At 40.3% G+C, this 138,431-nt stretch overlaps 1 protein-coding gene across 1 annotated transcript; it reads right to left on the bottom strand.

Annotated features, from left to right (window-relative positions):
• Positions 1–23,050: 23,050 nt before the first annotated feature.
• On the bottom strand, positions 23,051–130,116 carry Tspan7 (tetraspanin 7). The gene is made up of 8 exons (XM_075957397.1): positions 129,977–130,116; positions 41,006–41,194; positions 38,394–38,468; positions 36,425–36,520; positions 34,944–35,099; positions 29,290–29,373; positions 24,317–24,392; positions 23,051–24,049 (listed from the first exon to the last, which is right to left on the bottom strand). The coding sequence occupies exons 1-7, from the start codon at positions 130,055–130,057 to the stop codon at positions 24,324–24,326; spliced, it is 750 nt and encodes a 249-aa protein (XP_075813512.1). The 5' UTR covers positions 130,058–130,116; the 3' UTR covers positions 23,051–24,049; positions 24,317–24,323.
• Positions 130,117–138,431: the final 8,315 nt, after the last annotated feature.

Here is a 138,431-nt window from a genome sequence, read left to right as displayed (position 1 = left end):
GAACTATTTCAACTCTTACTTTACACAGCCTGGTCATGCTTTCAAAACATATTATGGTTTCTTGATTCTGATGAAATGATTGACACACTGGTTTCATTACTTTCATCCTGTCTAGAATTATTAATGGTGTGTTATGCTGCTTGATCTCTCTTCTCTGTTAATCTTGGCGAGATTTGTGATTTGTAATCGTTATGTAACCAGCATTCTCAAATGATGTACATTTTGTTTTACATTAATCTGAAATGGAATGTTATTGGGTGAAATACCCCTTAGGGGTATAATGAAAGGGACCCATTAATTTTCAGAGCAGGAAGGCTAATTACTCCCCTCCCCCTTAAGTCGGTACTAATTGCTAATAACTTTTTATAGAATTGAGTACATGAAGGTAATTTTGATTTCTTCTATCCAATGTACAGAGTATCTGAAATGCTTATCCAAAATAAGAAAAGGAGGTTTTGAAGGTTGACTGTTTAATAAACATGCTTTCTGTATTGCAGTTTGTGAACGAGTCAAAATTGAGTGAAATTTGGGGCCTTAAGAGGAAATACCCATGTTTTTAATTAAAGGGAACTGTAATGGGGTAACCTGAACATTTACGATTGCATGTATGAACAATGCTTCGTAGGAGACCCTTTCTAGAAAATAAAGATGAGGCAGTAGTGCATTCTGGGTAAGAGTCCATCCCTGGCTGTTCCCACTGATTCAGTGGGACCAGCTCCACTGCTGTAACCTTATGGAAAGTGGTCCATTACTTGGTTTATTAATCTGCAAAATGGGAAGAAAAACACTCCCTAATTCTTATCCTTGTTGTGAAGAGTAAATGAGATTTACAAATCCTTGAAAACACTAGCAGATATTAGGACCAACATTTTTGCTATTGTTAATAGTAGAAGAATTCTTATATTCATAGCAGTGTTATTCACTACAGTCAACAGGTAGAGGCTTGGCGGTGGTGGCACACACCTTTAATCCCAGCACTCGGGAGGCAGAAGCAGGTGCATCTGCCTGGTCTTCAAGAGCTAGTTCCAGGAAAGTCTCCAAAGCTACACAGAGAAACCCTGTCTCAACCACCCCACCCCGCCAAAAATAAAAAAAACAGGTAGGAGGTCCCTGGACAAACAAAATGTATCAAACCAAGTGAAGCACACAATGTGGAATATCATTCATATTTAACACAAAAGAAACCTTGTGTCTGTGATAATACAGATAAACCTCCTGAAGGGAATTACACTAAGTGACATAAGCCACAAGGCACAGTGCTACATGATTGGACTTGCATAAGATCTCTAATCAAATTCTTATAGACAGTGGAGTGATGCTTCACAGGGCTTCCAGGGAGGGGAGGGAGGGAATTGCTTAATGGGTATGGAATTTCGGGTCCCCAAGATGAAAAGGTTGCAGCATTCCATTTCACAGCTATGTGGTTATATACAACACTGCTAAGCTTACACCAGTAATGGCAAAGGTGGTAAATGTGTGTGTGTGTGTGTGTGTGTGTGTGTGTGTCTGTGTGTAGTTTTACCAACAATAGAAAAAAAAGGCATTTTGTTCTGAAAATCTGGGAGTTTCTGGGAACATGTAATTATTCTGTTCTTGACCTTGGTCAAAGTTTTAGGTATTGTGGGTGGTGAAATTTTGTCAAAACATGTTTTTAATTTTTTTTTAAAAGTAAGCCGGGCGGTGGTGCCGCATGTTTTTAATCCCAGCACTTGGGAGGCAGAGGCAAGCGGATCTCTGTGAGTTTGAGGACAGCCTGGTCTACAAGAGCTAGTTCCAGGACAGGCTCCAAAGCTACAGAGAAACCCTGTCTCGAAAAAAAAAAAAAGCAATTCCTATATGTCTTTTACACTAATGAAAGGGTTTCAAAGAAAGGGATTTCCTTTCTTCATTGACTGAAGCATACAGCCATGCAGCCAGGACAAATATACAACTGTTTGGAGAAATAATTTTCAATGTATTTCCATACAGAAATGATCATCCAGAGTCTGCAGGTGTGCTCAGAATGTAAGAAATTCTACACCCTTCACATAATATTCCAATAAACTGAGGAAAACTTGGCAGTGCAATGGAGATAGAATTCTTACTCAGTATGCACTAGAGTTTTATATACTTTTTCCCCTTTCTTTCTTTCTTTCTTTCTTTCTTTCTTTCTTTCTTTCTTTCTTTCTTCCTTTCTTCCTCTTTCTGCTTCGTCTTCTGGTTATTCAAAACACAATTTCTCCATGTAGCCCTGGCTGTCCTGAAACTCACTCTGTAGACCAGACTGCCTTGAACTCACAAAGATCCATCTGCCTCTGCCTCCTGAGTGCTGGGATTAAATGCGTGTGAAACTACCACTCGGCTCATTTACTTTCTAAAAACCAATCACTTTTAGGGGAAGACTCAGAAGAATTCAGTGACAAAAGATTTCCTTTAAAATAATTAATATTGTTATTGGTTATTATTGAAATAGTTGACACACCATTTTATAATACTTTTACTTTATAATTCTATGTTATAAATTATATAAAGACTATAAATCATGATTTTAGTAGTTTCTTAGAGTTGGAGAACTATTGAAACAACTAACTGTAGACCACGTTGATAATCTCGTGAAGAAACTCCACACTCTGCAGCTGGCATTCTTCATTCTCTCCCGTGTTCACCACCACACACTCGAGGCAATCACTTCTACTTTCTGAGTTTATATTATTATTTAGAAACAAGTAGAATTATACAGTACTTGCCTTTCTGAGTCTTCTGTCATTCACTTAGCAGGATACTTCAAGGTTCATCCATGTTATAGCATGTACCAGTATTTCACTTCTTTCAATGGCTCGGGAAATAGTCTATGGACATTTGATTCACTTTGCAGTAGATGGTCGTTTAAGTTATTTCAACATTTTGGCTATTATGAAAACTGCTGTTGTGTCCCTTTCAGTCTGGAAAAGAGATGGTTTCATTTCTCTTGAGTAGGATATACATAGACATATTTGACATACAGAAAATGAACCCACCATAACATAGAAATTGGTAAAGGATGATGTATAAATACACACACCTCAAACCATCAGAATCATGGTCATGAACACATCTATCATGTCTCCTCCCAAATCTCCTCATTTGCTTTCATCACTCTTTATCACCACTACTGCCCTGAGAAAAACTTTAATCTGATTTTCATCACCGAGGGGATTTGAACTTTCCATAGTTTCATAGAAATGGAATCATAAAATACATACTCTTCGTTTGGCTGGCTTCTTTCACTTGATATTATGATAGTAACCCGTGTTCCTTTCTGTATTAGTTCATCATCACATTTTTATTGTCCCATGTATAAATATTCTATAATTTGTCCACCAATTTACCTGCTGACAGCCAATTCTACCTATGATATTGTGGATATGGTAATCAGTATTATATAGTAAATCATTTTAATTTTGGTTATTGTCGTGAATACATAGGTAATTATGATTTACATAGTTAAGTATTATGTTGTGGAATATTCCTTTACACTGCACGAACATAAGTCACCGTGATTGGTTTAATAAAAAGATAAACTACCAATAGTTAGGCAGGATTTTCAAGGCAGAAAGAACGCTGGGAAAAAGAGCAGAGAAGCCAGACAATTGCAGAATGAGTGAGAAACACAAAATAGGATAGAAGTAAAAGCCACATGGTAGAACTAGGTTAATAAAAATATGGATTAATTGAAGTAATAAGAGCTAGTTAGGAAGAAGTCTAAGCTATGGGCTGATCTTTCATAATTAATAAGAAGTCTCTGTGTTATGATTGTGAGCTGGCTGGTGAGACAAAGAAAGATGAGCTCCACTATTAGGTATTGATTTATACAATTATGATTTAAATTTCCATTTTCCTAATGACTGAAGTTATCACTCATAGTTGTATGCACTTATGTAGCATCTGTGTGTCTTCTTTAGGGAAATACCTGTTCAACTATTTTGCCTATGTTACTAGCATTGATTTCTTATTTGATTTTGTGACATTTTAAAATGTATTCAATAACACATCATTTATTGTACATGGTTTGCAAAGACTTTATTCCAACCTATAGTTTGTCCTTTCACTTCTTTATTGGTGTTTTATCTAAGAAATTTTTGTGTGACATATAATCATTTATTTTTTTAGAATTTTGCCACATCCAGCATAGCTTGGTCCTGGAAATTTGACTAGGAAGATGAAGCAATGGAAAAAAGACAGACACACATACAGGAGGGAGCAGGAGGGCTGTGCTCACTCTGATGGATCAGCACCAACTATGCAACAACCAGAACCTGGGGCATTTATCATGTACAGCATGAGGAGTTGGCTAGTCTTGTAGGAGATCTCTGTAGGAAAGCCATCTTAGGTTGCAGTCATACACGAGGAGGAGGCTGTGGTTAGTACACACTTGTCCATCATTTGTATTTTTGTTATTGTTGTTTTTTGTGTTTTGGTTTTTCAAGACAGGGTTTCTCTGTAGCTTTGGAGCCTGTCCTGGAACTAGCTGTTGTAAACCAGACTGGCCTTGAACTCACAGAGATCCGCTTGCCTCTGCCTCCCGAGTGCTGGGCTTAAAGGCGTGTACCACCACCGCCTGGTCTCATCATTTGCAAACAGTTGAATTTGGAGCAGAGAAAGGCTTTGCTATGCCCCTGAGCCTCATAGGTAGGAAAGCTTTTCCAGTTCCCATGGATCCGAGGTCTATTGGTCCTTGTCAATAATAGATATTCACTTAGGACTTCATCAATTCCTTACACACTCACTCAAGAGCTACTATAGTTTTGGGTTTTATAGTAAATGTATAATTAATTGTTTCTGCAAGTGTGACTACAAGTTCTTTGTGCATGCAGCCACTCAAACCTTTCCACACTGTTCGATAAAAAGACTGCTATTTGCCCCTTTGCTTTGGAACCTTTGTGAAAACTCAGCCATCTTACATCTGTGTTGCTCTATCATTTAGACTTCCAAATCTCTTCAATTTTGTTAGAATTATTTTGGCTATTGTGAGTCTTTCATATTTCCATATGGAGCTTTAATGTCAAGCATACATTTTTACTAAGATAATAAGCCTTCCAGAGTTTTTATTGAGACTATATTGAATTTGTTAATTTATAGGAACTGACATCACTTTGGAGTCTTCTGAAAAATTAACATGGTATATATATATATATATATATATATATATATATATATATATATTCTATAATTTGTCAGTAATGATTTTTTTCAACTTATAGGTTTTGTGATCTTTTGTCAATTTTATCATTAAGAATTTTATTTTATTTATTTATTGAATATTTTTCTACTTTTATTGATTCTTTGCAGATTTCGCATCATGCATTCTGAGCCAAATCATCTCCCCATCCCCACACACCCTCCCTCTTTTCTTGCAACCTTCTCCCAAAAAATTGAAAAGAAAAACCAAAAACCAACCAAAACAAATAAAACAACAACAAAAAGCCAAGCAAACAAAACTGGACTCTCACTAGGGTGCCTCTTCCATATTCTTTGATCGTCCTGTGGGGATCCTGAAATTTTGGATCTGTAGGTCTGTCCTCTTCACATGCTCCAACAGTTCACAGATGAGGCAGATGTGGGGTGGGGGAATGCATGGTTCTGTTTGTGGGCCTGGGTAATAGCTGGGTTAGCCTGCCAGCTTTCTCCAACAGTCTCTACCCAGGTGAGCTCTCCAGCACCGAGCAGAGCTAGTTCCGCTCTGTGGCCGTCATCTGTCTAATCCACACTCACACAACCAGGACCAGCTCCATTGTCTTGCCCAGGCAAGGTGCAGAGCGCTCTCTCTCTCTCTCTCTCTCTCTCTCTCTCTCTCTCTCTCTCTCTCTCTCTCTCTCTCTCTCTCTCTCTCTTTCTCTCTCTCTCTCTTCCTCCCTCTCCCTTTCTTGCTGAAGGGGAGGCATATGTGGGAGGGGACAGGACGGGGTCAGCACTGCTGTTCTCTCGCCCCTAAGGGCCAGCTGACATGCACCACGACCAACAAGGTCAGCTCTAGTCTACTGGTGGGGTGGAGGAAGAATTTAATTTTAAGAGAAATTTTTAAGATTTTAATTTCAGATGACTCACTGGCGATTCATTTATTAGTTCACAGCTTTTGAGATTTCATCAGATTTCCTGTCTATATAGAAGATGCCTTTGGTTGTTTTTTTGAGATGATTTGGGATGAATATATATGTATTTATTCATGACTGTGATATACATATCACAACTTATCAGTTTATACCCTTTAGATAGGTTCATTTATTGTACATCAAATATGTATATGTGTATTCTATTCTTGTCCATATGCAAGAGAACTATAGGTGCCATAGGTCACAGGAAGTTTTCTTAAATAAGTTATTGGTAAGGAGATGAAAAGACTAGCTACTCTGTCTGGGAAACTCTAGCTGCTTTGGTCTCCTGGAATCAGGAAGTGTCTGTTCAATTCAGGGTCTTGACCTCAGAGAGTTCCTTCTTCCAACATGAAGCCATCAAAACTCTCAAGAAAGTAAAGCTGAGGATATCAGAAGGTTCATCTCCTCTGATTTCTGCTTCTGGAATTTCTGTTCCTATTAAAAATGGCCGATAAAGTAACGTTACCTAATGTATTTCTGTTCCTCATCACTTGATTTCAAAGTCTTGACCAATGTTGTTTCATGCAGCTGGAGCTTGCAAGGTCTGCCATTGTTTCAGGTATGAGGGCAACTCATTTTGTTGCAATTGATCATTTCTTTTCTATAGTTCTTTTCAAATAGAAGAGATCTTTCCCTCCCAATCCTTCTATTACATTGTCCTATTTTCTTTGTGCTGCTTTTATTCTGAGTTTTGTGTTTTATAAGTGATGTAGTATTTTAATTAATGATTTTACACTGTGTGCTTCCCTAGCAGACAGGAATTCATGCAAAAAGAAAACACTCCAAAGATGGCTTTCCCTTTAGGCAGGTGCTTCACTGGGAACCCTGCCTATAATTGCGTAGCTATGGATGTGCACTGCCAGAAAGATTGTACAAATGGTGGTTTTGAAAATCCTGTATAAATGAAGGCTCGGTCTGTATTGTGTTCACTTTCTGGTCAAGGAGGCCTCGTTTGGTTCCCACTTGTCTTAAGAACAAAGAAAACAAAGAATTCAAAAGAACTCGAGTAGCAGTCATTAGTTCAGGGTGTTTACAACCATCTATTTCCACACTTGGTTTGTAGATGAAGAAAGAGAAGTGTAAAACACTTAAAAGAGCCCCAGGAAACTTTTTGGCGTAAGCTGAGACGCGTGTTTCCCTCAGCTCGTTCCTGGCCGTGCTCTGGTTAGATGGTGCCGTAGCGCCCCTCGCTAACCATGAGATGTTAGTGTGCACTAATGACAATGCTGACACATTGTTACTTGCTGACTGACATTTAGTCCAACCTCCTTTTTAGTGTCACCTCACTCCTTGCTCGTGAGTAATCTAGACCCTAGGTTCTCACATAGGTAAGTTTTGGCCTGAGAGCAGAATGAGGCATTTCCCAATACTGAAGCAGAGGGGTCTAAAAACTAGATATTAGTGATAACTGAATCATGGATATTTCTGGGGAGTTATTTGGGAAAGTAATGGTTCTCAAGATAGGATTTTTTTTTTGAAATTTAAGTGATTTTATTTTCATTCACAATTTTTTAATACTTGTTATTTGGTCAAAGTGAGATCCCAGCCCTCTGATACCCCTATATCCAAGGAGCCTGAGATGATTGGAAGCATCACCCTAGTTCCTGGCCTGGGAGTTGTCTAAGTGCAGACTTCACCTCCAGGAAGGCTCACCAAGTGCTGAGCCCTCCCCAGGGAGGGTCACGACCACTCCCACGGGCTATTTAGGCTGCTGCCCAGAAAGGGAACACATGGTCCCTGGGTTTTGCGTGGTCTCCCCTGCTCTCTCTTCCCTGCCGTGCTTTCCCAACCCACCCAGGAGCACTGCATTTAGTAAATGTGGGCATTTTTTTCTCTGGTCTAATTTGGCCTGATTGGAATTATTTGTGCTGGTGGAGAGGTTCGTCTTAAGAATTATTCCTAACACTTGTTGGTTCATGGAAGGCCCTTGAATGCTCTGGTGGCTCCAACTCATTTGGATAAGATTAGTCATAAATCCACTCGGTCATGATTATGCATAGGTTCCTAGTCCACAAATCCCCAAATGTTAACCTTACTGGTTCTATCTGGGACACTTGTTAAAGTGTGAGTTCTCATACACTGTTTGTTAACTCACTTGTTAAACTTTCGAGTTCAGGATAGTAACTATAGTTTTGAAAAAAAATTAGGTACAAATTTAAATTGATAATGACTAATTTGGTACATTTTATTTCTTAAACATATCTGTGTTTCTCCTGAGGAATAATTTATCTGTTTGGGCTTAGAGATAGGTGAGCTTTATTTATAATTTTAAAGAGATAAACATAAATGCAACCACCCCCTGAGTTAGAAGGTGCAATTAAGCCTGTTAGTCTCCAAAACTCTCTGCCGGTCAGACAAGGTGGAAATGGGCCTGCATTTTTCGGCCTCCACACCTTTTTAAGGGGGAATTGGTACTCTGTCTTCAAGAATACAGCTGTTACTTGCTAAATCTTTGGGAGGTATGACACTGAAATCTAACGTGTGAGGACCAGAAGACCAATTTAGGTCCTATAGTGGTGGCAAGGTAAGGTTCATGGGGACTAACTATGTTATTTCTTTCTTTCTTTTTTTTCTTTTTTCTTATTTTATTTATTTATTTATTTTTATTGATAAAAGGAGAATAAAAAAAAATTTCCACCTCCTCCGAGCCTCCCATTTCCCTCCCCCTCCTCCCACTCTTCTCCCCCTCCTCCCACCCTTCTCCCCCTCCCCCTACTCCTCTCCCCCTCCCTCTCCAGTCCAAAGAGCAGTCAGGGTTCCCTGCCCAGTGGTAAGTCCTAGGTCCTCCCCCCTCCGTCCATATCAAGGAAGGTGAACATCAAGATAGGATTTTAAAAATCCTTCCTCCCCATGTCTCACTTAATGATATATAATTGTCAATAAAATTTTATATATTTGAGGTATATAGTATGCTTTTTTATATATGCATACATTGTGAAATGATTACCCCAATCAAGGTAGTTATCATTTCCAGCCCTTCAGCTGCTTTTGTGTATGTGGTGAGAACGTTAAGATCTACCATCTTAGCATATTGGAAGTATACATTAACAATTATAATCGCTACTCTCTACATTCAACATCCAGAACGTATTGAAACTGAGCTTGTTCTTCTAACAAGAAAACCCCTAACCCCTGCCTCCTACCACTCTGTTCTGTTTCCATAGAATTTGTCTTTTGTAAAACTCTAGCTGTAAAGTAAAATCATGCCATCAGGAGTTGTCATGTGATGTCTGGCTTTTTTCGCTTAGCATGCCTTCCAGGTTCATCTGTGTTATCAAACGTTAGGATTTCTTTCTTTACAAAGATTTAATATTCCAATACACACATATTTTCTTATCCATCCATTTGCTGATGGACACATATGTGGTTTCCATATCTTGGTTTTATGGCTAGTGCTGCAATGAGCATGAAAGTCTAGATGTCTGTCTGAGATACATATTTCATTTCCTCTGGATATATACCCAGAAGTGGGATTGCTGGATCATATGGCAGTTCTAATTTTTTTCTGGCTCTTTGTAACCACTCTTGTGGCTTCTGAGTATTGCTTAGTTTTATCTGCTCTTGACTTTCATATTAGTAGAATAACATCCTCTTTTGTATAGTCTTTCACTTTATATTTTGCCTAAGATATTCATTAATATCATTGTGTGAAGGTTTTTTTTGTTAAGGATGTTTAGAATTTAATTCATATAGTACAGTTTCAATATCCATTCTCCCACTAATGGACACTTGAGTTGGGTCTAGTGTGAACCTATTGTAAAGGAAGCTGCTTACAATTATCCTTGCCACAAAATTTTAGTAAAAATACATGTTGAATATTTTACAACCTTCAAGGTTATCTTTGGGCCTGTGTAGTGTCCCCAACAACTATGCTAATCCCTTATAGCCCCCAAACAGCCTTGGAGTTTTTAAAATGAATTCCTGTTTGTTTGTTTTCACATGAATGAGATGGATGACAGCAGATCTTCAAAGTATGCCAGTGAACAAAACTGTTTTGTTGTCAGCAGGGAAAATGGAAATGCTTGATTTTCTTCAGCTAAGCCAGACATAGAGAAACAGCAAGCCAAACATATACGCTCATCAGCATGATTATCTACTCTCTGTAGGGAGACCGCCTTGTCATAAGTTGTGGGACCCAAGGAACTTTGGCCTCCTGGTTATGATTGTTTTCCTATCTGAAAACACGAAGCACTCAGGGCTGGGTCTCCAGCTGCTGATTCTCTTTCAGAGTGTGTGCCACATTTCTTCATCAAACACTGGTCAGAAGACAGTACTGAATTCGGATTAATATCCTTGCTGTGGCTAGACTGCTCATCTGTGTACAATTTACAGCACTCACTTGCTTATCTTGGCTAATTTTTATATGTAGTTATTTTGAACTTTAGATGTTCTTTCCCCGAGATTTCAGTACTCTCTGTGAAGCAATTATGTACCCGAAGTGTTTCCATTGCCTCCCTTCTCTCCTTCCCACTGTATTGTTTGGTAGTCTCTACTACCAGCAGTGTGATGGCTTCAGTGTAAGAGATAGAGTGTGAATGGGCTTAGGAGAAAGGACTTCGGAGCCACGTTTGGGCTTTCCTGGGGAAAGAATCCCTTTTTTTTTTGGACATCAGTACAGAAGTGCAATCGATGCTAGAGTGGAAAGAGATTGCTGAGTCTTGGGCTGACAGCTCGGACTCCACTACTGTATTTCAACTGTGGGCCGGAAATCAGGCTGCAGTGGATTATTGCCTCGGAGAAACATCCCGGCATCTGGAATAGTCTACAAAACGGTTCATTTGCACAATAACACCCTCCAGGTTGCTAGTAGAATGGCAATTAACCTAAAACTCATGAGGAAATGGTAATGGTGACCTGAAACACAGTACATAATAGTCTATATGGTGCGGGTTTTCCAACTCCTTTCTCATTGATTAACTGCTTTGATTCCAAAAACAGCTGACTCTTATTTCTGGTGAACTTTGCTAACTTTGGCTTCATTTTTCTTTTTACCCACATTGACCACAACCTAGCCTAGGACATTTGGTATATATTTATTGTCCAAAACATTTGCAAATTATTTTTAATGTTAAAATATGAACAAGGCGTTTTTTATTTTAGCCATTCTGACAGGTGTAAGATGGTATCTTAAAGTTGTCTTGATTTGCATTTCCCTGATCTCTAAGGAAGTTGAGCATGACCTTAAGTGTCTTTTGGCCATTTGAACTTCTTCTGTTGAGAATTCTCTGTTCAGTTCAGTGCCCCATTTTATAATTGGGTTAATTAGCCTTTTACGGTCTAGTTTCTTGAGATCTTTATATATTTTGGAGATCAGACTTTGTCTGTTGCGGGGTTGGTGAAGATCTTCTCCCAGTCAGTGGTTTGCCTTTCTGTCGTAGTGACACTGTCCTTTGCTTTACAGAACCTTCTCAGTCTCAGGAGGTCCCATTTATTCAATGATGCCCTTAGTGTCTGTGCTGCTGGGGTTATACGTAGGAAGTGGTCTCCTGTGCCCATGTGTTGTAGAGTACTTCCCACTTTCTCTTCTATCAGGTTCAGTGTGTTCAGACTGATATTGAGGTCTTTAATCCATTTGGACTTGAGTTTTGTGCTTGGTGATAGATATGGATCTATTTTCATTCTTCTACAAAGAGCCTAACTTTGTATCTATCTGCCTCAGTGGTCAGTTTCCCTACCTCTGATGCATCTCTCCTTGCCCCTGCTTATCAACCAAAACTTGCTAATTTTATTGCATGTGTTCACAAGAATGTGGGTGCACATTTGTGTGGGTACACATGCATGTACATATGAAGGCCAGAGATTCATGGCAGGTGTTATCCTCCATCACTCTTGACTGAGACAGGCTCTTTCACTGAACCTGAAGCTCACTGATTTGACTTGTCTATCTAGCTAGCTTGTCTCAGAAATTCTGCCTCCACCTCTCTGGGGCACTGAGATTACAGGCAGGCCTTCATGCTATAAAAAAAAGATGCCACTCATCTTTTTATATGGATGCTAGGGATCTAAACTCTGGTCCTCATGCTTGCATGGCAAGTGCTTTATACACCAGAGCCATTTGCTTCCTCTTTCCACTTCTTTCATTCAGTATCAGGACAGGAGTATATGGAAAAAATCAGTAAGCAATGCTTACACAATACAAATTTTGATAATTAATATGCATAATTTTGTTTTCAGTGATACAAAAGATAGTGTTGCCATCTCCCCTTCTCCCCACCACCATTTTTGATCATTTGAAAGCATAGATTCCTTGAAACAGTGAAGATATAAAGAGGCACTAGAATCAAGAAGACAAAAAATGAAAAATCTTCCATTCACTTCACTATTTCATAGAAGAATTCTATGCTATATATATTGTCTAGAAGGGATTAAGTAAAACAAAGGTCACTGGGGAAACTGAAATTATTTTTATAAATTCTTGTTTTATTTTTATTTTTAAAAGATTGTTTTAATTGTGGTGTGTGTGTGCGCACACACACACACATACACACACACGCACATGTGTTCATCCATGGAAGTTAGGCAAGGGAATTGGGAATTGGATCCCCTGGAGAAGGAGTTAAAGATTATTGTGAGACACACACACTGGCTGCTGGGAACCAAATTTGGGTCCTCAGAATGAATAGTATGCATTCTTAACCAGTGAGCCATCTCTCCAGGCCTATTTAAAACACCTTCACTAAAAACATTCTCATAGAATACATGATACTTGAGAGACAAGAGTCAGGGTTGAGACTTTTAGTCTCCAGCTTATGAAAAGTCCCAGCACCTACTTCTAGACAAGAGTCACAGACGTGAGAATGAATGCTAAGATTGTGGAGAAAGTGGGTTGGGATGAAATTACTTGTAATAACCTATTTCCAGTGGATCAGCTATGTTATATTTACTTATGGATCCCATGTGTAGTGGTAGACTTGTGGGTATTTCCGTGGTAAACTTGTATAAAAATGGAACACAAATCTGAATTATGAATCCCATAGTTGCAGTATAAGCACATTTTGGCATTTTCATCTACCATGGACATTCAGTTTGGAAGAGCACAGGACTCAGAGGGGTTAGTGCTATCATATGTGTAACATAAAGAACATTGGTTCTCAGAAAACCAGTTTTCACTTGTTATTACAAGTGTGCATGCTTGAATCATAATGAAAAGCTCACTGCTACCTGCCTTCTGAGCATCAAGCTAAAACTTCACTTCACACATGCCTCCTTCTAACAATGTCTCAGTTAATGTAGCTTTAGGACCATGGGGAATTTAATATATTAGAATTCTTAAAGTAGTGTATGGCTTGCGTGTTTCCATAGCTTGATATTCATTTAAAAACCTGGAAGTACTCATATAGATTTAATTGTTCAAATCACATTTCTGGGAGATGGACAGAGATAAAAGAAGGGTGCTGAGACCCCAAGGTATCCTTTTATGAATGGTTAGAAACTACTTTCCCTTGTCCACCAATCCTCTGCAGTTTGCTTTATGGCTTAATGAATGCATAAGACCTTTCTATTTACTGTCTTCAGCAGTTGGAGCTACCCATGTGGCTTCTTTCCCTGGAGGAATTTCACAGATAAATTATTGCATACAATTACATAAAATAAATTTAAACTGAATAGGGTGAGGAGCAGGCAGGCTAGTTTTTCTGAGTGTTTCTGTGGAGTTAATCCCTAGCGAAGAGGGGGAAAAAATCACTGCATATAAATGAGATATCGCTGCTGTCGAATCCAGCTGATAAATGATTCCATCTGCTGGAAAGGAATTCTCAATGCCCTTGACACTTGTCCCACCCAGTTACCAGAATAGCCATTCTCCATTACTTACCAGCTTTCACGTGAAAGGATGGGTTGGGTGAGGGGCTCTTATTTAGCTTTACTGGTAGAGGGTTGTAGCTGATAGACTCACACTATAAATCTGCTTCTTTGGGTAGCCACACAGCCCACATTTTTAGACACCAATCACATTAGGGCTCAATTTGTGGTCTAAATCAGTGTCCTCAAACTTGGATACACATGAGAAATAAACAAAGAAACAAAACAAAACAAAAACAAAACCATGCCTAGCCAATTACTCAACTCTCAGGTCATTCAGAATTACAGCTAAGTTGGGAAAACAGTGGTCTAAGTCCTAAATAAGTACTTCTCAACTTTGTGTGAATATGAACCCTGTAAAGTCTTTCCAGAAAATGTAGATGCTGGTTCTGAGTGTGCCTTGAAATTCTACTCTTTTCACCAGGCTCTCAGGTGACATGCGCACTGCACACATTGCACACAGTGCTGATCAAGATCACATTTGTGTAGCTCTGAATCCTCTCATTAGTATGGTAATCTAGCACAATGGTTTGGAAAAAAAAACACCTTTTCTTAAGGCTATTGGCATCCTTTCTTTAAATCCACCCTTACAGCAAAGCCTTGTATGTGAGAAAGAACAGATGTGGGTGACAAGGGTGAAGGACCAGGGCTAGCGCACTAAGCTAATCTAGGAGGATCACAATATACCCCTTCAGTGGATATTCTCGCATAAACACATTCTTTTCTGTCTGAAGTCAATTCTTTTATGTAAGAGGATATCTAAATACTGATGTACTGTCTTTGTGGCAAATTGTTCAGGGTCCACATTTGGAGAAGTTGTTAGCTTTGTTTATATTATTGTAAATGGCTAGTTTTAATACTCTTATTCTCTTGTAGCCACAATGCCTGAGCCCAAACCGTAAGCATATACCATCTGATTCCAGGCCACTTTTAAATGAACTTAGATGAGGTGACAGAGCTTGGCCGTTCCAGGTTCATAAATGAAACTGAGAGTTCAACTGCTAAAGTGGGGTCACCAATGTCACTAATTCACATTTACTATTTTAACGATTTATTTATTATGTACACAGTATTGTGCCTGCATATGTGCCTGCAGGCCAGAAGAGGGCACCAGATCTCATTATTGGTGGTTAATAGCTACCATGTGGATGCTGGAAATTGAACTCAGGTTCTCTGGAAGAGCAGTCAGTGCTCTTAACCTCTTGAGACATCTCTCCTGTCCATTTACATTTATTTTTTAAAGTCTATCACTAGTCTTATTGAGAAAAAACATTATTTGCTATCTTCTCTTTAAAAAAAATATCTCTTTAAAAAGTTTATGTGCATTGGTATTTGGCCTGCATGTATGTCTGTGTGAGGGTGTTAGATTCCCTGGAACTGGAGTTACAGACAGTTGTGAAGTGCCATGTGGGTGCCGAGAATTGAACCCAAGTCCTCTGAAAGAGCAGCCAGTTCTCTTAACCACTGAGCCATCTCTCCAGTTCTTTTCCATCTTCTCTTAAAACAAAAATTTCATATGGATAGTTGATATAGGAAGTCCTTCTGTCTATGTGTTGCTTTTAGTGGTTAATGAATAAAGAAGCTGCCTTAGTTCGTGATAGGGCAGAGCAGAGCTAGGCAGGGAAAACTAAACTGAATGCTGGGAGAAAGAAGGCAACATTGCGAGACATCATATAGGTGCCAGAGGGGAAAGATGCGAGCTGCCAGCTGGAACCTTGCCAATAGGTCACAAACCTCATGGTAAAATATAAAATAATAGAAATGGGTTAATTTAAAATGTAAGAGTTATCCAGAAATATGCTTAAGCTATTGGCCAAGCAGTGATTTAAATAATAATTTCTGAGTGATTATTTCGGGAGTCTGGGTGGCTGGGAAATGAACGAGCAGCCTCCCCCCAACAGACACTGTCTTGTCAGCACTGTAGTCTCGCACTGAAAGTGGTGGTTAACACATAGCATTTGCATTTAGAATTATTACCCAAAGAGAACCTACCCAAATTCTCATTTCTTTTAGTTCAAATCACACTGATCTGGACCTCTCCTGGGTTTGAGCCTGTTAGTCACATCATCACCAGCACACCGGATTTCTAGGCTCTTTTCTGCATTGGAGCTGTTGCCAGCTAAACTATACACATGTGTAGTTTCCAAGAAGAGTGTGAGTTGGGTAAGTGAAAATGGAAGACACTGCCATCCATATGGTAATTGAAACAACCTGGATGGATACAATTGCCCAGAAGGAGAGGGTTGAGATGATGGCCCAAGTTTGATCCCCCATGAACTCAGTGTTTAAAGAAGACAAGGAGTTTCTTCCTTAATGTGCCCGCATTGCCATCCATTCAGACTTATATGATGAGCTTCACAAATTCCTTCAACTCAAAGATGACCCTTACTAGTCTGAAGAGTACTTTTGACATCGTTTACTAGTTTGCCAATGTTCTCCTTCCACAAAGATCTTACAGAGAAGATGACTACAAAGCTTATTTGAATCATGTAAGAGGACTAGTCCTAATGAATAAAATTCACAGAAGAAAGGGTAAAATCAAATACCAAATAATTTACTTTCAGTGATTTCTTTTGGGGGCTATATTTTATCATGACATATGTGGGAATATGGAATTGTGGTCATTAGTATATATATATTTTTTAAAAAAGAGAACATAGATATCCAGAAATTGAAAGAAGATAAGAGAAAGATATTTGATATTTTTTTGAAACTTGTAGCATTTTATTTGTTTACCAGAACTTATAATTCCTGGGGAGATTATTTGAGATAATTTCAAAAAGCCTTGGCTCATCATAAAAGAAACAGAAAACATTAAGATCCGTGAGTATAAAGTTAGTGCAAATCATGTTTCTTGCTTAGTTTAGCTGCCATTACCTAGGATCTGTGTGAGTTTTCCAGCAAGTCCCAAGGGGAATCAAACTCAAGTAGAATTGGTGTAGCTTGGCTCTAAGGATGGTGCCCAGTGATCCTAACCTCCCAGTAACTCCAACTGTGTATCAACCTCTTTCCTTTTCGTGAGCTACATTTATTCAAAGACTTCTAACAACTGGGTTCTACTGAATTGACATTAGGATAGAAAATTGTGGCTTCTGTCTCAGATACTCTTGCTTTGATTGCTCATCCTGGGGTAAAGCAACTGTTTAGTCAAAAGGATACCCTGTGGAGAATCACATGTGGCAAGGGACCAGGGGCTGTCAACAAGTGACTGAACTTAGAAGCTGGCGTGCCCACCTCAAGTTGAATTTTCACAGTAGGTTACAGTCCCAACCAATGGCTTCACTATTAACTCATCAAAGAACTCTAGGGCCAGAAACCTATAGTTAAGCCATCCTGGCATGGTGATTCCCTGAAACCTATAATAATAAGTAGTTGCTCTTTTAAACAGATAAGAGATGCATGTCCCATCATTTATCAGTTGAAAATAGCAATAGACAGCTAATGCAGTTGTACACACAGATGGTATTGTATTTGATTTTTTCACTTAACTCTACAGTTCTGAATTATTCTAGCATCAAGCACTTTCACAACCTATACTATACACAACAATTAATCAACATTGCTTGAAGGTGCATGCATTACTCTTTTTCACGTCTCGCAGTCTAAATTCAGGACGTCTTCAAATAATCATTTTAAATTAGACCGTAAAAGTCCTTGGAAAGTATATAGACTAAAATTTCTGTGCATATCTTGCATAGTACTATTTTCTGCAGAGAACCACTATCACTAGCTCATTTGTCAATTCTTTGATCCTTTTCTTCTTATCCATTAGTCAATTTTACACTTACCAGGTTCTGTTAGAGGGCACAACCTACATTTCTTCACTCAAGAAACAAAACCTAAAAAGTAATATCTAGGGATACACTCCAAATCTACATAAAAATCCAGATGGGATCATTCCATTATTACTCAAGACATGTAACTCTTTATTGGGAAGGCATACCCATGAGATAAAGATATGGTTCATTAATTAAAAAACAGGACATGGCACAAAAATGGAATACTACAAAATTCAGAATTCTAGAGTTAAATCCACAAATAAAACTCAAGGACGAAATGAAACAAAGAAAATATATCCACATAAGATAAGGTACTTTTCTGGTACATAGCTAAAGATTGGGAGTGCATTCATTCATTATTCATAAAGGAATCTGAGAACCCCAAAAGTGATCAATTCTGCATGTCACTGTAGGGATATAAAGACATCGTTAGACTGTCTTTGTTCTCAAGAACTCTATGCAAAGTTCTCCATCAAATGTCAGGGAAATTGCATGAGAAACAATTAGGGAAACTTGAAAGCAGACTATGATACATTAAAAATAACGTAAATAATAGTTCCTGGTAACATGACAACCTGAAGGAAGATGGAGCTACTTATACAAGCAGAAATTTACGAGCTGGATAAAAATATGCTGAACCACATTCAATATACATTGATAAATAAAACCTAAAGCAGGTGTGTTGGACTGAACCTTTCTTTGTATTAGGCATTAAAAGGTGAAACCAAAACAGAATGGAGTGACTCATGTCAAACTAGATTTTAAACGAGGACATTTTCTCAATCATGTGAGCACTCTGTGTGTGTGTGTGTGTGTGTGTGTACTGATGCAGGAAAGTAGAAGGAACTCGATCCCTCAGAGCTGTGGTCACTGGTGGTTGTAAGCTGATTTATGTGGGTCCTAAGAATCAAATTCCGATCTTCCTTAAGAGCAGTTATGTGTACTTAACCACTAAGACAATGATCCATCTCCTTCATTTAAAAATGTTTTAATCTAGCCATCTATCTATCTATTTTTTAAGTGTGTAAGATGAGTGAAGAGGCCAGAAGATGGCGTTGGATCCTTGGAACTGGGATTAAGGATGGCTGGGAACCAAACTCTGTCCCTTTGCAAGAGTAGCGAGCATTTTCAGTGTAATTAATCACATACAAACACACTCTGAAAACCCAAAGGACTGAGATGTAAGAAGCAACAAAGGAAATGAGACTGATACACATTTAGGAAAATTTAAATTTTAAAGCCACTAATAGGATTAAGTTTAGGCAATTGTAGAAAAAAAATGTCAGGCAACAAAAGCATGCCTTTGACAGTTGATTGGGATCAAATTTCTCTACAGTCTTGGTGTCATTTTGGAGGAAGATGGGGATTCTGATTAACTTTAAATTTCAAGTTTGCACATTAAGAAATTAATGTTGATCACAGAAATGTGAATTATCTTATACTATAAATATATCATGCATATTTTTTGAAAAAAATAAACAGGATGACACCACAATTCAAGAGAAGACAAAGAAAAAGATACACAATGTTATAAAAAAGTAACATGATAGAAATAAAATCAAACGTGTCAGTAACAATAACACATAACTAAACTCAGCTGTCAATGAAGGCTGCCTCAGACTGATCTAAAGATGTAGTCATATGCCACTGAGAAGCATATCTGAACTACACAGAAAAACACTAAAAAGAGAGATATAGGGAACAATTCTTTCAGTAAATACAAGTCAAAAGAAAGTGACTAGACCAACTGTAATTTTACACAAATAAACATTTGAGAGAAATCAGTGTCAGCGGGAAAAGGGAACAAGGTCACCAAGGAGACATTAAATTTGCATGTCCCTAACACCATAGCTTAAGAATAAAGTTTTAAGAGCTAGTTGAGAACAAGTCTAAGCTAAGGCCATACTTGATAATAAGACTCTATGTCATTATTTGGGAGCAGGCAGTCCAAAGAAAGACATGGTACACACACTATAGAAGAGATTTGCCACACGTACATCCAGGAGAGGACCTGTACCTAGAATATATGAAGAACTACTACAAATTGATAAAGACTGCTGAATTGTTGACAACCAAAAATTACTTGAACACCTGCCAAGGGGATATCAAAATGGCCAATGGGGAGAAAAATAAGTAATCAGTACTGTTAGTCACAAAGAGAAGATAAATTAAAGTAAGATTCCTGTCCTTCGAGCGGGCGTCAATACAGTCACCACTTTGGTAGAGAACAAGAAGGCTCAGCTGGTGGTGATTGCCCACGACGTAGACCCCATTGAGCTGGTGGTCTTCCTGCCTGCTCTCTGTCGCAAGATGGGGGTCCCCTACTGCATCATCAAGGGAAAGGCCAGGCTGGGGCGGCTGGTCCATAGGAAGACGTGCACCACTGTTGCCTTCACACAGGTTAACTCGGAAGACAAGGGTGCTCTGGCCAAGCTGGTGGAAGCTATTAGGACCAATTACAACGACAGATATGATGAGATCCGCCGCCACTGGGGAGGCAACGTCCTGGGTCCTAAATCTGTGGCTCGAATTGCCAAGCTGGAAAAGGCAAAGGCCAAAGAACTCGCCACTAAACTGGGTTAAATGTACTGCTGAGTTTTCTGTACATAAATATAATTATAAAACTTCAAAAAAAAAAGTAAGATTCCACTATATATTCATTGGATGGTTAAAATAATACATTGAGAATAGTGAGTTCTAGGGAGGATATGGAATTAGAGAACTCTTTGTACTGCTGTTTGGATTATAAATCATTGATATGGGATTCCCCTCTGTATGCTGTGATTACCATTGGTGAATAAAGAAATTGCCTTGGCCTGTTGATAAGACAGAACTTAGGTAGGTGGGGAAAACTAAGCTGAATCCTGGGAGAAAGAAGGGTGGAACTCTGTCTCTGTCTCCTTTCATCGCCTGATGAAGGTTAATATTCAGGAGGATGCCTATATGTTTTTCTTTGGGTTCACCTTCTTATTTAGCTTCTCTAGGATCACAAATTATAGGCTCAATGTCCTTTATTTATGCCTAGAAACCATATATGAGTGAGTACATCCCATGTTCCTCTTTTTGGGTCTGGCTTACCTCACTCAGGATAGTGTTTTCTATTTCCATCCATTTGCATGCAAAATTCAAGAAGTCCTTGTTTTTTACTGCTGAGTAGTACTCTAATATGTATATATTCCATACTTTCTTCATCCATTCTTCCATTGAAGGCCATCTAGGTTGTTTCCAGGTTCTGGCTATTACAAACAATGCTGCTATGAACATAGTTGAGGATATACTTTTATTGTATGATAGACCTGGAAGGAAGTGGGAGGTCCTTGGACTCCCCACAGGGTAGGGAACCTGGTCTGCTCTTCAGGCTGATGAGAGAGGGGGAGTTAATTGGGGGAGGGGGAGGGATATGGGAGGCAGTGGTGGGAAAGAGACAGAAATCTTTAATAAATAAATAAATAAATGAATAGAAACGAGAAAAAAAGAAGGGTGGAGTCAGAGAGAAGCCATGGAGCCACCTCCAGAGACAGACATGCTGCAGTTTTGCTGGTAGGCCACAAGCCTCGTAGTAAAATATGAAACACTGAGAATGGATTAAATTAAGATGTAAGAGTTAGCCAATAAGAAGCTAGAGCTAATGGGCCAAGCAGTGATTTAAATAATATGGTTTCTGTGTGATTATTTTGGGTCTAAATGGCTGAAACGACCAAGTGGCCTTCCTACTAGAAATTATTACATTCATTTTAGAAAAAATGTTAAGCAGTACCTCCTGACTTGGAATATATATTATTTTCAAGTAATTCTACACACGTGTTTATGGCCATAAAGAAGGATGTCCCATAGTATTCATTCCAGCTTCATTCATATGATCCAAAACCTGAAAATAAGGTCAGTGCACAGCAATAATAAAACAGACAAATTGTGCCATATTTATGGAGTGGAATCCTGTATGGCAGTGGAAATGAGAGAATGTACATAAAACAGCCCACATATACAATTATATTTGCATGAAGTTTAAAAACAGACAAAACCAACCTTTGGCAAAAGAGTACTGAACATTGGATACTCCTAGGTGGGGAAATGGGGTGTGGTTGCTAATGGAGAATAGGAAACTTCAGGAGTGCTAAGAATATTTTGTATACTGGCTTCCACTATGCATAATAAGTTTGAGGTATATATTTAGCAAATTGTCTGCCATTTTATTTCTAATGGCTCAAGGATGATTTTAAAATTTGGGTCTTTTACATTTTACTTAAAGGAGGACTATGCATTGTATACAGGTTATTCAGAGTTGAAATGTGGCTACTTTAAATTTTGAAGTAAAAGCAATCTCAGTCCAAATGTTTCATATTAAAATATGGAATGCGGAGATCTGAATTCAATTTAGAAAGATTTATTACCAAAATACACTAAAAAGACCAAACAAACCTATAGTATTCAAGAGGGTGAACCAAGAGCTCAGATATATTTAAGAATTTACAGAGAAGCCCCATTTTAATATACACTGCAGACTTAAAACTGAAACAGTGAAAAGGTTTTGAGAGGCATTTGTTTCTAAGACAGTGACCTTCCAAAGGGGACATGTGAATGTTGGGGCACTGTCTTTGTACATCTTGTAGGGTTTATGGTGTGCAGCATTCAGACTCACAAATGCACTTAGCTGGCAAGCCACTATTGCCCTAATTACAGGTTGTTCTGTGGGGGATAACGCTTTTCAGATCCACTACTTTGCTAATTAATAAATTTATGCTTTCACTCACACTTCTCTTTTTGACAACTCATCAAAAAGCAATGATCAGTGCTGGTTGTGGTGGCACATGCCAGCAGGAGCTGCTGGAAGAAAAAACCCAATGATTACAATTAATGCATCATATTGTACCTGTTATTAAAATGGCATTTAAATCAAATGTGAGCATTTCATACTTTAATTCAGATTAGGGCACTGGGACATTGAATTGTTCCTTACATCATGCATACTCAATCAGATCTGGAGGAGAAAGTAAAGAGGAAAGAATATGTGTTTATAGAAATGATAAAAGAAGTGACAGATACTCATTTCATTTTAAAATGGAAATCAGACTTTAAAAACTCTGATGAAATCTTTGTACTGCTTTCAAGAATTGCAGAGGCACGAAGTGCTACAAAGGCACTGTGGCCTAACAGTCTCTCTTATTCATGATAGCCCACTCACGATTCTGAAATACCCATGCTAAAAGCCCAACGCTCCAGCATTTTGGCTAGGAGGGATACATGTGGATAGCTATCCATGTATAAAATGGGGCTTTCTCCCAATCCCGGGAAGAGCAGAATGGAATGGGAGCGTGTGTTAAAGATTGTAATCACAGTCAAAGAAAAGAACCACAACACAGCCATTTGGAATTGCTCTATTTATTAATACATATTATCACAAATGTTCACAATATCAATGCATTCTTGTTGGCATGCTAGACAGAGGCATTATTTTTAAGATCTTTAAAAAATATTTTGACTTTCATTTCCCCTCTACACTCACTTTGAAATTGATCTGATGAGGTCCTCAAATTCTATAATGTCAGTGCAAGGAAAAAAAAGAGAGAGCAGGAAAAAGGAAAATGATAGAAATTAGTTGGGCGGGGCAAATCAAAAGGAGTATCTGTGCCTTCAGGGGAGTAACGACATAGCCTTGTAACAGGATTATACAGGTTTCCTCTGAGAAGAAATCCTCCACTAAGCTGTTTCTCCAAACCCACGTGTGGAACAATTCCGAGCAAGGAGGTCACCCAATGTTAACACCAGTTTCCACCATGCATGCGACATGCCATTTTCTCCTTACAAATAACTCCCACTGTGTCTCTCCACATGTCCTAGGCAGCCTAAAGAAGGTAGGAAAGAATCCCAGTAAAGGGAAAACCACAGCAAATCAGATCAAGGCAAAAGGAAAGAGAACTACCATCTGCTTATTTACGGAAAGGTGCATGGCATTCCTGGACCACAGTGAGGGACTGACTGAAGCCTCCCCTACTACATGCAGGGCCACAAGGGGCCAGTGATGATGTGATAACCAGTCACCTACAGTTGGACCGAGGACATGTGAGAGAGCTGGCACTCACGGGGCCTTAGGGCGGGGTTCACTATGACTAGCTGTAGGGGCCTGGCTACACGGTGTGGCATTACAGGGCTTCACAAGATGGACACTACACATGATGTGGGCTGAAAGGCAGAGCATAGACTGGGGAGGTGTGTCAGTTGCACATAGGGGGTGGGGTTGTGGGGAGTGGGGGGGGGAGCAGGGAGGGCTATTATGTACTGTGCTCTAACGTTCTTTGGAAGTCTTTCAGAGATTGCGCAGTTTCTTTTAAAAACAGGCCTCCTTTCCATAGTTCTGAAAGACTGAGAGGGAGAGAGAAAGAGAGAGAATATGTGAGTGAAACACCAGCACACACAGCCTGCACCCAGAGGCCCAAGGTGAAGAGTAAGCATGCCCATCTTTTCATCATGGCACCCGCCCCGTCTCCTCCCCAGCACAAGGAGATGAGATTTCTACACATGGATAACACTGGGTAGTTCGGTGGCTGGACCCTCTTCCTGACCACTTGAAGGGTAGTACGGGCACCAAAGGGAAAAATACCCGTATGCAATACCCCACTTGCCACTTACCTTCTCTTTACACCATCTCATACTGATTGGCAGTGATGAACCGGGACAGACAGCAAGCCAGCAACATGCCAATCAACTGTTGCCAAGGAAAACAAATGAAAAAGAATCAAGTCACAAACAGATGTATTTAGTTTTGATACATAATAACTGCATATATCTCTCTGTCAATACAAAGAGTTGACATGATCCTCGTGTATCTCTAGATAAAACTTTTAGTAAATGGAGCTGTCCTTATGTGGAAAGTACAAAGATCAGGAGTGAAGAACAAATGGATTTGACCTGTCATATCTAAGCTTGAGGTAGTCTAAGTACTAGTGGGAAGTTTTAAAACTGGCTACCAGGTCCAGAAGCAGCTCACTTTGATTATTTCAGAACAACTTCTAATACCAACTAGTATTAAAACATGATCATGCTGTGAGATTAACGCAAAAAATAATTAAATGGCACAGAGCTGGTGTGATATTAACGGAAAGGCTAAATTTTAATTCAAACACATAAGCTTTGAATTATTGGAAGGCTAAATATATTTGGCAGATTTTTCGACATAGTATGATAGTCTAGTTATACTTGGCTGACAGAATAGTGGCTTTTTTCCCTTGAGACAAGAAGAGAGACTTAATTCTTGACTGGGTCCACTTGCCAGTGAGATAACAAGGTTATCACTTGTAAGAGGTGGGTGGGGAGAAGGTAAGTGGGAAAGCAGAGCTTTAATTTCTGTTTGTCTCTCAATCACGTAGCTATTACTGGCCTAGACAGGCCCCCATTCATTCAGGGGCCATCTCCTAGTTTTTCAGGGGAACACAAAAGCCACCCACAGAGAATCTTACCACTTCCATAGGGAACTCTGGCCCCTAGTCTTTGTGCCTTGGATTAGCCAGTGGCACAGGTGAATCTGATGAAAAATGATTCTGGCAGTAGGACGACACCCTTAGTCACACATTTAGTAACCAAGAGTCATAAACCTCGAGGACTGGCATTTCTTGGAGAGGAGCCTGATGGCACACTTGAGTCCAGAGGCCATTTTCCTTTGGTAATAGTGTTTTCTGTTTAAGCAACTGGCTATGTTTTGTTGTCACATAGGTAGCTGTGACCTCTGAAAATACAACTGCATTATTCCATCCACAAAATACATATTATGCACTTACTGTGCAGTTGTCAAAGGCATCGTGGCTGCAACTTTCAGGTTCTGTTGCTGAGTGAGAACCTAAATTCCTCCAGGAGCACAGGGACTTTGAAACTTACAGCGTGTCTCTTTCTATATTATATATAGAGACTGATATTTTCCGAGGCCAGCAACTTCCAGAATATATTTTACAGTGTGAAAAAATATTCCAATAAAAAACTAAATAAGTATTGAAAGGGTGTAACACATTCAGATATAACAAAATTTTGATTCTTTACCACAACTCTTTGTAATATTTTAATTTCAGCCTTCCAGATAAGGGAATGTGTTTAATAGGTTCAACTATCTTCCTCAAACTACACAGGTAGTCTTCATAAAGATTAATGTTGCAGCCACTTCTGTATCTGGGACTAGTCCCAGCTCTTTTCTGCCCTGTACATGGAAAAAGAAACAGGTCCTTGTTAAGTGACTCCTAAAAAAATTGCTGACACAGAATAAAACCGTGTCATCCCATCAAACTGTAGGCCCCAAGGAAGGTCCTGCAAGGAGGGGAGAGGCCAGGAGATGAATTGGTAGAAATGGATTCTGTATTTCTTGCTAAAAACCTTGCCTTTGAATTAGAAGACTTTTCTAATAAAAGAAGGGAAAGACAGAGGAAGGGAGAGGGGGAGGAGAGATGGAAAGAGTACACATATATCACCTCTCCCTCCCTCTCTCCCACCTTCTCCCCCCATCCTCTCCTCTTCCTGCCCAAGTTCTCTCTCTGAGGATGGCAGCTATCAAAATCACAGGGAAAGACAGAAATGTGCTGGCTCATGCCTATAACCTCAGCATTAGGGAGACCAGGCCCATGTAGGAGGAAATCTTTGAACTGAGTTTCACCTGGGCTACACAGTGACTTCCAAGAGTCTGGGATAAACTGTGAGACCGTCTCCTCCCAAAGAAAAGGAAAGACACACCCCATCGAAGCACACTCAATTCTTACTGTAAACTGATAGGGCAGGCAGGATGTGCTCATCGAGCTCAGCCAAATGTGCTTTTCCTTGAGAGGACAGAGGGAATAGGAGCTCTGGGGAGCGCTAGCTCAAACTTTGCCATCCACACAGGAGAGCTAAGCCAACTTAGCTAACAAGGGATGTGGTGCTTACAATTCAGTCAGAAAACTGGACTCAACACAGTTTCCTTGCACCCTTACACCTCCTGTCCCATGTGGCACAACAGGTGTGCCAAAGGCCAGTTTCTCAGAACAGCATATAGAGAAAGGGCAAGGAGAAGACGGAAAGTAGATGAAGAAAAGGGAGAGGGAGAGGCAGACACAGAGAAGTGGGAAAAGACGAGAGAAAAGCAAGGGGTGGGTGCTGCTGATCTTTCCCACACACTTTGACCTCTATTCAGTAGAGGGAAACCAAGGCAGAACACTTTAATTCATAGCAACCAGCATTTGTGAGGTTTGGCTTTACCATATCTGAATGAAATTTGTAAAGCTTGGCCTCTGGGACACTGACTAGGCTCTATGGGGTGATACTTCCTGAACAGGCATCTTGTAAGTGGTTAGCTACCATTGCTCCAGGGAGGTCCTAAATCTACTGGTGTGTGGAAGCCATCCCTTATCTTCCAGGAATTTGGCTGATGGAGACAGAGAAAATAACTGCAGTTCCTACTATCTCTAGCCAGGAAGAGCAGCCATGACCATCCACCCCCTTCCCTCCCAGCCGGGAAGAGCCAGCCATAACCATTCCCCTCCCAGACACAAGTTGAACACAGTTGTCAAGCCGGATCGGCCTGGCCATGTGAGTGAATGGTAAGGCATGCACCATGCTAGTGGGCTTTGTGATGTCTCTTCTTATCTCAACATTTGTGTTGCTCTCTGGTGAGACTGTTTTCATGATCCTCAGAGTCAACACTCCTCTTTCGTTGTTCTAGTGTGCCACCAAGCATCTTCAAACATTCCCAAGTCACATATGTCTTAAAGACAGCACGGTTAGACTAATGATCATCATGCTAGCTAGCTACTTGTCTAAGCATAAAGCCCTCTACAGGGATGCTCGAGAGAAGCATGGACAACACTTGATGCATCTCACTGATGAAAACAGGATCTTCCTACTCTTTCGCTTCCACACATATAACTACACAGGCATGTTCTTAGATAAGAAGCTTCATCAACAAGCTCCCAGGATCACGTCTCCTTATGTAGTGTATTGACATCATGTCACTTTATTTCTCTATGGAAGCCATGAAGGAAGACTTCAGGTGTGTGTGTGTGTGTGTGTGTGTGTGTGTGTGTGTGTGTGTGTGTGCGTGCACACATGCTTACATGCCAACCACTTCTACATTTCTGGTGTTAACAACCTGTGTTGAAACTACATGCTCAAGGCAGCCAATTGTATCCTAACATTTGCATGAGTCACGAGGTTTGGGATCCTTGAAATTGTCCCTAGGCCATTAAGAATGTTGCTAAGTGTTATTACTGAAATGTTACAGCAATTGGGAGAAAGTTCAGGGCAGTAACTGCCTTTGAATTGTCTCTGGAGACTGAGTTAATTGCACTGTTTGTGATCCCACTCTGGTTTGTCCGTGTGTTGGCATGTTAGGGGTTTAATTCACTCCATGAGTGCAAAAACAATGAAGTATGTTTCCGGAGGATTTTCAAATTGCAACCCAAGAGACAATCACAGTGACTTACATACCCTTGGGAGCTGACATGTCACACAGGTTAGGAAGAAAAGCATTTCACTTTCTTTAATGCTAAGCCCTGCCCGGCAGAGACATACTAATAAGTACTCCTTGGTCTAAGCAAGGGCCACGTAGGTAATAATTTACTAAACTATAAAATTACAATTTATCTACTTTTCTTTGAACTTCATATTTCAATAAAAACATCTCTGGAACAAGTTTGAATAAAGCAAAGCTGCATTTGCATTGCTAAGCAGAACAACAGATGCAGAGGGGGAAAGACTTTGCGGAAACCTCTAGAGACGTGGAATTCTGCAGTCACTACTAAGATATCACCTGGGCTTTCTGTGAAAAATGATCTGGTAGTGTGAAAAAATCTAAGTTTAACATAAAGTTCTTATTAAGCTTCTAAGTATACATGTCAGTCCTTGTACCCATAGCAATGTTATATCCATAACAAGGATATACCGCTTGTTCAAGAGATCAGAAGCCAGTAAAACAGGACCTTACTGGCTAGAAGAAGGCTAAATTTCAGAATTAGCTTAAATGTATTTTATCCTTTAGTATTTATGGCTTACTTAATTGGCATAATTATATCTCCCACTGGTATATAAAATGTGAACGGAGATCAGGAGATGGAAAGTTTAATACACAAATAATTAAGTTCCTTCCTAAGAAACAGAAGAGTCAAATCCAAAGAGTCAAATAATGCTTATAAGATGAAGATTGCTAAATATGAGCTTCCTTTAAAGGGAGCAATGCCATGTGTAACCCACAGAAACTAAAAAAGAATAACAACAACAACAAAAGAAAAAAACAGGTCAAGGAGGGAAAGAGGCTCCCTCAAATCTAGAGCAGCCAGTTGATGTTTGGAGTTGTTTACAGTTCAATAAAGCCAGAACCTTGTTCTGTTACCCTCCATTTGACCTGTGAGGAAGCAAGTTGTTTTACTGGAGGTAGTCATTAGTTGAACTGTTGCCAATATTCCCTTGACAGCAAAACTTCATTTAAGTTGAAAAAGAAAAATCAATAAACAGATGACCTGAGGCCTAATGAGCAAGGACCTCTGACCCCATCTATCAGCATTCCCCAGAGCATGGGAAGACAGGCTGAGAATCTGGAGGTCAGGGAGGCAAACAAGACCGGGAGACTGGGAAAGGCACCATGAACTGAGTACCTGGGAGAATGCGATTCCAAACGCCACTCCTGCGATGATCCCCATGTTAGTTTCCATGAAACTGGTAACCAGATCGTAACAGCCCTACAAATAGAATACAGGGAGTCAAACCAACCAACCTGCCAACCAGCCAGCCAACCCACCCACCCACCAACCAACCAGTCAGCCAGCCATCCAACCAACCAAACAAGAATTCAAGCATACAAAAAGTATAGAGGATAGCAAAATGAACCCACACAGGTCACTTCCCTAATATTATAATTAATATATATATATATATGTACATATATATATATATATATATATATATATATATATATATATATATATATAGTCAATATTGCTTCACGGAGACTTCTCCAATACACATTCCCTAGCAAATTCCAGACATAATTCCACCCATGGAGTTATCATTAGTAGGGCTAAATTTATCAAGAAATATAAAAGTTCTATGAAGTATACTCTGTAGAGACACAAATGGAAACATTCAAAGATCAAAAGGTATTCCAAAACTTCGAGCTGAAAATTTCATGAACAGTCATTAGGCTGGTCATTGTGGTGCACGCCTTTAATCCCAGCATCTTGGAGGCAGAGGCAGGTGAATTTTGTGAGTTTGACACAAGTTTGGTTTATGTAGCAAATTCTAGGCCAATCAGGGCCGGAAAATGAGATATTGTCTCAAAACAAAAACAAACACCGCCATTAGCATTTTGTCAGGGAATGATGAACTCTTGGATAAAGAGAAATCATTTGGTCAGAGGAAAGTGTTCAAATTGCTACAAATTTTACAAACTTTGAGTTACTCCTTAAGATTTTTTTCTTAATAACAAAACTCTATATTCTAGAATTAGCTTTGTCAACATTTACTATGTAACCTTGAGTAAGTCACTTCACCTTTCAGAATGTCATTAACCTTATCCATAAGACCAAGTAAATTTCCTCTTCATCTTTATTCTTCAAATATTAATAGCTAAATAGAACAATCGACAGCATTTTAATGTTAAAATTAAAATGTTGTTGAGGTAGATTATATTTCATCAACTTAGTCCAGGTAGAAAATACCCACTTATTTTGCATCCTCCATAATATAAAGAAAGGGTTTTAGATCAAACAGTGGGACTCAAAGTGTACAAGGGCATATGTGTACATGGATACATGTGTTTAAACGTTCATTTATATGCAACTAACCAAATCTACCTATTTTTGAGTGGACTTATTCAGCAAAGAATATCCAGTCTTCCAATAAAGGACTATGACTTGAATATACAAATTGTGTAAAAAAATAAAGACATTTAATAAATAGAATCAAAGTGGTTCTTATTTTTCTGGAAGATCATACTAAGGCATAATAACATCTGAATGACCACAACAACCACCTCCACTGTCTTTCATTTTTAAATTCCAGTTTTGTTTAACAAAGCTCATAGCGCGTGGAAGTTCTACAATAGCTTTCTGCTCTATATTGTCTATCATATCCACCGCATCTTTACAGAGAGAGGTTACATTAGCTTAGAGCAGTGCTATAACATGGATTCAACTGACAAAACATACTCCTCACTATCTGATATAAATATGAAGGGAAGTGCTTGCTGGCTCATGGGGAGTTGTGCAATTTGATTCTTTCTGGTGAAGCTTGCTGATTTCACTTTTACTAGCGATATGATACATCACATTACCTTCCAAACGGTAACAGGAAGGAGAAACACGTGGGTTAGGAAGGCTTCAATAGGCCGGAAGATAAGCAGCTATTCTAACCCTTTCCCAAATGATGTTTCTCCAAGCTGGCCGTCACCACAACCTCCCTTCACTTAGTGATGTTCAAGTGTGGAAGTGACCTTCATATCATCAGCATTAGATTGTTCCAAGTATGAAAACACTAGCCTGATAATCCCACACGAATAGAAGCAACAGGGGTAATTTTCTTATTCTGGAAACTAGTTGACAGAGACGCCTCTGCTCCCTCCATCACGGCTTTAATTCTGTACTTAAACCCAATCTGTGTTTCTATAAGTGTGATCTATTGAGAGGGGGGTTTGCTTGTTTTTGTTTCTCCAGTGAGGGGGCTTTAACACAGGGCTTCAAACACACTAGGTAAGCCCTGTCACTGAGTCATATCCCAGTTCTGGTTCTGTACATTTCAAGAGGAACTTTAGTTTTGATATGCTCATTGTCAACCAGTGGGAGAGCCACAAACCCAAGTAACTGCATGGTATGAGTTCACCTGTGGCAAGAATAGTTCTCCCTGTTAAATCTTCTGCATTTCCTGAAAGAGCAGCATGGAACTTGGGAGGAATGCCAAGCTGGAGGTCCTACCCAGACCTGTAGAATCAGCTTCTGCTGGGTGCTTGGGATATTTCCTTCTAAAACATTTTTAGTGACTCTGAATGCATTTTTAACAAGTTCTCCAGCTGTTTTTCACATACCCATTAAAGCTTGAAAAAGAACTACTGTTCTGTAAAAAACAAAAAGTTATCTAGTTTTACTACAAAGAAGAAACCAGATTAATACACCCTACCAGTAATAGAGTAAACCAAAATGAGAAAATGAGAATGATTTTAAAAATGTTTTCCACCCCTTAATGAAGAGTTTTTTTCTATGATTCATCATTCAGTCCTAAGGCCTACTCTTCAAGTAGCACAGCTCTGGAGATGCAAGGACTGCTTTGTACTACAACCACAGGTCATGTTTGCGTTCAACCTTAAGTCCTGCGCTAGGGCATGAGCTTATCTACCTACAGCCATCGCTCTCAATTTCCTAATAGGAAAGCCTGGTTGTCAAGCATGAGATAAATCCAGAGACCTGCTAAGTCTCCTAGGAAACACTGAGAAACAGAACAATTAATTCCCTTGTACTTGTGGCGTGTCTAAACCTACAGTCGCCAAAGGAAAAGCATCTGCCTGTGGGAGACTTTTACTATTTGGAGAAGGCAAGTTCCAGAAAGGTTCTAGAGGTATCTCTTTAGCTGCCAAGCAGAGTTAGTCTTTCTTCCTCTTGTTCTTAGAAATTGGCAAGAAATCCCTATGCTAGGGGCTCAGTCAGTACAGTTAGCTAACGGAACCTGCAGACATTTCATCATCATGCTAGCAGAAGAAAAATAAATCCTGTGCCCTAAATGAAACAAACAATACCCCGTGTAATGGTTCAAACCTCCTCCTACCTGCTCCCCACCCAGACTCTGTATAGTAGAGGGCCCCAAGTTACCAAGTCAAAGTCAAAGTCCATCCTTATGTGTTATCAGAGATAGGGTTCAAAACACCAAATGATCTGGAGGAATGATCTGCTTATTCTAAACTGCAGGGTCCTATAGATCTAGAATCGAGCCCTTCTAAGAGGGTGGATGCTGATATTTATAAGCACCTACTATTACTGTCTCCATTCCACTCTATGTGGGTATCTATAAGACTTGGAAAGGAGAAAGAATTTGTACCAGAGGTTCATATAGGCACTAAATGAGAAAGTCGAATGAAATTCAGCAAACAAATTTCATCTGTGTTCTCCTTCCTCTCAGGATTCCGGTTAGAGATAATATGAATGCAGTGACAGAGTAGTTATGTAATTTCCCCAAGTCTTTGAGGCACTCAGCGAACAATAAATAGCGGGAGTGAGGTCAAAGCATAGGCTGTCACCAAAATGGCAAAAAATTGATACCTATCTTTTCTTCTAGAAATAATTTTACAAATTACAGATACACCATAGGCCCCAAGTTTTCTTTTATGTTTTCAAGATGCATTTTATCTTTTAATGTGTGTGTGTGTGTGTGTGTGTGTGTGTGTGTGTGTATTCACAAGAGCACATGCCTGTGGAGGCCAGAAGAGGGCATCAGATTCCTTGGAGCTGGAATTAAAGGCAGTTGTGGGCCAACCAGCCTCAGTGCTGGGAACTGAATTCCTGCCCTGTGCAAGAGCAACAAGCTCTTTTAACCTCTGAGCCATCTCTCCAGCCCCTTTCTTTCAGATGCTAACAGAAAATATTCCCTATAAAAATCATTGTGAGAAAGTAAAGGTAATTTCAACATTGCTGAGATCACATTTGCATCACAGATAATACCTAGAGTATCTCACTCTGTGCCTGGCATTATGCTTTAGATAATTTATTTCATTCATTCCTCATATTAACTCTAAGGAGCAAGAACTATTATAATCTACAGTTTACATACAGAAAAAACAAACCCGAGAAAGGTTAAGTAACTACACTAAGATCCCACAACGAGAAGGTGCCTGATTCAAAATTTAAACTGACTCTAGCCTCTGAATTCAGATTTCTAGGTTCTTAATTTTCACAAAGGAGGGTATTTACGTGAAAAAAAAGAAATTTACCAAAATTTGGTAGGTGCTGTTTTTACAAGCCATATGGACCAAAGCAGTCACGCCCATAGATTACTTCTTGTCATCTGTCAATCAAGAGTCTCTCATATGCTAGTAGGTGTATATGCACACTCTATAAAATGGCAGCAAAATGATACACACGGCTCTCTAATCAGGGGCGATTTCCCATCCAAAAGGCAGACATAGTCTATGAGAGGCAAAGGAAACCTCAAAGTTTGAGTTCCTAAGAATATTCCAATAGCAGTCGGTGTTCTTGAAGCTGAGATAGTCAGTACCCAGTCTTTGTGAATCATATCAAGAGTGAAGTCAAAATTTCAGAATGACAAAATGAGCACCCAGGGCAGCAACAAGGCCTTGCAGCATTCCTGTTACAGAGCCCAATATAAAATGGGTAAGATACAGAAATGACCTCATCATATTCTAATCTTGAGAGAATGGCTATCATCGCTTTATGAATTATTCAATAGGTGGCCCAGATAACACAGAACTGTGACGACATTAGAAGAACAGGATGTTTTCTTGGTAAGAGAAGAAAATTCGCCCCATGGGTGATTAACTATAGGCAAATCCAACTGTACATTCCGCTCTTTTGTTTCTCAAATCATAGTTTATATAGGGCGTTTCTTGAAATGTTTAAGACTGCTGATAGCATTCACGCACAGTTGCCATGTGTTCGCTGCATTCCCTATAAAGAGTAATCCAGAATTGGTTTCCCTTCTCTCTGACTCCTGGAAGTTCATTGCTCTCCTTTGCGCTATGAGCAGACTTCCACATCTCGTCCCACCATCCTTTTTTCTCTCTGCTTCTTTGGGAATCAGGATGTTGACAGTGAGTTGAATTGGAGCTGTTCATTTCTTTTCCTACAACAGTGAACTCCCTAAAATAAAGGCCACCCTCCTAGCAGAAGCAGACGCTGTCTGTCAACTCTACTCCCTTCTTCCTGCCAAAGACTGGCACCCAGCTGTGAATAATTTCATGTTTCGATGGTATATTAAGTAGAAGAAAGGCACCCAGAAAGAAGAAAGCAAACCGTCTCTGTCTGACACGGGCATCAAGGTTAACAGAAACCATTTGCTAACCCTTCATAGCTGTGCCTGGTAGCTGCTTGCTGTGGGAGAGCCACATGAGACCAATTGGAGGCACAGCTTCCTCTTTCAGAAGTGAGCAGCCTCAAGTGCTTCTCCTAGACAAGCAAACGCCACAAAGGAAGAAGCTCGACTCCCACGAGACTATCCTTTCTAACCTATTTGTCTTAATTTCATGAAAGGAGCTGTCGTTGCGAGCCTGCCAGCACCTGCCTGTCCCACTAGCGCGGGGAGGAAGAGGTACCTTCTGGTTCACTTTGGTGGCGGCCACAGTCAGATTGTGCAGATCCAGGGGGTTGCAATCAGTTTCATTCATGCAGCAGCTGGGGGGGATGCCGTGGTCCTGGAAGTAGGGGCTGCTGCTCCAGTTGGTGTAGTTCTGCACGCCGCAGCAGCTCAGCTGGTAACAGGGAAATAGAAAGAATTCAAGCACACTGGAATGTGGCCTCCTCCCTTTCTGCCCTGAAACTTTTATGGGAAAAGGAGCAGCCAGGCTTCCGATAATAGTGCACCCACCTTTGGTGCGGAAGAAATGAACTCAAGCTCTTCTGCCGATCATCTTGTTTATGGTGCCCATCTGAGCTCAGAGAAGGAAGCTGAAGCTACATTATGCTGCTTTTCTTACCCTCTCCACTGTGAAGTAGTATGTCACTGCCCTTGCTAAACATTACAGCTGTGTAAGAGTGCTCTTACACATGCAGATGCGTATATTAATTACACCTAGAACCCTGATGGGCAGGCAATGGTTTCTCAAAGTTTTCCACTGGATGTGCAATAAGAAGTAAATAAATAGCTTCAAGAGAACGGTTGATCTATGGGATAGAAAGCCACTGTTGGTGAACTATAGTCTACTACCGACTTGGTTTTGTAAAGCTGTTTTGAGAACTGGCCATGCTTGTTTGTTTATGTATTGTCTATTGTTGCTCATGGTTTCTTTTGTGCAGTGGTGGCAGAGTTACTTTTGCAGAATATAAGGCCCTCCCCTATAGCCTGAAGTATCTTCTCTTTCTCCCTTCTGAAAAAAGGTTTTCTGATCTCGCAAATGAAACAAAAATTTGAAAGCAAATGAAACAAAAATTTGAAAGCAAATGAAACAAAAAACGTTACTGACTGGTAAATGTGAGCATATACTTCCTTATAGTTTTGACTTTTAGAAGTCTGAAATGTTGTCACAATAAAATTTAAAATCTTACTGTTTCAAATTTTGAAATTTTTGGGAGTTTAAATACAGTGACGTCATTCCCCCTTTGCAGATCATACCTAACAGATTCTCAGTTCCCTGTTTGTCTACTCTCTACCCTTACTACAGGACCCCAAAAAGTGGATGCTGCTCCCCTGACTTCTCTGTCTACCCTGGAGATGCCAATTCCAGAGAGCCAGCCTTCAGGCATTAGCTGGTAGCTAGACTGACACAAATCCACCACCTTAGCCCCTTTCCCACGGTGCCGCTTCTCAGGACAAATGGGGGTGTTCTTGGCACGTTCAGCACTTTTACCAACACAAGACATGCTGGAGAGAGGATGCCTTCTTGATGCTAACTTTCTGGAAAACTGAAACCTGGACAAATGTTTGGAACCAACTCTTCAGAACAGAACTGGACCAAGAGTTAGAGAATGAGGAAGAACAGCATAATCAACTGATCTAAGCTACCAATACCAGGCCTAGAGGTCTAAGCCCGGAACTTTCTATGCAAGCTCCATTCTCATCTGTTTTCCGGGAACTTACGCTGCGCTGCACATGGTCCACGGCCCGGCTCCTCTCATCATTGCCGTTGTAGTTTTGCATGGCCTCTGTGTAAGTCCTCAGGAAGGTGTCCTTGATCTACAGAAGGCAAAGGGGAATGTGGTTCCAGGTCACTGTAGCCTTAACTGACTCCGATTCCTCCCAGCTTCTACCCCAGCACCATTTCTTCTGAAATTTTCTCAGGAAGTGCTGACTATGGAGGGCAAGCCCTGTTGTTTTCTGAGACAAAGGTGCTCAAAAAATTCACCAAAGGGTTAACTAGCTGAGGGATTTAAAGAAAAAAAGTTGGTTTCAACCACCAATTTAGGAGGAGGCACGCCTGCCGCCCGTCAGATGGCTCATTGAAGAGGCTACGCAGGTTCTGGAAGGGCTGGAAGGGTGATTGGCCAAACCTCAGACATGATTTTGCTAGTTATTTTTCTTTGACTTGATTCATACCAAACTTCCTTTTTTACAACTTTCTTTGGCTTTCTGCAGACTGAATTGTAGCAGACAGGCCATCGGCAGGATGGGAAGACTGAGGTTTGGGCTCCAAATTGACCTCTATTCTACCTGACTGGAGTGGGACAAAGCCACCACTCATGTTAGCTCTGATTACCAAGACCAAAAGAGAAGAGGCTAAAGGACAAAAGCTTTTCTTGTTAGGAGAAAGCTAATGAAGCCTTTTCTCCTTGTCGGTGAACACATTTGCCCTTGGGATCATTTTTAAGTTCCATCTCACCTCTTTGAAAATCTGAGGAAGATAGGTAGTTGATAGGTAGACTACTGGGTCACGTGGCTTGTGGCAAACCTTACCCCTGATTCGCGAAGTGCCTCTGAATTATGAAAGAAGCAAGTGGCAGTAATTGGCTGGCGCATGCTCAAAGCTAAATATGGTAACCCTCCCAATTAGGCATATTCCTTACTAAATCCTGGAAATAATGTCCAGGGGCTAGTTAAGGGACACTAGCTACGAGACATTTAGCTACAAGCCAAAGTGGCTACCGGATCCAACTCTGTCACCTCATTTTACTCCCGTGTTGTATCTCAGGGTGGGGAATTGTATACAGAATAGGCCTTGTGTTACCCTGAGGACATATGCTCAAAAACAAGGCTGTGGCAGTCCTCTAGGCAATCCAGGCTTCTTGACAGCATTAGTCCAAGCAAGTGGTACCAATGTGAGCGACTGCCACCCCATGAGTTGCACCACTTAGTCAAAGTGATCAAGGCGAGACTGAAATCCCTAGTGACTGTGTGGAAAAGAGAGAACTTCTCTTTTTCACACATGCACTTAGGTCATGTATCAGGGCTTTTGAGGTCATGCTTTTGCCCCCCTTCTCTCTTCAGCTAACAGTAAAGAGTGGGCAGTCTACCTCTAGATGCAGCATCATAGGAAACCCGTCCTGGAACATAGCTTTGGTATTTGGGATGCTACCTACAGTCCACGTCAAAATCAGGATAATAGGGAAAGTAAGAGAACATACACAAGGCAAGCTCCTGGGGAATATAACTCAGCATGCAAAAACAGAACCCAGGAAGACATGCTGCTAGAATTCAACCGCAGCCACACTACTCCTTGGAGCACTCGACCCATGTGCTAGGTTTCCATTCCCATGCACCTATCTGCTGCAGTGTTTCCCGCTCTTTCTGTGGTAGAATAATGAATTTATAAGCAAGCCAATTATCTCAGCTTGCTTCTAGCGCCAGAAATCTTACAGAGAAATACATGTGCTTTGTGCAAATAGCTACTCTCAAAGGAATCCATATTGGAAGCTACTGCTTTAAAACAGAGAGGAGACTCATTTTATGAAAGAGCCAGAGAGAAAGCTCAAGGAAGGATCCACAGTGAAGAGTCTAAAGTTTGGAGGATGTTCCCGGCTAGCCCGTATGCGCCCTTTACACATTCCGTTCATTTTCAAAACTCCTCTTCACAAAGCCTCTTGAACTGAGTTTTCTACCATGAATAACTCACCTCATGACGAAAGACAAATCCAGAAATGCCAGCTACAAGCTCAGCCAAGAACACCAGGGACAGGAACATGGCATACTAAAAATGAAGCAAACAGGGACAAAGTCACAAGGCAGGATTAAGAAGAAGGCTTTGAAGGTTTGGAAAAATGGGTCATTCAATCCCTCTGGCCTCTGTAGGTACCTGTACTTGGGTGCATATGCCCACACTCAAACACAGACCCCTGCACAGAGAGAGAGAGAGAGAGAGAGAGAGAGAGAGAGAGAGAGAGAGAGAGAGAGAACAACAGACAGATATTTAAAAAGTGTGCTTTTTCAGGGTAAACCTTTCTGCTAGGGGCAATTAGACAAGTCCTTATTATCCTCGAGAAAGTTCAGAAATGGAAATAGCCTTCTTGGAATTTCATGCATGAGTATCAACATAGAAAACTGCCTTTTTAATATGCACAAACGTTTTGGGGCATGGATGCTGGGGAGACCTCAGCTAACACTGACACTGTGCCCTTCTGCCCAGACCAATCAGGGGAGACCTAAAAGGGCCACCCACTCCAAAGTGTCATCTACCTTCAATATGAAAATATTCAAGCTAGAAAAAAAAATCCGCTCTATAGGTCAGGTCACAGGACATAGTTCTGTGGTGTTTGGGAGACTCGTCAGCCAACTTCTTAATGGTGAGAGAGTGCCTGAAAAGTCAATGTATGCAGATAACTTTCATTTCTTTTTTATACTCTTTTTGCAGTGAAACTTAGGGCCTCCAGTATTACGCCACTGAACTGCCACTCCAGCCCTTCCTATTCTATTTTGTAACTGTTCCAGTTACTGGAAAGACTTCTTTGCCCCCGGTTGTTGGTCTACCTACTTCCAATTTCCATTTGCTGATATTGGTCCTGCTTTCAGACTTAGTATGCACATCAGCCATTTGGGCAAACTTCTCCATCTTCTTGGCCACATCTCAGAGTAAATGACTAAAAACCCACTTTATTTTGAAGTGCACCATCTTATCTGTTGTCAAAGACCAGGATGTGTGTGGCAGGACATGCCTCTTCACTATTTTGGCTACCCCTGAACATTGTACCCTCAGCAGGCTCTTGTGGGGATGCTTGCCTCTGGGCTGAGAATGGAATGGAATTTATAGCCTCTACAAATTCAAATTCAGTTATAGCCTCTACAAGTACAGGCGCTACTACTACTAATTCCAAGTGTTTCTCATCTCATTCTACCTGCACTTCCCAGTTGGAAACATACACACACTCTTTCTCTGGGTCTCTGTACACATGTAGGCAAACATCTGAGTTCAAAGATGTTACACAGCACTTAGGAGTTAGGAAGGCTTTCCCCATTTTCTGACTTTGAAAAACAGACAAAAGAAAGAGGAATTAATTCCTTACCAACAAGTCATATGTCTTATGACCTGCTTCTTCTCCTCTCCAAATGAAATATAGCAGTTCTGAATGTTTGTAATGACCCTAAATGATCATCTGGATGGATTACACAATGTCACATAACTTACCTATAAATGTGTACATATGACTTATAAGTATATAAGTCAAATACAAATAAAGATAGGGTCATATATCACTCTTCTGAGTGACACATACTTTAAGAAAGCACTGGGTTAAAATATTTATGTTTTCTAAATATTAGTGAAATTCTCTACAAACAGCACAACCACTAAAATATGAAGCATGAGGTTATGATTCCCTATGCCTATGTATATAATTTATCTTTAGACCGCATAGAAAATATGATTAGAAGTATCATTACTCTGTGCATAAAAGGCCTAGTACATACAAGGCCTACCATCTACCTGAAAGCTCTATGGGAAGATAACTGTAAGAAGGCAAGTGGGAAAAAGAGCATTTACTGTTGTGTTCAGACATCCTCTTTGGGCCTCCATATAGGACAAGTTGTTATTGTTTGTGGTTTTTCATTTCTTAAGGCTAAAGCTAACAGAGGCCCCTAAGATTCTAATGACCATTAAAGGCACAGTAAGAGCCTTTCGGCGGTGTACCGTTGGGGATCCGTCACCGTCACTGCTCTGTCTGCACTAGGAGTGCACAGGCTGGTTCTTGTCATTGCATCAGTCCTCTGAGTGAGAGGGTCTACCTTAGTTGAACTCCCACAGTGGGCCAGAGAGTGTAAGGGGAGAGAAAAGCATACACAGGCATCCTTGCACGTCAAAACTCAAGGACACAGGGAGGCCTGCTCCAATGGGAACGTAGGCATGTAAGGATGCTTGGGCTCAGAATGATCTGCTCATCAAAGTCACACAATGAATGCCTGAGGAGATTCCCAAGCCACAGTTGAAGACTAGTACAGGGCATCTTGCCAAGAAGACATTAATCGTTCACTGGGATCAATGGCCAGCGCTTTGCCAATCTACCTCAGGAATCTGGGACTATATTTACTGTGCCAGGCTGTGTCTGGGATTGTTTTTCCCACTGGGAGGATTGAAAGGTGGATTAGTTACAAGTATGGTGTAAAATTAAAATCAATGAATATTAAAGTCTTTTGTGTCGGTGTGTGGGGCTCAGAGAAGGGCTACTTAACCATCATGTGGATTTATTGTTTTACAGAAAATAACTGAGAAAGCACATTATGCTGAAATAAACTTACCAGTTTCAGCATCCATGGGCTACCACGGCATGTAGCAAAGCATCCAAAGAGGCCGAAAACAACAATAGTGGTGCCGGTTCCGATGAGCACATAGGGGGCATTTGTGGAATTCTCAGCAATAAGGGAGATGTAGGTGCCCAAAGTAAGCTTTCCCCAGACTCCAACAGCCAACAGGATCACCCCGGTGATCTGTAAATGGAAGAGAAGACAGCATGAAACTATAGCCAGAAGACGTGAAAATGGGCATTGTCTCTGTTACTCTTTTATTGCTGTGAAGAGAGACGTGACCAAGGTAACTTATATAAGAGTTTACTTGGTGCTTAAAGTTCCAGAAGGAGTACATGACCATCATGGCAGGGAGCATGGAAGCAGGCAGGGAGGCACAGTGCTACGGCAGTAGCTAAAAGCTCACATCCTGATCCATAAGCACGGGCGAAAAGGGAAAGCTAAGAATGGCATGGGATTTTGAAATCTCAAAGTCTGGCCCTAATAATACGCCTCTTCCAACAAGATCACAGCTCATAATCCTTCCCAAACAGTTTCACCCACAGAGGGAATATGAATATCTACAAATACAGCATCTAAATTCATGGGCCATCCTCATTCAAACCACCATAGACATAGAGCAATATGATTACAGTTCAAGAATAAAGCTTATATGAGCAAGGCACACTTGTTGAAGGACTCCTTGAACAGCAAGAAATGTCAGAGGCCATTATCCAAAACTGTCACAGAGTAAAGGCACATTGATTGGTATGCAATTAGACCTGCCCCTTACACATCCTGAATGTAGTTTTTACATTAATTGGAAATCAAGTCAATAAAGACACTTAAAAAAAAACCTCTTAAAGAACATCATAAGACATGTGTGAGAGGCGTTCTTCCAGTGTGTGTCTGTCTGGTACTGAGCTAGGCATGATCCCAGAAAGAATGCTGGCTTCTTCCTTCAATGGCATATGAGGATAGAGCAAGTCTTAAGGCCATCCTGAACATTTGAAGAACAAGGGTATTCTTGTCCATTATCATCAAAATCTCCATGAAGAAAATATTCTAGATAGTTTAGAATCCCTATTGAAGTACTGTCACACAATACTTTATTCATTATAAAGCAAAAGAAGAGTCTGATTATCGATCTCTTGAGATTGGTTATAATGCTATTTGTCAAATATCATCAACCATTTTGACTGAAACCTTACAACATGTCTAAATTCTAGCCCTGTGTATTTTTAAGGCCTTTACGTAGGGTAGCAGGCTCAAGACTGTGTGTTAGGCCCTGCTTTTCATTCCCTGCAGTTCCCAGGCCTCAGTAATTGGGGATGGTGAAGCCATGAGTTGCTTTGTGTCCCCACCATCCCACAGTGGCTAGATCCTTAAATTCACTAATAGCTTGGTGACATATTCAAAAGTGAAAGTTTTCCAATTACCACTACTTTTCCATCTGAGGCTAAAGTATTTCCACAGTTTTGTCCCATGCTGCAGCTCAGTGCTCCACACTAAAGATCTCAGATTTCTGTCAGTCTACCAAAGAGGCAAGATGAGAAACTCAAGAAAATTAGCAAAGTGTGTCTGCACATGTTTGTGTGCTCGGGCGCGCACACACACATACACACACAAACTACTTTTTGAAAGAAGGAAAGGCATAAAGTAGTGTTAACAATGCATGCTGTATAATTAGGCTTTGCTTGAAATTTCATAAAATGCATATGAGATTTGTTATGGTACTAATTCCCTGGTCTTGTCCCAGTAGCCTATTTTATAGATCTATCAATGTGCATGACAGAATTACATGTTATATGATAAAAGAGTAAATATAAGATACAGATTTGAGGAGAAAGAATTTGACACTAATTTTGAAGAGCAGGGGGCCCAGTGGAGGCTGACTGCCTATGGGAATGGCTTCATTGAATTAAAACCAAGACTGCAGATGCTGCCAAGAGTTTCACATCCTCTGCTGACACCTGGTGGTCATTTTAAAAATGCACCTTCCCTGAACAGTTTGTTTAGCTGTACTCTGACAATTAAGAACAAACCCCAAATGATCTTTACCCACTAGAATCAACTCTTATGTTACCCAGGGTAAAAACAGACCATGTTGGCAAAATAAGATGCCTGCCACCAACCTTCCACTCTCAAATTAGCTACAAAGAATTCCATAGTAATTGGATTCTAAGACATTCAATAGCAAGGGCTAGGTCTAGGTAGGGTATATATGACAGCTGTCATGTGTGTTGGATGGCTGCAGTGGTAGCCACAGACACCATACACACACATACACACATGAGGGGGCACAATGGGACGGAAGGAGGGGGGGAGAGCCCATGTGTTGGAAGCTAAGGGGTAAGTGTCAGTACAGTCTGGGCACAACTCTGAATTATGACGAACAGAAGCAGAATACCACTAGCTGCTATTAATATAGGTTCTGAAACGAGGCTGAAGAAAACAAAATCATTAGCATTAGAAGAGGTATATCAGTGCTGGAATGTTAGTGCAACACAGTCCAGCATGAATGAAAATCTAAGTTCAATTTCTAGTATAGGAGAAAATAAAACCCAAAACATTAATTCAGACTTAAAAAATAGCATATGTTACTTTAAAGTTATAATGAAAGAGTGTCATGGAGAGGTTTGGCCATGTGCCACAATGTTCCCAGAGGCTCCTGGAATAGACTCACTAGGCTTCATTTTCATCATAAATTGGATATTTGGGGAGCAGGCAGCAGACGTAAGTGATTCTCCTTGTTCCTATTAGGTCATTCCAGGTAATATTGGGCAGGCTCCTTGCCAATTCTGTACCATCTTGATCTTTGTCAGGAGTCCGCAGCCATGTGACACCTTCCCACTCTGTTACTACATAGAGCATAGATCTGACCAATGTGGTTGTGAAAGGGTAAAGTCCCCATTGTCTTCACTCTCACTCCCTAACACCCAGCTTGGGAGCTCCACCTTCGGAGTGAACACTCCCAATCACTTTAATGATGACATGAGGTCATATTTAGCATGTCAAGAGTCAAGGAACATTTTGAAGGGCAGCAGGAAATGACGTGATGGGGGTATACACTATAACTAAGAGTCCCATCCTAAGACGCTGTGTGGGATTAGAAGGCACTGTATTTAAGCACTAAGAAAAGGCAATGCCAAAGAGGCAGCAGGCAGAAAGCTCAGCTAGATCACATGTTATGTGAAAGCTTTGGCTCGAACATCCCAGAATGTCACAGGTTGGTTTGTTCTTGGTGACTACACATAGAGGTATGCTAGAGTAGTCTTCTTCCACCTCCATGGCTCTGTAACTCAGAAAAATACAGGATGCAGAAAGCCTATGGCAATTATCAGTGGTTAAAATACAGTTCCCTCTGGTGTCAGATTTTAAGAGGAAAATTGGGCAATAAAGTATTCCTGTACTTAATTCTTAGGTGAGTGTGTTTGCGTATTTTCTGCAGCACTGGAGACACTGGGGTCTGGCTCTGGAAAGTACTGATAGGAGCCAGATTGCAGAGAACCAGAAGCCTCCATTATCTTAAGATGTCTTTTTTCTTTAAACTTTGAGAAGTATGCTCGTTATATTTATAGCTTTGTTTCTTATTATGAGTTATGTGTCTGTGTATCTAGTACACTAAAATGTACTAGATTAAGAATTAGAATGTATGGGGTTTCTGGTAGGCTTGGGAACGCACTGGAAGACAGGCAAAGGAAAGGGACTCAGAGTATTTAAAAGCCAGCGTTCTAGACTGGAAGGTCAGGAGACAAGGCCTTTGCAGTTCTGTCTGTAGAGAGTTGTGTGAGTTTGGACAGATCACCAAAGCTTTCTGGGTTTCAGTTCCCTTTCCAGTACAACTATGAGGTAGACAAATCTGGCTTTCCCGTGACCTAGCTCTAATGTTCTGATTTGAGAGACCTGAGCTTCAAACTTCGGTTGTTTACTAACTGTAATAAATTTTACGTGTGATTTTTGGGAAAATAAACAAAGGAAAGTTTACAACGTTCTGTTTGCACGTGACAAACCATTAGGCACAGGGCAAGCCAGTCAGTTCGTTTCTAGACACAAAGCTCTCTGTTTTGTCACTTTTCTAGAAGTCACCAAGCTCTTCAATCAGAGAGAGGAGAATGCCCAGTGGATTACATTTTTATACTGACACCCCAAAATCCATGAGCTTCTTGGCATAACCACAGTTTTCTTCTTTATATGAATATAGCTGTTATCTCAACAGAAATAAGACACTACTAGAAACTATTTCCTTCTAAATAAGTTCTTTTGGCCCATTCAAATCTTGAGCTTTATCTTGTGCATGCACAGGTGTGCGTGTGAGTGTGTATGCATTTAGCAGCACAAATGTGGAAGGCAGAACGTGCTGCACAGCCGACGGATTTTCAGTACAAAGGAAAGGGAAGCTGGGAAACGAGAGAAATGGGAGCACCTTAATCATTGCTTTGCTCAAACTGAGTTTGAGGACCAGCAAAAGCTCCAGAGTTCAGGCTCTGTTTTCTGTGGGGCTTGGATAGGACAAAAGGTCATATATGTACCATGTTCAGAAGACAGTTGCGAGCATGGGGCTTGAGTTAAAGCGTCAGTAATGATTGCAGGGCTGTGGCTAGCTGAGGGAATCATGTTGCCTGGAAACAGAAGAGGAGAATGGTAAGAAGGCCAGAGGGTAAGGCTTGAGGTAGACGAGCAGGAGAGCACTAGAAGAAAATGCCAGATGGAAAACGGTGAGAGACACAGAACCAAGTAGCCATACCTATAAAGGTGGCTCTAAATATGAGAAAAAGCTATGGAAGAGAGGAAAGCTTCACATTTTTTTTCTATTTTAAATTTTAATTACTATGCCTAAGAGATCCATGAAACAAAATGCCTCTGATCTGGAAGCCCCTTGCCCAAGGACAGACAGTTCCCGGAATGCTGGAGGTGGTTGTGTATGGGAGATAGCATGTTCTTCATTCTCCTAAACAAGTTTGTTTGACCCATACTCACAAGATACGCTTGATCACATATGGACGGGACACCACCATAGTTCCATGTTCATTAGCAGCTGTGGTATTCTTTACTTATAGATTCAGAAAAGCCTGTGTCTTCGCTACATTTTTATTGCTGTGAAAGGCACTCTGACCAAGGCAACCTTTAGAAGAAAGAGTGGGAGCTTGCGGTTCCAGAGGGTTAGAGTCTGTGGTTATCATAATGGGGAACATGGCAACAGGCAGGCAGCAGGCATGGTGCTCGAACAGAAGCTGCAATTTAAATCCTCATCTAAAAGAGGGAGGCAGACACACGCACGCGCACACACACACACACACACACACACACACACACAGAGAGAGAGAGAGAGAGAGAGAGAGAGAGAGAGAGAGAGAGAGAGAGAGAGCGCTACCTGGGAAAGGACGGGCTTTTGAAATCTGAAAGCCCATCCCTAGTGACACGCCTCTGCCAATGAGGGCACACCCTCCTAATCCTTCCCAAATGGTTCTACCAACTGGGGGCCACGTATTTAAATATATGAGCCCACAGGGACATTCTCATTCAAATCACCACAGCCCACTAAGACTATGCTTTGCATGAAAATATCACTTCATCTTACATCAATTCAATAGACTTCAAATTTCCAGACCCATAGCATGAGCCTCGAATAATTTGTCACAAATCCGAACTACTATTTTGAATTTATCTGTAACTATACAGCCAAGTTCTATAGCGCAGATTTTGTAAGAGGTTCCAGATCCTTTTGAAGATACACAAGAGCTTTGAAAGACACTACAAAGAGCTAGACACTCAGCTCTGGCTCTGCGTCCAGCATAGACTTTCCATGTGCTTAGTGAAGCAGGTGATCACTTCACAGGAAATGGCTCCGGGCATGTGGTAAGACTAGCAAACTCTGCTTCTTTTTCCAATTATCTTTTCAAGTTGGCTCCATCAGCTTGTCTCAGTCAGGATACACATATTTGTCTTACGTTGTCATCTATAAAGTCACAGAACCGGACCCAATGACTCTACATGGCTCCTTATAGCATTAGAGTGTTGCTGCTGCTGCTGCTGCTGCTGCTGCTGCTGCTGCTGCTGCTGCTGCTGCTGCTGCTGCTGCTGCTGCTGTTTTCCTTTTCTTTGAAGTGCTCAAAGGTCCTCAAAGGGGCCAAGGTTGCACTCTGGTCAAGGAAGCAGGTAGGCTGACTGCAGATCTTCACCTCTGCTTCAGCTCAGAACACCTGTTATAGTTTCTCCTTCCCCTTACAACTTCCAGTGTGTCGCACAGATCTTTCCCTTGAAACCACCTTTCCTGCCATCCACTGCTTTATCCCAGTGCCCAACTCGAGCCGGCATTCCCTGGGAACCACAGGCCAGTCCAGCTAAGGAGGCAGGGAGGCTAGCTACCTCTTCCTCGACGTCTCCAAATCCTTTCCCCGTTTCCGTCCCAGTTCTGTACTAGACCACTTGCTAAGGCCCCCCGACCCCACCTACAGTGTATCACAGAGATTTCGCCTTTACATTTTCTTCTCCAGCTCACTGCTTTATGGTAGCACTGAACTACATCAGCTGTCTGCTGGGAATTCTCAGGTCACCCCAGTCAGGGAAATTGGTAGATTAGCTGCGGCTCTTCACCTGTCCGCCTCCCACCCCTCCTCCAAACCCACTGCCCCAGGCTCATTCCAGCTCTGCAGTGGAACACCTGCTGTGGTCTCCCCTTCCTCTCTGACACCCCCCCATCCCCATCTCCAGTGGATAATGTAGACAGACCTTCTCCTCCAATCCTCAAAGCACATATGAACTCACAGAAACAGAGGCAGTATGCATGCACAGGACTTGCATGGATCTGCACGAGATGGGGTCCCAGAGCTAGAAGAAGTAGACACATTCCCTCATCTCTAATCCTGAAGTCATTTCTTATCGATACTCACCTGCAAATGAAAATTTAGCTTCCATCAAGGAGGGCTCGGGGAAGAAACTACTCTTAAAGTTGGCCTGCACGCCCAGCAGTGGGGGCCAGCACATAACAAACTCAGGGGTATCATTGGTGCTTTCTTGGGCTCAAAATGTTGCATTGGAGCTTTTTTGGTTTTAATATAATATTCTCTTTCTTTTACCCCATAGGTACTGTGTGTATCTATTATGGCTTCTAGTTCTGTGTTTTTAATGGGCTTCCCGAGTGTGTGAATGAGTGGGTCTTCGTTTCTTATACATTCTCTTGGGCCCTTTTTCTTCTGTTTGTTTGTTTTGTCCTATACCAATGCGTTCATTTTTATTTTATGATTATTACCCTTTAGAAGCTTCATTGCTAATGAGAGACAGAAGGGGGTGGATCTGGATGGGAGGGATGGTGGGGAGGAACTGGGAGGAGTAATAAAAGGGAAAACTAATTAGTAAAAACTATGTGAGAAAAAAATCTATGTCCAGTAAAAGGAGAGGGAGTGTGTGTGTGAGAGAGAGGAAGATGGAAGGGAGGAAAGGACAAGCCAATTGCTTTCTGCATTGCTAACTGCATTGGCCAAGGACCTGGCCTGAGCCAGCCCTGTATTTCACCTGGAGGGGTGAAGTGAACACCAGGAACAAATGTCAAGGGGAGCTCGTTGTGAGCTGTATGGCATGAATGTTTTATACTAATAAGCACTGTTGACTACTTGCAAAAGTTGAAGAGCAGCCTTAGGTTTTGGACCTGCATTCAGAGAGTGTATTGCTCTTTTGTTTTTTAACTGTCCCGAAACAGAAGTATAAAACTAAGCACATCAGAGCATACGACTATCCAGAATGAGCTCACATCAGAATGGCTTCACGATGACCCAGATACGGAAATAGAAATCATACAGGTGAACTAGGAACTGGAACTAACAAAGCCACTTACAAGGAGATTTATGTACTTAGAATCCAAGACCAGCTGTAGTGGTTAAAGTGGCAGAAGCTTAATGCTGGGGGAATTCCCTCTATGGTACGCCTCCCCCATCAAACTCCTAAGTCGATCACTTGTCTTGAAAATCGGTTGGTGCAGCTTAACACACAAAGAGGCCACATGAGTGCCAGTAGTACTAAAAGGCTTAGTGACATTGGCAGCGAGCCAGCCACCACTGAAGGAAGAGTGGTGCGAGAAAGCACTTCCCTGGCTTCCATTCCTCATGGGACTAGCCCTGTGAGAAGAAGATGGCTCAAATCCCACATTAGTAAGGAAAAGAGACTTCTTAAAAAGACCACATCAAGTAAGTGTATAACCAAGAGCCACAATGGTATTAATGTGTGTTGAAAATGCCTGTAACCACGTTTATCCCATTTTTATTGTTGTATACACAGCAAGGTTTCAAGAGTCATGTGAAGGAAACTCAAGTCTTCTGCCTCTTTGTAGCACTCAGTGTCTGAGGCACATCCTGTGTCTGATTCTCCAAGACCACATGGCATTCATTCTGTCCTAATATCTGCCCAGCAAAAGAGCTGCTTGTGTGAATAGAAGTCCAAATTTTCAATTTGAAAATCAGTCACTGTGCCTATAGTGCAATGTCCCTCTGGGGCCCATCATGGGAATTTGACAAACACGGGATGAATCTTAGCAATGCTCCTTTCATGGGTTGTATCCTTCAGAGGTATCAGATGGGAATAAACCCGAATAAACTCATCCTAACAATTACTCATAAATATGAACCTAATCAACAGTCTGTGACAGAGTACCATGCATGCTATGATTATATCATTAAACATATTCCTGTTCTGGGGTTTAATTATTTCCAAAAGGGAGACTGTATTTTGCATAGTCTTTTGGCATGATTATCATCTCTAAGTCACAAAAATAAAACTTTATCTGAATATATATAGTATATGTACATATGGAAATAAGAGGAATAGCTCAAGTCGTAGTCATTCAGTTCCCATACTCTCTGTGGTTGTATATTGGGAGTGTGATGGGCGGGATGTGGGATGGGAGCCTCAGGTCTCCTTCTGCATGAAACTGGGGCTGGGAGACATACTTTCAGAAGAGGGTCAGCTATTAAATGAGGAAATAGCGAGACAAAGAAAATGCAAGTGCAAGATTCTGATAAAAAAAAAACAAAACAAAACAAGGCAGAGTTTTTCCTTAATTCTCCCCTGAGATAGTTTAAAAGACAAATAAAAATAGCGATTTAATTAAGTTTCCCTCCGTACTCACAAGTCCATATTGCACACATTTACCACCAAGTAAAATGTATAGTTTTGAACTGGATGACAACATTTCAGTAACAAGTAATCACTTACGTCATGGTGATCCCACAAGATAATATTGCTATGACATGCAGACTTCTAAAGTTTGTATACACTTGCTCTGATAGTACTTACTATAAAACTGCCTAGCAATGCATTTCTCAGGATATAGCCCAGTTAAGTGATGTGTAAGTGTGAGTGATACAGGTAAAGTTCACACATTTACTACTGAGAAAGCATGAAAACTATGGACCCTAAGATAATATGTTCTTGGCAAATAAATAAACAAATACAACAAAAATTAAACAAGAAATATTGGGCTAGAGAGATGGCTCAGCTGTTGAAGGCTAGACTCACAACCAAAAATATAAGAGTTGGGTCTCCAGCACCCACGTCTGTCTCTCCAGCCACTAAAAAAAGAAAGGAAAAAAAAGAAATATATTGTTTCCGAAAAAAGTGATAGAGTGACACAGCACCCCTGCTACTAGTCTCCACCGGTAGAAGATTCTGTCGCGCTCTGAACCTTCACTGTCCCCATGTTGTCCCCATACTCCATTCCCAGCGAAGCAGCAAGGGTGATTCCACTAAAGCCTACATTCAACAGCACCACTCCTCTGTTCAAGATTCTTGCCCAGTGTCTCATCTCCTAGGAAAAGAGCCAACGTTCTCCTCTAACTGGGCTGGCGCTCTTTGACCTGCAGCCTCCACTGGTGTTCTCTGTCACCTCTTGTGACTCTCCTCTTGCTTTCCCTGATCCAATGTTAGCTGCCCCTCAAGCTCCCTACTTCCTTCTCTCCACATTTGTTGTTCCTTCTGGAAGACTTTCGAAATCTCCGCTCCTTCAAGGTCTTTCTCTATGAGCTCTTCTTTCCACTAAGGCTCCTGTTTTATTTTATACCACTGGACCTGAACGCTATTTATTTGATTTATCTCCAAAAACCAACAAGGGTAGGATTTGATCTTATTTATTGGTTTATTTCCCCAGCCCAAGACAGATGTCTGTTTATAGTTAAGTGTTCGGTATGTATCTGTTAAATGCTGAAATACAAGATGGTAGGTAGGGTCTGAGGCTATGAATCATACTTTTACTAGCACCATGTTTAGAAAGCCAAATATGATGACTGACTCTGCTATGACCCATGTATCTATTTTACCATAAAAATAAAACAACAAAAATGAAAAATATCAAATTTGTTCTTTTGCTTTTAGTCAAGCACAATGTTTTCTGAATGTTTGCTTTGGGCCACAATGAGGACTAAATGAGCAAGCATGGAAACAGTTGATTCCCATGAATGGAAAACTAATTTGAAGCTCTAATATCTTTCATCCTCTACAGTGGCTGCAATTAATGGGCAGGAGCCTAGAGAACAAACAGTGCTTGCAACAGTGAGATTTCTCTTCTCTTAAAAATGCATCACCAGGCCCTTCCCTCTTCGGGCACATAACATCACCCAGCTCAGCCTGTCTGGGCACTGGGGCTGAATCCTGAGGGCAACCGGGCAGGCAAGAGTTCCTTTGTTTCAATAGCCTGCATGCACCAAACAAGGTAGGCACTTTGTTTACGAGCTACCCAACCAGCACGGAGATCTGATCTCGGCACCAGAAGAGACATCACTGGAGCAGCAGGAGAGCCATCACTGGGGAGTGCCATCACTGGGAAGGTACATCAGTAGGCAAGGAGACCTGATCCTGTAAAAGAAGATCCATAGGGGAGCATTTGGAGGAAGAGATGGGCAGGTGCCAATGCAAGAATTCACCCAACAATCTGAAAAACAACATGAAACCACCAGAACCCAGCTACCTCACAACAGGAGGATATGAACACCTTAATCAAGAAGAAGTAGAAAAAATTGACTTTATGAAAGTGATTGACGCCCTTAAACAGCATGTAAAAAATGCCCTTATAGAAATGGATGAGAAATATAACAGAAAGTTTGAAGAATTGACTAAATCAGTGAATGATACCCTAGGAAACCAAGAAAAAACCAAGAAAAAAAATGGAAACAGTTCAAGACTTGAAAAGTGAAATGGAGGCAAACAAGAAAACACAAACAGAGGGCCGGCTGGACATGGAAAATCTAGGTAAACGAATAGAGACTACAGAAACAAGCATAACCAACAGAATACAAGAGATAGAATAAAGAATCTCAGATTCTGAAGATACCATAGAGAAAATAAATGCACTGATCAAAGAAAACAGCAAGTCCAACAAACTCTCATCACAAAACATTCAGGAAATATGGGACACAATAAAAAGACCAAACCTAAGAATAATAGGAGTAGAAGAAGGAGAAGAAGTTCAGCTCAAAGGTCAAGAAAATATATTTAATAAAATTATAGAAGAAAACTTTTCCAACCTAAAGAAAGATGCCTATACTCCTTAATGTATTTGACAATATAGAAACAGAAGAGTCATTGCCAAATTCTTTTTATGAAGCTACAGTTACTCTGATACCAAAACCACACAAAGACTCAACTAGGAAAGAGAATTACAGTCTAATCTCACTCATGAACATCGATGCAAAAATCCTCAACAAAATACTGGCAAACTGAATCCAAGAACACATTAGAAAAATTATCCATTATGATCAAGTAGGCTTCATCCCAGAGATGCAGGGCTGGCTCAACATAAGAAATCTATCAATGTAATCCATCATATAAATAAACTGAAAGAAAAAACATAAGATCATTTCATTAGATGCTGAAAAAGCATTTGACAAAATTCAACATCCCTCTTTGATAAAAGTCTTGGAGAGATTAGGGATACAAGGGTCATACCTAAATATAATAAAAGCTATTTACAGCAAGCCGACAGCTAACATCAAATTAAATGGAGAGAAACTCAAAGCCATCCCACTAAAATCAGGAACACGACAAGGTTGTCCACTCCTCCATACCTCTTCAATATAGTGCTTGAAGTTCTAGCAATAGCAATAAGACGACATAAGGGGATCAAGGGGATTCGAATTGGAAAGGAAGAAGATAAACTTTCGTTATTTGCAGATGATATGATAGTGTACATAAGCGACCCCCAAAACTCCACCAAAGAACTCCTACAGCTGATGAACACCTTTAGTAATGTGGCAGGATACAAGATCAACTCCAAAAAATCAGTTGCCCTCTTATACACAAAGGATATGGAAGCAGAGAGGGAAATCAGAGAAGCATCACCTTTCACGATAGCCACAAATAGCATAAAATATCTTAGGGTAACTCTAACCAAGGAAGTGAAAGATCTATTTGACAAGAACTTTAAGGCATTGAAGAAAGAAATTGAAGAGTATACCAGAAAATGGAAGGATCTCCCTTGCTCTTGGATTGGGAGCATCAACATAGTAAAAATGGCAATTCTACCAAAGGCAATTTATAGATTCAATGCAATCCCCATCAAGGTCTTATCAAAATTCTTCACAGGTCTTGAGAGGACAATAATCAACTTTATATGGAAAAACAAAAAACCCAGGATAGCCAAAACAATCTTATACAATAAAGGAACTTCTGGAGGCATTACCATCCCTGACTTCAAACTCTATTACAGAGCTACAGTAATGAAAACAGCGTGTTACTGGCATAAAAACAGAGAAGTCAACCAATGGAATCGTATAGAAGACCCGGTTTTTAACTCACAAACCTATGAACACCTGATTTTCGACAAAGGAGCTAAAAGTATACAATGGAAGAAAGAAAGCATCTTCAACAAATGGTGCTGGCACAACTGCATGTCAACCTGTAAAAGAATGAAAATAGACCCATATCTATCACCATGCACAAAACTCAAGTCCAAATGGATCAAAGACCTCAATATCAATCTGAACACACTGAACCTGATAGAAGAGAAAGTGGGAAGTACTCTTCAACATATGGGCACAGGAGATCGCTTCCTATGTATAACCCAGCAGCACAGACATTAAGGGCAACATTGAATAAATGGGACCTCCTGAAACTGAGAAGCTTCTGTAAAGCAAAGGACACTGTCACTAAGACACAAAGGCAACCTACTGACTGGGAGAAGATCTTCACCAACCCCGCAACAGACAAAGGTCTGATCTCCAAAATATATAAAGAACGCAAGAAACTAGACTTTAAAATGCTAATTAACCCAATTAAAAAATGGGGCACTGAACTGAACAGAGAATTCTCAACAGAAGAAGTTCAAATGGCCAAAAGACACTTAAGGTCATGCTCAACCTCCTTAGCGATCAGGGAAATGCAAATCAAAACAACTTTGAGATATCATCTTACACCTGTCAGAATGGCTAAAATCAAAAACACCAATGATAACCTTTGCTGGAGAGGTTGTGGAGAAAGGGGTACACTCATCCATTGCTGGTGGGAATGCAAACTTGTGCAACCACTTTGGAAATCAGTGTGGCGGATTCTCAGGAAATTCGGGATCAACCTACCCCTGTACCCAGCAATACCACTCTTGGGAATATACCCAAGAGATACCCTATCATATGACAAAAGCCTTGGTTCAACTATGTTCATAGCAGCATTATTTGTAATAGCCAGAACCTGGAACCAACCTAGATGTCCTTCAATGAAAGAATGGATGAAGAAAGTGTGGAATATATACACATTAGAGTACTACTCAGCGGTAAAAAACAATGTCTTCTCGAATTTTGCATGCAAATGGATGGAAATAGAAAACACTATCCTGAGTGAGGTAAGCCAGACCCCAAAATATGAACATGGGAAATACTCACTCATAATTGGTTTCTAGCCATAAATAAAGGTCACTGAGTCTATAATTTGTGATCCTAAAGAAGCTAAATAAGAAGGTGAACCCAAAGAAAAACATATAGTTATCCTCCTGGCTATGGGAAGTAGACAAGATTGATGGGCAAAAAATTGGGATCTTGGGGGTGGGGTGGGATGGGGGTAATGGGAGATGGGGAGAGAAAAGTGAGATGGGGAGGATAGGGGGAACTTGGGGGAACGGGATGATTGGGGATAAAGGAAGGTTGGATAGGACCAGGGAAGCACATACCTTAGTTATGGGAGCCACCTTGGGGTTGGCAAGAGACTTGAACCTATAGTGGCTCCCAGGTGCCCAGGGCAATGTCCCCAATCAGTTCCTTGGGCAGCTGTGAATAGGGATCCTGAAATGACCCTATCCTATAGCCATACTGATGAATATCTTGCATATCACCATAGAACCTTCATCTGGCAATGGATGAAGATAGAGACAGAGACCCACTTGGAGCACTGGACTGAGCTCCCAAGGTTCCAATGAGGAGCAGAAGGAGGGAGATCATGAGCAAGGGAGTCAGGACCATGAGGGATGCACCCACCCACTGAGACAGTGGGGTTGATCTATTGGGAGCTCACCAAGGCCAGCTGGACTGTGACTGAAAAAGCATGGGATAAAACCGGACTCTCTGAACGTGGCTGACAATGAGGGCTGATGAGAAGCCAAGGACAATGGCACGGGGTTTTGATCCTACTTAATGTGCTGGCTTTGTGGGAGCCTAGACAGTTTGGATGTTCACCTTCCTAGACCTGGATGGAGGGGGGAGGACCTTGGACTTTCCACAGGGCAGGGAACCCTGACTGCTCTTCAGACTGGAGAGGGAGGGGGAGAGGAACAGGAGGAGGGGGAGGAAAATGTATCACCAGGACCTGGTGCTGGTCACTATGTTAATGGCTCATCTGTGCCAGTCTGCTAGATAAGCCAAATATTTTGTCAGTCTACTGAGTAAGCCCAAAATTTTGCCCTAGGCTATTTACCACTAATAGGAAAACAGGAACACAAATCTTCTGACCCTCAATCCTTAATGTATTCTTTAGCCTGTCTCCAGAACTCTCTTTCTCCTTATCCCTATATTAAGAACACACAAGCCAGTGTGGTACCTCTCGGTACTGATTTATCATGAAACAATCTTGAAAATTTGACGGCTACCACGGAAAGTTAAAATCTGCAGGCATGGGCACTAGTCTGTTAGTACATCTCCAGAAATGGAAATATATTCCACTTCAAGCTATATCTAGTTCAATTCTTTAAAATCCAGGCCAAGGAATAAATATCCTCGGGTATATATGGGGATAAACTAGAGGTGTTAAACATTACAAAGAGCAGGTGCAAACCTATGGAGTAATCAATCTGAAGATTCAGTCCAGTTTGACATATAAACAAAAACCAAAGTGTCATGAGTGCTGTTTTCCATCGAACATATTCTGGGGGGAAACATGTTAAACTAAAGTCCCCTGGTTTGAGCCCTGAGAAGAGAAAGAAGGACTCATAGCGAAATAATAGAAAGAAAATCCTGAACATGCAGAACTACCAGGCTCTCAGCCAAAGCAATGAGTTGAGTCATATCACATCTATGCTCCCTGTGGCCTAGAGTGGGATCTGATTTGTTTCCAAACTGAGGGTCCACAGTGTAGAAACACGCTTCCCAGAGTACGTGTGTGATAAATGGCTTTTACTGAGCAAACCGTGTTCCTGTTATGGCTAATGACATGTATTCTCAATCTCTCTCTCACAGAGGCAGACCTGAGGCGCCAGGGTCAATAACTTGCTTAAAGTCATGGAGCTAATGAATGGTCTACCCTAGAGTCAAATTCATTGTCCAACTGGAGGCAGTTTTCTAAGCCACTGTAGTGCTCTGCCTGCCGTAGCTGGGTAAGGGAATCCAGGCAGGGTGGAGGACCAAGTTCCGCTTCATTCAAAGTTGTCCAGTCACCCACTCTCCAACAGCTAAGGAAGAGCCATAAAGGTAAGCTCGGTTTCTTCACACACATTTTAGGTGTTCCCTAGAGTCAGTTATGAGGAAGGCAGCCCTCTAAAGCATTTCCCATAGAGAATTTTCTTAGGCTGTCTATAACTGCTAATCCTGGAAAAGAAAGGCAGAGTAGGGAGACATACCTCTCCAGCCTGATGCTCTGAACACTCATCTGGTCCCTTCTCCTCTCCTTGGGCATTCTCCATTATTGAGCATGCTCCAATGGAAGAGCAGGGTTGTGTTCCAGAATACTGTTTATACATGACTTTTTTGGAACTGCAATTGCTTTTCTTTGGGAATAGAGTTATATATGGTGGCTGTGTTCCTATGCCAGTATTCAAAATTCTGTATTTAAGCCAGTATTAGGGAAAGCTAGAGTCAAACAGATTTTTGGCGCAATATAAAGTTTTAAAGTAACAGTCATTGCCCCAAATGGTGTGGTTAGCCTTAAGAGGTGTTATCACAGAAGGCAAAGAACTTTTTGCGATCTCCACTCCATGGAGCCTGCAGAGCTAAGATGTCCAGGCTGAAACACACTGATTCTCAGGAGCTCTTATCATCTTCTCTGGGATCAAGGAAGCCTTATGGTCTCCCCCCAATTAGCTCCCTCCCTCAATTTTCATACATGACTGAGCAGGACCCGTGGCAATGTAAGAACCACAGAAACCATTTTCTCAGACCCCGAGCTTCATTTCCTTTGGAATCCCAGATAGGCCACACAATTCTGTCCCACGGAAAGCAATGGAAATACCTGCTCAGTGTAATGAGGTTGCAACTAAAATGAGCCATGTTCTGCACTTGAAAAAACATTTGCCCTGTTATCTTCAAACCTCTCTTTTCCCAAGGCAAATACACTCTTTCCATTTTTTAGCTATAGTCAGAAATCATGTGCGACTTTAAAAATCAGCCAAGTAAGTGGGTTGAAGGTAAATTTTCAAAAATTATAGAATCAACTTGCATAATTTTTAACATATATACAAGGAATTTTGTTTCTTCAAACCAGACATATACACTGGAATTAGAGGACTCCTATGAATAGTGGTCTTTTTCATTAGCGATCCATTCCTTTAAATGATTATGTAGTTCTTTAGTTGGGTATTAAGCAAACACAGCTGTAATATTTACTGATTAGTAGCACAGTTGCCAAGCTTACTCCTACAGAATGAATTCTCCATTCAAAAACAAGTGAAATAAACTGTGTTCCACCAAGAATTTTTTTCTGACATGTAAAGACAATGAACTCCTCTGAACATGCCTAGGGATATATATATATATATATATATATATATATATATATATATATATATATATATATATATATATATAGTGAATATATATATAATAGTGAATGGTATTTCACCTTGCATTTTGAAACTTTATGAATATATTGTTTGCATTCTCAGTTACTTTCTAAGGAAGACAGGAAGCTCTCTGGAACTATATCTATATATCCATATCTATGTATCTATATATAGAGAGATATATATAGTGCCTATCTGGTGGGAAAGTAAAAGCAATTGGTAACTCCATAGACAAGCCATAGGAATCATTCCTTTCTATAAGGCTGTGCACATTTTATATTTCATTTACGTGTGTGTGTGTGTGTGTGTGTGTGTGTGTGTGTGATGTATGTGGATGTGTATCAGAGGACAGCTTTGTGGAGTTCTCCTTTCAAGTTTATATGGGATCTTGGAAATTTGAACTTGGGTCTTAAAGTCTCCACAGCAAGCACCTTTTGCATGCTCCTTGCTTTTATATTTCTAACATCTACTTCCCTATATGTACAGATCATCTTTCTATATACAGTATCAAAAGCTTCTGATTAGATCACCTCCCAACCCCAACATCCAATAGAGACCAATGAGCGGCTTTGGACAGTAATCTCACATCCAGGGAAGAGAGACACTGAGGGATCTCAAGTCAGGTGAGCTCTTTGGTGCCACAGGGAGAGCCTTGTCCCAAGACACCATCATATTTGTAAGTGCTAGGAAAACAGTGGCCCAGAAAATGCTATGATCAAGGCAACTCACGGATGCCTGCTCTATGAGACTTTCTCCCTAAAACAGAGTACAGGGACTATGAAGCAGCGTATGTAGGTATTCAACTTCTCTCGAAACAGTCTGTAGTCCATGTAGAACTAGAAAATTCCAGTGTCAGACAAATTATTGGCAGAAGCCTTGATCAGAAGAGCGTCTAAAGAATCCCCAATCAGGTCTGTTGACAAACTCAGCATATTCTATGTACCATTTACAGAACATCCCTCTTAAACAATCCAGGGGCATTTGTGGGATTCTAAGGACAGCCTCCAGCTCACAGTAACCCTCTCACATCTAGTTAGATACCAGCCATTCCTAACTTGCAAGTTTAGCTGACAGTTGCTGCCACTACTGGAGCACATGAGAACATGGTCTTGGCTAATAGGGGAGACAGGACCATAATACAGGGGCTGAAGACATGTCTCAAGAGCACTTGCTATTCTTGCAGAGGATCTGGGTTCTGTTCCTAGCACCTATGTCAGGTGACTCACAACAACCTGTAATTCCAGTTCCAGAGGATCTGACATCCTTTTCCGGTTTCCATTGGCACCTGGCGCTCAACATGGTTCATAGACCTACATGTCAACAAAATAACCACACACACACACACACACACACACACACACACACGCACACATTAAAAGAACATAGCATATAGAAAGATGCCATATTCTGCACAATTTGTTATTGTATTCATTTGGGAAGTCTAAAGGCCTAATTACCAAGTAGATAAGAGTTGTTACTCAGGGACTTGGTTCTAAAAAAATCAGTGGTGACCAAAAGTTTCCTAAGTTTCTAGTTTCTCTTATAAAAGGTGTAGTTTTCTCTTACAATCTGCACACCTTGTCCTGAATAGCCTGAAATATCCACAGACTATTTGTGGTAGTTAATGGAAAGCAAATGCTGTGGAAAAAGCTATTGTACTCGATTGTTCATGAAACAATGAGGAAGCAAAAAGTCTGCATGGGGTTGTAAGAAAGGACCTCACAATGCAAGTGGAAAAAGCGAGTGCAGAAATGTTAACACATCCTCACTGGCAACAGGAGAGAGAAAATGGCTCTGAATGCTTGACAACACTTTAAACTATCCGGTAGCATTTCCAAGATGCTCTACAATTTGTACAGTATTGTCACTCACACAATTCCACTTATCACAACGACCCCCACAAAGTCCACATAGTTAGCACACCTGGTTGTAAGATGAGGAAGCAAGCTCACAGGAAATTAAATGCTACCCAAGTCCCACAGTCTCTAAGGGACCAAGAATAAAAAGTTAATACCGTGACTCTTAGGCCAAGTCCTTTGGACTACACTCTGCTGGGAATATTTATAAATTTAGTTTGCTTACTTGCTTTAACTCACTGCATTTTGTATATCTGATTTCCACTGATCTGTCTTTGTCTAAGTGACCAGGTCCCTAAGCAATAAGTTTATTAACGTCATCATTACTTAAACATATATAGATCAAGTCTACAAATTACTGCATTTCATTGGGTCTAACATTTAGGCTTCCCAGTAATCAAGCTACAGTATTGAAAGCTGATAATCAATGGGTTAAAATAAATTCTATTAATAAAAATTAATACCATAACTGTGTCTCTTTGTAGATTGTAGTTTCAACTTGTTACAGCTTCATGAATGTCGACCTGGTCCTCTTAACAGCATGTGATCAGTTGAAGTTAGAGACCAAACATTTTATACTTCCAGGAGCATGCAGTATAGTGCCTTCCATATATATAGTACATATTCAATAAATGCTTGTTTTGCAATACATTTGGCACCTTCTAGTATGAGTGTCAAGCAGACAGTTCTCTGGCATGAGACTTGATATCATAGAACAAAAAGGATTTCAGTAAAACTCAGAGCAATGTTATAGTGGTTTCTGAGTTAACTGTGCCGGCTCTTCCCCTTTCATCCAAGTAGGGGAATCATTTACAGAACTTAACTAAAGCAGTGCAATTAGGAGAACCATCTTTCAGAAATGTGTTGGAGCACACTAGGAACAGGTTTTACATGGGTTCCTTTCATCCTGAGCATCATAACAAGTATTTCTCAACTGTGATGTGGGCCTTCTCCTGCAGCACAGACCTGTTCTCACTGCAGCAAGGTGGCTTTCAGCTTGAGTCACCTCCAAGAGCCTTGTGAGCACTGTTCTTCCGAAGTAGAACACTAGGGAATTCAAGCACTGAGCTCAGTGAGGGACTGGGAACAGAGAAAACAATCTGCTCTCCTGTGGCCACCAATGTCTGGTATCACGAGACAACAAAAATCCCAGAAGTCAATGGAAAAAGCAGTAGCTACCTAAGCTCTTGTCCTCTCTCTTAAAAGCTGAATCTTAAAAGTTGAATCACACCTTCAAATCTCATCACCTTAATGTAAAAGGTGAAATTCAGAATCAATTCACCCCATGGAAATGCATATATTTGTAGCATCTATGCCCTTGAACCTAGAAACAACTAGGGCTTCTGAGTTCCAAACTACTCCTTTTGTAAACCCATCATGGCTTCATTCCCCCTTAAAGATCATTTAGAACTTCAGAAGCTTTTCTAAGGCACAAGGAATAGCCATTTCTCTACTGTGCTTCCAAACATCTCCTATTTCACAGCTACTCATCCCTCTACATCTGTCTATTTGATTGTGCTGACACCCAGGCAAGCACAAAACTAGCCACCATCATTACACGATCCCAGAACTATGCATATTACATACACGAGGCAGGCTTCCACAGAGTATGTTGAACAGAGGCATCGCCACAGCCCACCTGCCCCACACGCAGGCAGGAGAGGGAGAACAGCAGAAGCTGGGAGCCATTGCCTCTGCTTTCATGGTGAGGCGCCTTTCTCCAATGTCTCGTTGCTTTTTCAGGCTTTGTTAAAAAGCACACGAACTGTTACTAATGAAAAACAGAAGCTGAAGTCTGTTTGACCAACAGAAGTCAGGAATTTTCCAGGTCAGTAACTCATTACCAGGGATTGGCAAGAAGTATACCAACTTAAATATAGGTTAGGCAGACACCAAAAGCAACCCAGAACCCCCTCCATAGCCCTATGGGTTTCAGTTTCACATGTGCAAACTAGCTCGCCTGTCTCTTTCCCATGCTTGCTGAGCAGCTGAGCTAGACAGAACTGCTGACAAACTCAGCAGGCAGCCAGGCATGGGAAGCAGGAAATCTGAAATGGAAGCCGTGGCTTTCCTATTGTCATTTTGCTGTTATCCTGTTGACATTATTGAGCACGTCTGATTATTTCCATAGCTATGCTGATGACCGAGAAACTGTACTACCTAGAATCCTTTTCTATTCTAGTGCTTCTGGAGAAAAGTCTTTATTCAGTTAGGAATTCAGGGAGTTGTGAATCCAGAGGTCTGCTTCAGATTTCAGGGAAAATTATCCATCCTGTTTTGGAGCTAGAGAAGACTGAAGGCCCCATATTCTGCACAGTCACTTCTAGCTCACTACCCCAGAGAACACTTGCTCCTCTTTCTTTTTAATCAAGGAGAGATAGCTGTTTTCAAACTGAGCTCTTAGAAAGGGAGCTTGTCAGAGTCTTCACCTGCAGGCTAACCTTAGGGTCAAGCATCTACCTGATAGTGTCGGTGGGAGTAGTAAACGCATTGATGCATCTCAGATACTCAAAATAATACTTTATGCATTGAAAGCGTCTTACTGATGTCAGTCACCATTTTTCTGTCAACATCAACATTAGTTGAATCCTTACAACTTTACATATGAGAAGACCGGGGTCCAGAGAAGCAAAGCACTTGCCCAAGAACACAGTGAATTGGAGGCGTTACCAAAACTAGAACCCTTTCATTAATCCCTGTAGATGCCATCAAAATGTCGCCTTTAAGTTTCCAGGCACCTTGTATTAGAAAGTCTCTGGGTTGCCTGGACAGCGTTCTCAGGACAGCTGGTAGTGATAACACTTATAACAACATGTGACAATAATCTGAGATTCACTTTATCAAGGAAATGCAAAAACTAGAAATCAAAAAAGATACATGAAATGATTGAAAAAACAAACTAAAATATGTCGCTTTGAGATTTATTTTCATAGTAGGGTGCCTTCTCTTACTCTCAATCACCATCTGGTGGTCATGCTATGTTGAGATAAGAATTAATATCAGGAAATCCCATCAGAACAACACTGACACGAGGTCAGAAGCATCAGTTCTTGTCAGCAAAATATTCGTCCAAACAGACAGCTGGAAATAATTTTAGCCTATAGCTCATTCTCTGGAAGTAAACTCTCTCTCTGAAGCATAGTTTACAGAGGCCAGCAGAGTCTGCCAAGTGCATGGCTTGAGGGCTGGGAGCTGGGCTCTGCTAAATTTTCACATCCATTGGAGATAATTGTCCCATTCTGAGAGCAACACCTACCACATCAGAGCCAGAGACGCACAGGTTCCTATTGATAGGCTCCCATGAACTCCAGAGTTTCCTACTGGCCTTTTACAGCAAAGACAGCATCCAGAGGGCGAGCGGGTCACTCAATGGTGGAGCAATTGTACAATATACACAAGGCCCCCGGTCCTTCATTCCCATCATCTCTCATTCCGTAGGAAAATGGGTATAAATTCCCAACTTGCTTTAAAGCCTTAATCATGGCTTTGTCTCTTTGTAAAAAATCCCTTCCCTCTCATGTCTACCTTCCTAGGCAGCAATTTTGCTTCTCTTAGTAGAACAGAGGAAGTTTTAGTTTATTACAGGCCAAATTTCATGTTATAGTATTAAATATTTTCTCTGAGTCTTGGCAATCAAAGACTGCAGTAATATATAACCCTTCTCGACCTTTTTTATTGTACAGATATACTCTTTTTAAATTATTTGACCACATATTTGCTTATATAGTCTCCCTAATCTGAAGTAATAATGATTATTATTCCACTAATCTTTTAACATCTAACCAGGGTCACATTTTTCACAGGATTTAAATGTCTTACACTGAAATATGATTTCACAACAATATTCAAACAGTTGTAGACTCCTCCCCAGTCCATCATGTCATTCTGGGTCTAGACATGAAAAGGGGGCTGGTAGAAATAACTTCCCACCAGAGCCCATCACAGTATTGAGTACACTGGGCAGCCAATTATTTTATGAATACACATTGGAAGATGGGATGGTGTTTGTCCACTTTCCCCTAGTCAACAAATAGTTTCTGAGTCTCCCAGTTAACCACAGCCACCAAGAATGCTACCTTAGTCTTGACATGCCTTAGCCACAGCTGTCTTATATAATGGCACTTGCAAATTCAGCGTGTGTACCTTTTAACCTGGGGAATCATAACCAAGAAAGTTATAGATAAACTACAGATCCGCTCTTAAAACACACCCACACTGAATGCTCCCCATAAACAGAACAAAAGAAACTGCTGATGGCGTCCAGAAAAACACGACAAGCATCTAGGATAAAAATGGTCTTTTGTTTGTGTATTATGTTTGCCATTTTTTTACAGTGTATGTTTCTTTTCTAGGTTTTTTTTTTATAAATTCTAATTATTTGCCAGAGAGGGGGGGGGCATGGATTTGAGTGGGAGGGGAGATGGGGAGGAGTTGGAAAAGAGGAAACAGTGATGAGAATATACTGCATGAAAACTTCTTTCAATGAAAATGAAAGACGGAGACTTTTTCCTACCTGAGCGATGTCACTAGCTTAGTTTGTAATGCGCACTAAACCGGCAATGGCAGTATGAGGCTGAGCGGCAGAGATAGTTCACAATGTGGGGATGAGATGATAAAAACCTCCTAGTGTAGAGGAAGAGGTCACGGAAAAAGGTATTTCTTCTTCTTTTGACTCAATCTGTTTCCTTTTCATCTGCCCTTGGCCACTTCCTTGCTGTGATCCTGGCTAACATTGCTGATTCAACCTTCCAGCTGTAAAATGAAGAAGCTACTTGCTCTGTGAGGGACAACGTGGGAGGGCATCCTGAATTTTAACAACATTCAAAATTTGCTGTTCATAGGAGCTTGAAAAAGTCTGTGAAAGAAATTTAAAGAAAGGATAAAAAGGTGAAGTAAGAGGGGAAAACGGAAGGAATGATGGAAGGGCAGAATGGTTTCTTCCTTTTCTTGGTATAGCATTAGAAAACATAATGACCAGAGCCCTACTTCTGCATGGAGCTGTTCAGAGGACAGCTGCTTCTTTTGGTGTTGGGTGGGGCATTTGGACTCATTTCCTCAGTTAACTCTGGTACCAGCCCTTTGAAGGTAAAGAGAAGAGAGAACGTGCGTTCAGCAGGTTAACTGAAAAGGGAACTGGCATTATTCATTTTACACAATTTTCTTTGTTCCTCAACTACAAACAAACATCGGAAAGGACCAACCAATGTTCACTTGCAGAAGTCTTAAGCCTTTCTTCAGAATGGCAGAAGCAAGAAATACTTGGGCTACTGTACTCAATCACCATCCATCATGGTACAGGCACATCTGAGGTCTCCCACTGGGAGGCTGTGCCCTTGTCTCCAAGGTGAAGAATTTACAAACAAAATTCCCTCAGAGAGAGACCAAGTACTGGGAGCTACAAAGCCCATCTCCCAAGAATCCCTCACCTGTGACCTTAGACAAAACCTTCCTCATTTAATGTCCCTATTAAAAATAACTTGCATTTCATGAGCACCTGAATCATGAGCACCAATACCAAAGCTGGGCATGGCAGTGTGCACCCATAAACTTAGTTCTGGAGGATGGAGACAAGCAGAGCCCATGGGTACAATGACCAGACAGTCTAGCCAAAGCCATGAGCACCATGTTCAGTGAGAGATCTCATTTCAGAAAAAGAAGGTGGAGAAGGGATGAAGGAAGACATTCCAACACCAGCCCCTGGCTTTCACGTGTATGCACACAGGCAAGCGCATACCCACATGATTGTATACATGTACACAAGACACACACATACACACACACACACACAAGCTACCTACAATAATTCTGTAACCCATGCCATTCACTCACGGCAGAAGCTATTTCTCCATGTACCCTAGAGAGCTCCTATCCACTAAACCATGGCAAAAAAAAAAAAGGCACCAAGCACTTTTGCAGCAAGGTCCTGATTTTAAACACTTGTATTCTAAAGAGAAGCTAAAAATAAGGAAAAAAAGCTTTACACTGAATTTTCACAGTAACTAAGAATTATTATAAAACAAATTTGTCTTAACTCAAAAATTCCTTAAGTCAGTGTGTATACTCATTGCCTCATAACATGCAGAGTGGCCATAATTTCATCTATCTGTGATGACTAAGCAGTGCTAGTCCAGATAATTAAGGAAGATTCCACATAATTGACACTTTGAAGATGAAGATCTGGACCAACTGCAAAAACAAACTGCTGGGCGAAGGAGATAATTTGAGACAAAGAAAGAAGACAGGGCCCTCAGTGTTAGGGCTTTCAGACTTGACTGTGAACCACAGAAGAAATATGGTTTAGCTGGGTATGTTGGCATATGTCTGTGACATAAGCATTCATGAAGCTAAGGCAGGAGGATCACTGCATTTTCAGGTGATCCTGGGATACTAGCCAGTTGCAGGTCAGTCTGGGCTAGTGTGTGAAAACCTTAGTTGAATAAGAAAACCAACAAAAAAGAAATAGAGATTTATGCTGAATCCATTAATATACACACATGTACTGAAGGCTTCTTAAACCCATACTCAGCTTCACTGAGAACATGTATGTATTTTCTAATTTATGTATTTTAGTTTTCAATGGATGGGTATGGATTACTAAATCCATTTTAGTATTCCAGAGTCTGATAAACCTTCTTACAGTTAGCCCCTGGGATTGGACCATAGGAGGCTGACCTGTAATCCCAGAGGCAAAGAAGGTAGGTTAATACAAGTTCACTTAATAGAAACATGAAGAACCAGGTATAGTTACACACCTGCTACTGAAGCACTGGGAAGCTGAAGGTGGTAGATCCTGGAATTCCAAGCTAGTTAGCACTACATAAGGATCTCTAGGCTATCCTGGGCTACTTGAGAGGCTACTTCAAAACAATGGAAGGAAGGTTGTTGTTACATTTTCCTGAATTGGAAAGTTGGTGAGGAAGAAGACAGAGTCTAGGGTTGCTCCTTCTTTCCCCTTCACAGATTTGGCCAAGCAATGCCTTCCACATTCTTACCGGCACTATTCAATAGGTCTGCAATAGGTACCTGGCCCTCTCCAGAGGCACCAAGTCTGTTTCCAGAACTGGACAACCTATAACCTCTTAAGAGACCTGCAGCATATTGTAACAGTGACACATCCTTTGTCACCGAATAAGCAAAACAAAAACAAAACAAAACCCACTGCAATGTGAAAATATTTTTCATCACTCAAGTGTCACACGTCTGTGGGAACCCCAAGTATGTTTCAGGCACTTCGCCAGAAAGAAGCTTCTATCCATGGGAGCCTAGTGTGTTGCTGGCCAACTGGGCTGCATAGCACTGCCGTCCAGAGAAAATAAAGGCATTGCAACTAGGAGAGAACTGCTGACGGCCACCCATGCTGGCAAACTGCTGTGTGCATGTGCACACACAGAAAGATTTCCTGTCAGCAGGGGCTTTCTGTTCTGTTAGGAAAGATGGCTGTGTTTCAAGAGGCAGCTTGAAGGAAAAACTTACTTCAGCATCCTCACCAATAAGTACCATATGAAGAAGAGAAGTTCCGTGGACCTGACCCCTCCAGGAAGTCCCAACATGATTCCCAACAACTGGTAGGGCATTTCTAAGTCTTAGACTAAGGCCATCAGATTATACATCACCAGAATAGACCAGCCTTAAGCATGTAAGCCAGACACAAACTCGGGAAGGAGTCTTAAAATAAGCAAGCATTGCCAGAAGTCACAAAATTAAAGTGACTTTTGAGTTAATTGTATTCATAAGAATACACAGGTCACATGAAATTGAAGCAACACTTTTGGAATTTTACAGGAAGGAGATTGGTCCATCAGGCCACCCAAAGGGCAGTTTTCAAGATACCAAAATGCAGCAGTAAGCTGAAACCCTAGCCGGACACAGGAACTTCCAGTGTGGCCGGGTAAGGAAACACCTTCCAGAAAGTCAGGAGGAAACAATGAGCCTGGATTATGAAGGGGTTATTTCTTAAAGCCAAAGGATTTGTAGTACCTTGGCTAGCTGCCCTGCATTTTTTTTCAATAGAACTATAGCTTTATTGGAGAAGTTATAGGGGACAAATCCATGTCCACTCATTGACTCTACATTTGTGCCTCACTTAAATTTCCAGGAAAAAAAAGAGAAAGAGAGAGAAAGAGAGAGAGAGAGAGAGAGAGAGAGAGAGAGAGAGAGAGAGAGAGAGAGAAGAAAAAAAGAAAGAAAGAAAAAGAAAGGAAGGAAGGAAAGAAGGAAGGAAGGAAGGAAGAAAAGTTAGTCAGTCTTAATTAGTGAGCATAAATAAATTTATTGGTGCTACCATTATGGAATTTCGAAAGTACTGTCTCAACATGAAAAACTAAATACTTTAGTAGAAATGAGATGCTTGCAACAATACTTCCAGTGTCGTCTTCATAAAAGGAGGCCACATCGCATCTCTGAAGTTCCCAATGCAGTGTCCATGCTGACCCACAGTCCACCTCAACCAAAGGAGCCCACACAGCTGTGCTAGCAGCTGCACAGACAGCTACAGAAGTTCCACTCCACAGCCTGCTGTTGTGGAAACTAGCACAGGCGACATATTCTCTGCCTCAGTGTCCTCGTCTATTGAATGGCATTCCTACCATTACTGTGATCTCCAGAAAGATGTTCTCACTCCGTAGTGAATGTCCAGGCCCTCTGAGGCATATGGTAAACATTCAAGAGGTAGTGCTACCATTATTATTTTAGATTATTACAGAGTGAATTTATTTCTATTCTTTCCGAAAACAAAATATTATTAGTACTCCTCAAAAGAGATGGGAAATAGAATCTATTTCTTAAGAAACGTCACCCAGTGTCTGCATAATCTTCCTCAGGAAATGAAACTATTACAGAAAATCTTTGATGACACCATCTTTGTTCCCATAAGTCTTACCAATGTTTAACAGAAGGGACGTTACATAACATTTTCTTCCCTGGAAGGTTTCTTTGCCTCTTCTAGAACCCCCTGCTCCCAAGCTAATGTAGAAAATGCAAACTTGATCATGGTGAATGTTTCCTTTAGAATTTATTTAAAACCAATTTCAGGATGGATTGATTGGCCCTTCTTGTGGATAATCTTCAAACTTTCAATTTGAAAAGGTAATCTATTTCTGCTAAGGGAAGTCATAAGTCTTAGAAGTGTCTCCTCTAATCCACAGCTGTGAAAGGACACGGACAGGAAGGACAATCTGAAGGAGCAGCACTCAAGGCCCCTGCCTGGAAGTTCAGCATGGATTGGGAACCAGACCTTTGGCCTCTCCCTGGAGTGCCTCATCCTGCTTCCCTCAGGCTTTTGCCCTAGTTGGACGTCCTAGCTCTGTTTTTTGCAGAGAGTTCAATTTCTGGTTCCCACTTGAACTTGGCTTCTTAGCGGTCTCTGTGCTCAAGCAGTTTAGGAGGATGAGCCGGTTGAGGGTCAAGCACTTTTGCATCTCTAAGAGTCTGGCGGCTCATGTTTATGAGAGGCTGGGAAAGAGGTCAGGAGAGCAACCACTGGACAATGTAGTGAGTTGTGTCAAAGGGAAGTTCCTCACAAGAAGGAAAAGATGGGCATGATTCACACAGAAAATGTACATTTATGGAAATGTCACAGTGAGATGCATTAATCAGCACAATTAATACATTAACTAATAAAACAGTCATTAAAAGAATATAATAAGAAAGCCAAGTTAGCAGATTGGTATATATTGAGGATTTTTGGAGCAGTTAAGTAAAGAATATGAATTTTAGGCAAAGTGAAAAAAAAATATGCACTTGCCAAAAATCTTACGGCCCAATCCGGGCGCATTTTACTAACTAGTGTAATCATTGCTATGGGTACAAAATGCTGCTTAACAGTCTGGGACAGTGTTGGAATTCAGTGTTCTTGAAACTTCAATAGCATTAGCACAATTAGAAGGTGAGCAGTTTACACCAATTAAAGAAGGTTTAAATTTAGACCCAATCCTCCAGAGGATGTTCTCTAAGTCATATGTCTTCTTCATACTTTACCATGAGGCAGGACATAAGAGCTATTAATACAAAAGTAAACACAAATTATACAGTCAACTGGAAAATAGTAGAGAAAACCTTTTCAAAATTTATGCACACACACACACACATACACAATGTTTTCATAGGATAGTGTCACACCAAGAAAGCAAAACAGTCCAGAAGCAATTACTGTTTTTGTCAATCCACATCCCTCAAATTAGGGGAGCAACAGATAATAACAATGACTTTATTCTAAACCTTATATTCTGGTGGAAAAACAAAAATATAAAAATAAGAGTAAAATAATTCTTACTGAAATAGTGTTTATATAAACAGGCGGCAAAGTAAAATTTCCAAAGAAATTTTACTCAGCCACAAAGAAAATTGAAATTGCATCATTTTTTGAAGTGTGGGGTAAGGTTCAAGACAGGGTTTCTCTGCGTAGCTCTGGCTGTCCTGGAACTCACTCTGTAGGATAAGGCTGCCCTTTAACTCAGAGATCTACCTGCTTTTGCCTCCTGAGTACTGGGATGAAAGGTGTGCGCCAACACCACCCTGCAGAAATGGTGTCATTTGGAATTGAGTAGAACTGCTGATGACCATGTTAAGGGCCATTAGCCAGACTCTAAATGACAAATACCAATGTTCCATTCTTATGTGTTATCAAGAGTTAGGGAGCTATTTAGGAAGGAGGAAAGGGTATTGGGGGTCAAGATAGGTAAATGGGCAGGTACATCTGATCTAAGTACATTATTCTTATGTATCACGTATGCTGTGTTGAAGCCCATTCTTCCTATAGTGAATTTGTGCTAAGAAAGAAGATAAGGAAATAAAACAGAGATCTCGAGCTTGACAGGCAAACAAAATATCCATGTGGAAAAATATGTCCTTCCAGTTTAATAGAGCAAAAATGTAAAAGCAATTTATTTAAAGGCAGTTCATAGTTTTAAAAATATATTTTAGTTAGTGGAAAATTTTAGCTCTTTAAACTTTTAGTGTCTAATATAAGAGAAAAAACATGTATTCTTCCTTCTACCCCTCCAAAGATGTGTAAGTGGGTGGCACAAGCAAGAAGGCTGGGATTTTGATATCAGTCCAGTTCTTGGTGCTGTTCCCGCCCTCCCAGTGGGTAGCGGTAAACATCATCTGTACTCACAGATGGGACATTGCTATGCCATTTTGTTGCTCTGTTGCAGGAGTCTTCATTAGGCAGTTCAGACACAAAAGGAGACCGTCTGGAAAGTCCTACGTAGGAGTGGTGGTGCACATCTGTAATCCCGCTCAGCACCAGGGAAAGCACAAGTTTGAAGGAATCTGGGCTACACGAGAGACCTGGTCTCCAAAACGAAAGTCAAATAAACCAACAACAACCACAAAACCCCAAACCCAAAACCAATAAAAAGCAGCCAAAAGAAATTCCTAAAAGTGGAAGAAAAACAGGAGGAAGATGAAAAAGGGAATGCTATCTCCCTAAATCACCTGAAGGCACACAGTAAATAAAGCGTAGCAATAGCAGAACATGCAAATGTGCCACTCCACATGTATTTGGTCCCCATTCGGATGTTTGCATTTTTAAAAATGACATTAGAGCAAGGATGCTCTGATTTCCAAAACTAGTCACCTCCAGACCAAATAGGCCCAACTTTGAATCTAGATAGAGATAAATTTAGTCATACAATGGAATATTTAAATTCAAATTTTAAAATGTAAATCCATCAAATTAGGCATTGTTATGAGAAGCCTCTGTGGTCCCTATACTGTAAGCCTTGTTAATTTTCAAGAAGCACTAATATTAAAGATAACTAGAGAAAAAAAGAGAAAAAAGGAGACATCATCTGCTCTCAACAGTTACGTATTTGGCAATAAATCAAAACCAGAAATCATACTGAGCAGTGTATGATAGTACTTTTGAGCCTACATGAAGGATACAATCATATCCTTAAATGTTGTGGAATATATCTTAACATAAAAATAAACAAAACTCATAAATTAGCATTATCATTATTTGCCCCTCTTCCCCCCAGTATCATTTTAAATATTGGAAATGTCCCTTTTCAAGCCTAACCACAAGAGTCTTAAATCTTCCATACTAGAAGATTATGCTAGAAGCCAAACATTCACATCACAAATATCCAACTGCCCATTGCAGGCTGATGCAAAGGAACCAGCGGTGTTGAGGAGAGAAGTAACTAGTCTCCAGAGTTGACGGATGAGGCTCTGAAGGCAGCTCTACCATTGAAGAACAGCAAATACTGAACTGAGCTGACCTCAAATGAAACAAGTTTGGAGTTGGATAGATGTCAGGAGACATCACAAATGTCTGGAAGCCCTATCTGCTCCTAATTACATGTGTGGTGGTAGCCGGATATCCCTCAGGTTTTTGCTGGAGGGCCTCAAGCCAAAGCAGCATTAAATTGAACGAGCTCTAATGTACTTAGACATTTCGGCCCTTCTCTCATCTCCTGCCCTCCTCCTCGGGAGTGGCTGACGTTAAGAAACTTCAACCACGTCTATGCTACCCCTATTACAGCTAGCCCTAAAACTTTCAGCCTCACTTTTCCATGAGGAGGAGACATGTGTATTTTCTCATGCGGAATTTAGATTTGAAAAATGACAGGAAAGCAGAGAGAGTAGGAAAGGGACCAGCAGGAGGGGAAAGAGCATGGGAGGGCAATGGGGCATGTTAAGAGCAAAGGATAAAGATACAGGTGGAGGATCGTGTTATAATCAAACCCATTGTAGTGTATGTTAATAAAATTCTAAGTTTAGAAAAGCCTTTTTACAGATATCACCAGTTCTCAATTTTTCTCAAATGTTATTCAAAAAACAACATGGTGATGAAGGATGAGATGCTTCTGGATGCAGTGTAAGTGCTTCAGGGGAACTGTCCCAAACTTAATGAAGATGCTGCTGCTAACAACAAAAATATGAGAAAACAATACCATAATACTCCACAAGAACTGTGGTCAAAGGCTCTCCACATTGTATCACAGAATTTTTTTTTCTTTTTAAAGACAAGATCTCACTCTGTAGCTCAAGTTGGCCTTGAAGCCAAAAATTCTTCTGTCCCTGCTTTCTGAGAGACAGGATTACAGCTGCGTGCCAATGCGCCTGACATGCACACTGTCTCAATTTCATAGCACGGTACTACCCACGAGCTGCGTGCCAATGCGCCTGACATGCACACTGTCTCCATTTCATAGCACGGTACTACCCACGAGCTGCGTGCCAATGCGCCTGACATGCACACTGTCTCCATTTCATAGCACGGTACTACCCACGAGCTGCGTGCCAATGCGCCTGACATGCACACTGTCTCCATGTCATAGCACGGTACTACCCACGAGCTGCCATTCACCACAGGGCCAACTGAGCACGTCAAACGTGCCTGATGAAAACTGGGATGGGCTGTAACTGAAAGGCATATGTAGGATTCCAGTGAGTGAGAAACAAAGACTACAAGACACCTAATCCCCCTTACCTATTTTTTATTTTGAAGATGGGTACTAGAACATTAAGTATATATTACAGTCTTGTTGAATTAAAACTTCTGCAGATTTCCTTAAAGGGAAAACAAAAATAGGAAACACATACACCTGAAATTTATACTATGATTTTTAACTATACATATATCTGCTACTTATCACAAGCTCACACACTGTTTGAGGCCTGAAACGAACTGGCCACTCTAAGTAACTGTCCAAATGCAAAGCCCTACTCAGAGTTTCTCAGTTTTACTTATAAGCAAAGGAGCACTCTTGGTGTCTCCCGATACAACTCCTCATTAGGACATGAAAACATCTTGGTAGGTGATGCAAAAATAAAGAACTGGCAGAACTAGGTTGCATTACATGACTTGTGAAGAAAATTCCCAGGGCCAAAATCACGCTACAGTAGAGCCATCAATCTTAGCAGAACATGGTGTCGGAGCGACAGAGAAACCCAGGACCAACTCCTCCCAGGGACTGTAGACTTCCAACCAGGAAAGCCATGAACAATACTTCAATGTCTCTGGGGGACTAAAATCACTAGGCCATCTCTTGGGATACCATAGTGACAATACTTTCTGCCCTAATTCTCAGAAATCTTCTAGGCCACAACGCTCAACAGCAGATACATTTTCTTAAAGATATAAGCAGCAAATAGGCTAATTATACCTTGAGTTTCTGAACTGTTTGCCATATTTCTATAATATGTTTCTGTTCTAGTATATTTGCAAATGGGATGGACTGTAGCCAAAATATAAAGCCTCACAGTAGAAAGTCACATTATCAACTTGAGGCCAATACTAAATTACATATTTATTTCTAAAATAAATGGCAGCAATTTCACATTATAGATACAAGTTTTTATGTACACCCCATATGTCAGTTTCATAAGGCAAATCTAAACACACAATAGCTAGTATATAGAGCTCCTCTTTAAGATGGTATCATAAAACCCCCCAAGACAAATGTTTAGTAGTCATGAAGAAGAATCAACTTGATAAATATGAATATTTGAAGTAACCTAGTTTTCAAAATTCAGCAATGAATGACCAAGAAATCAGAGACATTAAGAACTACAAGAACAGCTGGCTGCAAGCTGAGCAGAAAACACACAGCTTTAACATCCAACTCTAATACTGATCTGAGATGACTCACAGAAGAATAAGGCAGTAGTACAAGTGAGCATGTGCAATTTCTACTGCGCCAGTTAAGCAAAACGCATGCCGTTCATTGGCAAGCTCTCACAAGTGGATATCATGCACTGAAGCAGACAGCACACAGGAAAGGTCTCTTTCCCTGTTGAGCAAAAGAGAAAAGAATGTAACAACCAAACCATCAGAATGGCCACCGTAAGTGTATCCCAGGTGGAAAACCCAGATTGGGCCCAGTGCTTCATAGTCACAAACATGTCCTTGTTCACAGATGTGACTGTGATGACTTCAGGCATCATCTGAACATCTGGCTCAGTGTCCTGACACAAACACAGAGAGAGGGCTCCGTGGCTAAGAGCACTGGCTGCTCTTCCAAAGGACCAGGGTTCAATTCCCAGCACCCACATGACAGCTCACAATCATCTGTGACTACAGTTCCGGGGCGGGGGGGCTAACACCCTCATATAGACATATGTGCAGGCAAAACAACAATTCACATAAAATAAAAGTAAAAATCAAAAATGAGGTGGGGTCCTACAAGAACGTGATTCAGATCCAGGGCTATCCTGTTTAGAAGGCATTAATGTATTGCTTAAAGGGCCAGGTTATTCTACTGAGAGTGAGTTGTTGTGAAAGTTAGCCTGGTGTCTTGCTTCTTCTCTCATTGTAGGAATTCTTCCACGCTCCCTACTCTCACCTCCACATGCTACTATGGTGCCGTCAGTGATGTCAGGTCAGAGCCATAAAGGCCTCACCAGAGGGGAAGCAGCTCAGGCCTTCCACCCTCCAAAACTCTGATCCAATTAAACCTCTATTCTGAAAGAAAACAAAACAAAACTTCAGCATCAAGTAGTTTTGTTACAATAAAATAGAACAGACTAACCCAGAGTCATTAATGTAATTTACCCCAAGGACAAAATCTACTCAATTTGATGGCCTAGAAATAAAAACTTTTTTCAAGACATTTGTGGTTTGAGGCACTGCAGTATGAGTAGGGTTTTGATAGAGAGACATTAGGTAGTAATTTGGCCACCGCATTCTTTCAAGTGGCTCTGCTTACATGCCTGGGTGTCAGCCAACTGCCAGTTATCTATATGGGAAAAGAGAGGGAGGTATGTTCTACTCCTAGTATTAAGTTCATAATATGTAAAATTATTATCTTGCTGTAACCCAGCAATTTGGGAAAAAATGTAAAAATCCCTATTTACTGGAAGAACAAAGGCCAAGTGGGTCAGTAGACCCCTGTTCTGGTGAGAGGGCTCAGACAGTCTGTCTCTATCAACCAAGATGACTATGGAAACTGATGCTTCTGCCGGCCAAGCGGCATGCCTGCTTCCCATAGGAGTTGTTGCTCATCCAAAGGTGGGAACTTCCCCACTTCTAGTCTTCAACTTTTCTCCTTGTCCTCTTTCCCAACATGTGACAGACGGCAAAAATGGTCGCAGTTCTCTGCCCTGCCTAACATCCCCACCCTGTGCCATACACCCGTACCATTTACTCTGAGTCTAGTTACAATTTTAGACAGCAGGATGTTAGTAAGTGTAACCCAAGCAGAAACCTGAAAGGGATTGAGCACTTGAACTTGTTCTTAACCTTGCCCTCATCTTCACTCTGATAAGGCCATGTCCAGACAAGTTCACAGGTCCCAGGGGGTGGATGAGATACACACAGAGTACATTCAAGTGCCTCCAGCCCAAGCCAGCAGAGATCATCTGACAGCTAGTTAATTCCCAGGCATGTGATTAAGCCCAGCCAAAAAATCACCGCAGCCACTTAAGTGACTCCCATTCAACTCCAAAAGTTGACACAATAAATATGCAATCAACACTTACTGTTGTACACCCCTGAGGTTTTATGGTTTCTTGTTACGCAGTAGTCATCTGGCAAGAAATACTGGTACATACTGAAACCCCCCTCCAAGGCCTTTTCTAGCATAAACCAGTTCCTTTGTTGAGGATTAAGTGCCTGTCTTCTGAAAGTGCCACTCACTTCTTGGCACTTTATAGAACACCGTTCTCCTCAGAGAGTCCTGCATCTTCCATGCCATTTCCCTTAGCCTCAGCAGACGCATCGCCATCAGATACAGTTGGCTTCTTTCTGGTACCCTGGTGCAGCTACTAGACCACTGTCCTGCCACTCCCTAACAGCCAGCCTTCTCCTCTGAGGCTCAGATCATCTGGCTATTCCGTCTATCACAATCTATCTGGGTTTCTCTTTGCTTCAACTACGAATCTCTTTATTATTTTATCGGTACTGACAACTGCTTCATTGCTGTGCTCTCCACTCCATCCCTATCATCCAGGTCACTTCTTTCTGGCACCTCACTCCAAAGGATCTCCAGTGGCAATGGTCTACACCTCCACTCCATCCCTGGCAGCTAGTTCCATGACCATAGCATACGATTTGTTAGCACCTGGACTAGTTGACTTCTAGTTGACTTCTAGAATAGTCAATTAAAAATCACACTTTTTGCCCATTGTCGTTCCCCCTCCCCATTTTGTTCCAGCTCTCCCATCTTCAGTGCCTCTATATTTACTAGTCAGTCAGTCAATTGTTTACTCATGGCTGGCCACTCCCTGGCATCATACAAAGCCCTGGAGAAACAGCATTGAGCAAGACCATCTTGGCAGTGACAAATTCCCGTGAATCCTATTGTCAGTAGACGAGATCACCAACACTTACCACTAACTACTGTCTCCCTTGGGTCTCTTTTTGAGTCCCATACTTATAAGGGCACTACTGTAGAGATTCTCCACCACTGATTTCATATTAGCATCACCTGAGGAACTTTGAAAATTCAGGTGCCTGTGCAACATTCAAAGACAATAAAATCAGAGTCTTTGGTTGTGAGCTCTAGGCGTCAGCCCTCCATAAGTACCTTCAGTGATGCAGATGTGAACCCGATGTAGATAATCACAATCTTAGAGATAAGTACATTCAATCTGACATGTTTGCCTTTTACTTCAAGTGAGCAACATGCAGAAAAGTCAAATATGGTACTGATGATCCGACCAGGTGATTCTACCTTAATCATTTGCTTCTTAATCCTTTAGGCTCTAGAAACTATTTGTAAGTGATACTTCTGGACTTGGTAAGTACCAAGAACTGAATCCCGTTTCTATGTACGCTATAAGATTACTAAGGACTAAAAAGACCCTACAAAGAAACTTCAACAATTATTGGCCTAAAAAATATCAAAGAAGCCGCTCAAATATGAACGGAATAACTTGATGAGCTGAACCTAAGTGCAGAAATCTGCTGTTCCACAGCACCTCTCCTCATGACTCAAGGGCCTCAGAGCCAATCTGGCAGCACTTTTCCAATAGGTTGGCCTGATTAAACTCTATGATTCAGTGTTTTAATAATATAATTTTGTGGGCTGGAGGTTATAGCTTACCAAGTAGAAAGAAAAATGCTGAGAAGAAAATTATAGCTATATATCACTGGACTGATTATCTCTCTTACTTGGAGTCAGCCTGGGATGTCTCATATTTATAAAGGATCATCCTGGATATCCCAGGAAACAAAAATCATCCTCCAAATCATCACAGAACTTTTCTGAGAGAAGAAGAATCTACACAATTTGGCTATACACGCCTTGGGACTGTTTTCTCGTCCTTAAACTCTGAGGTCACAACCTGTATTGTGTTTCTGTGTTTCAGTTCTAATGTCTTGCCCTTGGCACTGAATGAGAGTGTGAGAAGAAGGAGGGTAGAGAACATAGTTTTGGGAGAGAAAGAAGTCGCAGTTTAAGGAAGGGTACAGCTGTAGGTAGAGCTGGGTGTGGTTTTGTTTGGAAGGAAAAGGACCATTTGAGCTTGTGAACATGTTGGCTTCATATATCAAAGCCGGGAAAGCATGGAATACAAGCCTCAACATCAAGAAAAAGTCAGTTGTTAAGATGGAGATGGTATTTAAAATCGTAAGGTTGGATGAGGTCATCAACGAGCTGAGAGGCCTGGGACCTGCCCTAATGGGAGAAATTAGGGCAAAGGGGAAGATTTAGTAAGGAGGTTGAGAAAGAACAACAAATGATGTAAGAAGAAAACTAAGGGAGCAACGTACTCTGCAAAGTCGTTGCAGGAAGAGAAAGCTCCAGAATACAGGGTGACATATACAAGCTTCAGGGATTAAAGCGGCATCTTTTTCTGGGTTGCTTGGAGGAATGGAACCTTTGAGCTTACCATACAATAACATTAGCTTCAACAGCTTGTCTCCTTATTGTAATAAAAGCACGTCTAAACCAAAGGGCCTGCCGCTGGTAGAGCTTATGAGTGAGAATGAACAAAACTGACAATGCCCACACTTCAGTGTAGACAAAGGGCTATCTCAGAGCTTCCCTTGGAACTCCAAAACTTCCCCATTCTGGAGAAACGTTGGCTTTTGTTGTGAAGATGGAAAATTCTTCAATACCTACAACTCAGTGTATGGTTAAGATCAACCATAGACTGTTGAAAAGATGGCCGAGCACTTGGATCTTCTGACCTTAGATCTTTGGTCCCTCCGCTCACACCAGAAGAGTTGTCATACAAATGATGAAAACTCAGATTTTTAGCTTTGACAAGGCAGAAAATGTCAAACACCGAAATAAGCACATAGTGAACACCTGTTCTGTTTTTTCTGAGACATAGCGGCTTCAGCATGATTCTTAGATTGGCCTCAAGTTTATGGTCCTTCTGCTTCAGTCTCCTGGATGCTGTAATTACAAGCACACACCACCATGGCTGACCATAAAGAATATTTGCATACTCTCTTTCAGATCATATTAGCAGCATGGTCAATATCACAGAAAGGGGAATAATAAGTCCGAATTGAGCAAGTTAGGAGAACCAAAATTAATGGTAGACATTAGGTCTCTCACCATTTTCTTTGCCTTACATGGTCCTACTTTACTTTCATGGAGGGGGAATGGCTACACTTATAATCAATCTACTCTTAACATGGCCTAATTAGGATAAAAATAATGCATGCCAGATAGTCAAACTCTTTATCAACGGCATAGAAACTTACCTAGAGCCAAGAAAGTCAGTTATTCTGAGCTTTTCAAGCCTGGACAAACCAAAGAATGTTACACATGATAACGAATCATCATCAGTTTCATGTTGTCATAAAGAGCTAAGTTCCAAGCCAATAATTTGCATGGCCAAGATCTAGAAACCTGAAAATTTTCTGACTCACTTCAGGGCTATGGAATTAAGTACATACTGCATTAAATAGGTTATTCTTGGCTTAATAAGTTAGTTTATGTTGGAGACTAACTATTAGCTATAAGGAGGCAAATGGTAGGTGGATGGTGGTGGTACGCACCTTTAATCCCAGCACTCAGGAGGCAGAGTCAAGAGGGTCTCTGTGAGTTCGAGGCCAGCCTGGTATACAGAGGAAGTTCCAGAACAGTCAGGGCTATTACAACAGAGAAACCCTGTGTTGAAAAACCAAGGGGGCGGGGGTGGAGAAGGAAAATGGTAGGTTGTAACAGAAGAAGTTCCTTATCACTTCAGCATATACTGAATCAATTCTGCATCTATCTGTTTCTAGGTCCAGCCTTAGTGACAGGAACCACGTCAGTAAAGCCAGTGCGGTGGCTCAGCACAGCCACTAGCAATTTGCCTGCTATTTTTCTGAAAGGCAAAGTGACATAGACACTACTCCGTTTTTTTATGAAGAAGTCAAGCAGTTTTGCTTTTAATTCATTTTTTTCTGAAAGAACAGAAATAAGTTCAATATAACATGTAAAAGAGACAAGAAGATAGATATTGAAGAGAATTAAGCTTGAGTCCTCTACAAGAGTAACAAGGACTCTAAACCACTGAGCCATATCTCCAGCTCCTACTTAGAATTTATTATTAACTACCATGTCTAACAAATATTTAAAAGAAACGACACAAAAAGAACACTGTTGATATCACTAAAAAACAAAATTCTGTACCATGGGCAGGTCTTGCCTTTAAAAGAAAAGTGAAGTAGTATATGTTTTGTTGTTGTTTTTGTTTATGGTACTCCTGTCAAGAGGATCCATATGATCCAATCTATTCATATGGGAAAGCATCTCCAATTCTGGCAGGTTCCAAGTATGTTTATTGTGTGGCAACTATTGTGTTGGAAATAGAGCAGTAAAAACTACATGCCCCGCCCCGTTGAGTCAGCAATTTCTGAATGTCAAGGAACAGAGACTAGCCACACATGTTCCCACATTCATTATTCTTAAACCAAATGGGGTACCAAAATGCAGTCAACCCCAGCTTCCCTAGGTCTAGCCTTTGCTTGAGGACATGGTAAGTAAAATAAGGTGGGAACAGAAAGACAGATACCTTATGTTTTTATACAGATATAGAATCAAAAAGTCATATTCATATTAATAGAGAATAAAATGGAGGTTTCTAGAGGCTGAGAATAGACAGCATAAGGAGAGACATATTGGTTAATAGGAACAAAGTTCCATTAGATAAGAGGAATGAATTCCCGTGTCCTATTGCACACAACAGGGACTGTTGCTAACAAAATGTATATCATATCTCCAAATGGTCAAGAGGACCTTTACTCTTATCACAACAAATACTCCAAGTGATAGATATGCCAACCGACCTGGCTTGATCCTTCCAAAGTACACACATGTAGCAAAGGATTACACTATAAAACACACACACACGTAGGCACATGCACACACACACACAATTATCTGCAATTAAAAACAAAACATAAAATTAAAAAAAAAACAGAGCAAAAAGGAGATTCAGTTTGGTTTCAACATGCTCTGTGCAGGCAACTTATGGACACAAAACTAGGAATGTCAATGCTATGGCATTCACAGAGCCATTCCAATTGTCAGTCTAAATTAGGAATAGGGGTTATGAGTAGAAAGTGGCCACAAGTATCACGTGAATACAGGTTCTTGTCTTGTATGAAGCTCTGAGCGCCCTTACAGACTCTGCGGCCACAACTTTAAAATCCTTTTCTAAAAACCATTTTAAAAGCAAATGGCTCTTTCAGAGACAAGAAGTTCTTTCCGCCGTGCTCAGAGAGGGACTGAAGGACAAGCCTGTGCCTTAGCTAAGGAATACTGATGAGCATCCTGTGCTTGGGACAGACTTTGGCATCTAAACAAGATGAGAACATGTGGGGAAAGAATATGGGACATTTGCTGTGCTCTTTTAGGAAACACCAAGCATTCAGAGCAGGCTGAAGCCAGCAGTAGGGTTGCATACCAAATCCCAGCAGGCCAGATTCCAGTGTCCATTCCTGGTGCCCCAAGAGAGCAAACAGCTGCTGCAGCTTCTGTTTCCTCTGCCTTTCACTAAGCAAGAGGCTTGAGAAATGCCGTGGCCAGTGGTGGCTAAGGGGCAGCCTTATTCTTTAGGATCTTGACCCTAGCTGAAAATTGCATGTCTGGCCTGTCTAAGAACTCAAAATGAATAGTGAGTTGATATTTCCAGGAAAACTGACAGGTCCTAAGATCACATGTTGGGGAAAAGGCACACTTGGAATGGAACCCTTAGCGGGTTCACAGTAGCCCAATGTGCTTGAGTCACGTTTACTTCCAGAATGAAAAGCCCCCTTGTCCACTCCAACTTCCAGTAAAGCTTCCATGGCTTTGCCTCCCAGCCTTACCACCCTGGCCTATCTTCCCTCTTATGCCTCTCCACAGAGACACCACACTCACAAGCCTGCAAACCCGTGGTCTGGGTTGGACATCTTGGGCACACAGCATGATAACTTTCATAAAACGATGGGGAGACACCTGCCTTAGAAGTTGGTAAGCTCATCAAATGAGGAGACTTGCATCCAAGTTCTTGGCCTAGTATGAATTGGCACTGAAGGTAGCTCCATAATAGTGGGTAGACTTGGAGAAGGAAGACGGCTTTTGCAAAAGATTTGTGGGGAAACTGAAGGTCCCTACCATTCTGTCAGCATTCCCACATATGAGGGTTGTTTCCACAGGAAATAACAGCAGAGGTGCAAATGTTGCTCCTTCTACCCTAACTTAACCATAATTTACCAATACTCCTGTCATAAACAGCCACTCATCCACCTGGTAAATTCATTGCACCTTCACAGGAAGCAAGGTGAGTAAGGGAAAGTGTGGATGGGAAGGGGCTCTCTGAACACCGTCTGTTCAGCAATGCACAGGTCAGATCTGCTGCTCTGTCAAGGGAGGAAGAGTATTCAACTTCAGGACAGCTGCTGCAATCAGAGTTCTTCTGCAAGAACAGAAATGTATGTGGGGCTGCCAAGTTAAGGAGTTCTTGCTTCCTTGGCATATTTACTGAAGTCTCTGTCTTCTGTACTATTTACACATTCCCGCTTGCTCCTATCCCAGCCTGTACAACATGACAGTCCTGCGCAGAGGGAGACTGTTTCTCCTCCACTTCCATTCCTTCTTATAACTGCACCAAGAACTCTGAAGGGTTAGTTTCTCTCCAGTGCAAATATTATTTTCTTAGTCTACCTAAAATATTTTTATGATCAGTCAATACAAGTTACAACTCCTTCCATCTCTTTGGCCCTTATCTTTGACCTGAGCAAACAGATAAAAGGATGAGATTTTTCTCCAACACCCAGTCTTCCTCTGTCTCCATTATTTCCTACAAACAAAGAAGAAAGAAAAGAGCAAACCACTTGTCATCCATTCGGTCAGATGGAATGGTGCGCTTCACAATGAAGAGGTGCTCTCACTAAGTCAGAGAAGAAGTTTTCAGGGCACAAAGGATGGAGAAGACATTGTACAAGGAGGCGTACTTCTCCTGATGACGGGAGATGCACACACTGCTACTCCAAGTGCAGCATGGAGCCATCCTGCTTCATCAAGTCTTGCTTTCTCAATGTGTTAACAATTAGAAAGAAGCAGTCTCTGGGCTGTCTAAAGCACTCACTTCAATGGAAAACTGGACAATGTTTACAAAGAATATGCTCATGTTTCCAAGTTCTAAGCCCTCGTTGCAATTTTATAATATATAAAAACTGCCATTTTCCCCCTGCAAGGGGAAAAAAATCAGTTTTACCTTCATTTGCAATTCAGTTTTTACTCAATATAAATTTGTGCATTCTGATTTCTCCCCCTCTGAACTGTTTGTAGCATCAGCCAGATTCCCTCACATGAATAGAATGAGATCTTGAAGTCGTCTTATCTGTATGAAACTAATGACTTTGCTTTTTTATGGCGATTATCATTGCGCCCAGACAAGTTCAGGAAACTCTATTTTTAAAAGGTGACTCTTCAGCAGTACAAAGTAGGGAAGCCAGCACCGTGAGGCAGGGTCAGCAAAAGACAACTCTCAGGCAGATGGCAGAAAGCCAGGCTCTTTGTAAATAAAGTTTTCTTGGCACAAAGTCACAAACACTGCCTGCAGCTGTTTTACAGCTATAGTGGAGTAGTACAGAGATGTTATGCCTTACAAAGCCTAAACCGTTTACTATTTGGCACTTTCGAGAACCTGGCTAACCCCTGTACCTCCCACCACCACTCTTAGGAAATAGCTTCTAAAGGTCTTCATCGAGCAAATCTTTTACAACCACCACAAGGTAGTTACAGCTAGGTTGGAACGCTTAGTAAAAATATCACCACAAGGTTTGACTCAGAGTGAAGAGGATGCTTACAGAGGTGTGTGGAAGTTGAACACAGCAGGTCAGGTTTGGGGAACCCAGAGTGGCCTCAGTAGGTTATGGAAATTTCTTCGCCCACTTACCGTTATATACTTGTGGAGGGCCTATCACCAGCTAGAGTAGGCAAATGAACAGGACAGGACACTGTCCTGCTGATGAACACAACCGAGCACATCATTATCAGCCACTTCCCGTGTAGCAGTAAACACAGAGGTTCTGGAGGAGGACTCCAGTGGAAAGACCTGCTCTCCCACTTCCAGGCGGTGTAACCCACACTTTCGGTGCTTCAGCTTTCTGCTCTGTAAGTGGGAATATTAACAGAGTGCCTACCACAGAGATGGTCTGGCAAGTTAATAGACACAACATTCTTACAACACAGGCTAATAGGCACAAAGTACTGGTGATTGGTGTCACGCCTATCATTAGAAGCCCCCCCCATTACACTATAGTTGTCCATCTATACCCATCAGGGATAGGTTTTTTTTTTCTAAATTTCACATTAACCATTCAAACTGCCAGTTGCCCTCATTTTATGATATAGAATAAGTCTAGAGAGGTCAAAGAACTTTTTTTAGAATATTAAATAAAGGCAGACTCAAAACCTAAGGCTAACTCCTAAGTCCAATGTGCATTCTCTCCTGAGAGATTTGAAATAATCATGTCCTCAAAAATCTCAGGCTTGCGTGCATCTTCTATGTCGCCTGGAATTCAAAATCTGCTTTTGAGACAGCAAATTTTCCTAGTCTGAAAGAGTAGTTTTTTTTTTGGGTAAGAATTTTAGAGATCATCCCCACAATAACAACAAACTAAAATACAAGGTCAAGTAATAGCTATCAAAAAAGAAATACTCAAGCCACACATTCTTCATCATTGTCTCCCCAAGGTCTAGTTAAATAGAGTAAGGTTCTTTACCACATGTCCTTATAATGTTTTTGTTAGAACTTGACCCAAATGTGTATCTTAGAACAGCTCAAACTGGTCCAGCACTTGTTTAATCCTTTTAATTGAAAAGGGTTCTCTCTATAGGTACTAAAAATAATTTGGCTTAAGACTTGGTTTTGAAATGGAAGCCCAGCTCATGTCCAGGGTTCACAGGCAGCAGCAGGGTGATAATACTTTATATTTTCAGCTATTTGTAGGTATTTTATACTATATTATTCTAAGCAAATATAGGTATGGGAAAGAAAACAGACAGAATCTTATTGTTAATAACTAAGCAGTCATAAATAGAAGGATGTCTGTTCTTTGAAAGCTAAGAATTAAATCCATGGTATTCATAAAAATGTATTTGTCAATAGTTCTAATACTCTAATATATAAACTTATCTAGCCCCTACTTAAGGCTCTTCAGTGTTGAAGTAGCTTTGATACATACTTTGGTCGGTTTTACAAAGGTCTGCACAAAATACCTAATAGCAAGTAATTAAATCTGCAAAAACTCTGAAGATCACATGAATAGCTGTATTTGTTTTAGGGATCAATGGTTTCCTACTTCTGCACAAAGAAAGCAAAAGCCTCAACAGAGAACTGAGATGCTGATGCCCATGGCACTGAATAGCTAATGAGTTGCCTAGCCTTGTACTCAAATAGAAAGTAAGTCCTTCATGAGAGCACAATCTCACTTATAGGACATATATTCCACTGGGTGGGCCAGAACATCATGCACAGATAGCATTACAATGACATTGCCACATGGCAAGCTAGCTGGGAGAGAGTTCCTGCAGCTGGGCGAAGCAGATGCCTCTCATGATTTCTGGGGACCCTATTTGCTTCCAGAAAGGGGAATCAAGGTTGGTCAACTCAAACCACATTGGAATAGTTCTCCTTCAAAGCCTAGTTAATTCATGCTGATACTGATGGGATTGACAGGCATGATTACAAATGAGCCCTTGGCAAAGGAGCCAGACTAGGCCAAAGCTTTCACAGGGTTTTGAGCCACATCTTAGATACGTCTTCCTTCCTTCCTTCCTTCCTTCCTTCCTTCCTTCCTTCCTTCCTTCCTTTCTTCCTTCCTCTCTCCCTTTCTTTCTTTCCTCTTTTGGATTTTTGAGACAGGGTCTCTCTACACAGCTTTGACTATTTTGGAACTTGCTTTGTAGACCAGGCCTCGAGAGATCTACCTGCCTCTACCTGCCATCATACATAGCTCTATATTCATTTTAAAAACCTTCATTATCATTTTTTTCTACATGTATATGCATTTTGCCTGCATGTATGCCTGTGCACCAAGTGGGTACTTGGAACATACAGAGACTAGAGTAGGGCATCAGCTCCTCTGGGATGGAAGTAACAGATGATTGTGAGCTGCCGTGTTGGTGACTGGGAATTGAACCTGGGTCCTCTGGAAGTTGCTCTTAATATCTGAGACATCTCTCCAGCCCATCAAATTACATTTTGATCCACCTTTGGGCAGCGCTTTATTTGAAATTCCATGTTGAACGTTGTCTTTTGCAAAGTAAGGATGACATTCATTCAACAGGCCTCTCTCCACACTCAAAGGCTCAGAAGGCTTTGACTTTGAGTTACCAAATCTGAACAGGATTAACATAATACAAAAAGGAAAACAAAACTCCAGCTACTAAGATGGACAGAAAACATAATTATAAATTCACTCCCTTGAAAGTACACCGAGATCACCAAGAGAAATTATTTGTCTTTTTTTTTAAACAAGATAAACTCGGGAGGTGGAAGCGGGTCGTAACAGCAACACCACTTTAGAAGCTGAAAGGCAAACCATGAGCAGCACAGCAGGCAGTGTGGAAGAAACGACCTCACACCAGAGGAGGGAGAAACTCAAACTGGGATGAAGAGGATGACAAAGCAAAGGGGCTGAAAGGAAAGCCAGTTCCACCTACTTCCCCATTTTATTCCCTGGAGGGCCTGCCCATCCCCACCAAGGAAAGCATCTACGCCTGCGAGGCAGAGGCAGGCATGAGCATGCTGCTAGAACAATGGGCATGAAGTGATCAGGTGCATGCCAACTTCTGAATGGAGAGATACTCGCCAAGTCCTCTCGTCCCAAGATAGTGGGGGAGAGTCTTCTGTTTTGTGTTAATTTCATTGGTTAAATAAAGAGACTGCCTTGGCCCTTTAATAGGACATAAAATTAGGTAGGCGGAGTAAACAGAACAGAATGTTGGGAGAAAGAAGCTGAGTCAGGAGTTTCCATGATTCTCCCACTCCAGACAGATGCAGGTTAAGATATTCCCTGGTAAGCCACCTCGTGGGCTACACAGATTATTAGAAATGGGTTAGATCAATATGTAAGAGCTAGCCAATAAGAGGCTGGAACTAATGGGCCAAGCAGTGTTTAAAAGAATACAGTTTCCGTGTAATTATTTCGGGTATAAAGCTAGCCGTGTGGGCGACCGGGTGGCGGGACACAGCCCAGCCTCTCCTATTTCAACACCAAGAGTCTCCCAGACCAGACAGCAGACCTAACATCCATTAGCTTCTCTGGGGCACATAAGCGACCTAAGGTAAAGGAATGACCTAAAGATACTAACCATCAAGTTTCTCAATAAGTGCCCAACCCAGATCAAATTTTAAAAGTTCCACCCACCTATTTAGAGCTTCGGCAGCTATCTGGTTTCTAAGCAACCAAGGATTATCAGATATCTGAGAAAAGTTTCTGCCAAGGAAGACAAATCAAAACAAGCGCACAAGGGAACAACTTAAATGGAATAGGGACTGCACAGCTAGAACAAAAATAAACAAATATAAATCCATTACAGTCTCAAAGAGATAATATATAGTATCCATAACATAATAAACAAAATTTAAAAACCTAAATATGTTTAGAAATGAAAAATACCAAGAAATCAAAACCAACAGAAATACTAAGAGCTACCCCTATGAGAATGCGAGAGCAAATTTAAAGATATTAAAAATACGAGAAAATACTGAACATGGGAGCACAGGGTTATGGTCTTAGCATATGGGAAGGAGAAGCATGAGAATTAGGGGTTTAAGAGCAGCCTAGATTCCAAAGTAGAAGTGCTGTGGAGACTTCAGTCTCTGGATATGACCTTCAGGATGAAAAGAGAAAAGGGGAAAACTAATTTGAGAGTTTTTTTTTTCCTAATCCTTCTGGAATTGAGATGTGAGAAGGAAAGAACATAGAGTAGATGACAGAAAACTCCAAACAGTGGATGAAAGCAGAGCTGGGCCGTGGTCCTTCCGTGTGGGACTTAAGAGCCTTAGGAGCAAAAGGCATCACATGATCACACAAAGAAAAAGAAGCCAGGTCATATGTAGCCCATAAGGACCTAAATGCCTTCATATTCCCCCAAAACTAACAAAAATAAAAACAGAAAATAACAGAGAACAATATGTGAACTTTTACTAGAAATTTGATTTCTCCTTCATTTTTGATGCTAGGGACGAACACAGGGATCGCACAGGATAAGGCCATGCTCTATCCCTGAACATCGGTCCCCAGGTCTCTACTTTAGAATTCTCCCAATCTCTCAGGAAATGATAGAAGACCAGGTATTCTGAAGTAAGTAAAAGACTCAAAAATATATTTCCCATGTATACTTTCTCAGAAAGTTACTGGAGGATGTATTCCAGTAAAATTTAAAATGAATAACACACAATAAAATGAGCTTGGACACAAGATAGAGGTTGAGGAGACCGATGCGTCAAAGCAAAGACTGGACACCTGCACCAAATGTAGGGAAGCCAAGTCTAAGCGAAGCATTGTCACTCAAAAGATCTGCGCCCCAGGACTGTTTTCACAAGCTGTAAGTCTGCTGTCTTTGAAGTGTAAAACGGTGACCCAGCAAACTGGATCCAGATTTTTCTGTTTGGCTTTGCTATGCTCTAGGCTGATGCGATTTCCTGTTCTTTTGTGCTGTTGGGAGCAGCGAGGGTCCTCATTTTCCTTCACCACAGCATTCTGCTTTAACCCATTCCTGAGAGCTGAAAGGGTTGTCTGGGAGCTCAAGAGCAGGCAATGGGAAATGACCTGTGCCTGGGACCACATTCTTGCTGACACTCAATACACAGCCCACTCCACATGGTCAGATGTCCTGACTGTGCAAAACCCTATCTTCTCCAGATTCAGCCAGAGTTTCACACAGCACTTCCCCCACACACAAACTCATGGAAACTGAAGTCAAGGGTCTCCCGGAGACTGAGTTTACTTCACCTTCCCTTTGGGGCTTTTTATTGAATGCAATGTCTTCCCTTCCTCACAAAACTGAATTTATCTTGGATGCTGTTTTCAAAATCGAACAACATACTGTTTAGCAGAAGCTAAAATAAAAAGGCAAGAAAACAAGTAATATAAATCAACCTCCGGATTATCTGTGGTGGAAGGGAGGGTGTTGCAAGTGGGCGAAGACACAGACCAGATACCTTAAAATAACCTATCCTTGCTTCATTTCTTAAAACGGGGGCTGAATGCACAAGCATGTATTTTATTATTCTCTGTTAATGTTTTTATATTTCCAGTACATTTCACAATTTAAATACAAATTGAGCCAGAGATTATGTCACAAAGTGTATCAGAATCTGTGCTATTTGTCTCTGTTCTCCCCCACAAACAGCAGTGAGAGTATATTTTTATCACCACAAATTCAGAGACAGCAGTCACCAAAACCCAAGTCTAGAAGACACTTTGGGCAGGAACAAACAAAGAAAGGGTTCTCTGTAATTAGCTTTTATGGACAGCCATAATGATAAAAATGCCTTCACGCTCTTTAACCCAGAGGACTCCTGCAGGCTGACAGGCTTCTAAGAACAACAGACCAGGGTCTGTTCAAAGGGGACTGCTCTTACCATTTTCTTCAACACGATTTAGCCTAGCTTGAACAAGAGGTAATTCCAAGATAAATTCCCCAATCAACAAATTTACTTTCCCAGCCTGATTGAGATGGGGAGAGAAAAATAATGCCTTGCATTAACTAATGAACCCTGCTGGAGGGGCTTCTTTACATGCTATACATCCTATGCTCACATCGTGAGCAAGAACTGCATTTCTTCAGGGGCATTTTGCTGTTTCATTTTACTAAGTTGCTCTAGTAGAAAACTCCTTTCCAAAAGGTTCATGTGCTGAAAGCTTGGCCAGTCAACTGGAGAGCACTGGCAGAGGGCTGAAAACGCTCGTGCCTCAGAGCGCTCCTCCCACTAGCTGAAATATGGCCTGAATGTCCTACCGCCATCGGTAGGCTCTCTTCTTTTTAGATTCATCTCTAAGTTCAGGTGTGGACAACTCAAATCAACTAGCCGATTTCAATAAAAGCGACCTAATCCGCTCACTGAAATAAGAAACGGAAAGTGCTAGTTGATGTATGCCACCACAAAGGGATCCACGTCCGGGCTTTCTGCAATGCGATCAGAAACAGGGTCTTCAGAAGCAATGCTTTCCCCAACGTTCTAGCACCTGTGTTTGAAGAAGCCTTGACCTTTGAGAACAGGTTTCCCCCTCATAGACTCCACAGTGAAATACACCAAGACAAAAGTCCAGCTATAATTTTTATCGGAAATTTTGACAAGGATAGGCCATCAGAAAATGTCTCTTCACTGGAGATTCTTAATCTTGGCTGCTACTAGAATCATCCAAGGAGCTTTCAAAACTCCTAGTGTTTTTACCTTCTTGGAATGAGTGCCCCAAATAAAAGGTCAGAGGCCAGCTTAGGATACTTGAGTCTTTCTTTCTTCCCTTCTTCCTTTCTTCCTTCTTTTTCTTTTTTTTCTGAATTTTTCAAATGTAAATCTAATAACCAATCAAGGCTAAAAACAAAGAATTTTTTTTTTTGGAATAAGGGTGACCATTTTCCTCTTACCAAAATATCATTTGCAAGAAAACAGATGCTGGAATTGGAGATAATCCTGTCAAGCAACATAAGCCAGACTTAGAACACAAATATCACACTTTTCTCTCGTGTGGATGCTAGATATATGTCATGTATAAGACATGAAAGTCTAAAGGGGAGTTCCATGTACTCCATGTTCCATGTACATGGAACGGGGAAGAAAACTAGTAGAAGTGAGAGGAGCGGGGAGGGTGATGGGGTGAATATGGTCAAAGTACAAGCTATGTCTGAATGAAAATGTTATTATGAAATTCAGTACTTTATATTATGAATGTGTTAACAAAATTAATATACATAGATATTAAAAATTATAAATTATGATTTTTTTAAAACCTGGCATGGTTGTAGTAAAGTATATAAATGCCAGATAGTCCAGGTTGTTACAATTTAGACTTCCAGCTTTGCCATTCATTGGCTGGGTCATTCTGAACAATTTGTCAAGGACCCTGTGCTTCTCCTTCCTCATAGTGAAATGGGCTAATAGGAGTAGGTGTTAACTTGGTTGGTAATTACAAACATCTCAAAAAATGACTAAGATCTGTAATATACCTCAGAAATGTTTGTTAAATGAGTGACTATTAGTGAGTCATTATTTTCTGCCAAAAAGAAACTATTAAAACAAAAAGTAACTTGGTGCTAGAGATGGCTCAGTAGCTAAGAGTACTTGCTGTTCTTGCAGAGGAACCAGGATCGGTTCCCAGAATCTACATTGTGGCTCACAACCACATGTAACTCCAGTTCCAGGCATCTAATGCCACCTTCTAGCCTCCATGACCACCAGACATGTACATGGTTATATACATACACATAAAAATATTTGCCAAAAAACCCCAGCAACTGAATTAACAGCAAATCATAGAACCAAATGAAATTGTCCTAGAAACAATATGCACACACGGGGAATACAAATCTCTCAAACTTCTTGAACAAACTCATAAAAGAATTTTAGCTCTGGCAAAGGGGGTATTTTTGAGAACCGAGATGGGAATTTAACATCACACCAAGACATTCTTGCTGTCTCCACCCTTCTCTTCCTCATTTCGGGCATCCATGTCTTTGTTAATAATTTGCTGTGAAATCTGAGCAGGGCATTTGCAAGGACTGGCAAGACCATAAGCTTTAGTATCACGAGCTTTCTTTTCAAGGGTGTATGCCACAGCCTCACTTGGAAAATATAGGAACGTTTTCCCCTCAAAGGGTTCTCTGCATCCTTGTAAGAAACAGAGGTTCCTGAATTTTCTTACTATAATTGTTCCCCCCCCCAAAAAAAAACCCTGCAGGCACAGCATACAGAAATCCATTAATTCTAAATGATATCAAAGTTAGTGATCAAAACTGAAGGCAGTCTTGAAATGAATGTGTGAGCAGATACTTGGCTGCATAAGCTTTTCAACTACAGATAAATATAAAACAGTATTTAAGGAAAACTATTTCCACAGACGAAGCTCTAAACACAGCAGAACCCCGATGGTAAACATTTGGTGTCTCTCACACTGGCTTCCACTAAGAATAGAACCTGTTCCTTATCCCAGCAGTCCACAAATGCAAGGGGGTTGGATGACGACAGAAAGCTCCAATAATATCCCCCATTCTGCTTCTTAACACTTTCATTCAAAAAACCAAGCCCAGTGCTCTCTACTGCTGTGGCATCCCGTCTTCAAAATAACAGCCGCTCATTTTATAGCATACAGGCTGCTTCAGACAGTACTAAGAGCTTATGAAAAGACTCGCACTTCTACAGGGCAATGAGGTACTGGGCTCCAAAAGCATTTTAAAGTATGTATTTATCTATCTGAAGATTCAGCTTCAAGGGTGCTCTCCTGCAGAAATAAGGAGGCACTCCTGGAAAAATGCACTTCCAAGGAGGGTCATTCCAGCATAGCATAATGGCAAAAAAAATGGGAGTAAGAATATCATAAAGCATTGGTTACCTAGAGGAAAATATATTTATGCAATGGTCTCCATGCATGTCAACATAATAATGCAAGAAAAACAAGCATATAATATTATTTTCAGGAAAGAGTGGTTACATGATCTGAGTAGCAGGGCTCCATTTTGTAAGCACTGAAGAAAATGAGTGTGCAGCACAATGTTAAATGTAACAAGATGTTAGATTAAATATAACAGATACATTGAATAACATGGAATGTCACAAGAGGAGGGAGGGGAGCACTCCTACACTTTCCCCACATTTCTCAGCAATTATCTGCAACAAACTCAAAGAATCGCATCTTATAAAATTGTTATGTTAGCGCTCATCCACTAAGAAGTGGCCAGAACAGCAGTACTGAGAATTTCAAAACAAACCATGTCTCCGGAAAGGACAGGCACCGACCATGGTTCAAGCCTGCTGCAGTGCGGGTGGGCAGACACACTATTTGGTATGTTTGTTTGCCTGGATCATAACTGAGGTCATCAGGTCCACTACCTCCCTGTGTTCTTTTTACACAGCACCATCTCCAGAAAGCCACTGCACATTCAAATTAAAGGAAACCCATGTTTAAAAGCCCACCCCAATGTCTTTGATGAGAATTCTCAGCCCTGCCTGTAACCTTAGCATTTGCTTTATTTCTCTCCTAATTTCCCCACATTTCCTAATGGCTTCAGTACTTCCCTATCCAAGATCCAGCTACGTGAGGGATGTTTTAGGAGATTCCAGATGATGCCAAAGAAGAAAAATGATAGAGCCTTGGAAGATATTCAAAATTCACTCGAGAATCTTAATTTCTGTTCAAAACCAGTTTCTCTTGGTTCCCACCTATTTTTCACTACTCCCAACCCAAATTAGACCAGAGAGCAGCCTTTCTGCCACATTAACTATGGTCATACTTTGGGTCAGAAAGACAATGAACCCTACGAGCAAGATAAATGATCAGCGCTCATCTTCATTCTCAAGCATGTGTCTCAGATACCCAAACATGAAACCACAAACTAAAGGACCCTAGAGTTAAAAGTAATTTTCTAAATTTTATAGATGAGCAGCTGGTTTAGCAGCTGCAGGAGGATCAGCCACAGCATTGCTTGGGCATTTATTTAAAATGTCCATTTTATGGCCTCCCCACAGGACCAAGTGCTAGGTCTGTGCATCTACGTGAATACAAGCTCTCCGGGAGCTTGCGTTCTGCATCTGTGAAAATTATTGCTTCGGGAGAAGAAACCGAAGTCAAGTGAGGGCATAACTTTTTATCTCATCAACATTAACTAAAAAAGCAGGTATTCTAAATGGGACAGCTACATAAAGTTACAGTTCTTTTCCCTGTTCCACTATCTGCAATGCCATGCCCACGTATCTGAGTCATCTTGCATCCCTAGCTGTCATTTGATTTTTTTTTCTACTTCACTATATTTGGAGAAAATGTTGACCAATACCAGGCACCTCAATGTGGTCTCTGGAGCAAATGACTAGATTCATGAGATTCATTGCACATGGATATTCTTGGATGTCAGCTGCATGCAAATCACATCTAACAAACTACACTGCACATCGCTACAACTCCCAGAAAGTTAGAAATGGGAACTTGACAGTGACTGCACTTTTACTTAAATAACCTAAGTTCCTCATGTTATTTTTGTAAATTATCTCCCCTGAATATAGGCGGTTCCATCTCACCAAGAGGAGTCTGAGACATTTATTTGAAGTCTAGACACATTCTTTATACCACATAACAGATGATCTGAAATCACACTAGATTTGGAATAAACTTTCATCTTAACAAAATGAAATCATTTTTAAAATGTAGTTTCTTAGGGAAAATGCTCAAGTTCCAGATAAGGCCCAGCTTCTACAGGCGATACGCTAGGTAGGGGATCACAGCAGTAACTCTAATGTTACGACAGAGATGTGGGGGAAGGCACCCTCTGTACATGCATAGCCTCCAGGTTGGAGAGCACAGATACTATGGAACTTGAGACTCAGGATTTAAGACCAAGAGAGCACAGTCATCCTACCACCTAGTAGCCCAGAAACTCTGACCTAATCCATTCAAGAAGATGTAGCTCTGGCTCTTCTGGTTCCTAAGGCCCAAATCAACTGCCTCTTCTCACAAGTTTTCCAACTCGTTCTTAGTTGTTGTTCCTCAGTCCTTCACCTATCCTCTCCCTAAGGCAAATACTTACTACTGTTTCTACAGAGCCCAACTGGAAATGTCATATTAGCAGAGTTAGGAACTGCATGGGCTTTTCTGACTGGTGTTTAGAGTCAGCCTGTTTTCAAGGTTCATCCATGATGTAGCATAGGTCAATATTCCATTCTTTTAAACTGTCAAATAACAGTTGATGTTAAATACAGTAAATTTTATTAATAATCAGTTGGTGAATGTTTGGATTGTTTCCACTCTGGGGTTATTGCAAATAATGATTCTATAAACATTTCTATACAAATGATTGTATAAAAGTGTTTTAAACGTTCCTCTCCACCTTCTCACCCCTCTGGATCTACTCCCTTTCTGTCTCTCATTAAAAAAGAACAGTCTTTGAGAGCTGGAGAGTTGGCTCAGGGGTTAAGAGAATTTGTTATTCTCGCAGAGGACCTGGGTTCAATCCCCAGTACCCACATGATTGCTAACAACCATCTGTAATCCCAGTCAACGGGGGGGATCTAATGCCTTCTTCTAGCCTCCGAGGATACTGCTTGTATGTGGTTCAGACATACATGCAGGCAAAATAACCATACACATAAAATTTTTAAAAAAATTTAAAAAGAACAGGCTTGTAGTAATAAGGGCGGCGGGGCTGCGTCCCCAACACCCCAGCCGCCTGCTTGGCTAGCTTATGCCCCGAAATAATTACACAGACACTGTATTCATTTAATCACTGCTTGGCTCATTTCTACCTAGCCTCTTCTAGGCTAACTCTCGCACCTGGACTAGCCCATTTCTTATCATCTGTATAGCACCGGTCTTACCGGGAAGATTCTAGCCTAAGTCCATCCTGGGTCGGAGCTTCATCGCATGTGTCTGCCCGGGAGCGGGGCATGGCGTCTCTCTCTGAAGCATCTGCTCCCCAGCAGAGAGCTGTCGAGTCTGCCCTCACTTCCTCTTCCTCCCGGCATTCTGTTCTGTTTACTCCACCTACCTATGTCCTAGCCAATAATAAGGGCCAAGGCAGTTCCTTTATTAGCCAATGACCTTCCTCCATCACAGGCTTCTAATACTCTTGCCTGGATTTCCCTTTATGATGAACTATGATCAGAACAAGTAAACTCTTTCTTCACCACATCCACAAAAAGTGTTTTAAAAGACTTATTTATATGCATGTTTGTCTGTGGGCATGTTCATATATGTGTGGGTACCAACGGAGGCTATAAGAAGACTTTGGATCACCTGAATTATAGGTGGTTATATGTCACGTAATATCCTCGGGAAGAACAGCTCAGGCTCTTAATCGCTGAACTATCTCTCTATCCCACAAAGTGTTTTCAGTTCTCTTGAATCTATATCTAACAGCAGAACTGTTGGCTCAGAGCAACTGTCATTCATTTAAAGAAATACCAGGCTGGGTTCCAAAGCATCTGCACGATTGTAAGTTCCATCCAGAATTTTTTTTCATATCCTTTCTAGAAACACTGTGTTTGTTATGGACATTTGAATCATATCATTTGGATTTGAATTTTCCTAATAATTAATAATATAATAATATTAAGCACTGTTCATGTGTTCGTTGGCTTTTGCAGACACACTTCCGCGCAGTGTCTGTTCATATTCTTTGCCTTCTCGCTGGCAATAATTTTTAAGAATATTGCTCATTTGTCTGCCATCAATACTTTTCCCAGTTTCTGTCTTCCTTGTTTATTCATGTCAGGGTGTTTGCTTTATAATATTTCTTTGTGAGCATGTCTGTTTATCTTTAAATGTATTCATTACCTTTGTGCCTTGTCTTCCAAAGACTACACAGAACTGACTAGCCTATATATTTATGATAATTTTCATAAAATGCCCCTGCAGTTTGTACACTGGAATTCTTTCAGGGGGAAAAATTTTAAGATTTGCAGTATTTGTAATCTGTGGCTTTTCCTGTAACCATACTTTATTTTCCGGCAGGGGTATCATCTCGACTAATGTAGCCTCAAGAATGAATCCGGCAATTCTTATCTAAGCAGACTTTTATTATTAAAGATGCTCAAAGTGAAGTGAGTTCATTTACATGACATGTCCTGTATACCTCCAGATAGAGAAATTGCTCTGCTTTAACAATTAACAACTACATAGATTATTCACTTCCAATTTCCAAATCTGCTGAAGAATAGCATGTTCTTCTGCATTTTCTACCCACTATTCCTGGCCCTGTTCCTAGGGTGTTCATGGGAAGTCACCCTCTGCAAAAGAGATGTGAGATTGACAAACCAAAGATCTATTCAGGGCAAATCTCCCTGTCCTCAACGAAGGAAAATTCAAATAGTACAACTTGATGCTGAATCCATTGATGGTGTTCAATGTGGCCCCAAATGGACAACATCATTCCTACATCAGGAAGATGCCAGAAACAAAAATACTATTACTAGCATCTTTAAATTAAAGCAATAACAAGAGCAAAAATAAAATAAAGCATAACAAAAACAAACCCATCCTGCCCCCAAAAACAAACAAACAAAAAAATCAAGTTTACTATAAGTCCTGCATGTGTTCTGGAGAGGCGCTGACATAGTACCCAGGTATAATTAGAAGGAATAACAAAGCGGCTTCTCTATTTATCAGAAGAAAAAGAAATGAATAAAACCACTACTTTTAATTAAAAACTATTACAACTAAGCACAAAGAAAGAAGTTTGGAAAACATAAAAGCCAAGTGAAATTATGCCCTGCTCAGGCTATTTATAGCTGGTCAGATCATAAGATTCTCCTCTTCGCTTGGCCAGACAGACGTGACAGAAACAGCATAATATCTCTGAAAGTGACGAACAGCTGGCAGAGCTTATGTGCTTCTCTCAGTGATAGAAGAAACAGAACAAAGGGGCCGAGAACTCTAGCCAGTAAGCCTGGAGGGTGCCACTTAGAAGTACCATCCATTTCTGTACTTTTCTGAAAAAAAAAAGTAGAGGATGAGGAAAACAAGATCAAGGGAAACTTAAGACCCTTTGTATGTTTAGATTTTCCAGCTGGGTAGATAGCTCACCCAAATAGCCATCCTCCCCTGCTGTTACTAAAAATACATGAGTTAGCTGTTCTAGGAAGAAAATGGCTTCACATCACCACAGAGACAGGAAGACCCCCATGATAGTCTTTAATGACCTGGGACTCCAAACAATACCCAATTCCTCTCTCTGGTTCTCTGGTTCTGTCAAGAGGTTAACTAAAATGCCTGATTCGTAATGAGAAAGTTTATTCCCAGACAGAATTTTGTCTCTTCATAGCTGATGCTGGGAATCAGTAGAAACCTGAAGCGCCTAAAACCAGCTCATTGTGAAGGCAGACATTCTGGCCTGGCAACTGGAAAAAGCTGTCACTAAAATAAATGCACCTTGTCTTGTACAAACTGATACTAAAAAGCAATTTCAAGGATGCAAGTTGGAAAGAGAATGTATGATTGACAAGAGATTGAAAGAGCGGAGAATGAGCACTGCTGGAGGAAATGGAAAAGAGAACGGCTTCCCAATAAAGGATATTCCTCATAAAATTAGGAGGCAAGGGCTTCTTTTTATGATGCGGAATGTAGAATAGGATGAATATTCTCCTTAGAAGCCGTGCACAGTTGCTTTCCTTTGAATAGTGTTCTTTGCTTCCTCCCTGCTGCCAAGAAAATGTAGGACAAGCTAATACGAGCAGCACAAAATGGGACTCCATTACAGTTGATTGCAATTCATCTCCATCCCCCAGTCCCTGATTGACACAAAAAGGCCGGCTCTTTGTGTAGTACCCCTATTATTTTCTTATTTTCATAATGCCCATTGTCTTTGAATTCACTACTAATATTACATTTTATACTTGGTCATTTTGTTTCTTTCCCACTCCACACACAAAACACACAAAATTCTTGTGGCTGTGATTAATTCAACATCCCAGTAGGGTAAACAGGTGGAGGCCCCATTAATAGTCCCTGAGAGGGAGATTGTGAAATGTGTTCTGGTGATGAGAACTGAATAAACTGTATTGACTGAAATCCCTGATGCATAATCCACTCACAATAACCCTGATTACTTGTGTTATTATGTTAATATATTCATAAGTGCAAACCTAGTGTTCAGCAGAGACTAGAGCATGTTCTTCTATGTAATCCTTTCTATCTCATCACCCTACCTTCATCCTGAGATGCCACTATCAGGAATCACGTGTGTGTCTCTCATACAATCCAGTTATGTAACCCTGATGGTTTACTTTTCATTCTTCTAGAGTTTTGAGTATTGTAACGGTTTTAGGCCGGCCACAGCTACACAGTGAGAAGCTGTCTCAAAATAAACAGACAGAAAAAGAGGAAAACTAGCAGATTAAGACTTTACTGCATCAGTTCACTCTATGCGCTCTGCTTCTTAACAACTGTTACACTCTATATCATTGGTTGGAAAATAACGGGCTACAGAAAACACGTTATCACTCTTTTATCTGTCTTTCATGGCTGATGTCCTCAACCTCAGCTGTTTCGACACTGCCCAATAGCAAATGAGTATATGCTCAATACCACGGAGCAGACACAAGCTGCTAATACAGGAAGTTCATTATTACTCAAGTTAGACTTATCCCTAAATTCTGATCTACTAAGCAGCTCCTACGGTGTTATAGTCGGACACTCCTACACAAAATAAAGGGGACTGTTGAAAGCAAGGTGAACAAAACCATTCCTCTACCTCAGCGCTCTCACTGACTAATGCCAGACTGCCATAAGAAACGGTGCACCAAGTGGAGGGAGAGCTTGTTCAAAAGGACACAGTTGGAAGGTATCTCAAGCAGTCAGAGGTCTTCAAGCATAGCAGCAAGCTTGGGGTCAAATCTCAGGTCATCTAGGACTTTATTCCAAGGTGATATCATCCCACAGGGGCACTCCGATTTCATAGAGAAGAGGGTAGGATAATATGTACCAGGAAGTGACTGGCAATGCAGAGTGTGCCATAGTAAGAGTGGTTGGGACACTAGTCTAGGGTTCTGTTAATCAGCAATGTGAACCCAAACTAAAGCAACTGTAAGGATCACGGTACAGGAAAGAGGGTAGAGGAGTCTGTGATATTTATGCACCAAAGCTGACATACACCCTTCTAAACATAAATCCTAATTTTAAAAAAGGGCTTAACATAGAAACTTATTATTATGGGATACTAGCAATATAATTGTCTCAAATACCATGCCCATAAGAATGTCATTTAATCCACAGGACAATAAGGTCCTCGCTGGAATACTGCTTTATCACAAGAATGTCTACAAATACTAAAATATGCTTTTGTAAATTACAAAGTTTATTTAGTTGTCACTGTGCAAAACCTTCTCAATGTCAAGCACCAAAGAGAAAAGATTGTGCGCTGAAATTCTAGTCCAGTTGCTTTCTATAAAGTTCCCTGTCATTGCTTGTAGCACTTAGGTTCTCCAAGGTCATTGCTAATACTGAAGTGTCTATGAAAGCATTGTTCCTTGGGAAAACGTTGAATTAGGGTCCTGCAAACCTGTGGTCACCACATTAAGTGATCAATACCTGACCCTGTATGTATGTTTCTGTTTAAACATACCTCATTTAATATGTTGTTTTTATTGTTAGTTCCCTGGCATTAACTCACAGACATTACTATTATCACGTACGCCTGAAGGAAGCTTATGCAACACACATATTTTCCCTGTAAAGCATATCACCACCCTTTTAGACTCAGAAACAATAAACAGCTCTTTCGCATTCTGCTTTGAGGCTACTGTAAATAGCAAAAGCCACAAAGAAAACGATGGGGAACTGGGTACTACACAGGCTATGAAAAGGGCATGTGTTACATAATGAGAGGTAGAATAAGGCAGGTACTGTCTTATATGACCATACCCAAATATGTGTTTATTAGGTGATTCAATTTTGTTCACCTCTATATATGTCTGTGAGTGAAAAGGAAGTATATTGCAGATATTGATTGGGGGATATAAATAAAATTCCGTCAAGTAGGCAAATTTTCCTCTCTGTGAACAGTGAGGATTGACTCCATTTCAAGAACTCATGGCCTGCCTTGAGGTATCTAAATATACTTTAGTAGACATGCAGAGCCAAGTAACTGGTGCTATGTCAGTTCTTTAGGTATATGCTCTCCTTGAGTGAGTTCACAGTGGATCTCACGACCACAGAGCCCTTCACTCTTGTCCCATGTGCCTGAAAAAATAGCTTACAGTTGATACTTTAAAAAAAAATCAAAACTCTAGAAAATTGTGAAATTCTGTTTGGAGAGAGAGAGAGAGAGAGAGAGAGAGAGAGAGAGAGAGAGAGAGAGAGAGAGATTTTCTCGAACTGTGCTAAGCTCATTCCCATTGGGGATGTTGTAACTTCTTTAACTTCCAACTCAGGAGGTCTGAAGTGATGTCTTGAGGAGCTGCCTTCCTATCCCACTCCCAGAAAATGCTGATGGTGCACATGCTTTGAGTAATATGTGTGGATATCATAAGCTCTCTCCAGAAATTTATCTGTTCCAGCATGGGCATATGTCCCACTGACAATAACTACTTGGGGGAAAGAAAAATCTCTTCTGGTCATGAGTACAAGATATATACTTTGAAAATAAGGTTTTAGAATATTAACAGATACACAAGGAAAATATTCTATAATAGACAATGATATCTGTCTAAATCTATCCATGTTGTAAAGAAAATATAACAATGTACAGTAGGATCTCATTATTGCTTTCAAAATAGTACCTCCCATGTAGAGTCGTCGTCGTCTTCTTTTCCTCCTTCTCCTCCTCTTTCTCACAACAGACATTTACCAGCATTTAGAAAACCAACGTGCGTAATCTCAGCACTCAGGGGGTAAAGGCAGGAGGATCTCTGTGAGTTCGAGGCCAGTCTGGTCAACAGAAGCAGTTCCAGAACAGCCAAGACTATTACACAGAGAAACCTTGTTTCAAAAAAAAAAAAGAAAGAAAAGAAATGAAGGAAGGAGGCAGGGAGGGAAGGAGGGAGGGAGGGAAAGAGGGAAAGGGGGAGAGAGGGAGAAAGGGAGAGAGAGAGAGAGAGAGAGAGAGAGAGAGAGAGAGAGAGAGAGAGAGAGAGAGAGCGCGAGAGCGCCAAGGCACAACCATCTGAATGGCCCAGAATGCTTAGTTGCGCAGGCAGATGACACTGACAGGCAAAATCACCCCTTGTCTGTTTTAAGATGCAGATAAGGGTTAGGGTTATTAGAAAGCTCTTATCTGCAGATAAAGACATTGCTTCTCACTGCTTTGGTGCCCTTGCCCTGAGACACACACAGTAAATCAAAGACAACTTGGGGAAATGAGCGCAGTAAAGTGCAGATCAGGCAACCTGTCATTTCACAAGGAAGTCTGGCACCAAAGAGCCTGGGAGAAGGGCAGTTTGAAGCAAACCCCCAGTGGAAATTTGATCTATAAGATATAATTCAGAAGAACACAGAGGTTTGTAGAGCTACAAAAACAAGCCCACCGTGGCCAGAAAGAATGGTGTGTTCATGGAAACTTCAAATGGGCAGGCAGACTTCTGAGGGAGGCTGAGGCCAGGAAGGGCCTTAGGGATGCTTTCCACTCTTCCTTTAACATCACTGACTTCACCTTGATAGCTTGTGTTTAATAATTGAAAAACTCAAAGTTCAACTAGAGATCAAACATAGGCTTATCCACCATTTAAGACAGTTTGATTTTTCACCCTACTAGAGAACTCCCCACAGCTGTCTTTTTTCCTTACACCAAGTTTCTTTCTGCACACGTGGTTCCGCAAAAGCAACAGTCTGCGTTTGACTATATCTCAATAATGGAATATTGTTGGTGTTATATGTTTTCATTTGGCAAGACTAAAAAAAACAAAATGCTGATAATTATAAGTAAATCTCAGGTCAAGCTACAACTAAAAACATATAATGTAAGAGAATTATATGAAAAATGATAATTAAAAAGAGGGGAAAATAATTTAAAATCTAACACTCAAAGGAGACTGTTAGATACCAAGAAAAGTACTACAAGAATCCTACTTATAGCCCCATACAAATTTGGTTTTGCTTAACTCGGAATTACGGGAGGAAGCTTCTATTTTCTGATTCAAATTAAAAAGTCTTCAAGGAATCTGAGGGACATCAAGAGCTATTTTTCTCAGGAGGCTGACTACTAAGACTTCACGCAAGGAGCTGGAGAAATGGCTCAATGCTTAAGAGCCTGTATTGCTCTTGCAGAGGACCGGAGCTGGGTTCCCAGCACCCACAGGGTCACTCACAACTACCTGAAACTTCAGCGCCAGGGAATTTGATGCCCTCTTCTGGCCTCTGCACCACATTTTGACTATAGTAGAATCAAAAGCAGACAGTTCCCAGCCATGATGCCTTAATAGTATGCCTAGTTAGGGCTTTATATGAAGGTTAATGGTCAAGAATTTCTAAACAGTCTTTAACATTGCACACACACATAAATATATATGTATAAATATGAACATATGTATGTATGAATTTATGTCCTTGTCCAGCCAATGCAATTTAAACAGCATCTACATTGTAAACTATAAGAGAAATGGAAAAATTACTAATTTACAATAAAACATTAGATAATTAATTTATATACACAGTCTAAAAAAGAATCAAACCCTAACAGTGAGAGCAATATAATAGACAACCTATAATAGCAAAGATTGCCTAACTTCACCTTACAATTAAGAAGCCATACATAATTTATCACTTTTAAAATCTGTGAATTAAAAAGGTTCAAAGATGTTGATCAATGGGGACACAATCTTGTACTTGGGATATTCTTATGCACTTAACAGAAAGATACTGGCAAGCATCCTTTCGGAAAGCTCCTCTAATTAAAGCTTTAAAAATCTAAAAACATACTTATTTCTACCTCAAGGAAGCAAATATTGAAATGTGAAGGGATCAATTTAAGGGCTACTACTCACAATTTTACCAAAAATAGAAAACACACACATGTTATGTAAATTATGAGTTTGAAGAAACAAAGAATAAATTCATAAATAGATTAATTTTACAGATGACTTTGAACATAGTGTCCTTTAATTTTTATATAGAGATCTAACTAGGCATAATTCTAAGGGATGCATGCACATGTGCACACACACACACATATGTATATATATATATATATATATATATATATATATATATATATATATATAGCAGGGAAATGGCTAAGTGAACTTCAACTATAGAAAAATAGATAAAATTATTTCTTTAATTTTTAAAAATTTTATACAATATATTTTGATCATATTTTCTCCTCCTCCAACCAAATCCTCAAATCCAATCAACTCCCTCCACAATCCATCTTCATGTTCTTTCTCTTTACCTCCACCAAAAAAAATCCAACAAGAAAACAAGACAAACAAAATCCCCAAAAGGCAAAAACCCACTAATCTGTAACAAAAGAAATCACACTCAAACATGAAGTGCATTTTGTATTGGAAAACTATTCTTTAGCATGAGGCCTGTTCTGGAGCATGGCTGATATACCCAGTGTCACCCCACTGAAGAAAACTGATTTTTTTTTTTCCTCTCTTGGAAGTTTTCCATTACAAATAGTTTCTTGGTTAGGTATGGGACTTTGTGACCACTTCCTCCTCTTATCAGTAAAACAATTGAAATCATTTTGTTTGGAGTTTATTTTTTTAAGAAGGTCATTTCAAACAATCACTTCCTCTGAATAACACATTCATTCTTGGAATTCAACTGCCTAGGGAAAGAAATGACACCTGGGGCTCAGAGACCAAGGAAAATGGGACTAATGGCAAACATTAGTCCCCAAAGTCTCTTCTTATAAAAATTATTAAGTTTATTCATTTAATTTTATGTTTAAGTGTTTTTCAGCATACACATATGTACATCATAAGTATGTGTGGTGTTCATGGAGGTCAGAAGATGGTATTGGATCCCCTGAAGATGGAGTTACATACAAATGGCTGGGAAGTGCTATGTGAGTGCTGGGAAATGAACCTGGGTCCTTCCCAGACCCTCCCTCAAAAGTCTTTTCTTACCAATTTGAAACACTGTGCCACAATAGTCCTGATTTTGTCAAGTTAGGTTATTTTCATCAGGAATGTTCTGAAATACTAAAGTACCATGTATAGCCACACAAGATTACATAGTGAATATGGCAGCATTCATTCCAGTATGACTTCTTTCTCCAGCAGTTCTTGATTGCTGGGTAAGTTCGAGAGGGGGGAACAGCAAGCATATTTTCGTTTTGTGTACATTCTCTCTTCTTTTTCACACAGTATCATTTTAGTGCTGTTGATAGTTGGCCTACAGTAAGTCGCCCAAATAAAACCAGAAACATTATCACGATGACTGCAAGCTCTAGAACAGTGTTAGCATGCAGTTAAACACCTCTAAGCGTTTCAGTGCTCCAACATGCCGCTCATTTTTGCCACCATATGAGAACTGGTGTATTCTCATTACAGCACAAATAGAAGAACACAAATCAAGAATAACTGCCAGCCACCTTTCTTCTAAATTTTCTGGATTTTCTTCTACAGATACATTAGCAATCTTACCCCAGAACCATGAAAGCAAATTCCACATTGACTGAGAAAAGGACGGGAATGAGAAAACACCTGCCAAGCTAGCAGACTCGCTTAACAGTTCAAGATTCATCTAAACCCACCTCCCCAACTGTATTTACGGGGCTTAGTGGTCAAGGAAAATCTCTCACCCTAAGAAAGTAGTTCAACTAGAGAAATATGAACTCCCATCTATTCCACCACAGACAACCTAGCAAAGCCAAATTTAGCCTCCCAAACAGCCAACATTCTGGAAACTAACCTTCACTAAAAAACTAGACACTCTGATTTCTGCATCAGATACCTAGTTCTATTTTATACTTGCATGAAAAACATTTGGATCTAGAAAATACAATGAGAACCCAGAAACTTGTGGTCATAATAGTTGGCATTTACTGAGGTGGGCTAAATGTAGAGATTTTGTTTTATAATATGAAACACATCTTCTCTACTAATCACCCCAATGTCATAATGGGACCCTTTAGTAAAATAAAACAGCATCAAGTTACTATTAAGAGAGAGTGAAAATGCCACACTGCCCCGTCGGTGTTTTCATTAATTACCACATGTATGATACCAATTATTCATAAGCTACCAATCAGTACCTGGATTACAAGTACCCTTCTCATCTAGAATGGAATGCCATTTAACTAAGATATACTTTAAACTTCAGAACTAAAATGTAAACATATTAATGTTGTGATTGTTTAGAACTAAGAATAGATTTCAAGGCCTTAAGTGTGTTAGGCAAGGGAACCACCACCATGTTTAAGTTTTACCTCTGTATACACAATTACATGATTATTTTAGTGTTCTCTAAGCTATATATATATATATATATATATATATATATATATATATATATATATATATGCCTAGACAAATATAGATATACGCATGTGTATGTGAGTTTGTGTCAAAATTCATTTACCAAGTTATATGATTGTGGGCATGTATATATACATAAAATCTACAAAAAGGTGACTGAACAATATTAATTAGCATCTCATAGAACATGACTTATGAACTGATAATTAACTCACAAAAACATGGCAATAACACCTGGAATAAAACAAAAGCAAAGAGAGAAATTTATTACATTTGAGAGGAGTGTCTCAGTCTCAGCATTCCTAATATCTGGAGTTACTTAATTCTTTGTCATACAATGGTGATGGCCAATGTGCTGCTATCCATGCATTCACAGCATTCCCAATGTGAACTTACTAGATGCTATTCATCCTTTCCTCCGCCAATTGTGAGAAACACAACCCTCCAGACACTGCCAAATGACTATGGGAGCGGAATGGAGACATAACTAACACCCTTCAAACCCCATGCATTAGACACCCACTGCAAAACGTATATTATGTACATTTTGCTAAAGACAAAGTTAAAAGGTAACAATTTCAGAGAAAGGGAAATAAATTTAGAATGCGGATGGCTGAACAGTCATTGGGACACCTTCGAGTGCAGGCAATCGATGCAGTCAGCGCTTCTTCTCTAGCTAATGCGAATATACAAGTCTGGAAACGCTTCAAGTCCACTTTCCAAGAGCTGTCATGAAGCCCGTGTGATAAATTTTACAATCATTAATCACTGTCATTGACCACCTCTCCCAAGTAGCTTCATAGACGGGTCATTTGTTCTAGCAGAACACACAGGAATTCAGAGAATTGATCCTATCCCCTACACTGCCGAGAGAATATTAGACTTCTAATAAATATACTTTCAAGAAATTGGCTTTTTAAATTTTTAATCTCTAATTTCAAGATTCCAATTAAAAACCATAGTACTCTTAACAACTAATTGTGCCACAAAAACACCTACTAATAGGCTTCATGGGACACAGACTCTGTATAAATAGCTAATCTGATCTTTATATTTCTCCACATATGCCATACCAGCTTTAAAGAAATAAACTGTTACATAACTTCACATTTGGAAATTTATTTAAGGAAACAACCTTCCCTCAAAACAAGCCCCAAAATATTCAAAGCACTGCGGCTTATCAAATACTCTACGACTCCCAGCTCTGCAGGTGGAGACAAGACAACACAAAATGGCGGTTGGAAGGAATCTGAACAACCCATGTTATCCCATCGTAGGTCTCGGTGCCACTGAGCAGATCTGAAGGAGTAGAAGACAACACAGGGTACTACTAGGACTTTAAAAAGACATGCACAGGCCAACACTCTAGGTAATGGGGCTCAGTTGCAAGTGTAATAAGTTGAGTCAGATGATGACCTAATGAACAGTTGTCTAGCCATACAGACATAGCTGTTGACACACGCCACAGCTGCATTTAAACAAACACTGCATACAAATACAATTAGAATAGTAGAATCACCGGCCCCTTTTGGCTTGGTGGTGGTTTGTTTGTTTTGAGAACAGGTTCTCACTAAGGGCAGACTGGCCTTGAACTCATGATCCTTTCATCTCATCCAAGATTGCAGCTGTGTACCTCCATCTCCAGTTCAAAAAATACTTCTTAAAAATATAACTTCTTATTGAATAATCTTTCCAATCATAGTAGTTAGGGAAAATAAGATGTCTCTTAGGGAAAAACGAAATATGACCCAAATTGATATAAGACTGGATAGCAAAGATATGAAAAATATACTTCTTCATTATCAACCAGAAAGATACACAACCAAAGCACTACAAGACTGAAATGTCTGCTGGACTGGACTAATACTGAATAGTTAAACAAGAAAGTGTGAAGAGCTACAATTATCACCAATATTTATTACTTTCAAAATCAGGATTTTTTTTTCACTTTTCTTCTTCTTGATTCCTTCTTTGTTCTTCTTTCCTCTTTGGTGTATTTTTAAACATTAAGAAAACTAAATTGCATTACTAATTGCCTTCTAATCTCACAAAAGCTCCAGTTCTAGAGAAAGTCAAGAAGAAGGTCAAACAGCTTCATAGAATCTCCTGGGACACCAGAGAAAGGAAAGAGAAATATGTATCACAGAAACTTAGATGACTTCTGGAAGCGCCAATAATTTATCTACATTATTACTTGATTTTTAATTATTTTTAAGGAGGCATAAATATTTTACATTTCTCCCACAAAATAAAGACTTCATCTTAGACACAAAACAAGACACCCAACCATCTAGTCACACCCACATGCACACCTGAATAGCACTATCTGGGAAAAGCAGAATTCCATGTGTTTAAGATGATTCTAACTGTACTACTAGGAAGGTATGAGATCAAAGGCCACAAGAGAATTGGAAATGCTTTGGTGGTCAAGATCACAATGTGTTTTCTCCTGTAGGAGTGCTCAGGTTCATAATTTCAAAACAATTTGATCGGTGTCACATAACAGATTAACTCTAGAGCTGGTAGTATTAAAAAATCAATATACAGAAGGATTCAATTGACAATGGGTTTAGAATAATTAAAGCCTGAACTGATGTTTAATAGGCAATTTCAGCTGGCAAACAGGCAAGGTGGATTTGAGAGACTTAAGATTGTGTACAGAAGCCTCCATGTGGGCCCGATCTACAAATGAAAAGCATTAGCCATAAACAAGCGCTGAGCGACAACTCTATTTCATGGCAAAATGTTTTTCTTGTCATTACAAAGCAGGATACCAATTACCCAAAATTAGGTTCATGTGTTCTGTTTTGTTTTTCACGTTATAAGAATTAATCTTTAGGAGGGCAAATCTAACCCAGCTGTCAATAGGAGTCAAGTAATAGCAATTCAAACCGTAAATTGACTTCTAAATTACTTGCTTCAGCTCAGATAACTGGAGTAATCAGCTTAACAATGGATAGCAAATAACAAAAATCACACTAGATTCTGAAACATCTAAATCTACATTCTGAGTCTCTGTATCCCTCTGGTTTCACCTTTAATGCCACCTCCTTAGAAAGACCCTTTATGATATCTTTATTAAATATAACCCTATACCATCACTTCCTGAACTACTCATTCACAGCACTTCTCGCTGCTTGAAATTATCTTCTTTATTTTCTTGTTTATTGTCTATTTCCTCTCTTTGCAAGGGATCATCTTGCTCAATTTGTTCAATTGAATCCTAGCACTTAGCATTTTGCAGACACTCAGTATTCTGAGCAAATCTCCTGCTTAAAAGCAGAGGGTGAATGAGGAACATTGACGGGTAAGTAAATAAATGATTACTATACACCAAGAATACTATTATAGCTGGGCAAAGTTCAAAAGTACAGATTGCTTCCATGGTGGAGGGAAAGGTTACAAATGGCTTCCCAGGGATTGTGACAGCTGAAAGAAATCCTGAAGACTAGTTAGTTTTAGTAACCAGAGAACTGGGAACAGTGACCTGAATGGAAGCTAAAATAGTAGAGGGAGGGTGTGTAGGGCTCCTGATGTTTTATCAGCACACAAAAATATGTGAAGATGTTTTTATAGGTTAAAAAAATGGTAGGTTTTTTTTGATTCTGGCTTTTGAAAAATATCAGTCTGATTTGTTTAGAATAAAAGTCACAGCAGAACAGATAGCAGTGAAAGGAGGGACTTGGGGTAGAGAATACAAGTAGCTGTGATGGTCCAAGAGCAAGAGAAAAGTTGGTAGCACTGATTTTGTTGTTATACGACATATCATGTTCATTGTACAATGAAATGAATTGAAAATGAATAATAAAAAATTTAAAGCTAGTGGCAATGAGAAGGAGAGAAGGGATGTGATACAAATATTTTCTGAGATCACTACCACATAAAATTCAGTCCGTTTGCTTTGGGCAGAAATAAAGACTATGTACAGCCATTCCTAATAATTGAAATCTCTCAAATCTGAGAGAGAGAGAGAGAGAGAGAGAGAGAGAGAGACTGACTCAATAGGGCTTGGTGATTTGTGTTATATGAACGAGAGGACAGCCACACAAAAGTTTAGAATTTAAGACAGTGGTTCTCCATTCTCTTTAGATGGATACCTTGCTCAGCTTAGATATAGTAGGGAGGGCTTTGGACCTTCCACAAAGCAATGTGCCTTACTCTTTCTGAGGAGTGGATGGGGGTGGGGGGTAGGGAGAGCTGAGGGAATGGGAGGAGGGGAGGGAGTAGGAACTGGGATTGGTATGTAAAATTTAAAAAAAAGTTCGTTTGCTTTTTTAAAAAATAAAATAAAAAATGTGGAAGAAAAAAAAGAAGAAAAAAAACATTAGTTCTCAACTTTCCTAGTGCTGAGACCCTTTAGTACTGACCCCAACCATAAATTTATTTTGTTGCTACTTCATAACTGTAATTTTGCTACTGTTATGAATCATAATATAAATATCTGATATGCAGGATCATGGCCCACAGGTTGAGAACTGCTGGTCTAAGGCAACTGGATACAACAGACACAAGAGAGATTTGGTGCCCCTAGAAATGAGATGGGGGCGGGGGAAATAAAGACAAATTCCATTTCTTCTTATTGCTGGAAGTGCAGGGAACTAGTATACATAAAAAAGCAACACAACTCCATATGCTCTGCTCAGTTCAGGCTTAATCTGAATGTAGTGTCCCGTCTGGCCCATGACCCCAGTCTACAAATAGTTTCAGATGCTTTAATTTACACATATTTATTTTGGGTGCTGGTGGGGACATGCCAAGCATGAGTGTAGAAGTCTGCGGACAACTTTTGAGAGAAAGCTTTCTTTTACCTTATAGGTCATGGAAATCGAATTCAGATCATTTACTGGATGATCCGTTCAGCTGGCCCTAAAAATGGATTTTTTAAAAATACACATATTCCAAATTCCATATAAATAAAACCTTTACAATTAGAGAGACTTGATGCAGAGGGAAGTCAGGGGGAATCAAAGCACAAAGGAATGTTTAATATATATGTATATTAACACATATTACATATAAGTTTTATATAGTACATATATATATATATATATATGCATACAATTTCCATGGTTCCATAGAAACATTTCACTCAAGCCAGGTCTGTTAAAGCCTGGCCCAAGCTGGCAAGTCCTAAGGTCTTCAGAACTTCCTTTTACTATCTATGAAGTGGGAACTGGAGAAGGAAGGTGGTGTCCCAGTATTCTGTGATGAATATATTTACATTATTATTATTTTAAAGAATAATTCATACTATCAAGATTTGTGTTTATAAATCATGATGAATTATTAACATTGTTGCTACTGTGGAGTTGCTCTTACAAGCAGAAAATGGAAAGGTCTATCCAATCCACAAATGTCATTTTTTTTGAAACTGCACTTTTGCAGCCTTGGGAAATTTCTGGTTTTGAATTAGACTTTCTCCAATGTTCTGTAGTGCCTTAAATTCTTCTCCCCAGAGATAATACAGCTAATTAACTTTATACAGGCAAAACTTCCCATAAATCTCCACAGAAGTTATGAATGGCCAGATTTTTTTCCCCTAAAAGATTCAGGGAGAGGAAACAAGATCACATCAACCGACAAATACCGAGTTGGCAGCTGTGCAGATGAGCCTTATCTGTGTGTGCATGTGTGCATTAGATAAGCATTTAGCTAGTGTCAACTCCAAAGGAAAATGCCTAATGGCTCCTGGTGCTTTTAGAATTCTTCATGGCAAAGACACAGAGAAAACTTGCATCTCTAGCAGTTTTTAATGCTTTGGCTTCAAGCTTGTTCAAAGTGGCCTGGGGCTTGTTGCTATAGTAATCAAGTTCACATGTGAACCATATTTCATAGCAGCAGGATAAATAATACTCATGTACTTTGGGGCAACAATTTAGAATCTTATAGACAAAAGATAATTTTGTCTTGAATGACAGAGTGAGACTATCATTTACCCCTATGGAAATTCTCAGGACTTTTTATGTCTTACCTATCTACATCAGCCATGAATTAAAAAGGAAAAAGAAAGGTTCATTATATATTCAAGCTTTTGAAAGAGAACCAGGAGCTGTTGCTAAGTTGCTGGTATTAAGAGTCCCTTAGCCTATATCCCCAATCTGTAAATCATTATATATTCAAACTTTTGAAAGAGAACCAGGAGCTGTTGCTAAGTTGCTGGTATTAGAGTCCCTTAGCCTATATCCCCAATCTGTAAATCATTTATTCTTACTAGGAAAGCTGAAGCTGAGAGCTAAAGGGACAGCAAACAATGTGAATATTTCTATGAAAACATAAATCAAAATACTAGAGCCACTAGAAGTGTAAACTTGGACCATTCTGGAAATTGGAGGATCCTCTCTTGTGCAGGAAGCTTCGGCCAGTTCATAAGAGCCAAGGCTGCGGACAAAAGAATTGGTGACTAAGAGCAGCAAGGATTCTCAGAGGACCCTTTAACCATCTCCAAAGGCTTTCCCTGGAGAAATGTGCTCCTGGACACTGGGCACTAGGCCCAGCTGGGGTGAAAAAGTCTACACCAAAAACCCATTTCAGACGTGACTGTGGACCACACAATGGACCTCAGGAGGCTCCTCTCAAAATGAGGAGCAGTAATTCACATGTGAATTGGTCAGCCTTATCCTTGACTTTACTAAATGTTCAATAATCGTACAGTAGCAATGTTGATCTGGACCAATAATATCTCCTTGATCTAATCCAGTGAGCTGTATACAGCAGATATTTCCTTGTTGCTGCCAGAACCAGTCATGATTCTCATGTTTTTCCTTATGGACAAAACAATCCTCTTCTCTCTTTAAATGATAATAATTCACTTGGTGACAAAAATAATCTAATCAACAGTAAGGTATTATCTCCTTCCAAACAGCTAAATAAAACACCTAGATGCTAACAGAGCAATATCTATCTTGGATTTACTATTTCTAACTGTGAAAAATAGGATCAAAATGCATGAAACTTGAGTTGGTTGATGTTAATATTCAATATGCTACTTTGGAGACCCTCAAACTCTCACAGTCAGGAGATGCACTATACACACATACATGTATGTGTGTGTATCTAAAATTTCATCAAAATAACTTTTCATAAATAATGGAGAGAAGAAGAAACAATGGCATATCTATATAAAGAATGAACTAAGACTAGAAAGACCTCTGTAAAGGGACAGATAGTAAATATTTTCCATGGCACACAATGAAAAAGTTGTGGCTATACCATCCCAAAGTTGCTCACTGCTTATATTAATCATCTCAATCTAGAAACATCTGAGAAACTGTAGCTTCAGAAGAACTGTCTGTCTGCCTCTTTGTACAGTTAACAAACCATAAAGATTCCTTTGCGAAGGGCAGGGGAAGTATTCCCAAACCAGAATAAGAAATAACCCATATTCACTAAATATTGGGAACAGATGCCACAATCTTTACACCCCTTTATGTCTTCCGATGACATCACTAGGATTTCCTATCCCTTGTCTAGATCCCTTTGTTCCATCATTTATTATTGGTATTTGGTTTAAAAGTCTAAAAGCTTCCTGCTTTGGTCATGTCTTAGATTGTTGCTCTCTTGTGAAGGTCCCTACATATATTTAAAATCAATACAATGTGTATATATTCTCCTGTTAATCTGCCTTGTTTCAACTTGACTGAGTTCTTAGTCTCAGCCAAATATCACATTATTGAAGTAGGGTGGTCTAAGTTGTTCTTCAGCCTTCCCTACAACAATCTTCTGTAATAACTGTTATGGCATGAAGACATCCATAGACAATACATAAAGCTTGTTTCCAAAAGAGGTGGTTGTAGATTTGGCCCACAGGGGGTAGCTTAAAAATCCCTATGGCTGACCCATGTGTATCAACATGGAAACTCACCAGAAAATGCTAAGTTTCAAGACACTACAATTTAGAATAATTTATTCATGTGGAGTTTAAAAGGTGTAAAGATGATGTCTTATAGTAATTATGGCTATTTAATATAATTAAATATGTAAAAATAGACTCAACTGATGAATTGTATTTAAGATATGTGGACAGGATAGAGCACCAACTGTAAATTTTTTCATATTTCTTTGAGAACTAACTGCTTAAGGCAAACACAGCATATGGTATGATCTGATACAATTGGTTAATAGACAAACAAGCAATTATCATATTATTCCCAACCCAGAAATTTAATGTCCCATAGGAATAGGCATTTGCCTTTATTTTGAAGAGGCGAGACTTAAAAATCGGGCTGGAGAGATGGCTCAGTGGTTAAAAGAGCACTGGTTGCTCTTCCAGAGGTTCTGAGTTAAATTCCCAGCACCCACATGGTGGCTCACACCCGTCTGTAATGAGATCTGGCGCCCTCTTCTGGCATGTAGGCATACATGCAGAGGAACACTGTATACGTAATAAATCTTTAAAAATGAAAAACTAAAAATCAAGTTAAATTTGGTTTTGATGTGCATTAACTTAATCCAATCACAAACGTAGACTGGGTTGATGAGCTGCTCCATGATAAACAAGATGATGCATATTTAAAACTCATTCCATATTTGTGAAATAAAATCATATACTACACAACGTGTAGGGTGTCTTTTTGAAGCATTTCCTGTTTTCTTCATTATAAAAGTAACACATTCTACATGTACTTAGCGTTTTAAAGCCTTGGAAAACACACCAAAAATGAACTCACAAATTCCTCTGCCTCTTAACCATAACTGCTAATATTTTGTGTGGAGACCTGCTCAGTATTTGCTCCATGGCAAATCATATCACATGTTGTTCGTTTAGACACCTCGTTCGAATAGCTTCTTAAACAGAGCATTCACTTATGAGGCCCTCTTTGTCTATATTCATCTAAAAGCTATCCGAGATGCTCTCCACCCAGAGTCACTTCCCACATCTCACGCTCTGACCTGTGTTCCTGAGAATATGGAGACGAGCCTTTCTTCTCCCTCGGTCATTGAGACTTCAAGGAGATCCACCTACCACCTGCCACTGCAGAGCGCAAGGAGGAGCCATTGAGGCACCCACCGCTACAAGTTGCCCTTTGAAACCGTTTATAAAGCCATCAGGGTGGGTCATCCCAGTATATTCTAGGCCTGTATGTTTTGAAGAACACACCACACAAAGCAGTTCCTTGTTTGTCCTTGAAACATCTTTGGAGAATATGAACTCAGAGAGCTGCAAAGCTCACTCTCCCAAAAGAGCAGCTGCTATTAAGGAGCTTAATGAGTAACTTGCTCAAATAATTTGCTACATGAAGGAGGACCTTTATCCCTTAGACAGGACTTACTGGAAACACAGGCTTCCTTTAGCACCGGTGGCGCAATGCGTTGCTACACCTATTATCAGCAAGCAATGTAGCATTAACTGTGCTTAGAATGCTGGGCGTATTGCGCATTTGTAAAGGATAACTTTACTATCTCATGCCTCTTAAATGACCTTATGGGCTTTCCCCAACCTTGTCTGACAACTCCACACTGCTCTTGTAATGCGCTTGAAAGTCTGCTCCTGTCTTTCTAACCACTTCAAACATCCGCCTCATCACCTTCCGTCATCAGCCAAGCAATTTTAGAGCAAAGGAGCCGAAGAGGAGCCTAGGAGTCACTCCCAAGTTGGACAGGCCTCCCCAGAAAAGTGAAAAGCCACTTGCAGGCTGGAAGGGCATGCCTGGGCTCTCCAGGAACCTACACAAGTTCCTAACTGAGTCTTCGTGGTTTCCATTCCAGCTCTCCAGCGTGTGTGTGTCTGCTATTACCTTGCCCAACAGCTGCAGAGCTTTCTCTATTCTATTGCACACTCAAAAGTATAAAAAGGCTGTTAAGTTTTGCTCTCTTGATCAAATGCTTCACTGACCAGTCAATGCACAGTCAACCAACTGTGACCACCTTGGGTGGGAGGGGGTAGTGCCACACAGTACAGAGATGGCCAAAACAAAGAACTTCACCAATATCAGCCAGAAAACAGCAAACTTCTGAGACTCAACCTATCTCAAGCTAAATGTATACAAAACAAAACGTAGCTCAGCCTATCAGACTCCAAACAGTTCCTTAGGGTCTGCATTGTCATGAGGGCATCAACATGAGTCAGACTCTTGAAGTACAGAACACTGGCATTCATTCTTCCTAATGTCCTTGCCAATCCTAAAGCAGCCATCTTCTGCTGTCCATTGCTCATTCTGGTCACCCTATTATTAGATCTCACTTCCTCTTGCCTTTGTATTTTAACTTACTTCTAGGCTAGGCATGTAAAGTGCAGCTCTCCTCTACAGGCTCCAAACTATGAATGAGTCTTCCTTGTGCCAGTCAAACCGTCCTAGCTGACCCATGATAAAGCCCATGCCTAACTGATCCATGGCACACCTTTCTCTTTAGTGCAGCGGACCTCATCCTGGTCCCACGAAACAGGAGTATACCTGGACCACACTTCTAACCCAGAGCTATCCAGAAGAGATAGAGTGACAAGCCATATGTTTTTAAGACAGGGTCTCACACTGTAGCCCAGGTTAGCCTGGAACTCCCTATGTAGCCTAGGCTGACCTTATATTCATAGCAATGATGCTCTGAGCTCCTGAGCACATGGACTATAGATTTAAATCAACACACCCAGCTCACATTTATAGCTTTAAATATCTGGGTGACACTCAAGTAAAAAAACATAGAAAATTAATCTTAATAATAAGTTTTTCTTTAGCCAATATATCTACAATATTACCAATTCAATATACAATTAATACAAAATGAGGTGTTTTTTTTACACTTTACACTAAATCTTCAAAAATTGGTGTGGATTTTACTTTGAAGTATTCACATCTGAAGTAATTTAGTGGTTACTTTGCTGGACACAGAATAAGTAGCCTTTTCAAGGTAGAAAATGTGAGGCTTGCTTCATTCCCACTCCCATACCCCTATAGCAAATTTTACACTATAATTAGTGAAGAAAAGGATTGGACCTCCCTTATACCTGCATCCTATAGAGCAGGAGTCAATCAGTTTCAGCCCGGGAATCAAATCTGGTTGGCCATCTGGTTTGGTAAAGACAGTTTGGTTACTCACTTTTCCATAGTCTCATCTGTGCTGCACAGGCTTCCGTTAACACTGCTGGTGCTAATTAGATGCATGGCCCATGAAACTGAAAATAGTTAGTGTTTGGCCCTGTACAGAAGAGCTGTGCCAACTGTTTCTCTAAAGTAGCGATTCTGCAAGTATACTTAGTGCTGCTCAGAAAACAGAGTCATTGGTCTGCATTGAGAGGAGACTTCCAATAGAAGGTAAATGAGAGCTTTTGTGTAGATGTCTAGATGAAGAAAGCAGTATGACACAAGTTCTTTGCCTTACTATAATTTAGTTGACTTTAGTGCAACTTTTATCACATCCTTTAAAAAATTAATAACCAACTACATCAATATTTTACGTGCTTCTTAGTTTCTAATTTTGTAAGATGTCTCTCTCACACTTATATTATACCTATGACTTTTTTTTGTTTGCTTGTTTTCCAAGACAGGGTTTCTCTGTGTAGCCCTACCTGTCCTGGAACTCAGTGTAAAGACCAGGCTGGCCTTGAACTCAGAGATCCAGCTGTCTCTGCCTCTTGAGTGATGAGACTAAAGGCGTGCACCAACTAGCTTGGCTCTATCTATTACTTATAGATAAAAATATTTTATAGTAAATATATAAAAATATGATTTTATTTTATATTTGAACACTTAAACTAACTGAAATTTTTTGTGTAATTTAAGCAAAACCTCCAATAATTTTCCCAATCTAGTAGTGCCAGCAGCATTTAAAACTAGTAAAACATACTGTTTCGTTTATTAAGTAATATATACACACCCTTATTTCTGGACTCCTCAGTGTCCTATTAATTTATTGACCTCTTTCTAAACTAACATTATACTGAATTAATTAGTGACTTTCTAGTTGTGTATTATTTCATAATAATATTAATAATGCCAAAATACGGATACAGGAAACAAAATACATTTATTATTCCATAGATTTTTGTGGAGTCTAAGTGATATTATCTGCCTTTGGTTCCCATTCAAGAATCAGGTAGGACTGTAGTCTCCTGGGAGGCTCAAGTGGGTGAAAGAATCCATTTCCAAAATCGTCCAATTGTTGGCAGTTGCTTACATATTGCCAAACTGGAGGCTTCCTTTTCCTACTGGTTGTCAACACAGAATCCCTCACTGTGTAGCCCTCTCTAAGGCACCTCTCTACAAGGCAGCTTAAGTTTTCAAAGCCAGAAAGAGACAGAGCCTCTCAACAAGACTGATTGTAAAAATCCTATGTAACGCAGTTGTATGGCACATTTGATCACTTTTTTTTATATTCTATGAGAAGCAAGCCATAGATGCTCCTGACACTGGAACAGAGGGGTGGCCCACAGGCATGGATGCCCAGAATTGAGGATTACAGAGGTCTGTCTTTATCTCCCCTTAAACAGTATATACTGTTAGCATATAAGCTACAAACTTCTGAATTTCCTACCAATTTCTCAGTTATTTGTTTCCTACATTAGCAATATAATTTACCCCTTGCTCCCCAAATTCTACCAGGATTCTATATGAAAATACATATCAAACAAATCTTTAGATAACTGGTAATTTTATGATATTATATCTCCCAACTAAAGAATATATAGGTGTCTTTAAATATGTTTAGGTCTTATTTTCAATGAAATTTCTGTTCTATTCCATCATATCAGAGACTTCTTTGCATTTCTTATTAACTTTATTCTGCAGCAGTCATGATTCTTGATGGTACTGCAAATGAACAAATTTTCTCTTCTAAAGCTTGCATAATGAACTAATGATAGGCAGTTAATAGTTCATCCTTACCTTGTATCTAGCCAGCATATCAAATTCTTAGCTTTGTACTAGACTCTCCAGGAAGTTTCGGCATATAAAAACTATAGCTATAAAAGACAATTTTATCTTTTTTTCCATTTTAATGTTTTGCATTTCTGCATTTGAAAGAAAAATCAAATCACAAATAATAGTGGTACATGGTGACTTGCTTCTGTAGCCCCAGCACTTTCGAGACACAAGTTTGAAGCTGGTCCAATGGGGTTTCAGGCCAGTGAAACCATGTCTCCCAAATCCAAAGTCAGAAAATAAATACATGTAATCAAAAATTCTTTTCTAATTTCGGATCGACTAAAACTATGTTAACATTTTCCTGTTAGTACATTTGTGTGGATGGAAATAATTTCTGTTAAAAATAATAGTTGGTACTCCTTCCTCAAGAATACAGAGCTAGAACTTTGCCCACAAACACCATTTGGAAGCTTCCTGTTTCCAGTGATTGGACATGGACTTCCTTTGGCTTGGAAGTAAATCCAACATATACTAAAACTGAGATTGAATGGGAATCCATGTTCCCTGATTTTACTTGGATTCAAGCTCCAACTCTGATGAAGCTTTTAAGAGTTCCTTATCCCTCCCAATTTATTCTTCATATCCTACTATATCATACACTTGCTATTCTTTTGACAATCGCCTTCTACTGAAGGGGATTTCAAACTATATTTCGGAGAAGTCTTCATTTGGACATGTGTTTTATAATATTAAGTGAATCGCATAATCTCTGTGAGACTCTGTCCTCTCTTCAGAGTTTAAAAAATCTGTGCTTACCCACCATAGTCAAGTGTTGGTGATCATCAAGATATTCATTAATTTGTAAATGACATGTAATATCTAGAGTTGGGCAGTGGTGGCGCTAAACTAAATCATAGTATATAACTAAAGTCTATCTTTTGAAGGTATCATGGTATTTGAAAGGTTTTCATTTTGGGGATATGAGTTGTTGCCCTTGACCTTACAAACATCACACTTTGATGAAATTATTCGTCATCATCATTATCCTTGGTGTGTTTGGGTGCACACAGTGTGCAGATAGGGGGATCAGGTTTGCATCACTGGATGCCAAGTGCCCTTGACCATTGAGCCATGTCATTGTGCAAGGCTGTTCTTGGTTGTGTCAAGTGTGTTTATCTGCTGATGATTAGTTTGGTATTGAATTGAATGTTGTTTTTCCTTACAATTCTGAACATGTTCTCCAAAACAAACTGGCCATCATAATTGAATTGAATTGTCATCCATTAGGATAGATTTAACTGTTGAGGTTGGTGCTTACTGCTGCTCATCATATCTATTAAATAATCAATCTTTGTCTCCCAATAGGGCTGTAAAGACATTTCAGTTGCCTTGAGAGTCTAATTCTTGGTATTATGGGATTACTTTCCATTTTTGAAATATGATTTTCATGTGTGCAACTTTTGGTAACACTAAATATGCTAAGTTATATTGTTGCTAAAAGAAATAGATAGCACATTTGCTTTGGTTTTGCTTTGCTTTTTTCTTCTCTTTCCTTCTTTCTTTCGTTTTTGAGACAGGGTCTCACTGTGTAGCTCTGATTGTTCTGGAACTCAACATGTATACCAGGCTGGCCTCAAATTCACAGAGATCCTTCTGTCTCTGCCTCCCAAGTACTGGGATTAAAAGTATGCACCATCACTGTCCAACTCTAGATATTACATGTCATTTACAAATTCATGAATATCTTGATGATCACCAACACTCTGGCGGGGCTACATGGCTTCTCTCTAAGTCCTTCTTCTTTCTTCCAGCATTCAGTTTAGTTTTTCCTGCCTACCTAAGTTCTGCCCTGCTATAGGTTCAAAGCAGTTTCTTTATTCATTAATGGTAATTACAGCGTACAGAGGGAAATCCTACATCAATCCAAGAGACTCAAGATGAAATGGCCTGCTATTAGCTACTATGTCTTCTCAGGATCACGGGTTTACAATCCAATCCTAATTGCACAGTTGAATCTCTAGGTATTTATTTCAAAACTATGAATGCTGGAACCCCATCTGGACAAACTGAATCATGATGTCTTAGAATGTAGTTTAGACATTATTTTAGGAAATTTCAGGCAGTTCTTCGGCTTAACAAAATGGGTTAAGAATCACCAATTTAAGTTGTTCAATTAGTATCTATTCCAAACCCAACCAATCATCTCTTAATATGGATACTTACAAACTTCTTCTAAAATAGATGATGGGAAATGTTCACCTTCAAAAGTCATTACAGAAAATGTTTTAAGGCAGAATAGGATCCTTGATTTTATCATTAGATTGTTTAAAATGCTTACATATTCAACTGATCAAAAATAGAAAACAATGAAAGGAAAAACTCCTCTTTTATTCTCCCCTTCATCTGGTGTGGGAGGTCATTCTGTCTATGTGTTGCTTTTATTGGTTGATGAATAAAGAAACTGGGTTGTCCTATAGCAAGGTAGAAGTTTGTTAGGTGGGGAAAACTAAGCTGAATGCTGGGAGAAAGGAGGTGGAGTCAGACAGAAGCCATGGAGCAGCCACCAGAGAGAGATGCCGAAACTTGCCAGTAAGCCACAACCACGTGGCAATACACAGATAAATGGAAATGGGTTAAATTAAGATGTAAAAGCTAGCCAATAAGAAGTTTAATGCTAATAGGCCAAGCAGTGATATAATTAATACAGTTTCTATGCGGTTATCTCGGGAGTCTGGGCAGCTGGGAAACAAACAAGCAGCTTCCTACTACACTCATCCTTTTCTTAATGAATATTGAGGCACTATATAGAGAAGAATAAAGTGCTCTGCCAAGAATGAAAAGCATCTATCTCAGCAAGGGGGATAACAGCCAACAGAAGGAGTTTACACATCAATCCACTGATCTGCTTTCTACCATGTGGTAGAAAAGCTCAGAAGCTGCCGTAACGGAACCAAAGTAGAAAAATTCAAGAATATATTTTTAAGGTGCATTTCCAGTACATTTGGCAGAACATTAATCATCCATCTCAAGGATCTAGGATGTTTAAACAAAGAAACAGTCACAAATGACTTCCAGTTCTCAGTACCTTTTGAAATACTTATAACAGGATATAATGCTGAAGAGCCAGTGAGTCATCATAATGTATCACACAGGGATGCCAAATCAATAACTCTTCCTGGGATTAAGATGAATGAATTTCATTTGATTTTGATTAAAAATTCAGCTAGTTTCTAAGCAACTACTAGGGAAAATGGCTTAATGTTCCCCAAATGGTATAGAAGAGAGTACGCATGTCCTAACTTCACATTGTATATGGGAATTAAGTTGCCTAAAAAAGAGAAGATTCCAGATTATCATATAGATTCCCCATAACCATAATAGCATAAAAATAGTGATTTAACATCAACTCTCCCACCACACACATATCATATGCTAAACTCTTATGCAACTACATTACGTTAGTCCAGTAGAGTCTGAATTAAGTCAGAAAACACTACATTGCGTCATTTCCCAGTGGAAAGAAATGAGAAGTGACGACAAAATACCAGAAACCTTCAGGGCTTCGTTCCTATTTGTTCTCTCCTTGATAACCCGATGACCTTTTCGAGGATGGACTTTAGTAAGCCTATTCCAACACAGAATATTTTCCTTGTCATCCAAAAGGGTTTTTATTTCAAAATATATTAATAGGATAAACTGCTGGCCTATGATGCCTAAGTCTCTTGGTTCATTTTAACCCTGTGTGTGTGTGCCAATACTTATGATTATCCAACGATTACCATTTTAGATGTTCTATATGATCAATCAGAATCAATAACTTATGTAATTAATAGCATGCAAAGTATAAATATAGATAGAAAAGACTTCTTGTTAAAGATGATGTATTGAACATATCCATTTATCTTTGTTAACTCCCAAAATTCCACTGACACGACACTAAAAGGATCTTTTTAAACACCCACAGTTAAAAAAAGAGTGGAAGAGACAACCATACTGATATCCTGAGAGCTAACAAAAATATGGCAGTGTCTTTGGACAGCCTAGAATAAAGTATTTATACCTAAGCACCTCCAGAAGACATAGACAGCTGACGTTAAGGAGAAGGCTGACATTAGAAGGATCTAGTAAAATACTTTTTGAAGAGAAATTAGGAAATCCCCAACTTCCTGTCTCTGGTTTCTCTTTCATTCTACCATAGGTTCAGAGATGTGTTCTTTGGAGACTATATCAGAAGTCTCGGAACCAGAAACAGAAGAACAATGGACATTTGTATACTGCATGTGGTGTCCTCACATCCCTACCTTCTTGTTCAGAGGAAAATGAAAGGATTCTCCTGTAGGCCATATGATCAGACCAACAGAAAAACCACAGGCATAAAAATACTGATCTTAGTTCTAAAACTCACCTAGCCCAACAAAGCCACACAACTTAAAAACAACAAACAGGAATAGAGTCATGCTAACAGCTTCCAAATGTGTTTTAAATGACCCCCTTTTAAACACACATGAAACAATTAGCAGAATCCCCCAGAAATCTGTGATTATAACGTGGTCTAAAAAAATAGTTTGGAAGAAACAAAGAAGATATAAAGAAAAACTTTTTTTTTTAAAAATAAAAAATTCCTAATATCCTCAGAGATAAATTTGAGAGCATTGGAAATGTGCAAGAAGAAACTCCCAGAGGGGAAAAACAGGATTCAAGAAGAATCATAATAATAATTAATTTTTCAACATTAATAACAAGGAGACTTTGGTAGAAAGTAGATAGTAAAATTTTGAGGGTGTTTTCTAAACTACAATTATATATTCAGCCAAACTATCAAGCCAATTAAAAGCATCAAGTAGGAGTTCTGCATCTGTAAAGGATTCACTATATGACTTCCCATATACCTTTTTAGAAAGACAACTAAATGAAAGCTTGCTCTACCAAAATGAAGAGATAAAAAAAAATCAAGAACTAGAACTAACAAACATCTAGGAACTTTGAGGATTCAACATAGCAGAAGTCCAGAGAACATTAGTCCACGTTGAAAGCCAAAATGAAACACTAGGCCACACAAATGATACATGGAGTGCTTGAACACACTGAGCATAGATATATAATTCTTGAAAAAAATATGGAAATGAATTTTAGTAAATATTCTAAATGCAAGGGAAAAAATCAAGGTGGCTGCTAATTACAGGGAAAATCAAAAGTTGTGTAAGTATTCATAATATCCATACTACATGGCTGGCTCCGCTATGAAGAGATTTTTCTTGTCACCTCATCACAGCCCACTGCCTAAACAAAACGGTGTGTGATAAACTGATAACAACTTTGCAAGATGTGACTATGAGAGAAAAGGAGGAGTTCAAAGGAACTAAATTTCCAACTTCTATAGTGTGACAACAATTAGATAATACCTAATAATGAACAATTTGGAAGTGATTGTATTACTGATTAACCCGACAAAAAATGCCAAATGCAGCACGCAGTGAACAGATAACATCTTATAGGATAAACGATATCTGGTACATGACAGTCAGTGAATGTTGGCTGAAGTGAACTGACATGCGAAAATTTTGCCAGGAATATGTGTCAATCTCAAACACTCTGTAAATATTAGGGCCTTCTCTTTAAGATTTCCCCTCTTTATTAAATCTAATCACTGAGAGTTTCTAGAAGAAAAGAGAGAAAAATAATATCATTTTAATTACCCCCAAATGATTAATGATATTATAAAAAGGAAAAGAGAAATCACTGATATTTCACCATTAAGAGATTTAACAATTCCATTAGCAAGGTAATTACATTCATAGATGATAAAATAAACAAATCCAATATTCACTAGAATGAAGCAAAGAACATTTCTCTTCAAAAGACTGTTCAGATGTAGTCAACATAAATCTTACCTCAGAACTCAGATGAGTACTTAAAGTCCATAAAAATTTATAAATCAAAACAGTTTTCTGGTAAGTATATATTTAGAAAGTTTTCTTGTTTGCTTTTGAATTACATTTCTCATGAAAATTAGAAACTTCTTTTTATTTAGAGCAAGACATATATTTTTATTCAAAGTTAAGTTAAATAACAGTTCACTAAAATATCTGATAAAAAGAGACCACAAAGATATAATGATTTAACAGTCTTTATTGTAAGCAAGTCCTTTTAAAGTTCCCTAAGCATTACCAACATGTGAAGAAAAAGAACACATTTAATTCACTATGGATAGCTCTATTCAGCTGTGGTGTGTTAAACAACTAAGTCAGGAGTGTTGTTAAGTTTCAGTTTTCATTCATTTATTAAGAATGTAAATATTCCCCAAGTAAACTCCCATGTAATACTATTTCGAGTCTTTAACGCACAGGAGAACTTACTCCTAGGTGTTTTCCTCCCTCTAACGCCAAACCTGAAAATAAAACATAGAAATCAAGGAAAGTAAGATTATGTTATCAGCACTCAGGTGATGTCATTGAACTGGAAGGAAAACCGTCCTATCCACGAGCACACAGTCTGTAAAGAGTCACTTACCTTTAGTCTTCAAACAAACCATTATGGCACGTCATAGGGAATGCTTTTCTTCTGACAGGTAATTGTGTTGGACATGCTGTGGTAGGGTAAATACAGTGACTTTCTCATTAGGCCTCTCCTTTTCTTCACAGCGCTTACTACTCTTCCAGGCACTATTAACCTTTTGAGCCAGATATTGGGCAGGGCTCAACCCCTATAAGGAGTCGTCAGGTAGCTGCTTAGCAACACCTTTGGTCTCTAGCCACTAACTGCCTGTGGAACCCATCCCAGATGTAACAAAAAAGTCTTTAGACATGGCCAAATATGGAGAGATTGTGCCCTGTCGAGAATCAAAACTTTAACAAAATATGGCGGCCAGGGAGAGTGATTGCAAATAAAAGAATACAGATAAAAACAACTATCTCCTTTTCATAACGGTAGTCTTCTGGTTTGTTATAGGCCAAAGTACTTGTTGATGCTACTAACTTAGGACCATTTTAAGATAAAACACCTTCCACACCTAAACCTAAATTCAAGTAAAAGAAGTCTAATTAAGACAACTCACAAAGAACACAATGTAAATAATTCTGACTAATCATCTTCCCATATTCCCCTTAAAAGAGTGAAAAGTCAGCCTTTTTATATTACAGGGCATAATTCCAGAAATGTAAAAAAAGAAAATGGGGTACTTACCATGTGCCAGACATAGTACTTGGTATTCAAGAAATAGTCATATATCAAATATATTTACTGAACTGAGAAATAACTCTTACAGTTTTTAAAGGGTGATCTTTGGCAAAAGATTCTTCCATATAAGATCAAAAAGCATGAACAATGCAACACACGAGAAGCCAGTCCATGTGCACTTCATATATATATATATATATATATATATATATATATATATATATGCACACATATATAAACATACATGTATATCTAAACATTTTTTCATATATATGTTCATAGTTCAAAAGACCACTAAAAGGAAGGGAACCCACAAAATGGAAAAATGGAGCTTGTACCTAGAATATATGATTGATTAATAATGCAATAATAAAAAGATAAATGAAATGGTCAAACAATATGAATATGTATCTCTTCAAAAGATGACCAACAATCATTAAGCATTTTAAAATATTCAACATTAGCATTTATTAAGGAAATTCAAAGAAGAATCACAGTAAGATGTATAAATGCACAGGTATTAGGATGGCTACAATTAAATAGCCAGATAGTGACAAATTCTGGCAAGTATAAAGGGAAAGTGGAACCCTAACTGTTGAAGGGAATATAAAAATGCAACACTTTCTCTGGAAGACAGTATGACCATTCTTTCAACAATTAACTATAGAGTTATTTGACCTAGTAATTTCATGAAGACCCCCAGGTATATACCCAAGAAAAATGAAAATATAGGGACTCACAGAGACAGAGACTCTAATAGCACATAAGTCATTATAACCTCATCATCCATAACAGTCAAAATGCTCAACTATCCATCAACGGATGAGCTGTAGTATATTCACAAAATGGAATCCTATTTGACCATAAAACCAAATGAAGTCCTAACACACGCTAACAACATGGATGAATCATGAAGATCTCATGCTAAATGAAACCAATCAGTCACAAAAGGGCAAATATGTGATTTCGTATATGAAATGTTCAGAACAGTAAAATCTAGAGCAATTGAGTAGAGTTGTGGTTTCCTACGGCTGGCACCAGGAGAGGGACAAGTGGGAGAGAAAATGGGATCTTAAGGACAGAACAAGGTTTCTTATCATTATTTCAATGATGAAACAACCAAAAATGGAGTGCAGTGATGATCGTGTCCATGAACAAACTAAAATGATAACAAACACACTAAAATGCAAACTATTTATATGCTTAGAATATATTTATATAGCATACTTTAAATGGATGACATATATCATATGAATTATGTCTGACTAGAGCAGCTTTGTTCAAAACAACATTCAAGGTACATTAAAAAAACTCAGCAGTTGAACTATGGCTTATTAAAAAACATCTTTAATATGTCCTATTGTCTAAAGAGAGCTCATTCTTTTTATTGTAAAGTATGAAATGTGTGAAAGATCATTAAATCCTATTTAAACTACTGAAAATACTTTGTGTAAATACTTAAGAACATGAAAATCTTGAAAGTACAAAAAATAAATTCAAATGCCAGCATGAGGATCTTTCAGGGTCATAGAACACAGTGATCATTTCAAATGTTTTAGGAGACTTGAAGCAACTGGGTTCATGAAGCAGCAATGGGGAGGGGGGAGGCTGTCAAACAAAAAGAGTTAAATAATCCATATGAAAATCGGGAGCCTGGAGCAACCCCTCCTTTACCAGGCTTCAGAGCTGCTCAGAAAACAACCCTCCTTCCTCCCCATGAACCATAAGCCTTCTTTTTCAGGACCCTAACATAATCACTCATAGATTTACTCCAGTAACAAATAGGAAGTGTATACAACAAAGGGCAAAACAACAACAGATTGAAGGAGATATATAAAGATCTAAACCAGTTCCTAGCAATGGCTACTGTGAAGTTGGATCATCAAGCATGACCGCTTTTTTTCAGGCATACATAGCAAGATCCTTGAATGTATAGCTAGCCCACAGTCCCACTACTGAGATGATTCACCCTGTGTTGAATCCAGTCTAAAAAAAGTCAACTCCCATGTTTCTCTTATGTGGTGGGCTGTCTCGATCATGCTACTCTGTGTCATTGCAGAGCCCTGGTTTGCGTTGTTGCCACACTGCATGGCTTTCCAGACCTGAAGTATCACCAACATCAGTAGCAACGAAAGCCTAGACACATTAGGGATTTTTTTAATATATAAAAAAATTTCAGCTCTTGTCTTGGCTTCTGCAAACAATTCAGTTTACCATCAGTCCGAGTATAGGTACCTCATTCAATACTGTGCTCCACAATTGAATAAAAAACGGGGCTAATATTGGGGTGGAAACGGCAAGAAAAAAAAAACAAAGGCAAGAAGATTTTTTTAAACAGAGCTTCATGTTTCAAAATGACTATATTGGAAGCCAGAATGACCCAGATTATGGGGGGGGGGGGGGAATTCATTCCTTTGCTGGGTGGCTGTGGCTTGAGGTGGGAAGAGGGAACTGGGGGGACATCTACGTGGTGAAAGAACTGGGAATGGTCTTTAGGTACCACCCACCTCTGCAAATGAATCACTGCAGTGTCAACGCTGCACTGATTTCATGAATTGCCAAACAGGATGAGGTAAGGCATAAGCCCGGAGCCCCCTCCTCCCCTTTTTTCCCTCCTCCTGCGCACAGAAGCATCCCTCAACGAGGTGCACCAAGCAGCCCATGGCCGGCCGGGGCTGAAGGGCTGACGTCACCTTTCTGCACTGAGCTCAAGGACTAGTAGCAGTACCAATTAGGTGGGGAACAGAGTTGGGGAGCTACCGCAGCCACCAGGTAGTAGGGGTCCTCCTCTTAGGTACTGTAGATTGGGTTCACACAGTAAATACAATGACCAGATGGAAACAGTAAAGGGTGGAACAGAACCAGAAAGGGGTCGTAAGACCAACTCACTGAATACGCTCAAAGATAGATAACCCCTTGCTTATGTAAGACCCTCTCTGTGCGCCTCCACGCGGTGGCGGCGCCTGTCCCGCATTAGTGCGCTTGAGAGACTGATCGCCCTTGTCCAGGCAGGCAGAAGGCTGCCGGCGACTGTCTCCCGCAGCCCCACCGGGTCGGGACTGAGTCGGAATCGGGGATCAAATCCCGCTGTCCTGCGCCCACTCCCAACCCGCCACAGGTTAAATCCAACAGGCCTCCAAAACTAGCTGGTAAGGTAGAGAGAGGAGTCCAGAAGAGAAAACAGACAAATCCCCAACTTTCCCCAGGGGCTGACCCTGTCCTGGGAGCTTAAGAAATCAATGCATTAAAAAATATATACATATTGGAAGGGTCAAAAATCTGCAACCACCGCCACCACATAGCTCACTACAGTTTTCGTCAGACAAAATCGACGGTCTAAGCAGCCCAGACCTGCACCCTACCTTCCCACAGCCCCAACTCAGGGACCCTGCGCCTGTCTCCTTATCCACCGTCTAAGATTGGCTTTCGGGTTTGGGTTTTTTCTTCCACCTTTCTTTCTAAGAGCATCACCACACGGTCTGCTGGACCGTAGCCCGGCCAGCAGCCAGGCTTGGGCACTCACCCAGAAGACGAAGGAGTAGATGATGAGGAGGGTTTTGAGACAGGTTATCACAGGTTTGGTCTCCATTCTCCTCGATGCCATACTACTGAGCTCCGGCGGCGGCGGTGGCGGCGGGCGGCGGGGCGGCGCGGGAGGGGGAGGAGGCGGGGCCAACGGAGGCGGGGCGCGGGGCGCGTGCAGCCCAAGTTTCCCCGGCGGCGCGCGCAGGCTGGGAGAGGCGCGTGCATAAGCGCGCACCCTGCGGGACTTGGGCCGAAGGAACAGGCCAACTGGTGACTGATTGGAAGCTCAGAATGCAGCCCTAGCCTGCACTCCAGCTTGGGCACAGATCCCCAGCTAAGCTGGAGGCTGCAATGGTTCGTGGACCCAGTGAACCCGAGAGCCTAGAGGCTGGGGCGGAGGTCAGGGCAACCTTTCTCAGACCACCCCAACATTAAGATTTCGGCTTTGTACAAAGCAGGGCCTGCCCCTGACTACAGAAAGATTGTGTAGTGTGTTCCTGCGTTTGGACACTCAGAAGTCATGTCCTTGGTGATAAGCACACCTGTTTGTGCCAGGAACAGACTGTGATATCCAGAGACAGCTGGAAGATAGTAAAGAACCGGGGAGTTCAAAGACCCCAAAATCCTTGCTACTTCGCTGGAATTTGAAGGTTCCCTTTGAACTCCGTACTTTGAGATTTCCCCACATTTGGAAATGACAAAACTAAATCACAAGATGTAACAACATTCTTATATACAAGATGTTTAACAGAAAACAATTAAAAAATCAAATGATTAAATAAACTACCAGAGAGAATCCCTTGCCTCCCCTAGGGAACACAATCTCACTCCTGTGAAGCCACACTGCAGCAAGGAAACACAAGGGAAAGCAACTTGGTAGTTCCTCCAAAAGTGGGCTGTAGAGGCACCATAGGAATTCAACCCTAGACTCTACCCAAGAGAAATGAAGGCCCAAGGCCGTGTGAAAACCAGTGTGGGATGTAAACGCCAGTTCATACTGGTGATGAGTGGAATCGCCTGACAAATGGATGGCGCCCTCATTCATATACAACGGAAAACTGTTCATCAGTGCTGCTGGTACGTGCATCCAAGTGGATGAACTTCCAAAGTAGGCAGAGCGGAAGAAGTTGGACAAAGAAAGATCACGTACCGAATGAGCCACATCTAAAATAAACAAACCCATGGAGAAAAAAGACCTGAGTGGTGGTAGGGGACAGAAATAAGGAATAAGTAACTATTGATGGGTTGGGTGCTTGCTTTGATATTTGGAGTGGCGAAAGTGTTGTGGAATTGCATAATGGTGGTGGTTGCATGATTTAGCGAGAAAATAAAACTAATGAATGGCATAATTTTCGAGAATGACTTTTATGGCATGTGATTTATTACAGAATAGAAAATAATATACACTATACCTAGATTTCCCGCGGCTAATTCAAAGAGGGACTCATAGTATAGATTCTACCAGAGATTTAATCTTCTTCCCCAGGAAGAGTACAATAGGAAGCAACAGCATCATAGGCTAACTCCATGTGGACATTGTTAAGAATACATTCTGTAAAGAGTAAAATAATAGAGTCAATACAGCTTGGCAAAGCTTTTCAGGATTGGTTGCAGCTAGTATAATTATTACCTGCAATGAATTAGACATGGTTGCAGGTCAGTAAGGTCATTGTACAAACAAGAAACACATGAGAAAGAAGACCTGGTGAAGAAAATGACCAATCATAAGAAATAGTGTCAAAGAAAGGGAGACTTCGCAGTGCTTCTCAATGAGTGCTGCTCAGTTGTCCCACCTGCAGAGCTGAAGAGAAACAGTGAATGCCCCTGCCTGGCCCAGGCTAGTCTCAATTATCTCGAATGAATTGAAGGCTCCAGAGGCTTTAAAGCCCTTCAGGTGGATCTAATACTAAGCGAGAGCTGAGGGCCAGTTTTCTTTCTGTGACGAAATTAAATTTGTCTTGACAAAAGAGATTCCTCCTTTACCTTGAGAGGTTGCAGACTGATTCCTACAACTCTCTGGAGGGACGGGGAAAGGCTTCTAATGACTTCAAGGTCATAGCTGAAAAATACCTTGGCCGTGTATAAGTGACTCTGTAAAGTCAAAAATTCTAACAGCCCCTCAAAGATAATTTGATGAGTTTATACAGACTAGAGGATATTTACAGATGAAAAGCATCAGCTTAAACCAGCTCATCACTCCAATTTTGAAGCTTTACTTTGGAATGTCTAATTAAGTCTAATTTCTTGAAAACTTAGATTATTCTACCCCAAATAAACTATTTAAATGCAGAGATAAATATATACTTATCTTAAGTAACATAACTAATAAGTAAATTAAAATATTTTGTAGACAGCCTTGCTAACAAATTGTGATCTGTGATTCGGGATTTAAAAAATCATTCTAGTTTTACAGAGAGGACTGAGGAATTTCCTTGCATCCACAAGTTTCATTGCTAAATCCAAAAAAGTCTTGCCGGAAAGAGGACAAATTGGTCTTGATGAAACAAGATAGGGACCACTGCAAAGGGACAGAAGGCAAACAGCCTCAGGGCCATTAACTTCTCTTCTGCCTTTTTCCTCCTACGTTGTCAACAGCTTTGTTCTGTCAAAAGGCCAGAAGGCCAGAATGTTTACAGACTAGGATCCTCTTAAGACTGAACCAAGCTAAAATTAGTGCAATCTGAGATAAGCAACACAGTAAAAAACAAAGATAAGAAGGAACTGTCACTGAAGACAAATCTAACTAAGCCCTCTGACTTCATTTCTTCTTAGTTGATCTAAATAGCACTGATTTCCGAAGTTGAATACATGTTTTCAACATAAAAGCTTCCACTGGCTTGTTGGAGACCAGGCATCTGCCATGGGAATTATAACAGTTGGCTAGGTTAACACACAAATCCTCAAAGAGTGTCTTTGCTAAGAATCTGCTTCCTTAAAAGACGTGTAGCCGGGCGGTGGTGGCGCACGCCTTTAATCCCAGCACTTGGGAGGCAGAGGCAGGCAGATCTCTGTGAGTTCGAGACCAGCCTGGTCTACAAGAGCTAGTTCCAGGACAGGCTCCAAAACCACAGAGAAACCCTGTCTCGAAAAACCAAAAAAAAAAAAAAAAGTCGACGTGTATCCCATGGGAGTGGGATGCCAAACTTGGTAACTCTGTCTTCATATCGTTTTCTCACCTTTGCTGCCTCAACCTCTGCATCAGGCTCTGCTCAGTTCTGCATGTGACAGGATGACTAACTGAGAAACTTCTGGCTCAAAACTGTACTGCAGAGTTAGCTCAGCCTATTGACTCTCGGGGCAGATACACTTTTTTTTTCTGCTCTGCCCTTGTGATTTCTCAGCAGTTCAAGCGCTGAGAATCCTTCAGTTCTGTGTAAACCAAGAATATTTATGCGGCATGATGACGCCACTAGTAGCTCAATTTTTTCTGAGTGAGCCTCCTGGCCCCTTAGCCCACCAAGTACAAATCTAGGATTTCAATGCCCCAGCAAGGAAATAGCTCTTGAAGCTTTGCCCATGACTCATGAACAGTTACCAAATTCTAGTCCATTCTCCACCAAATATATGAAAGTTGCTGTTCTAGTTTGTCCGACAAGCAGCAATATGGCTCTCCTCTTGATCATTGTGGTCTCCCTCCGGTTCCAGGTAACGTTGGTCAGCTTGAACCAATGTCCTAATAAAGCTTTGCCTGTCTTGCTTGCAAACCACGGCCCAATGTCAGATCATGTCATCTGTTGTGAACTAGTAGCATTGGCACCCATTAGGAGAGTTGTGAAACCTCAAGATCACACTGCAATTCTGTGTTCAAATTGCTAGCATTTAGTTACAGATAAGTACCTGGCAGGAGGTCCCTGATGAATTGAAGTTCTAACCCCAGTACCTCTGAATGGACTTCATTTCAAGTAAGTTTGCTGCAAACACAATTATTAAGTCAACATGGGATCATAGTAGACTATTGGGAGCCCTTAAACTACAATGATTGGGTCCTTTAAAACAGTGATAAGTAAGTTAGTCTTTGTGAAGACTGAGTCGCACAGGGGAAAGGCCATCTAGCAGCAAAAGCAAACATCAGAGTAATGCAATGTCTAGACGAAGAGCATTAAGGATCAATGGTCGTCTGCAGCAGCTTTAAGGAGTGCAGGAAGGACTCATCCCAGAGTATGAGTAAGAGCAGGCTCTTCTGACCCTTTGATCTCATGCTTCTGGCCTTCATGCCTGGGAGAGAAAGTATTTCTCTTGCTTTAAGGCACCCAGTTTGGGGGTTGGAGAGAAGGCTCAGTGGTTGAGAGTGCCTACTGCTCTGGCAGAAGAAGGGAGTTCGATTCCCAGTACCTACATTGGGTAGTTCACAACTTGTTGTAACTCTAACTCCATGGTATTCAATGCCTTCTTCTGGGCACCTACATTCACATATTCATACAGGCATGCACATAATTAAACATAAAATAATATTTTTTAAAAGATACACACTTTGTCATGCTTTTTGGTGGCAGCCACAGAAAGTATAACATATATATATATATATATATATATATATATATATATATCAAAAAAGAATTGAAAACAGGCATTTAGACAAAGAGTTGCATATGGACGTTTACATTAGCACTATTTACAATAGCCCAAGTGTTTTGTCAGATCATGCATGGATAAACAAAATGTAGCATATGTTTGCAATGGAATGTTATTCACTCATAAAACAGAATAGATAACCTATTATATGTGAGAATGTGGATGAACCTTGAAAACTTTATGCTAGGTGAAAGAAACCAAACACAAAGGCCATGGATTTAATTACCCGACTCATGTGAGGTATCCTAAATTGTACTTTAAGCTAGGTAAAATGGTAACGTTTATACTGTATTTACTTTACCATGTACAGAAATAATATATAACCACAGCAAGTCCAAAGGTTCTGCCACCTGAAGAAAGGGTGTGTTTGGTGAACAGAAAGCCCTTCCTGGAGGCAAAGAGGAGTGGAGTGTGGGAGGCTAGAGAGGAGTCAGTTCTCCAGGCCTTTTGTGGTGATAATAAGAAATTTCTCTAAAAGTGAGGGGAGCATTTACTTTTTGTTATCTCTTGAAGATGAAGAGCACCACCATCAAAACCCTGACCTGCCTCTCTCTAGTCTGTTGACTAACATTCTAGCAGAATCTTCAAGTGCAATTCCTAGCATGTCACTCTCCTGCCTTCTAAAAGGCTTTCTATCACTGCCTTGGAATCAAATTTCAACTCTTTACCTCAGCTTAGAAAGCACACCTGAGCAGGTTCCAACTTTATCTGCTCTGCCCTGTGTTTTAGCTGCTTTCGCATAAACAAAACAGGATGTCGCCCCCTCAGAGAGTCCATTCTGGTTTAAACCAGTCACCCAGTCAACACAGTCACCTAGTCATTGTCTGTTCTATTTCCTGACAGCATTTCTCTAACAGTTTCTTGTTTATATACTTGGTTTTAGTTTTGGTTTTGAATTTATGTGTTCTTGAAACTTTTTGCTGTTGATTCCCCCAATGCCACCACCAGTACCACCAGATCCCTCACTAAAATGCAAACTCTACACGGAAGATGGGGGTTTTGTCTGTTTTGTTCACCGTTGTGTTCTCAGCACATAGATACAGTCGGAATACAAAGAAAGATCTGAACAAATGAATGATACCCAGTAGTGACTCAGTAGATGATTACTGACTGCTTGAAGAAGGGTGTGACATTTCAAATGGGCCTTGAAGTAGAAATTAGATAACGGTGGTCTTTGAGGGTTCCAGAAGCACCTCAATACAGGCTAGAAACAACATGACCAAAGGCAGCTTGAACAAAAGCAAAAAGCTCACACAGAAAAGTGACAAGGCAGCTAGTTAGAAGACCCAGGGAAAGGAAACAAGTTGGCTTTGCTCTGACGGCAGTGGGCCTCACGCTGGCCAAGGCCCTAAATTAGGTCTAGTGCAAGGCAATTGGAACAGTGGGGCAACCCCGCTTAGTGGCGTGACTTAATCTGATGTTGGAGCGTCCCTTCTTAGTGACATGACTCAATCTGATGTTGGAGCATCCCTCCTTAGTGACATGACTTAATCTGACAAAGTTTAGGGGAGTAATTTGGGAAGCAGTATGAAGGATGAAAAGAGAAGCGCAGAAGAGGAGTAGGGAGGTCATTTTAACAGTCCAACTGAAAGAGAAGGTCCGGACCTAAGGAAATGGCTGGGAAGAACAGGTTGGAGCATTTTCTCCATTCCACCTGCACTAGACTGTTGTGGATATCAGCTGAAGATGTGTTGCATTCGTTTATGCTGTGGAGCATTTGTTTAATGATGCAAACATGTGCTGCATTCTCTTATGTTGCATTTGTTTAGCTCTGTGAAGCTGTGTTACTTTGTCTGTCTGAACCACCTGATTGGTCTAATAACATGCTGAATGACCAATAGCTAGGCAAGACTGAGGGATAGGCAGGGCTAGCAAGCAGAGAGAATAAACAGGAGGAGAAATCTAGGCATGGGAGAAGAAGGGGAGCGAGAAAAGGAGAGGAGGATGCCAGGGGCCAGCCAGCCATCCCCACCACAAGCCACAGAGTAAGAAGTAAAGGAAGCTATATAGAATAAAGAAAGGTAAAAGGCCCAGAGGCAAAATGTAGTTAAAGAGAAACAGGATAATTTGACTAAGAAAAGCTGGCTAGAAACAAGCCAAGCTAAGGCCAGGCATTCATAAGTAAGAATAAGTTTCCGTGTATTTATTTGAGAGCTGGCTGGTGGGCAATCATAGCATATCATTGACAACAAAGTAGCAGTCATTTGGAAATACACAAATGAACTTTTTAGTCTTAAAGAGAAATTGTTGGCATACTACTGAGAAACAACACAGTAAAGTACATGTGATATCATCTCAACTATCTATATAAACACTTGCTAGAAGGATACTGGAAAAAAGTGTATGTATGAGCTAAGCATGGTGATACATGCCCGTTAATCTCAGCACTTGAGGTGTTGAGGCAGGAGGATTGCCCTATATTTGAGGCCAGCCTGAACTACACAGTGAATTTGAGGCAAGTCTGGACTATGCAGTTAAACAGTCTCTAAAACAAAGTATGTATATATTATTCAGAGTTGTATCTATAGGTACTTTATACATTTAAAAATGTTTTTTTAATTTCCCAAATTGTATATATATAATCAGAAAATAATATTTTATAAAAGAAGCCTCTGCTTAAAGGGAGACATCTTTGAACTGTTTCGCAAAGTTTCTTCTGTGAACTTTGAACATGGTTTCTGTTTTAGTTTCTATTGCTGTTAACCAAAACCAACTAAGGAAGGAGAGAGGCTTTTTTGTTTGTTTGTTTTTCTTACAGGTTCCAATCCTTTACTGAGGGAAGTCAAGGCAAGAACTCGAGGCAGGAACCTGAAGTCAGGAACTGAATCAGAGGGCATGAAGGAACACTGTTCACTGGCTTGCCGTGGGACTCACCTTCTCCGCTCTTATACATCCCTAAACACCACTTGCCCTGGAGTAGCACTGCCCACAGTGGGTTGGGTCCTCCCACATCAATCAGTAATTTAAAAACTACCCCTACAGGCCAATCTAATGGAAGCATTTTCTAAACTGAGACCCCCTTCAAAGCTGGCTCTAGGTTGTGTCAAGTTCACACACACACACACACACATTACCAATATATGTTCATTTATTGACATTTCTATATTACTGTCCTACCTGGGCTTCCCAAATGAACTTCTACTCTGGACTTAAGAAGTATCTTCAGTCCATACTGGATCTGCTTACACAAAGCACCCAGGAAAACATCCAACCAGAGAGCATAGGAGATGAAGCTTGGGAAACTTGGCTCAAGGGGATGTGATAAACATATCAGTGGATAGGGTTCTTCAGACAGCTTGACACAGATAGACATGGAATGCAGGTCCTCCCCATTCCTCTACAGGCTTCCCATGATTTTTGAGGAGAAAGGAAATATTTGAAAGCCTACATTTTAAAAAAGTCATGAAGATACTGGAAGCACAAACAAAGGGTTGTACCTAATATAGCCTACTTGACAACAAATAGCGGGACAAAAGGTACTGTTTTTATTTTATCAGAGTGACAGTTGAATGGCTTGGACATGGAGTGGGAATGTAAGAGACTCAACCTCTCAAAACTTAACAAACCTAACAGAAGTAAAAAGCCAACAGCACTAATAGGACTGTAATCTTGAGACCCAGAATGAGAGCAGTCACTGATAGCTGGGGACACAGGGTTGTAAATAGAAGTGTCACCTCCCTGAACACCAAGGAATCCCTGAACAATTTGGGAGGGATTTGAGAAAGTAGTTTTTCAATTTTGTTTTTGACTTTTGTGTGTGTATGAGTGTTTTGCCCAAATAAGTGCATGTGCCCCATGTATGTGACTGGGGATGTTCCAGGTCAGGGGAGGGTGTTAGACCACCTGAAACAAGAGTTACAGATGGCTGTGAGCCACCATTT

Source organism: Microtus pennsylvanicus, chromosome X (genome assembly GCF_037038515.1).
Source record: "Microtus pennsylvanicus isolate mMicPen1 chromosome X, mMicPen1.hap1, whole genome shotgun sequence".
Lineage (NCBI taxonomy): Eukaryota > Metazoa > Chordata > Mammalia > Rodentia > Cricetidae > Microtus > Microtus pennsylvanicus.
This window is presented reverse-complemented; position numbering and strand designations above follow the sequence as displayed.

Excerpts from the sequence above, each read along its gene's own strand:
- Tspan7 (XM_075957397.1), bottom strand. The coding sequence starts at position 130,057 with ATGGCATCGAGGAGAATGGAGACCAAACCTGTGATAACCTGTCTCAAA. Across the intron at positions 35,100-36,424 it reads TGGACCATGTGCAGCGCAGC|CTGAGCTGCTGCGGCGTGCA; the intron begins GTAAGTTCCCGG and ends CCCTGTTACCAG. Across the intron at positions 29,374-34,943 it reads CCACCAAAGTGAACCAGAAG|GGCTGTTACGATCTGGTTAC; the intron begins GTACCTCTTCCT and ends TTCTATTTGTAG.